Source organism: Neofelis nebulosa, chromosome 5, assembly GCF_028018385.1.
Source record: "Neofelis nebulosa isolate mNeoNeb1 chromosome 5, mNeoNeb1.pri, whole genome shotgun sequence".
Taxonomy (NCBI): domain Eukaryota; kingdom Metazoa; phylum Chordata; class Mammalia; order Carnivora; family Felidae; genus Neofelis; species Neofelis nebulosa.
In genome coordinates, this window is record NC_080786.1 from 49,554,791 (window position 1) to 49,686,870 (window position 132,080).

The following is a 132,080-nucleotide window of genomic DNA, read 5'->3' on the forward strand; positions in this document are numbered from 1 at the left end:
TTGGGTCTTAAAATTCTGGAAATTTTTGTTAAATTTCTTCATTAATGACTTATTCTCCTCTTTGTTTATCTGTTCTCTTACTCTGGAGCTCATATTTTTCAGATATTGGATCTTTTCTCCTAGTTTTCTACCATTCTTTACTTTTTCTCCCAGTTTTCCATTTCTAATCCTTTTTGGTCTATGTTATATGCTGGATCGTGTTTCCCAAACATTAAAATGTTGAAGTTCTATCTGCCAGTACCTCAGAATGTGACTGTATTTAGATACAGAGTCTTTAAAGAGATAATTAAGTTAAAATGAGGTCATTAGAGTGGGCTTTAATCCAATGTGACTGGTACTTTTAAGAAAAGGAAATTTGGATACAGGCACACCCAGGGAGAGAATGCCATGTGAACATGAAAATGGTTATCTACAAGGAGAAGAAGGAAGCCTCAGAAGAAACCAATCCTAGTGACATCTTGATCTTCAACCTCCAGACTCCAGAAGTGTAAGAAAATAAATTTCCTTTGTTTAAGCCACCCAGACTCTGATATTTTGTTATAGCAGCCCTAGGAAATGAATACAGTCTGCTTTATAGGATCTTTTCTCTACTTTATAACATTACTCTTATTTTTTTTCTTATGTCTGGCTATAGTATTTTGTGATTTCTAAGAGTTGGGTTTTTTAATTATAATAGCATCTTGCTCATGGTTCAGAGATGCAATATCTTTTCTTACCTCTCTAAGGAGAGTAATGGTAATTCTCCTTTCGATGTTCTCATGTTTATGCATAGTTTTGGGTTTACTCAAATTGTCCATTTTGTGTGTGTTTTTTAGCCTTTGTCTTTTATGCTAAGTTTTCTCAGGTACCTGATTATCTGTTCACCTTTTAAGAAAAAGACAATAAAAAAGCTGAGTTGAAGCTCTGAGTGGTGGATGGGGTTTGTTGACTGTGAGCCCTTTGATCTTTTAACCCAAAGGTTGAAAACTAGCAATCCACAGACTGAATCTGAAATAAATGTGTCTGTTTTCTGTTTTGTCTTTCAATTAGATCTGCACCCTTTAACTGAAGATGCAACCTTTAACTACCTGCAAATCCCACTCCTCCTTGTTGATTGAAGCTACTTTTAAGCTTGAAATTGCTGCCTCCTACTTGTCTCTAGTCAAAATCTTGCTTATCCTTTCACACAAACTCAAATGACTCTTCCTCTGCGACATCTTCTCTAATATCCTCAGGTCAACCTGCCTACTCTGGGTTCTACCAAGTGTCATTTCCCCAATGGAGCTTTTGCCACAGTCCTCTTTCATATGATAGATACTTGATGTGTATGTGGGATACTCCATGCGACTGTGTGTCTGTGGAGGAAGGAACTCCATTTCAGGCATGTATGTATCTCATATAGTAGCTTTGGTAAAGGTTCAAGGATCTTCTTCCTGAAAGATCAAATTTGGTACTCACCTTGGAGTATTTGATTAGTAAGACCATGAACTACACTTCCCTCCCATACCCCAAAGGAAGTAACATGCCATGCAAAGCCACAATGTGGCTTTAATATTCTTTCAGATGATTTCACAGAGCATAATCTGTTTCACATGACAGAACATTTCTCAAGCTGCAACAACAAAGAGAAGAAAAAACAAAACTCCAACCTATCTAAATGAAAGAAGGAACCTTTCTGCATTTGATGAGGTGATTTATCCTCATCCATGATCATGTACCCTCTCAGAATTCAAATCAGATAAAGTATAAATCCTGGCACATCTGCAAAGGTGCCCATGTACAATATACCTTAATCTGTGGTAGATATTTTGAAAACAGTTTTCAGATACCTGAGCCTTTAGCTTCTCTGCTGCTTTTATTTCACCATGGCCTCAGTTGTAAAGTATCCTTTGCAACTTTTACAATCCTTTGATGTTCCTAGATGGCATGGATTTTTGCCATGCAACCCATCCATTTCCGCTTAAAGCTTCAAGAATACAACTACATTCTCATCCATGTAGCATCCCATCCATAATTGAACCAGTCTTTCTCTTTTTTATTCAGCCTCTCATGCTTGCCCAATTAAACAGCATCAGCTAACTCTTTGTTCCTATTAATCTCTTCCTCCCAGAACAGTTTGAACATTGTGGTTTTTAAATTATTGAGAGCGCCCTGGGAGTTACCAAATATAGACTCATTCATGTAAACAGTAAACAAAGCATGTTTGGATTCATACAAATTTATGACTCTGTAAAGATCTTGAAGAACCAGATGGGTTTTAAGAACTGTATCTCCAAGTACTCTTAGACTGGACATGTGGTTCAGGGACAGAACGAAGCGCACACAGCCTGAGTTCCCATCAAACCACTGCTTTGTATAAACTAGGTGGCCTCGGGAACTGTTTAGCCTCTCTATAAACCCCAGTCCCCATCTGTGAAATGGGCAAAATAATCACATCTACTTTAGAAGATGTTTGTGAACATCACATGAAATAATGTTCTTGGCACACACTCTGTAAATATTAGTTGCTGTATTTCTTATTAAAGAGAACACCAAGGCTGAAACATGGTGTCATACAAAGAAACAGTTCGTCCATAGTTTTAAAAACTGGTTAGACCTCTATACCTGCCAAGTTCAAAGCTGGAATAAACTGGTTAAATAAAGCCAGGACCATTTAGAAGTTAATGTTTGAACGGATAATTTTTACACTGCATTTGGAACAAGAATTATAAAGGAATTGAAAGCATATGGCTTCCATTTTGTTTAGTTATTATAAAGAAAACGTTAGGAAGAAAGCAATAAATTGGCAGCTCAAACTAGTTTTGTTGTTTGTTTTTAAAGAATCTTTTGCTTTAATTAGAAACCTAAATTTAATGGGACCCTAAATTGAAATCCTCCCTTCTTCCCAACATTGTACATATCATGCCCCCTATGCAGAAACCAGCTCTGTCCAGTAAGGAGAGCCTAGCTGGTAATGACAAAGGCTACTGGTACCCAAATTGAACAAAAAAATAAATCTTTGCCTTTGTCTAAGAGAGAATTAACTGCTTTTATTTGAATTTCTGGGTCAAAACACACACACACACACACACACACACATTTTTAAAGGCAGGAGAATTTAATAAAGTGTACTTTGATTTCCATGTGTTTATTTTTGTTTTCAGGGTTTTTTTGGTTTTTTTTGGAGGGGGGTTGGTGTAAGTTTGTAGTAAGTTGATGTATATGATATGTAATAGTGTTTTTCCTAAGTATTTGGAAAATTGGTTGATTTAAATTAATATATTTTTTTAACGTTTATTTATTTTTGAGAGAGAGAGAGAGGGCACAAGTCGGGGGTGGGTAGAGAGAGGAGACACAGAATCTGAAGCAGGCTCCAGGCTCTGAGCTGTCAGCACAGAACCTGATACTAGGCTCGAACTCACGAACCACGAGATCATGACCTTGGGCTGAAGTTGGACGCTTAACCGACTGAGCCACCCAGGCACCCCTAAAATTAATCCAAATTAGCATTTCCCTAACCATCATCCACAGAGCATTGTTCCTAGGATGTTGACGAACATGCTAGAAGAAAAGTGTCCTAATACAAATAAGTATGAGATAGAGGCATTCATTATATGTATTTATCATCATGTCAAGTGCTAATTAGCATATTAAAAACTCTAAGATGTCCTGTGATGGAGAAATCCATTTCTTCTTTAATGCACATTTTTCCAAAATTATTTGATCCTGGATCCATTTTTCCCAGCTTTTCTTTTAGATTCTAAAGAACACAGTTTGCAGAATTCCTGCTTGGGGATACATTGATTACATTTTGGCAAGGCTTATCTTGTGATTCATTTAAAAGGCTATCACACTGAAAATTATTGGTGATTATAATAGATGCCACTTATTGAGAACTTACTAATTCTTAGGGAAATTGCTTCTTCCCTATTCCTTTCCTTTTTTTCCTTGAGGAGGATTTCCCCTCAATATCCCAGGCTTCTTGTTTTACCCTTGACTCTTCTTGGAGGGGAGCATTTACCATTAGTTGACAGCCATTGGTTACTGTTTCTCAGTTAGAGCTAATACCAAAAGTGGGAGTGAACAAAGACACCAAGCCTCTTTTTCCTTTGCATCTGGACCAAGGGCAGTTAGTACTCTGGGTTAAGTGTCTGTTCCTCTGAAAACAAAATTTCTCTCAGATAGATTGTTTCAAGGCCAGGAATGGGACATAGATAGTTAGCAAGCCCATTTTGTTAGTCCAATTAATGTGACTTGCAACCTAGCCTTTACCATTGATAGTGATGATATTTAGTTCTCCATGGAATAGCTTTATTATATTTCAACTGGTTTAAATCTCAGAGAGTGAAGAGGGGTGCTGTTTTAGATCCCGCTCATAACCTCATATGTCATTAATTCATCAAGTTATTTTATAAGCATTATCTCATTTAGTCCTCACAATTTTTTTGAGGTAAATACTAATGTATCCCTATTTTACAAATGAGGAAATTGAAATAGAGGTTAAGTCACTTACCAAAGGTGATATAGTGAGGGACTGAACTCATCATTAACGAATGTAATATCATGCACATTATTTAATGTTAATATTATTATAACTAGTGCATCTTATATTGTGGTGTTTGCATTTGAATCTCCATATTATTTATCGCTCAACTCGACTTCTGTTGCAATCTCAGTTATATGGAATGAATATAAAAAGACAATCGGGGCGCCTGGGTGGCGCAGTCAGTTAAGCGTCCGACTTCAGCCAGGTCACGATCTCGCAGTCCGTGAGTTCGAGCCCCGCGTCAGGCTCTGGGCTGATGGCTCGGAGCCTGGAGCCTGTTTCCGATTCTGTGTCTCCCTCTTTCTCTGCCCCTCCCCCGTTCATGCTCTGTCTCTCTCTGTCCCAAAAATAAATAAAAAACGTTGAAAAAAAAATTAAAAAAAAAAAATAAAAAGACAATAACCCCAGTCAATGAAGAAGATACTCAGGTAAGGCCTAAAATCAGAGTTGTAAATCAGAAATTTCAAACTGACAGCCAGCCCACAAACATGTTTTGTTTGGTTCCAAAAGTGTTAAAGATTTGAATTAGTTAATATCATAAAAAATATACATTTCTAGCTTCTCTTTTTTTGCATAAACTCAGTGATTTATTTATTTTATTTTATTTTATTTTTTAAAATTTACATTGAAATTAGTTAGCACATAGTGCAACAATGATTTCAGGAGTAGATTCCTTAATGCCCCTTACCCATTTAGCCCATCCCCCCTCCCACAACCCCTCCAGCAACCCTCAGTTTCTTCTCCATATTTATGAGTCTCTTCTGTTTTGTCCCCCTCCCTGTTTTTATATTATTTTTGTTTCCCTTCCCTTACATTCATCTGTTTTGTCTCTTACAGTTCTCATATGAATGAAGTCATATGATTTTTGTCTTTCTCTGACTAACTTCACTTAGCATAATACCCTCCAGTTCCATCCACGTAGTTGCAAATGGCAAGATATCATTCTTTTTGCTTACTGAGTAATACTCTCTCTCTCTCTCTCTCTCTCTCTATATATATATATATATATACACCACATCTTCTTTATCCATTCATCCATCGATGGACATTTGGGCTCTTTCCATACTTTGGTTATTGTTGATAGTGCTGCTATAAACATGGGGGGTGCATGTGTCCCTTCAAAACAGCACACCTGTATCCCTTAAATAAATACCTAGTAGTGCCATTGTTTGGTCATAGGGTAGTTCTATTTTTAGTTTTTTGAGGAACCTCCTTACTGTTTTCCAGAGTGGCTGCACCAGCTTGCATTGCCACCAACAATGGAAAAGAGATCCTCTTTCTCTGCATCCTTGCCAACATCTGTTATTGCCTGAGTTGTTAATGTTAGCCATTCTGACTGGTGTGAGGTGGTATCTCATTGTGGTTTTGATTTGTATTTCCCTGATGATGAGTGATGTTGAGCATTTTTTCATGTGTTGATTGGCCATCTGATTGTCTTCTTTGGAGAAGTATCTATTCATGTCTTTTGCTCATTTCTTCACTGGATTACTTGTTTTTTGGGTGTTGAGTTTGATAAGCTCTTTAAAGATTTTGGATACTAACACTTTATCTGATATGTCGTTTGCAAATATATTCTCCCATTCTGCCAGTTGCCTTTTGGTTTTGCTGATTGTTTCCTTCACTGTGCAGAAGCTTTTTATTTTGATGAGGTCCCAGTAGTTCCTTTTTTTTTTTTTTTTTTTTTGTTTCCCTTGCCTCTGGAGACGTGTTGAGTAAGAAGTTGCTGTGGGCAAGATCAAAGAGGTTTTTGCCTGCTTTCTCCTCGAGGATTTTGATGGCTTCCTGTCTTACATTGAGGTCTTTCCATCCATTTTGAGTTTATTTTTGTGTATGGTGTAAGAAGGTGGTCCAGGTTCATTCTTCTGCATGTCACTGTCCAGTTTTCCCAGCAGAAGAGACTGTCTTTATTCCACTGGATATTCTTTCCTGCTTTGTCAAAGGTTAGCTGCCCATACGTTTGTGGGTCCATTTCTGGGTTCTTTATTCTGTTCCATTGATCTGAGTGTCTGTTCTTGTGCCAGTACCATACTGTCTTAACGATTACAGCTTTGTAGTATAGCTTGAAGTCTGGGATTGTGATGCCTCCTGCTTTGGTTTTCTTTTTCAAGATTGCTTTGGCTATTCGGGGTCTTTTCTGGTTCCATACAAATTTTAGCATTATTTGTTCTAGCTCTGTGAAGAATGCTGGTGTTATTTTGATAGGGACTGCATTGAATATGTAAATTGCTTTGGGTAGAATAGACATTTTAACAATATTTGTTCTGCCTATCCAGGAGCATGGAATCTTTTTCCATTTTTTTGTGTCTTCTTCAGTTTCTTTCATAAGCTTTCTATAGTCTTCAGCATACAGATTTTTTCACCTCTTTGCTAAGATTTATTCCTAGGTATTTTATGGTTTTTTGTGCAGCTGTAAATGGGATTGATTCCTTGATTTCTCTTTCTGTTGCTTCATTGTTGGTGTATAAGAACGCAACCGATTTCTGTACATTGATTTTATATCCTGTAATTTGCTGATTCATGAATCAATTCTAGCAGTTTTTTGGTGGAATCTTTTGGGTTTTCCATATACAGTATCATGTCATCTGCGAAGAGTGAAAGCTTGACCTCCTCCTGGCCAATCTGGATGGCTTTTATTTCTTTGTGTTGTCTGATTGCAGAGGCTAAGACTTCCAGTCCTATGTTTAATAACAGTGGCAAGAGTAGACATCCCTGTCTTGTTCCTGACCTTAGGGGGAAAGCTCTCAGTTTTTCCCCACTGGGGATATTAGCATTGGGTCTTTCATATATGGCTTTTATGATCTCAAGGTATGCTCCTTCTAGCCCTACTTCCTTGAGGGTTTTTATCAAGAAAGGATGCTGTATTTTGTCAAATGCTTTCTCTGCATCTATTGAGAGGATCGTATGGTTCTTGTCCTTTCTTTCATTGATGTGATGAATCACATTAATTGTTTTGCAGATATTGAACCAGCCCTGCATCCCAGGTATAAATCCAACTCGGTCGTGGTGAATAATTTTTTTAATGTATTGTTGGATCCAGTTGGCTAATATCTTGTTGAGGATTTTGGCATCCATGTTCATCAGGGAAATTGGTCTATAGTTCTCCTTTTTAGTGGGGTCTCTGGTTTTGGGATCAAGGTAATGCTGGCTTCATAGAAAGAGTTTGGAAGTTTTCCTTCTGTTTCTATGTTTTGGAACAGTTTCAAGAGAATAGGTGTTAACTCTTCCTTAAATGTTGAGTAGAATTCGCCTGGAAAGCCATATGGCCTCGGGCTCTTGTTTTTTGGCATATTTTTGATTACTAATTCGATTTCCTCACTGGTGATGCGTGTGATCAAATATTCTATTTCTTCCTGTTTCAGTTTTGGTAGTGTATATATTTCTAGGAATTTGTCCATTTCTTCTAGATTGCCCATTTTATTGGCATATAATTGTCTATAATATTCTCTTATTATTGTTTTTATTTCTGCTGTGTTGGTTGTGATCTCCCCTCTTTCATTCTTGATTTTATTTATTTGGGTCCTTTCCTTTTTCTTTTTGATCAGACTGGCTAGTGGTTTATCAATTTTGTTCATTCTTTTAATGAATCAGCTTCTGGTTTCACTGATCTGTTCTACTGGTTTTTTTGGTTTCGATAGCATTAATTTCTGCTCTAATCTTTATTATTTCCTGTCTTCTGCTGTTTTTGGGTTTTATTTGCTGTTCTTTTTCCAGCTCCTTAAGGCATAAGGTTAGGTTGTGTATCTGAGATAGTTCTTCCTTCTTTAGGAAGGCCTGGATTGCTATATACTCTCCTCTTATGACCGACTTTGCTGCCTCCCAGAGGTTTTGGGTTGTGGTGTTATCATTTTCATTGGCTTCCATACACTTTTTAATTTCCTCTTTAACTTCTTGGTTATCCCATTCATTCTTTAATAGGATGTTCTTCGGTCTCCAAGTATTTGTTACCTTTCCAAATTTTTTCTTAAAGTTGATTTCAAGTTTCATAGTGCTGTGGTCTGAAAATATGCACGGTATGATCTAGATCTTTTTGTACTTATTTGGGGCTGATTTGTGTCCCAGTATATGGTCTATTCTGGAGAACGTTCCATGTGTACAGGAGAAGAACGTATATTCTGCTGCTTTTGGATGAAATGTTCTGAATATATCTGTTAAGACCATCTGGTCTAGTGTGACATTCAAAGCCATTGTTTCCTTGTTGATTTTTTGATTAGATGATCTGTCCATTGCTGTGAGTGGGGTGTTGAAGTCTCCTACTATTATGGTATTACTATCTATGAGTTTCTTTATGTTTGTGATTAATTGATTTATATATTTGGGTGCTTCCACATTTGGCACATCAGTGTTTACAATTGTTAGGTCTTCTTGGTGGATAGACCTCTTGAATATGATATAATGCCCTTCTGCATCTCTTGATACAGTCTTTATTTTCAAGTCTAGATTGTCTGATATAAGTATGGCTACTCTGGCTTTCTTTTGTTGACCATTAGCATGAGAGATGGTTCTCCATCCCCTTGTTTTCAATTTGTAGGTGTCTTTAGGTCTAAAGTGGGTCTCTTGTAAACAGCATATAGATGGATCTTGTTTCCTTATCCATTCTTTTACCCTATGTCTTTTGATTGGAGCATTGAGTCCATTGACGTTTAGAGTGAGTACTGAAAGATATGAATTTATTGCCATTATGATGCTTGTAGTGTTGGAGTTTCTGGTGGTGTTCTCTGTTCCTTTCTCATCTTTGTTGCTTTTGGTATATATATTATATATGATTTCTCTAATTCTTAAATCGTGCTCTTTTGCCTTAATCCCCTCTTTTTTTTCTGTTTCACTATTCTCCATAAATTTGTCCTCTATATTACTGATTCTCTCTTCTGCCTCATCCATCCTTGCTGCTGCATCCATCCCTGATTGCAGCTCAGTTATAGCATTTTTAATTTCATTCTGGCTATTTTTTACTTCCTTTATCTCTGCAGAAACGGGTTCTAATCTATTTTCTACTCCAGCTAGTATTCTTATTATCGTGATTCTAAAGTCTGGTTTAGACATCTAGCTTGTATCTGTGTTGGTTAAATCCCTGGCTGTTGTTTCTTCATGCTCTTTCTTTTGGGGTGAATTCCTTTGTTTTGGGATTTTTAAGGGAGAAAAGGAATTAATGAGGTAGAAAAATTAAAATTAAAAAATATTAAAATTAAAAAAATATTAAAATTAAAAAATATTATAATTAAAAACTTAAACACACACACACACAAAATTGAATAAATGATGCTATATCCTAGGTGTGTTTGGATCTGGGTGTTGAAAGTGGTTTGACAGATTAGAGAAAAACAAGGGGGGTGGGAGGAAATCGTTTGAGAATTTGAAAAAATGAATACACTGAAGTAGACTAAAATGAGATGATGGGGGTGAAATAGAATTTGAAAAAATATACACAAAATAAATAATATACTAGAAAAAAATTAAAGAAAAATATTGTTAATAAAAATTAAAAATAAATATGAATTTTTTCTTTTTCTATATTTAAGAAAAAAGAAAAGAGAAAAAAAGAAATCGTTTGAAAATTTGAAAAAGTGAATACACTGTAGTAGACTAAAATAAAATGATGGAAGTAAAATAGAATTTGAAAAAATGTACACAAAAGTAAAAATATAGTAATAAAAAATAAAGAAAAAATTTTAATAAAAATTGAAAATAAAAATGAATTTTTTCTCTTTCTGTATTCAAGAAAAAGAAGTGTAAAAGAGAAAAAAAAAGGAAAAGAAAGAAAATTGAATTGCACTTTATAGTCCATAAACTAAGCCAGCAGTGAGACTTGTGTTCTTGAAGAGCGAGGTTGGCCCAGTTGGGCGGGGCTCAGTGTAACGGCTCCGCTTTCCACTAGATGGCGCTGCTATCCTACTGAGGTGGATTGTTGCGGGGCTCGTAGGTGCGTTTGCGCATGCGCGGGAGCTGTAAAAATGGCGATACTCAGTTACCCAGTCTGTTTTCCGGGATCAGCAATCGCGCACCCATCCTCTGTGTTCAGCTCTCGGCTACTCCCCGCTTTTTCCCTCTCCGTGATGAGGCCCCAGGCAGTACCTCTCTCCCGAATTTTGTCTCAGATGTGGCTGCCTTCCCCGGCCCCTTACTTCTGAAGGACTGCGGCTTTGAACCGTTCTGCCCCTCTGCAGGAGGGTCTCACCAAGCAGTGGCAGAATGAGCAATGGCCAAATGTCAGCTGCACCCAGGAACACTTGCTGGACCCTGCTGCTGCCGGTGCCCCGAGACTTTGGCCAGGTGCCAGCCCGTCCCAGAAAAAGTTCACGAGACAGTGTAGCAGCAGCGTTTCAGGATTAAGGAAAATCACAACACCTGGCACCAGGCTTCACCCTTAACGACCTTGCCCCAACACCAGCAAATGTGGCTGCCTTCCGGGGTCAACTGGTACCAGATGGCTTCAACAGTCTCTACCAAATGTCCTTCCAGCAGTGGAACCACTTTTCCCCATGTGGCTTGAGAACCTCTCGGACTGCACTCTGTTCCTGGGGATTCGCCCTTTCCACCAGAGCACCACCAGGTATCGGGCTGTGGAGTTGTAGACTCTGCACTCCCCTTGTTTATAGTCTTACTGGAATTTAAACCCTCTCCTTTCTTCTTTCTCCCTTTTTAGTTTAGTCCCTGCAGCGGTTTCCAATTTTCCACTTTTTCTCCAGCTGCTTTGGGGGAGGGGTGCTTTTCCCATATTCTCCCCTGAGTCTCCGTCCTCTCTCCTCTCACAAAAGCACCTCCCTTCCTGCGCCTTCTCCCCCCAAGTTTACTTATCTGTGCCGCGTACCTACTGAATTCTGTGGTTCAGGTTGTGCATATTGCTGTGTTAATCCTCCAGTCAGTTTTTTAGGTGTGTAGGATGGTTTAGTGTTGGTCTGGCTGTATTTCATGGACGCGAGACACCCAAAACACTTCCATGCTGTTGAGCCATCTTGGCTCCTCCCCCTGGCTTCTGTTTTTTTAATGTATGTTTGTTTATTTATTTATTTAGAGAGCATGAGTGGGGGAGGGGCAGAGAGAGAAAGAGGGAGAGAGAGAATCCCAAGCAGGATCCATGCTGTCAGGTCAGAGCCTGACTTAGGGGCTTGATCTTATGACCATGAGATCATGACCTGAGCTGAAATCAAGAGTTGGACGCTGAACCAACTGAGCTACCCAGGCGCCCTGGATTTCTGGCTTTTCTTGAAAAATGAGAACATCTGGGCAGAAGGGAACCGGAGTTGAAGAGCTATCTCCTTTCGATGGAGCATGTGCAGCACAGTTCCCCTCTTCCCCACTGTGTCAGTTCATATAAGTACCTTGCTGGCATATGCTCTTGTAAACATTTCAATTTGCGACCCTGGTGCCAGACAGGAGGTCTCTCACCTCTGCCCCATTCACCTCTCTGGGACATCACGATTATTGCAAAAATCCTGGAGGTTGGATGTCAACAACCTTGACCAGGCCACTAAGTGAATGTAAGGGGTCTTGATGTCAAACAGCTGAGCTATATGAGTGGCAGCTCTTCAGAAGGGATGCCATTCAGTGAGGGGGCTCATTTCATCCCTTCGGCAAAAATGTTCACGCTGCAACCTGGAGAGACTTCAGAGGGAGAGGAGAGCAGCTGGGCTGCTGGGTGTGAGGCTACCTCACACACTCAGTTCCATCTGTATCTGCTTCAGGTTTGAGACATCTTTGTAAATGTTATTAAATTATGGATTTCTCTGGCTCTAAAAACATTGTAAAACATTGCCTCTCGGCCCTCCATATTCTCATCCCCAATATGAGGAGAATAGATACGAAAAGAAGGTTCTTTTTGTATCAGTGTCTTTTATAAAGCAGTTGCTCAATAAACATTTGCCAGATGAGTAATTGAATAGACAGACTTTGTGAATTCTAGGATGGATGATTGTCCTTCCCATAAAAAAATGCATATTTGAGTGAGTGAAGAATATCCACCTCCAGCAAGACTACTTTCCATCTTTCTGTTAATCTCTTTTACTAATCTAATTTCTACTCCAACACCAGGAGGAGCAAGACTGTTATTTCCCATCAATATTAGGTATTACCCCCTCCATGGCAATCTACATTCAAAGGATTCCCTATTGATGACTTAAAAAAAACATCTGTCTCCTCTTGAGGGGATATTGAGAATTAGGTGGAATAAATATTTTGGGTGGGCCACTTTCTCACCCTAAGATCAAACTTACATACCTGGATTTGAGATCAAAAGAAATAGCAAATTCAGACTTTCAGTCAACTGTGGCTTAGTTTTTTAAATATGAATGCCTGTGAGGCGCCTGGTTGGCTTCCTCAGTGGAGTCTGGGACTCTTGATCTCAGGGTTGTGAGTGCAAGCCCCACACTGATTGTAGAGATTACTTAAAAATAAAATCTTTAAAAAAATTGAAATTAAATAAATAAGTAAGATCACCCATGGAATCACAGGACATTTGATGGAGCTAGAAGGAACTTTAGCAAGGAATAGCCAAACATGACAATCCACAGCAATTAGTGACATTGAAATGCCACCTGCACCAAATTATTATAAATACCAATTTGCTGAATGGCTTTGCAATGTTAAGTACAATGTATTTCTTGAAAAAGGTAATCATCTAAAAATTATCAACATTGGGTTTTAATGAGAGAATTATCTAAATTGTTCTTTAGCACAGTATAAACCTGTTGGAGAGAAGGCATGCTTTGGGGTAATGGCAGGCAAACACCTTATTAAAACTGTATTTCCTGGTTAAGAGTATTTGCTTTCATTTTACAAGACTTGGCTTACACTCATTATTTGATTGGGCAGAAAGGTCATACACAAATCTTTAATATTCAAGGGATGAGGAATGCCTTCCAAGCTCCCAAAGGTACTGAAATAATCAAAGTAACTCAAGCCAGACGGACTTACCATCAGGCAATTTCTTAAAGAAAGTGTCACTCTGACTGTTAGAATATCCAGTGAACAGATTTTCTCAAAGGTTATTGAAGTGCTCGCTAATAGCCATTTTTAAAGTTAAACATATAATATAATAATATAATAGGGGTAGGATAGTGTTATATTTTTTAAGTTTTATTTTATTTTTGAGAGACAGAGAGAGAGACAGACAGACAGACAGAGAGTGAGCAGGGAAGGGTCAGAGAGAGAGGGAGACACAGAATCTGAAGCAGGCTCCAGGCTCCAGGCTCCAAGCTGTCAGCACAGAGCCCAACGCAGTCCAAACCCACCAGCCATGAGATCATGACCTGAGCTGAAGTCGGTCACTTAACCGACTGAGACACCCAGGCGCCCTGAATAGTGTTGTATTAAAGGGCACTACACTTTTACAGCTGCAGAAAACAGGTGGGCAGTTCCTAAAGGGTAGAGGCCCAGGAAATTTAAAGAAATCTCTTGTTGCGTCCTCCTTTAACGGGAGAAATCAGCCTCAAATAAGCCTCCAGCTGGGGATCTAATAACTGCCCCCCCACAGACTATATGCAGCAGAGGCACTTGAAGATGTGCCCATCACCAATCACAGTACGGCATACATTGTGTGCTGAATTCCCAACACTTTCCACTTCCTGTTCCTGCCACAGAAACTGGCAAAACTACATTCTCATTCTCCCAGCCCTGCCCCTTGCATTTAGGAATGGCCATGTGACACAGTTGGGCCAATGAGAGGTGGGAGAAAAGTATGCTAGGGAGTTTAGGCAAAGTTACTGTTTATTCTTTTTTTTTTTTTTCCTTATAAAAGCAGTTCCTCCTTTTCATCCTCCTTGAACATGCATGCTTATGTCTGGGGCTTTAGAAGCAATTTTGTGACTTTATTAAGTCTCTGAACCCACACGAGAGGCCCGCTTCCTTCTGATTATGGCACTAGGAAAAGGTTCTTTTGTTACTTGCAGCCAAAATACACAGTTGAGGACTAATAACACCTTTTCTTCATGGTTTTTAGTGTATTTAAAATAACATTTCACTAGATGGATTTCTCACTTTCATGGAAAAAAAAAATCTTTAAACACACATGGTTCATGGCTAGTCCACTCTCATTCTGGAAAAATGATCTGGAGGCCCCTGCAATCTGTTTTTTACACCACCTTCTAAGAGAGTTTTCCTCTTGTGTTTGGCGTGGGATGGTCTATAATTTCCTTCACATTCCTCTGGTCAAAATATTATTTTTATTTAAAACACTAATTATCCACATGGGATCTGCTCATTCTTGGTTTTCCACAGAGGCCTTTAAATTTTACATCTTAGGTGATACAGTCTTCTGGTGTGTAAAACAAAACTGTAGGAAAAGGAATACGGTCTCCTGCTTCACTGGTAAAACCTATGTTAAAAACTATCGTCAGGGGTGCCTGGCTGGCTCAGTTGGTGGAGCCTGCGACTCTATACCCACATTGGGTATAGAGATCACTAAAAGAAAAACAAACTTAAAAAAAAAAACAACTATTATCAGATATTTTCTTTCAGATAAAGTTATTAACCACATGGTGATGGCAAAACAAAAAAGTGTCCACTCGTCCTTGAATCCAACCTGCTTCCCTCCTCTTCAACTATCTTATTAATTTGCTTACAACAAAGATTTTTGACTCAAATAAAAATTAATATGGGTATGCACTCTCCTCCTGCCCTTGCTACACAGAAGTTAGCCTAACAGGTTGCCCTAGGCCTTTCTTCCTCTGTGAAACCACGTATCTTGGAGGCGTTCCATATCTGTGAATGGCATCCACATGTTTACAGTGGTAAAGTATTCCATTGTTTGAATGTACATGAAATATTTAGCTAATCCTCCTTTGTTGGACATTTGGACCATTTCAACAGACAAAGCTGAAATAAAAAATCCTCAAACACACATCATCATGCACAAAGGAAGAGATACTGTAGGAGAAATACCCAGAAGTGGACTTGCCCAGTCAAAGGGTAGATGCAGTTGTAACTTTGATTGTTAGTGTCAAATTGCTCTCCACGGGAGTTATACCGATTTACATTCCCACTAGCAACAGATGAATGTGCCTGAAGGCAAAGTTAGATTCTACCAATCCACTAGGTGAGAAATGGTATCTTAATATAGTGTTAACTTTTTTATCATGAGGAATTTTGAACATCATAAGTTTTAGAGACCATTTACATTTATTTTTCTGTATCCTTTCTGTATCTGCCGATTTTTAAAAAGTATACATACCTTTTCATTTAAAGGAACTCTGTATATTAAGGATATTAATTTTCATTTGTAATATGATCTGGAGATCTTTTTCCCAGTTTATTGCTTGTTTTTTAACATATTTCTGGTGGCACTTTTATTGCCATGCAAAATTTTGGGCTTTTACCTAATCTTTTATGACATCTGAAATTTGAGCCCTGGAAAGACCTTCCTTACTCAGATCAGATAAAGAAATCTATCCATGTATTCTTTTTTTTTTTTTTAATGGAATGGCATTTTTTTTTTTTATTATGCAATTTATTGCCAAATTGGCTTCCATACAATACCCAGTGCTCATCCCAACAGGTGCCCTCCTCAATACCCATCACCCACCCACACCTCCCTCCCACCTCCCATAAACCTTCAGTTTGTTCTCAGTTTTTAGGAGTCTCTTATGTTTTTGCTCCCTCCCTCTCTAACCATTTTTTTTCTTCCCCTGCCCCATGGTCTTCTGTTAAGTTTCTCAGGATCCACATAGGAGTGAAAACATATGGAATCTGTTCTTCTCTGTATGACTTATTTCACTTATCATAACACTCTCCAGTTCCATCCATGTTGCTACAAAGGGCCATATTTCATTCTTTCTCATTGCCACATAGTATTCCATTGTGTATATAAACCACAATTTCTTTATCCATTCATCAGTTGATGGACATTTAGCCTCTTTCCATAATTTAGCTATTGTTGAAAGTGCTTCTATAAACATTGGGGTACAAGTGCCCCTATGCATCAGTACTCCTGTATCCCTTGGGTAAATTCCTGGCAGTGCTACTGCTGGGTCATAGGGTAGGTCTATTTTTAATTTTTTGAGGAACCTCCACACTGTTTTCCAGAGTGGCTGCACCAATTTGCATTCCCACCAACAGTGCAAGAGGGTTCCCGTTTCTCCACATCCTCTCCAGCATCTATAGTCTCCTGTTTTGTTCATTTTAGCCACTCTGACTGGCATGAGGTGATATCTCAGTGTGGTTTTGATTTGTATTTCCCTGATGAGGAGTGACGTTGAGCATCTTTTCATGTGCCTGTTGGCTATCTGGATGTCTTCTTTAGAGAAGTGTCTATTCATGTTTTCTGCCCATTTCTTCACTGGATTATTTGTTTTTCGGGTGTGGAGTTTGGTCAGTTCTTTATAGATTTTGGATACTAGCCCTTTGTCGGATATGTCATTTGCAAACATCTTTTCCCATTCCATTGGTTGCCTTTTAGTTTTGTTGGTTGTTTGCTTTGCTGTGCAGAAGCTTTTTATCTTCATGAGGTCCTGATACTTCATTTTTGCTTTTAATTCCCTTGCCTTTGGGGATGTGTCAAGTAAGAAATTGCTGCGGCTGAGGTCAGAGAGGTTTTTTCCTGCTTTCTCCTCTAGGGTTTTGATGGTTTCCTGTATCAAATTCAGGTCCTTTATCCATTTTGAGTTTGTTTTTGTGAATGGTGTAAGAAAGTGGTCTAGTTTCATCCTTCTGCATGTTGCTGTCCAGTTCTCCCAGCACCATTTGTTAAAGAGACTGTCTTTTTTCCATTGGATATTCTTTCCTGCTTTGTCAAAGATGAGTTGGCCATACGTTTGTGGGTCTAGTTCTGGGGTTTCTGTTCTATTCCATTGGTCTATGCGTCTGTTTTTGTGCCAATACCATGCTGTCTTGATGATGACAGCTTTGTAGTAGAGGCTAAAGTCTGGGATTGTGATGCCTCCTGCTTTGGTCTTCTTCAAAATTACTTTGGCTATTTGGGGCCTTTTGTGGTTCCATACAAATTTTAGGATTGCTTGTTCTAGCTTCGAGAAGAATGCTGGTGCACTTTTGATTGGGATTGCATTGAATGTGTAGGTAGCTTTGGGTAGTATTGACATTTTAACAATATTTATTCTTCCAATCCATGAGCATGGAATGTTTTTCCATTTCTTTATATCTTGTTCAATTTCCTTCATAAGCTTTCTATAGTTTTCAGCATACAGATCTTTTACATCTTTGGTCAGGTTTATTCCTAGGTATTTTATGATTCTTGGTGCAATTGTGAATGGGATCAGTTTTTTTATTTGTCTTTCTGTTGCTTCATTGTTAGTGTATAAGAATGCAACTGATTTCTGTACATTGATTTTGTATCCTGCGACTTTGCTGAATTCACGTATCAGTTCTAGCAGACTTTCGGTGGAGTCTGTCGGGTTTTCCATGTATAATATCATGTCATCTGCAAAAAGCGAAAGCTTGACTTCATCTTTGCCAATTTTGATGCCTTTGATTTCCTTTTGTTGTCTGATTGCTGATGCTAGCACTTCCAACACTATATTAAACAACAGCGGTGAGAGTGGACATCCCTGTCATGTTCCTGATCTCAGGGAAAAAGCTCTCAGTTTTTCCCCATTGAGGATGATATTAGCTGTGGGCTTTTCATAAATGGCTTTTATGATGTTTAAGTATGTTCCTTCTATCCCGACTTTCTCGAGGGTTTTTATTAAGAAAGGATGCTGAATTTTGTCAAAGGCCTTTTCTGCATCGATTGACAGGGTCATATGGTTCTTATCTTTTCTTTTATTAATGTGATGTATCACATTGATTGATTTGCGACTGTTGAACCAGCCCTGCAGCCCAGGAATGAATCCCACTTGATCATGGTGAATAATTCTTTTTATATGCCGTTGAATTCGATTTGCTAGTATCTTATTGAGAATTTTTGCATCCGTATTCATCAGGGATATTGGCCTGTAGTTCTCTTTTTTTACTGGGTCTCTGTCTGGTTTAGGAATCAAAGTAATACTGGCTTCATAGAATGAGTCTGGAAGTTTTCCTTCCCTTTCTATTTCTTGGAATAGCTTGAGAAGGATAGGTATTATCTCTGCTTTAAACGTCTGGTAGAACTACCCCGGGAAGCCATCTGGTCCTGGACTCTTATTTGTTGGGAGATTTTTGATAACCAATTCAATTTCTTCGCTGGTTATGGGTCTGTTCAAGCTTTCTATTTCCTCCTCTTTGAGTTTTGGAAGTGTGTGGGTGTTTAGGAATTTGTCCATTTCTTTCAGGTTGTCCAGTTTGTTGGCATATAATTTTTCATAGTACTCCCTGATAATTGCTTGTATTTCTGAGGGATTGGTTGTAATAATTCCATTTTCATTCATGATTTTATCTATTTGGGTCATCTCCCTTTTCTTTTTGAGAAGCCTGGCTAGAGGTTTGTCAATTTTGTTTATTTTTTCAAAAAACCAACTCTTGGTTTCGTTGATCTGCTCTACAGTTTTTTTTAGATTCTATATTGTTTATTTCTGCTCTGATCTTTATTATTTCTCTTCTTCTGCTGGGTTTAGGCTGCCTTTGCTGTTCTGCTTCTATTTCCTTTAGGTGTGCTGTTAGATTTTGTATTTGGGATTTTTCTTGTTTCTTGAGATAGGCCTGGATTGCAATGTATTTTCCTCTCAGGACTGCCTTTGCTGCATCCCAAAGCGTTTGGATAGTTGTATTTTCATTTTCATTTGCTTCCATATATTTTTAAATTTCTTCTCTAATTGCCTGCTTGACCCATTCATTCTTTAGTAGGGTGTTCTTTAACCTCCATGCTTTTAGAGGTTTTCCAGGCTTTCTTGTGGTTGATTTCAAGCTTCATCACATTGTGGTCTGAAAGTGTGCATGGTATGATCTCAATTCTTGTATACTTATGAAGGGCTGTTTTGTGACCCAGTATGTGATCTATCTTGGAGAAGGTTCCATGTGCACTCGAGAAGAAAGTATATTCTGTTGCTTTGGGATACAGAGTTCTAAATATATCTATCAAGTCCATCTGATCCAGTGTATCATTCAGGGCCCTTGTTTCTTTATTGATCCTGTGTCTAGATGATCTATCCATTGTTGTAAGTGGAGTATTAAAGTCCCCTGCAATTGCCACATTATTATCAATAAGGTTGCTTAGGTTTGTGATTAATTGTTTTATATATTTGGGGGCTCCTGTATTTGGCGCATAGACATTTAAAATTGTTAGCTCTTCCTGATGGATAGACCCTGTAATTATTATATAATGCCCTTCTACATCTCTTGTTACAGGCTTTAATTTAAAGTCTAGTTTGTCTGATATAAGTATGGCTACTCCAGCTTTCTTTTGACTTGCAGAAGCATGATAGGTAGTTCTCCAACCCCTCACTTTCAATCTGAAGGTGTCCTTAGGTCTAAAATGAGTCTCTAAAAAAGAAGAGTTTTTGTCAAGGCATTCAGATTGTGGGGGGGAGGGAGGAGAAGGAAAATTTTCTCTATTCATAGATGACATGGTCTTGTATATAGTAAATCCTAACATAACTCAAAATAAATAAATAAATAAATAAATAAATAAATAAATAAATAAATAAAATGAGTCTCTTGTAGACAGCAAATAGATGGGTCTTGGTTTTTTATCCATTTTGATACCCTATGTCTTGGTTGGAGCATTTAGTCCATTTACATTGTGTTATTATTGAAAGATATGGGTTTAGAGTCATTGTGATGTCTGTAGGTTTCATGCTTGCATTGATGTCTCTGGTATTTTGTTTCACAGGATCCCCCTTAGGATCTCTTGTAGTGCTGGTTTAGTGGTGATGAATTCCTTCAGTTTTTGTTTGGGAAGACCTTTATCTCTCCTTGTATTCTAAATGACAGACTTGCTGGATAAAGGATTCTCAACTGCATATTTTTTCTCTTCATCACATTGAAGATTTCCTGCCATTCCTTTCTGGCCTGCCAAGTTTCAGTAGACAGGTCCATCACAAGTCTTATTGGTCTCCCTTTATATGTTAGAGCATGTTTATCCCTAGCTGCTTTCAGAATTCTCTCTTTATCCTTGTATTTTGCCAGTTTCACTATGATATGTCATGCAGAAGATCGATTCAAGTTACATCTGAAGGGAGTTCTCTGTCCCTCTTGGATTTCAATGCTTTTTTCCTTCCCCAGATCAGGGAAGTTCTCAGCTATGATTTCTTCCAATACACCTTCAGCACCTTTCCCTCTCTCTTCCTCCTCTGGAATCCCAATTATGTGTACATTATTTCGTTTAATTATGTCACTTAGTTCTCTAAGTCTCCCCTCATACTCCTGGATTTTTTTATCTCTCTTTTTCTCAGCTTCTTCTTTTTCCATAATTTTATCTTCTAATTCACCTATTCTCTCCTCTGCCTCTTCAATCTGAGCTGTGGTCGCCTCCATTTTATTTTGCAGCTCATTTATAGCATTTTTATCTCCTCCTGACTGTTTCTTAGTCCCTTGATCTCTGTAGTAATAGATTTCCTGCTGTCCTCTATACTTTTTTCAAGCCCAGCGATTAATTTTATGACTATTATTTTAAATTCATTTTCTGCTACATTGCTTAAATCGTTTTTGATCAGTTCGTTAGCTGTCGCTACTTCCTGGAGTTTCTTTTGAGGAGAATTCTTCTGTTTCATCATTTTGGATAGTCCCTGGAGTGGCAGGGAACTGCAGAGCACTTCCTCTGTTCTGTCTGGAGTAACTTGCGTTGGTGGGCAGGGCCACAGTCAGACCTAATGTCTGCCCCCAGCCCACCGCTGGGGCCACAGTCAGACTGGTGTGTACCTTATCTTCCCCTCTCCGGGGCAGAACTCACTGTGAAGTGGTGTGGCCTCTCTCTGGGCTACTTGCACACTGCCAGTCTTGTGGTACTGCTTTGATGGGATCTGGCGTATTAGCCGGGGTGGATCCGGAAGGTGCACAGGGGCGGGAGGGGCAGGCTCAGCTGGCTTTGTCTTCAGTGGTCCACTTTGGGAGGGGCCCTGCAGCACCAGGAGGGAGGCAGACCCGTCAGAGGGATGGATCCACAGAAGCACAGTGTTGGGTGTTTGCATGGTGCAAGCAAGTTACGTGAGGGGAACTGGCTCCCTTTGGGATTTTGGCTGGGGGATGGGTGAGGGAGACAGTGCTTTCCATGCCTTTGTTCCCGCCAAGCTGAGCTCTGTCCTCCGAGGCTCAACAACTCTCCCTCCTGCTCTCCAAGCAGAGCTGTTGACTTATAACATTCCAGATGTTAAGTCCCACTGGCTGTCAGAACACACTCCATGCGGCCCCTCCGCTTTCATGGCCAGACTCAGGGGCTCTGCCTTGCTGGGTGGGCTGGCTGCCCCTCTGCTGCCCCGGGTCCCTCCCGCCAGTCCCTGTAGTGCACACCGCCTCTCCGCCCTTCCTACCCTCTTCCGTGGGCCTCTCATCTACGTTTGGCTCCAGTGAGTCCGTTCTGCTAGTCTTCTGGTGGTTATCAGGGTAAATTAGGCAGATGTGGGTGGAATCTAAGCAATCAGCAGGACGTGGTGAGCCCAGCGTCCTCCTACGCCGCCATCTTCTCCTACCTTCCCATGTATTCTTTTAGTAATTGTATGGTTTTATTTTCTTACATTTAAATAGTTGATCCATTTGGAATTTGCACCACTATACATTGTGAGATAGAGATCTAATTTTTTTTTCAGTTATTTACCAAGTTGTACCAATAGCAGTTACTGGTAAGTTTGTTTTTTTTAGAATCTTTAAATATGAATTTTAGGGGCACCTGGGTGGTTTAGTTGATTAAGTGTTGGACTCTTGATTTCAGCTCGGGTCATGATCTTACAGTTTGTGAGATCGAGTCCCACGTCAGTCTCGATAGTGTGGAACCTACTTGGGATTCTCTCTCTTCCTCTGCTTCCCTGCTCTCTCTCTCTCACTCATGCTGTCTCTCTCTTTCTCAAGTAAATGAACTTAAAATAAATAAATAAATAAATAAATAAATAAATAAATAAATAAATAAATAAGAATTTTAGATATCTAGCTAAATGTAATGGTTTCGTTATTTTCTAAGCTAAAATTTATAAAAGAAAGGGGTTAGGAAAGTACCCCCTGGTTTGTGCACAATCCACTTGAAGATGGAAGTGCAAATTTAAATTTGTTGTTGAGATTCTTTGATTCACTAGTAACTAGATTGAAATGGATATAGAAAGTTATGTAAGGAAAATGTTAGGTCATGTTAGGGAAATGATGCTATAGATTTTTATTTTCCTTTTACAAATTAAGGGCAAATGATAAGCAAAATTACACATGAGACTCAAAGGAGAAGAGCCATTTTTATTATAAGTAAATGAACAACCTAAAATGGAATTTGATACAATTCTGTCTCAGTATCAACTATCACTCAGTATCACTCAGTCCCCACTCCTGAATGGCCGAATCAAAATGTCTAGAGCTGGGGGGAAGAATCTTGAGCTGGGACCAAGGGATCTATATTTATAACAAGTTCTCAGATGATTGTAATGTAGGCGCTCCCGCACAAGTTAGTGAACTCACATCTAGGAAACTTTGACTTCTAGCCTGAAAAAGAAAGGACAGAAGCCAAGTTCAGAACCACAGAACTAGAAAAAAATGCGAAGGAATGACTGGACCCAACCCATTGTCTTCATTCTTATTAAAGGACACACATGTGCTTCCTCTGCCCAAATATCTCAGTAACCCACAAACACCATCAGAAGCTCAATTTCAAAGTCATTACCCCAACAATCAAGAATTCTTGTCTTTCCACAAATGATGTCTTGCTTTAGTTTGGATCACTTTCTTTTTGTTAAATCCTACTCCAAGAAAAGAGAAAGGAATGAATATTCCTTGAGCTTTGAAAGTGTGCCAGACATTTCATAAACCTTAATGTTTTCACTTGGTTTCCCACAAACGTTGTGAAGTGGATATTATGGCTTTAATGTTTACAGTTAAGAAAACTGAGGCTTGGAGAGATTGTATAACTGGTTTAAGGATACTGAGTAAGTATATTTAGGAGCTGTTTTGTGAAATCTTTCTATAAAGAAGAAAATGATTGATCAGCATCTCTTTCTATGACCCTCAGACAAAACCCATGATGGTTTGAAGATACAATAACCAAGCAAATTTTAATCTTTACATATTTAATTTACATTCTTTAGGTACAATTTTGCACCTCAGAAACCTATTTTAAAAATCATCTCTCCTACAATTATCCCTCTCTCTCTTCACTTGCTTGGTCTTTCATCAACGTATCCCTCAGTACCTGACAGTATGTGCTTTAATTTACATATGTGTTGCCTGTCCTGTACCACTGTAATGAAAGCTCCCAAGCACAGGAGCTTGGTCTGTCTTGTTCTCCACTATATCCTCAACACTTGGAACACTGGAAGTCATCAATATTTGCTGAAGAAATAACTGAAAGTGAATTCTTCCTTCATACTGGCTTCTTTTCTTTACAACTGCCCAGATTTGAGGTTTTGTTCTGTTTTCAAATTCTGAGCATAGAGCTGGGTGTTTGGGTTAATAGCTGGTTTAATAACCTGCTAACTATAGTATCTCCCTGCTATAGATAATATCTCTGCTCCTTGGGAAAATGAAGGTCTGCAGAAAACAGAGCTTTGAAAATCATTATCATCACATCTGAGCCTTCTTTCCTCTGTGCCATCTACTGTCTCTCTACTTTTACTTTTTTCTTTTCTCTATAATTTCCCTTTTTCTCTACTAGGCACAATCTGTAACATTGTCATTTATTGAGGACTCCCTATGTGTCAAGGAGTGTAAGTTGTATTTCTTGAGGTACTTCATTATATCATCCCAGACACTCAGGTGTCTTACCTCCATTTTTCACATAAGGAATATGAAGTTCCGGGAAAGTAACTCACCTGCCTGAGGAGAAAGAGCTAGGACTCACACCCAAGTTTACATCCACTTAAATCTCAAGCTTTTTTCACAATGTCTTCAGTCTATGAGGGAAACCTGGTTGGCTATAATGTCTCCATGGGCTCTGATGCTACTATTTTCTAAAGACCTGTTACTAAAAGATCTGCTTTGTGAAGCAAAGGTAGGGGAAACATTATATTTCTTTACTTTTATAAATCATGTTAGATATGGTTCATTTCATAATTTACTAAGGTCTGGGGGAAACATAACTTTAGTCATTTTGTGTAGTTTATCAGTGAGAAAATGCCTTCAGTCAATGTAAACGAGACCTAATGGGGCTTAAGGAAATAACGGTTATTCCATCAAGTGAAAGAAATCTGGAAATCAGGACTCCAGGTACAGCAGCTCCACAAAGTCATCTAATTCTTAGGATCCTTCCAACATTCTGTTCTGCCATTTTTACTGCATAATTTTCATGTGCAAAATTGTCTCATGGCTTATGACGACTGCTAAAGCTCTTCTCATGACATCTTCCAGACAGCCAGGAAGGAGGAAAGGTGAAGAAACACGTTCTGTTAAAAAACTTTGCCAAAGGCCCAACCTGTCCCAATCCTCCGCCTTCTGTGCCAAATGTGGCCATGGAAGCCTTCTCCATGGCTCCTGCTGGCTGGCACTTGATGCTCACTTTCCTAATAACCACGCAGCATTCTCCACTTACAGGATGCACTGAAGAAAAGTGTATCGTGCAAGTCTCAGCCACCATGGTACCCACTGCCAATCCCTTATTTCCAATCTTAGGCAGCCGTACCTGTTTCAGTGATCTTTTGCAGCATAACAAATAACCCCAAGAGCTTAAATTAAGAGCTTAAAATACAGGGGCGCCTGGGTGGCGCAGTCGGTTAAGCGTCCGACTTCAGCCAGGTCACGATCTCGCGGTCCGTGAGTTCGAGCCCCGCGTCAGGCTCCGGGCTGATGGCTCGGAGCCTGGAGCCTGTTTCCGATTCTGTGTCTCCCTCTCTCTCTGCCTCTCCCCCGTTCATGCTCTGTCTCTCTCTGTCCCAAAAATAAATAAAAAATGTTGAAAAAAAAAAAAAAAAAAAAAAAAGAGCTTAAAATACAACCCAATATCTCCCGTGGTTCTTCAATTTGGGCGCACCTCAATGGGGAAAGTCTCATCTTTGTTGCAATAATATTTGCAACTGAAAGCCATTCGTGCAACTGCTTTCATCTGTCTGTACCACTGGAGCTAGCAAGTCCCAATGTCTCTTCCTCCACAGTCTCTCTGTGTGGCCTCTTATCACTTAGTGATCTAGTCAATGCTTATTCCATGGTATCTGGATCCTAAGAGGCAGTGGCTCAAGGAAAAGTAAGAGAAGCTGTCCTCTAAGGAGCTGGAGGTGACACTAGCAAGGCATCACTTCCTCCATATTCTGCTTGTCAGAAAAAGCCATAAGGCCAACCCAGACTCAAGGGGAAGAAAAGAACCTTCACCTCCTGAAAGAATGTGGCCACTGTAATCCACCATTCTATACCCTCCCTTTGAGTTGGACCACTCATTCTTTAACTACATCTTTAACTATTTCTGTAACTACATCCTCTCAGGACAAGCCAATGATAATCTCTTAATGGATCTAACCTTACTGAACAAACATTTTCAGGCCTGAATGACAAAAAGTTACTAACACAATGCACCTGCCTTTCTCTAGACAAGGGAGCCTATAAGAATTGGTTTCCCATAAAAGAGAAATGTTCTTTTGTTTTCCTTTTGGAAATGAGAAAACAGTGGCAAAAAGTCAAGGAATGTATTATTTCAGTAACATTCCAGTTACAGTCACATTCATATTTTTTAATATAGTTAGCTTCTAATTCCCTGTTGTAGTTTGGTAGAGCATAGACATAAGAAAACAAAACTTAATCATGTTTATAAAGACTTGTTTTGACAGCTTCAACTTCATTTATATTCAAACAGTTATCATATCCCTGAAAAAGAACAGACAAATAATTGAGTTGGCTCCCACCTCCCTTTCCTTCTCATTGTTTAAGAAAAATATGGAGTCATTAGTATATAAATTCAGCTCAAAGCAAAAAGAGATCTTATTGGTTTGTAAGCCTGGGAAACCACAAGAAGGTCTGGTTTCAAGTGTAGCTGGATACAGGTGCTCAAATATTATCACCACTGCCTTTTGCTTCCATGTTCTTGGCTACAGCTCTCAATCATTTGGCTTTATTCCCTCCTGCTACCGATGAGCTTTGCCCAGTAACTGGAAACAGAGTTGCCAGCAGCACCACCATAATTTTCTTCAAGATTAGCCACTCCTAGGAAAAATAACTTCTCCTCCCATCCTAATAATAATTGCAGGGAAAGATTTAATTTTCCTGTTTAGGTCACATGTCCACCTTTGGATGAACTACTTTCCCAGGAGAATGGTATACAAAAAATGCCCCCCCACACACACAAAGATGTTCACATTCTAATCTCTGTAGCCTGTGAATATGTTACTTTATGAGGCAAAAGGGACATTGCAAATGTGATTAAATTAATAAACCTTGCAATGGGGGGATTATCCTGAATTATCCAGGTGAGCCCAATACTATCACAAGGATCTTCAGAAGAAAGGGGCAGAAAGAATCAGAGTCTGAGAGAAGGAACTGAGAACTGTGATTATGGAAGCAGAGATTGGATTGCTGTGCTGTGAAGATGGAAGGAGCCACGAGACAAGGAATACAGGTTTAGAAGGTGGAAAAGGCAAGAAGCAGATTCTCTCTTAGCACCTCCAGATGGAACCAGCTGTGCCAATACCAGTTTTGGACTCTGGCCTCTAGAACTGTGAAAGAATAAAGTTTTGTTGTTTTAAGCCACTAGGTTTGTGCTAATTTGTTACAGTAGTGAAAGAAATTAACATATGTGGTTTCCTGATTTGGCTCTGTTTAGTTTACATTTTTTGATCTGTGGTCAAGGAAGGGGATGGGAGTTGATAGGGAGAGGGGCAGAGTGGGGGCATGTGCTTGATGGTACATCCAAGAGCACATAAAATCAGGCAGAACCCCCCCCCCCAAAAGGAAAATTCCTTTGCTGTATGAGGAAGTAGATAGAAAAGAAGGCATGATAAATATAGCCAACAAGCAAACAACACCATCAACAGTAGATACCACAGTCTAGTACTACCATCTTGTACTAACCATAAGTAAAAATGCTGAGTCCAGCACAGGAAGGAATTAACAGAGGCCAGGATGTGTAGCACCTACCATTGGGCCTGGATAATCACGACTCCACAGCAGCAACAGCTAAGGTTTTCCTGCTCCAATGTCCTGAAAGACACAGAATTTTGAAGAATAAAGCACCTCTTAGAATCAGTAAGACCTAAGCTCAAATCGTCCACTAAGAACAAACACTCTCATCTTGATTTTCAACGGTAACACGGGAGAGCTAGTGATGCCTCAACTCTTCCGGAAAGAATGCCAAATGTTGTAGAAGAGGAAACTGAACGTGCACACTGAGAATTTCACAAGGGTCCCCACACAAGTGCACCTTTCCCTGAGTATTGGTTTTATTATTTAAAATTCAGGTTATTGACTTTAATATAAAACTGATATCTTAAAAGTCCTGTGAATTAATTTATTTTTTCTTCTCAAGTGTTTGAGTTAATTGATGCCCCAGGAAGTTTTGCCATTTTTATTCTGGCTTCAAATAGTCTACAGTGTCAATGATTTACATAACACATGTTACCCACTTGTGGGATTAGGTAGGCCCAGGACTCTTCCAGACCTCCAGCTTCTAAGACAATCACCCATAGACTCTGCTGTCCTCAGAGCCTCTGCTGTGAATCAGTTTGGTTTTTCATGGCGCCCCTTAATCTTAGCATGTGGGAAAGGACTTCCCATAGAACTGCACCAATATGTTTGTTTGGGGAAGACAGTCAGAAGGCCAGGAGAAATGAAAAGTCCTTTAGAAGGAGTCATTACAGAGAGGAAAAAACAGAGAGAGAAAGGGAGAACTCTAGATGCACTCATTGTCTGGTTGCAACAGGGGAGAGATCTTAAGCAACTCTGTCCAGTCAGCTCACAAAACCAAGAGAGGTAATGATAACAAGTTAGGGTTTATTGTTTTACACTGCTAAGTTTATGTACCAATAGATAATCAAAACAAGGGTATTGTCTGGAGGAATCTTTGGAAAGGGAAAAAGATAAAATATGTAACTCAGAGGCATAAGCTTCATATGTCTAGGACCCCAGATTCTACCCCTGCACCTCTGATTCACTTTCCATGTTGGATTATAAGGTGTCTCTTTACTTTTTTCATCTCCCCGACTGGAAGACAGTAGGTGCTTCATAAATGTATGGGGAGGGGTGACTGTGCGGTTCAGTAGGTTAAGTGTCCAACTTTGGCTCAGGTCATGATCTGGTGGCTCTTGAGTTCAAGCCCTGCATCAGGCTCTGTGCTGACAGCTCAGAGCCTGGAGCCTGCTTTGGATTCTGTGTTTCCCTCTCTCCCTGCCTCTCCCCCTCTCATGCTCTGAATCTCTCTCTCTCTCTCTTAAAAATAAATAAACATTAAAAAAATTTAAATAATTATATGGGGAAACTGGAGTAAGGAGACAGGGAGGCTGGGAACTGAGCCCAAGTGATGGGAGCTACAACCAGACTCCTACTGGAATCTTTTGTGAGTTGAATTTGGTGGATAGCTCCAAGTAGTACAGTGTAGCCTAAAGATGCTGTGCCACCAACTCCATTACCTACCAACTGAATAACCATGTTACTCCATATCCTAGGACACATTTCTCACACTGGAATGCAGGAAACAGAACCAACAGGCAGTATCTACAAGAAGTACCAATTGTGTTCTAATCATTCGTTTTACAAATATTTATTCAAGATCTGTTATGTTCTAGGCAGAAAGGTAAGCAATTAAAAACAAAATTTTATATTAAAGTAAGTGCAGTTTTAGAAAATTCCATGTAAGTGATTATCAATCAAAATTTTGATATTGTAATGTCTTCCTGTACAAAAAATGGGTCAAAAAATGGGTGGCTCAGTCATTTAAGTGTCCAACTCTTGATTTTCACTCAGGTCGTGATCTTGCAGTTTGTGGGATCAAACCTTGTATCAGGTCTTTGCTGACAGCCTTGGAGCCTGCTTGGGATTCTCTCTCCTCTCTCTCTGCCCCTCCCCCCGCTCATGCTTGCTCTCTCTCAAAATAAATAAATAAACTTAAAAATATTTGGTAACTCATAGCTTATCTGCACTGGTCTTATTTGAACCACAAAGCAATTTGATTTTTTTTTTGTCTTTTTTACAACTTGAATTAGTGCCCAATATTTAAACCTCAGGGGTGTCATTTACTACATTGGATCTCTGGCTTCTCCTGAAAGAAACCAGACGAGCTGGCACCCATAAGCTCATCTCTTCACGTGGCAACAGTCAGCTAGTGCTGATCTTCAAATTCCCCCTTTTCTTTAGACAAGACCTGGTCCCAGTAGCTTGCCACAGTCCTTGCCACTTCCTACCCACCCAACCAGCCAGGCTGTGTGTGGCCTGCTTCTCTTGCCTGTGGTAACTGCCTGGGCCTGGGAAGTTCACGCTGATGTGGAATCGTTTGTGTCATTTTCCACCATTTGTCACTGACTTCCAAATTTTTAAAATTTTCAGGATACTAGTCTTAGATCCAGAAGTTAGGTCTTTATTTGCCCAAGTCCCAAATCAGAGAATCATAGAGTTGCAATGGACCCACTTTTCTGATGATGGCCATAGCATCCTGAAGACTGCCACCCGACCACAGGGATCACAAAGACCCCCAAGATTGCCTGACTTACTCTAAAGGAAAGACTCAGACTCAAAACTTGTATCTTCCCCAAACATAGAGTCACAGGAGAACTCGGCAAAGAGGAACTAAAAGGAAGTTAAACAGTCCTTTTTTCCTTTAAGTTTATTTATTTATTTTGAGAGAGACTGAGACAGCATAAGTAGGGGAGGGGCAGAGAGAGAGGGAGACAGAGAATTCCAAGCAGGCTCCATGCTGTCAGCGCAGAGTCCAAGGCAGGGCTCAAACTCCCAACAGTGAGATCACGACCTGAGCTGAAATCAAGAGTCAGATGCTTAATCTTAATCAACTGAGCCACCCATTCGCCACAAACAGATCCTTTTAGAGCCTGAACTTTCCTTTGGAAACACACACTCCTTTTCACAGTGTTTGGAAGTAGGGAGCGGTTCCACAAAGGTCTTTGGGTTCTGTCAGGAACGGGTGAGGGTGGCGTCCTTACAAAGACATGGACAGTCAGGTAACAGAGTCCAAGTTCCTGCAGCACTCTGTGTGTGTGTGTGTGAGTGTGTGACTGTATCCACCTCAGGGGCCATGAATGTTCACTATGAGTCATGGTTTTGTTTTCTGGGCTCAGTAGCCCGTGGTCTGGCAGGAATCAAGGTCTGAGATTTTGCAACAGCTGTTCATGTCATGTCACCTGGGGTGGCAACTAAGCACGCACTGGGACCATTTTTATCAGCTCATGAGCACTGGCTTTGCCTGCCAAAAGGCCATGTTTCTCAACTAGAAAAATAATATTCCTATCTGGAATGAGTGTGGAGTCTTAAATTCTAGGGTCTAAATTCTTATCTTATGCTACATAGTCTTAAATTGTTCACATAGTCTCTACTTTTAATTTAAGGTGACTAACTCCTAAAGAGAACAGTTATAACATCTATCCAGACGGTACCGTAACTCACAGAGGGTCATCAGCAAATAGCCTGGAGATGGAGGCTAAGTCTGTCTCTAACCTGTCTTAAAGTGACTCTTATGTTTTCAAGGCACAGCTGCCCTGTTCTCCACTCAGGAATTTCATACACAAACATCTCACCACCAGGCAACTGTTACAGGCTCCTTCCTATCACCTGGTAGCCCTGGTCTTTCTAGACCTCATTTTTAGCCCACCTTCTAAGGAAATCTCCCTAATCCCAGATCTTGAATTTGCCTGTTCCTGGACCCTTTCCAGCCTCTCCCCGGAGAAAGGCACCGTGTCCTTTGGATCGTGGCCATGGGAGAAACACTGATCATAGGAGGAACATAGGCACCACCTGTTCTCTGCAAACAGCACACAGCAATGACAGAGGGATGCCACAGAGGGCTGCTTCCCCATGTTGTTGTGGGAACCTGAATTAACATATTTGGATAACGAAACAGCCAGTTTGGTCAGATGTAACATAAAATCTTACCAAACATACTTAATCAGCAAGGTAAAGATCAAAGCCATAAGTCAGTCTTGGAAGACAGTTAAGGGTGTGAATAGTCATAATGGTTTATCACTAATTGGGAACTCTTCAAAACACTCATCTTAATACCCTTAAAATAAGATGCTTCTTTTGAAGGCAGTGTGATATTACCAAAGGGAGTTTTCAAGTTAAAAAGTATTTGCATATATGTAATATTGGAGAACAGGAAAATGGAAATTTTTATTTAGGTGGAAAGTGGAAATTTTATTTTACCTAATAAAATTATCTACCTGCTATTTCCAGATCAGAAAGCAGTATTGACAGTATTAACAGAAAGCAGTATTCTAGATAAAATTTATTGCAGCAAATTCAGGTGATTGTTTCTTCAATATGTGAGGATTTATTTTTTTAATGTTTGTTTACTTATTTTAAGAGAAAGAGAGCGTGTGCGCAGCTCATGGGAGTATGAGCAGGGGAAGGGGAGAGAGAGAATTCCAAGCAGGCTCCATGCTCAGGATCCCGACGTGGACTCAATCCCAAGAGTCGAACACTTAATGGACTGAGCCACCCAGGCACCCTAGCAATGATTTACTTTTAATAGTGATCCATTGTGTCATCAAATCTGGGTCTCTTATCACAAATACTGATACCAACACTAGTAATTTTATTATACCCCTTTTTACCTACTTCTGCAGAGTTCTTAAAGGCTTTGATTTTAAGTTCTGTAGAAGATGCAAATAATAGAGCATACCTTTCATTGCTATCAGTGGATGTTACAGAGAAAAACCTAAAACCTTAAGAAGGATTGATTGTCCATAGAGGATAAAAAGAGGACTCAGGAGAGGTCATGGAGCAGCAAAAAGAGAGAGCAAGGATTGGAGTGTGTGTGTGAATGTGCATGCGCACGTGTGTGTGTGTGTGTATGTGTTTGTGTGTGTGTGTGTGTGTGTGTGTGTGTCTTAAAATTTGGAGGAAGTGGCAGGAGGAAATGCTAGAAAGGAATTTCAAAATCCCTCCTCTCCCCCTTCTTCCTCCTTTCAACTACTGAACAGTTTTACCACAAATGGGCTCTGCCTCCAGGCTCTCTTGCAGCTTATTCCCATTCCTACCTTAGTCCTTTCTATTCAATTACTCCTTCCTATTCGATTTATAAGCTAAGAAGAAGGCCCAAGCTAGCTGTTTCATATACAAATCAAGAGAGATATATTGAGAAGAGTAAACAACTGCAAATGGCTGAACATTACAAAGGGACAAAGAATAATGGATTGGTTCCAAGAAGCCATGCCACTCAGATCAGAAAACTTTTGGGGGTCCCGTACTCCCAGGAAGGGAATCATTGTATTCAATCCTATGAGAATCCAAGCATGCCTTGCTGATGAAACAACAAGCCCACATGCCAGCAGATTAGGGTATTGTTCTGGGACAAAGGGGAACATACGTAAGCTATTCTGAGAAGTTAGAAAGTCATGATTACCCCACAAATTGGCCCAGACAATTTAATCAGTGTGTGGGCAATGCAGGAAGAAAGCATTTTATTAATATAATTTTCCTTTTTTAAAATACAACTGGCAATTCTCTTCTAATTATCATGAGTTGACCCAACAAAGAACAGAAGAAGAAATATTTCCTTTTGATTATATGTACTGTTGTTTCCTTAGGGGATGGGTGGGAGTGAATATTTAAAAAAAAAAAAGAAGGAACCAGAAGTTATAAACTAGACCATATTCTTGGCTCCCGTTTAGAAAGAGGCAGAATGTTTGGATCAATATCACAGTCATCTGCTAAACATCCATGCTCCTTGGTCTACCACAAACTGGTACTCTTCAAATCATAAATATATACATGTTTTTCCAAAAGAGGTGAATCAATACCATTGTTTTATTCATACCATTTTTCTTACAAATGTTATGTTTCATCAGACATACAGTATTATGGAGAATCATTTTCAACTCTTGCCTATTCTTTAAAAAGTTGAGGTTTTTGTTATGAGATTCTTCTGAGCTTTATTTTTGAGGCAATTTCTGTAAGTAATCTAAAACATTATGTTTTATGGATAATTTTCCTCTCAACTAAAACAGCCCATCCATCCATTTTGGTTGATATTGGCAAGAAAATACCCATTTGTTTCATCTAGATTAGTTATTTCCATAAACTACGAAGACTGAAGAGTGCCTCAAAAATAACTTCTGTCCTAGGAAATGGTTAAGCAAAAGGGGAAAATATACAAAAAGAATGCCATCTTGTGGCTGCACCAGTAGAATAACAATAAAACATTTATCACCCCAAAAGGTAATGTTATGGTGTCCAAACAGGGATCTTTACATTATAATATGAGCCACTGAGGTAGTGGTCCACACTGCCCAAGCCTAGATAAATCCAGATGCCATCCTATCCTCAGACCCCAAAGGGAATGATACTGTTTGGTCTGTGCCCTAGAACCAGATATTCCTAGGAAGGCAAATTATTTGGAGAGACCTACCAAGGGTATCAATCCACTTAGGAAAATGCCTCTGGGTATGATAGTGAATGGTCTAGGGGTCCAAAGAGAACTGATTTCAAGATGACTAAGGGTAGGTCCCCGGGACCTCAGGTGTTTGAATTTAGAAGACAGCTGCTTTGTGGTGGCAGCCGAAAACAAAATGGACTTCTTGACACAGGCTTACCCCAAACACTGGAAATAAGAACTAAGAAACACCAGTTAATGTATACCAGTTGTTTGGAGCCAAGTAATAGAAGTAAGCTCAGTAAGCATTTGTTCTTGTAAACTGCTGATTCACAGCTAAAAGAAGGGTTTAGATAAATACATGTTTTATAGATTCATGATGTATCATCAAGAAAAGCTGATGATATTTAGTACACATTTTGTGGTTGCTGTCTACAAGGTTAATGATACCTTTCCATAAAATGGAGACTTAGTTCTTAGAACTTCAAAAGACCTGAAAGGTCATTTAGTTCACTCCCTTAATTTAGCAGAGAAAGGAAACAAGGTCCAGAGAGGCTAAGTGAGTCAAATAAAATCACACAGCCAGCTAATGCTTCAACTAGGTGCCAGATGTGGGGTACACAACTTTCTTCAGGTGCTAGTCATTATAAAAAGTGTATGTATTTGTATTGTGTTGTATATATTTGTATGTATATATATTTATCCATATAAAATGTATATTTGAAAAAACATATACACACATATCTGTATCTGTTATCTATGTATGTAAAGATATGTATACATATATATCCCTTTCTTAGAGATTCAAAATGTACATTATCATATAAAAAATTCTGAGCAGTCTTTCAGTAAAGAAATCTGTTCAGCTTTATTAAGCTCAGCTTTTCCAAAACTTATTTGGCCATGAAGCCCTTTTTGCCATTCAACAATTGCTAACATCCATGAAACTAAATCATGGAAATTCTGCATAAGAACTTCCCTTGGTTCTATAATTATTCTATTTTGTCCACTCGTTCATTTTTTTCATTCTAGTTAATTCAAGCTAGAATCATAAATAAATAAAAATAGGTGCTTGAATAAAACCCCACAGAGTTTCACTCACTCACCCAGCTCATTCAAGTAATAGTGAAATCCCAAGGTTACCTCTATGCAGATCTACCACATGGCACAGAACCACCCGGGGCCTCTGTATTTTCATACATTCGCAAACTAATACAGCATTTGCCTACTTTTCTCAAAGGTGGATAGCTATCACATTGCACAGATACCGACTTATTTGAAGAGAATTGTTTTCAGCATTTACTTATAGACATTTTTTTGGTGTAAAACAAAAAGTGAGAATCCCACACAACAAAGCACTGTCTGTAGGCCTTTAATGTTTCATAGTTTGGGCCATGAATCTTTATCTTTAAATTAAACAAAAGGAAATACAGCTTAATACCTGATAGAGACCTGTAAAAAGCTTCATTCTGTTTTAAAACCTACTTTTCTGTCCTATGGCATTGTCATCTCACTGCTGTGAACTGGAAGTATTAGGCTGTCAGATGGTATGAAAATTCTTATATTCTTAAGTGTTTGTACAATCTTCTGGCTTAAGAAAAAACAAACAAACAAAAAAACCTGGAGTGGCAGAGGCAGCATTCACTTTTGCCAAATGTGGCAGCTCTGTTAGGTGCACTGACCCTACTCATTTCATCCCCCATGACAGAATAATTCTAGTAGAATCATGCATTCACCAGCCAATATTAAGGAATCATCTGAGTTCCCTTAGAATGAGCATATTTCACACACACACACACACACACACACACACACACACACACCAAACTCACCAGTGTCTGGAAGGCATGTGACATTGCTTTGGGCTTAAAATATACCCGGCAACCAGTATCTGAATGAGTAATTTTAGGAACCCTAAATGCCAGTCAAGGCAAGATTCTGCCCAGGCTTCATCTGTTAGCAATCTGTATTCATGTTGATTCCTCATAGTCCACGCCTCTTGAGATAGCTGCTAAATTAAATAGAAAAGTACCTAGATAAACTCATGCAATCGTCATAATCTAATACTGCTAAATTGCAACCCATGGGTAATTTAAGAGGAAATTACATTTACATCTCCAATCAATGGACCGATGTTATGACTCATTTTGTAATCAGCAATTCTTTTGACTTTGCTGATCTCCGCCCTGGAATGGATATTTTTGGACTGAAGTGGAAAGGATTATTCATTGTAATCTTGCCCTTAATACTGTTTTGTGTATGTTTCCACACACATAATTGGCGCTATGAGAATTGGAGGATAATAAGATTGTTAATGAGGACTAATATCTCTATATTTCCCTAGAAAATGTGTTGAGTTTCAAAGAATTTTTAGAACTTGAAGCAATTGTCTTTGAAGAGTGCTTTCTCCCTAACTATCTGCCTCATACAATAGCCGAAATCAACTTTCGTTGCTTCATAGATCTAGTAAATTGAGGAACTGGCTGCTTTGTATTTTAGTTCTTCTAAGACTGCTTGCAACCCAGAAAGTCGAACAAAACAGCAAGACGGTATGTGATACTACAACCAGGCCAAAATCCAGTACTTCTGCAAGAATCCATGCTTTTGGTGCTAATGGGTTATAATAAATCTCAGTAGAACCAGGAGTCTGGCTATTTGGATAAATAATGAATACAAGGTTGGGGATATTTTCCCTCAATTTTCTTCTATAAGAGGCAAGTATAGAAATACTGGTTTCTATTGAGATTGAGAAAAATATTTTATTTCATGTAATAATTTTAAGATGATATCCTTATATTTTTTAATACCAAGTATTCTTCCTACTGGTATTCAGTATCCATTTTAAAATTGCATATCCATCATAAAACAATCTTTCCAAGTCAGAGCTGTTCTGGTTTATCCTATTACCAAGGTAGCTAAAATCCACCCGTTTAAATTTACCCTCTCCTTCATTTTATTCTTCTTTACAATCTCTTAATCCTGGAAGATGGCAGGGCTCAGTCCTTGGATCTTTTCTCTATCTACACTCACTTCCTTGAAGATATCATCCATGCATGAAATGCAATCTATATGCCAATAGCTCTAAAATTTGTATATCTAGCTCACACTTTCCTCCAAAATTCTAAACTCTTATACCCAAACTTCTAGCCAACAACTCCACTTGCATTTTAAATAAAATCTATAACTCACCATTCCCAAAACTAAACTCTTGATCTTTCCTGCAAAAGCTGCTCTGCCCATAGCCTTGCTTTTCTCTGTTGATAGCAACTTTGTTCTCCCCACTGCTCTGGTCAAAAGCTTAAGTCATCCTGGACTCCTCTATTCCTTTCATACCTCACATGCAATCTAAATATAAATCGAATTGGTTCTATTATCAAAATAGATCCAGAGATCAGTATGAACCCATGTTTATTTTAATATATGTAAAGACAGGTAGATACATACATAAATTTAGTACCTATTCGTATGCAAAGTGGTAGGTAGCAGAATGACCCCTTTGTAAAGATGTCCACATCCTAATCCTTAGAACCTGTGAACATGTTACCTTCCATGGCAAAAGGGACTTTGCAGATGTGATCACATTTAGAACCCTGAGATGAGGGAATTCACTTGGATTAGCTGGGTGGGTCCAATGTAATCACAACCATCCTTAAAAAGAGTCAGAGGAGGAGATGAGACAACAAAAGCAGAGTATCACAGTGATGCAATATGGATCTGAAATGCTATGATGCCAAGTTTGAAGATGGAAGAAAAGGCCATGAGCCAAGGAATGCAGGAAGCCTGTAGGAGACAGAAAAGGTGAGGGAACAAAATCTCTCCTATAGCCTCCAGAAGTAACACTAACCTGCCAACATCTTGATTTTAGCCTACTGAAATCTATTTTAGACTTTTGACCTCCAGAAGTGTAAGATGAATTGGTGTTGTTCAAGTCACTAAGTCCTCAGTAATTTGTTACAGCAGCATAGGAAACTTAGGTTAGTGATACACACTTGGGTTAGTGATATACATCTGTTTCCTGGCTCTGTCTGCAAGGAGGGTCAAGAAGCAGTGGCATCCCAGCAATAATGGTGTATCGTGCCCAGATCCTGGCATCTAAATATCATTCTCCAATATGAGGTACCAGGGCTCCTTGGAGAAATGGCTGATTCTAGGGCTGGGGATGAGAAAATGCAAGAAAAGTTTGGAGCCTTTTATAGCACCAGAAAGTAAGGAAGCACTGTAAAAAATGAGGACACTTCAAAAAGGCACAGGAACAAGACCGAAAGACTTTCCAATGGCCACAGTTGGAGCAATCTGAGTAACAAAATAATCGTAGTATTGGACTATTATTCAAGGAGGAAAAATCCATGAATCCATAGTAATATAAATTAAAAATTAAATATATAAATACATTGGTGAGAAGAGACAAGTCCTCCTCACAAAAAATTCCAATTAATAAATGTGGAAGAAATGAGGGAAACAGAATATCACCGTTAGAACTCCACAGCAATAATTTCTGAAGCAAGATCCACTGATTAACACAAAACTTTAAAAAGAAACAGAATATTTGCATAGCCTCAAAGTACCTCCCCTCAAATATTTATCAATTACTATAGTGGTTTTACCATGTGTCCACAAATTGTTTGATAATCCTCCCTCTAGGAGGGGAAGCTTAATTCCCAACTCTTGAGTGTAGGCTGGACCTAGTGACTCACTTCTGAGGAATAGAAGAAACCTGGAAAATACTCCCCTCAACCAAGTGATCACAGCTGAATCACTGGTGATAAGTCATGTTGAGACCCCTGGTAGGATGCCAAGAGAAAGCCCCATCATCTCTGTGGTGGTCATCTCCCAAATCTAAAATCTTAGCCCAATTACAGGAACACAGACAAACTCAATTTTAAATTGAGACAGAGCCTAAAAAATACCTGACCACTCTTCCACAAAAGTGACAAGGTCCTGAAAGATATGGCAAAACTGTCACAGATTGGAGAAGACTAAGGAGATATGACAGCTGATTTCAACGTGGTATCCTGGATTGGATGCTAGAGCAGAAAAAAGATACTAGTAGAAAAATTCTTAAAATCCCTATTTCTCTGTTTCTCCCTATCACAATGTAAGTTGCCTTCCATGACAGTAGGAACCTTAAAATAAAAGAAGACATTTTATCTGTTGATATAACCCTGTTGATATATATCTGTTGATATATCTGTTGATGCACCTAGAACAGTATCTGGCACATAGTGCATGCACAATAAAGTGTTGTTAAGTTGAATTTAACCTGACACATTCAGATCCCTAGAGTATGGATCAGTCTTCAAAGGATATCAGAATCCCTAGAAGCTTTCATATAAATTCTTTCTGTTCAAGTCAATGTATATATATTAAATAAAACTTTATTATTTAGACTTAATAATTATTTTCAAAATTCATGATATGTTACCATATTAAATTGCCATTTTTATAGATCAAAATAGGTGAAAATTCCAACTTCATGTAATTCAAGTTAATAATTCTATGATTTTTATCAGTTCCTTGCTACTAATAACTATAACTCAGTTCCAATGATTTTTTAAACCACTTTATTGAGGTATGGTTGACATACAAAAAGCTGTATATGTTTAAATACACAATTTGTTGAGTTTAGTGATAAGTATACACTCAAAAAACCTTTACCACAATCTATGCCATAAAGATATTCATCACTTATCTTTCCTTCTTTATTTATTATTATTATTATTTAATGTGTGATAAAAACATTTAACATAAGATCTACCTCCTTAACAAACTTTTAAGTATACAATACAGTTTCGTTAACTACAGGACCTACGTGGTACAATATATCTCTAGGACTTCCTCATCTTGCATAACTGAAACTTTGTACCCTTTCACTAATTAATACCTCCCTGTTTCCCCCTTCCCTGGCAACCACCATCCTACTCTCTGCTTCTATGACTTTATTATTTTAGATTCCTCATCTAAGTGTTAGGTAGTGTTTGTCCTGTGTCTGACTTATTTCTCTCAGCATAATGTCCTTCAGTTCATCCATGCTGTCATGAGTGGCAGGATTTCCTTCTTTTAAAGACTGGATAATATGACATTGTATGTGTATACCACATTTTCTTTATCCATTCATTTGTCCTTGGATACGTAGATTGTTTCTATGTCTCAGCTATTGTGATGATAGCCTTGAGAGTGAAAATACCTCTTGGAGGTAATGATGTCATTTTCTTTGGATATATACCCTGAAGTGGGATTGCTGGATATGATAGTTCTATTTCTAATTTTTTGAGGGAGCACCGTACTCTTTACTATAGTGAATTGCCAGTTTGTATTTCCATTAATAGCATAAAAGTGTTCCAACTTCTCCACATCCTTGCCAACACTTTTTTTTCCTTTTTTTTTTTTAAGACATCCTAACAGATGTAAGGTGATATCTTTTTTTTTTTTTAATTTTTTTTTTTAACGTTTATTTATTTTTGAGACAGAGAGACAGAGCATGAACGGGGGAGGGTCAGAGAGAGGGAGACACAGAATCTGAAACAGGCTCCAGGCTCTGAGCTGTCAGCACAGAGCCCGACGCGGGGCTCGAACTCACGGACCGCGAGATCATGACCTGAGCCGAAGTCCGCCGCTCAACCGACTGAGCCACCCAGGCGCCCCTGTAAGGTGATATCTTATTGTAGTTTTGATTTGCATGTCCCTGATGATTATTGATGCTGGGTAACTTTTCACATTCCCTTGGACATTTGCATATCTTCTTTGGAGAAATGTCTATTCAGTTCCTTTGCCCATTTTTTAATTGGGCTATTTGGGTTTTTTTTGCTAGTTATGGGAGTTCCCCATATATTCTGAATATTAACACTTTATCAGATATACAGTTTGCCAGTTTTCTCCCATTCCATAGATATCCAAACTGGGATAGTTGGTCACCTTGACCAATGCCTATATGAAAGTGTACTGAAGATTTCAAGGTGTAAGGGTTCAGGCTCTGCCAGGGCTACCACACCAGCCAGGTCTTCTGTGCAAGAGCCATCTTCCAGTAGGCATCTACTCAGGTAACCCCAGGAAAAAAAAGATGTCTCAGGGAACCCTGTGTTATGGACCAGAAAGACCCCATCCTGCACCCATCATCCCTGTAGCCACCAGAAAAAGGGGTGATTAAGGGCTTGCTCTGAGGACACAACCATAGAGCACTGTGCTGATCCAAATACTAAAAATTTTTTTAATTAAAAAATAGACAGCATTTTATTTTTGTATTATTTAAAAAAATTTTTTTTAACGTTTATGTATTTTTGAGAAGAAAGAGACAGAGCATGAGTTGGGGGGAGGAGAGAGAAAGAGGGAGACACAGAATCTCAAACAGGATCCAGGCTCTGAGCTGTCAGCACAGATCCTGACACGGGGCTCAAACTCATGAACCATGAGATCATGACCTGAGTCGAAGTGGGACGCTCAACCAACTGAGCCACCTAGGCGTCCCTCTTAGGTAAACTTTTAAAACTTATCTACTTCATGTTTGAAATACAACGATTTAAAGAATTTTACTATCATTAGAACCTAACAATGAGTTTTAAAACACGGACATGATCTTGTTTAGAGAAAGACAATAAAAGAGAGCCTATATCTAAATTTTATTTCCTCTTATAGTTTCCAGAAGCCCAACAAAGCAAATATGTTCATTAAGCTAAAAGGAAATAAATATCTTTTTCAAGGTTTGAGGTGAAGCATATGCAAACTAGAAAGATAATGTCTTCTCTTGGAAGGGGGGAAAATGTCATTTCCTTTTCTAAACCTTCATTAGATGAAGGGAAATCAGTAACACTTGCTTTACTTACATGAACTTTTTATCCAAAAGCCCGAGAGTCCTGTACAGCAGTGATCTTAAGTCAAAAAAGTGTATTTTATGTTAGTTTCTCTGCCTCCCCATGCTTTGATTTCTTTTCAAGAGGCAGATGTCTCGAATTTGCTTAACCTAATGCTAAGTGAAATCAGACAAGGAAAATCAAGTCATTGTAAAAAGATCTCAAATCCTGCACAAGTCTTTAAACCTAGCTGTAGACCTGGCTTTGGTTTCCTAAAGTCTAACACAAAGCAAAGAATCTTACTGTACTATACATTTTTATTTTATTTCCTCTGGGGTTCATATATATTTAAATAAATGTAATTTCAACAGCAACTGGAATTAAAGGCACTTTTTATAAATCTTTTCTTGACAATATATTTAAAATAGATTTTTAAGTCTCATTGATTACAATGTTGTCTGTTTTATCAGATAATATTCTTTTAAATATGAATTTCAATGGATGCAAGCAGGAAGGAGTGAACTCTCCATTTATTCACATAGTTTTCACTGTTCTCTACTTTTGGTTTTGTGTCTCTCACCTCCACTACCTTGCTGTCCCCCAAGCATGTGAATTTGTGACCTCTGAATTATCAAGAATGGACTAACGTTCATCAAAAGTAAATTAGAGCCAGATTCAGAAAGAGAGCAAAAACTGTACTTTAAAAGATATTCATCATGGGCACCTGGGTGACAGTCGGTTAAGCGTCCAACTTTGGCTCAGGTCATGATCTCACAGTTCGTGAGTACCAGCCCCGCGTTGGGCTCTCTGCTGACAGCTCAGGGCCTGGAGCCTGCTTCAGATTCTGTGTCTCCCTCTCTCTCCGTCCGTTCCCTGCTGTCACTCTGTCTCTCTCTCTCTCTCTCAAAAATAAATAACCATTTAAAAAATTTTTTAAAGAAACTCATGGATTTCAAGAAAAAGACTGTGTCAGGTTGTTACCGATACATGCCCAAGCTGAGATGATATTTTAGAAGTTAGACAGTTTGGAGACAGAGCTTCCCATCATGAACACGTGTGCATCACAATCACTTAAAAAGACTTGTTAAAAGACCATGGCTGGGCCCCACCCCCAAAGTTTCTGATTGAAAAGCCCTGGAGTCCCAGTATGTGCATCTCTAACAGGTTTCCAGATGATGCTGATGCTACTTGTCCAGGGACCAAATACTGAGAACTATTGGAATAAGAAATACCCAGAGACTTGAAATAGTTTTAAGAGGAAGGAAACTTTTTTATCAAATTTATTTTTCATGTTACACACACACACACACACACACACACACACACATACCCACATGGACTTTATTTTCTTTACTACCTGGTTAAAATTCCTTCAGATAAAACTTAGTGGGATATAGTAGTGAATTATTGGAAAGGAATAAATAAGATTTGGAAGGATGTAGGAAGACGTGTTGGAAAACTAAGGGGGGTGGGCTTTAAAAATACAGAGTACATTGACTTGAGAGAAACCAGTCTCTACCTCTATGACAACGAAGGACAATGTGGTTCTGGACACTTATGTGCACAGATGATTCATACCACACAGGTCTTTGTTCTGGTTGTTTAAAAAAAACTTTATCAATTTACTAGAAAATTAACCAGATCTCTATTACAATCTTTTATCAAACAATGGATGGGCCAGACATGGGAAAAAAAAAAAAAAAACCACAACACATCAAGTACTTTTGCTGGAAATCAGTCTAATTTACTGCAACATGATTGATGATTACTGAGCCTTTAAATTTTCACTGTTCTTCAAGTCCTTCTGTAAATAGTCACCAACTCATAAGCCACCTTTCTCAAGGGAAGTGGGATTCCAACCATTTTTCCAAGGCTGAGTATTGAGTTGGACTTTCTCTTTACCATTTTTTTAGACTGAGATGATTAATCAGAAGGGCACATCCTTTCACTACCTGGAATACGGCCTTCTCCTAAATTCCAGTTGATAACTGTTAGGCAAAATTACTTCAGACAATGAATTTCAAATGCTTCTCAGTAGCTAAATTTCTTAATGTGATATCAAAGAAAAGTCAAATATAGTTTGAAAATATAACACTGAGTTCTGCCCCACACTTGACCCTGGCCTGCTTTCCTCGAGATAATGGGTCACAACACCCTGCTTTCTATTTGGACTCTATTGTGCTTCTATTACCTGATGTATTCATACACCACGCCACTTTTCTTCTCAACAGGTTTCCTTGTCATTATCTGTAGATACGCTACTAAGAGTAATGAGCTGTTGCTGCTGCTGTTGCTGTTTTTAAACCTCTTTGGATTCCTGGATGGGAGTCATCACTAAAATGCCACTGATTTATTTTTTCTCTTTTCTCTAAATTGAATTTATGTAGACATGGATTTTTTAAAAAGTCTTCCAAAGAATTACTTTTTAAAAAGTGTTTTATTTTAATTCCAGTATAGTTAACATTCAGTGTTATATTAGTTTCAGGTGTATAATAAAGTGATTCAACAGTTCCATACATCACCCAGTGCTCATCACAAGTACACTTCTTAATCCCTATCAGTTTGTTCTCTATAGTTAAGAGTCTGTTTCTTGGTTTGTCTTTCTCTCTTTTTTTCCTTTGCTTATTTGTTTTGTTTCTTAAATTTGCCCGTATGAGTGAAATCATACGGTATTTGTCTTTCTCTGACGTATTTTGCTTAGCATTATACCATCTAGCTCTATCCATGTTGTTACAAGTGGCAAGATTTCATTCTTTCTTGTTTTTTTTTTTTTTTAATGTTTATTTTTGAGAAGAGAGAGGCAGAGAATGAACAGGGGAGGGGCAGAGAGAGAGGGAGACACAGAGTCCAAAGCAGGCTCTAGGCTCCGAGCTGTCAGCACATAGCCCGACGCGGGGCTCAAACTCACAGACTCACAGACCGTGAGATCATGACCTGAGGTGAAGTTGGATGCTTAACAGACTGAGCCACCCAGGCGCCCCCATTCTTTCTCATGGCTGAAAAACATTTCATTTTATGTATATACTACCTCTTCTTCATCCCTTCCTCTATCAATGAACACTTGGACTGTTTCCATATCTTGGTTATGGTTAATGCTGCGATAACCATTCTTTCTTCAATGTCTTAGAGTTTTCAGAGCACAGTTTTTCACTCCTTTGTTAAATTTATTGCTAGGTAATTTTATTATTTTTTTGGTGCATAAAGGATTACTTTTCTGGGTATTCTGTATCATAGCTAAGTCCCAGGACTATGAAGCGATGTCTCTTAACTTGAAAACTTTTACTTTTTTTAAGTATTTTTAAAATTTATTTATTTATTTTGAGAGGAGGTGAGGAGCAGAAAGACAGGAAGAGAGAGAGAATCCCAAGAAGGCTCTGCACTGTCACCACAGAGCCTGACAACAGGGCTTGGACTCCTAAACCTCCAGATCATGACTTGAGCTGATATTGAGTCAGACGCTTAACCAACTGAGTCACCCAGGTGCCCCGTCTAAACTGGAAAAATTTTAACTCATCACATTGTAGAGACATGCACCAGGTAACCAGACAGTTGGACTTTCAGAGATCCCATATCAACTTCACTGTATACCTCTATCAAGATTGGTAGAAAAATGAATACATCAGCCTCGGGCTTAGCGAAGAAGAAGGGGGTAAGGGAGGTACTTTTGAGCATCTCAGAGCAAGTGCAGCCGTTCAGTGCTTTAACTACATGAAGATATAGGCTAATGGAATATAAAAATGTAAGCAATATAGATACATGCCACACCATAAATAAGACTAAGTCATTTACTGTACAAGTTCAATGCTGTCTCCATTTGCATCAATCTTAAATACACACGCTGCAAGTTGGCATCTGTTATAGCAGAAAGACTATATACAACAGCCCTGGGTTAAGTTCTGCTGAGCTGGTGACCAGCTGTGGGACTTTGCCCAAATAAAGACTTCCTAAGTCTTATTTCACACATCTGGATACACCTACCTTTCATGAGAATCGAGTGAGATAATGAATAAGAAAGCACTTTTACAACCATTATCATGTAAACTATCTTGTAAACACATTGCAATGATTTTGGATGGATACCCACTTAATTGCTAATAGCAGTTACTTCTGAGGAAGTGAGCAGCACTGAAGATAGATGAAGCAAATCTGAACTTTTTACTACTGAATAGTTTGAGGTTGTCAGGAGAAGAGGGCCTTTATTACAGATGTCTCTTTTAATGATAGTCTTCATATGTCTTTGTTATTAGAACTATGCAAGGATCTAAAAACCCTTACTATCTAGGGATTACATGTTTACTTGCAAGCACTTGTGTGAATATCGCTACAGCACTTACAACATGAAAACGCTCAACTCACTCTATCTGTAGATACAGAGAAAGCTTTAAAGTTCCATGCCCCTTTGCCTCTTGGAGGAGGCTCACATTTGAGCCAAAATTTAAAGTCTAGAAGGAGGCAGTTATATAAATTTAGGTGTTTGGAAAAGGGGTGGAATATGCTAGGGCCAAGAGTAGTTATTTTCCAGAACAGAACATGCAAAGTTGGCTTAGAGCTAGAAATGAAAGTAGGCAGCCCAGATATACCTGGTTAAGAGCCTTAAGTTCTATGGTACAAAGATCCTTTAATGTCAAAGGACTGACAACAGAAACCTAAGAACTTGACAATATTACATAGAAAGGGACTGAATGGAAAACCAAAAGGAGGTTAGAGAAAGAATGGAGGTTGTGCCAAGGGACGCAAATGTGGAGACCAAGAAGCATGAAAATAAAATGTCACCTAGAACAAATGTAGTTGCTAATTCTTTAAATATAGGGTAGAGATTTCCTCCTCTGAAATTTGGTGCATCTTCTAGTATAGTTCAAAAAGAATCTTAGGGGCACCTGGGTGGCTTAGTTGGCTGAGCGTCTGACTCTTGATTTCAGTTCAGGTCATGACTCCCAGGGCTGTGGGATTGAGCCCTGCGTCGGGCTCCTGGCGGAGCATGGAACCTTCTTGAGATTCTCCCTCTCTCTACCTCTGCTCCTCTATCCCACTTGCACTCTCTCTCTCTCAGAAAAAAAAGAGCCTTATAATTTGATCATACAGTATAGTAGAAAACAATTTGTAATTTGAAATCAGAAGACATGGGGTCAAGTATTGTTTGTACCAATCACTAACTATATAATCATGAACAAGTCTCAACATTTCTGTACTCCAGCTTGCTAATTTTCAGCATGGAGTTAATGATAATTTCTACTTCACAGAGTTGTTCACTGGAATAAATAAGAATGTATATAAGATGTAATAAGGAAAATTGTGATATTAATAATGATTAAAATAATCTTACATTAGTTGGGCACATAGTAAGTGTTAGACACTGTGCTAAGAGCTTCACGCTCTTAATATATCTCATGAGGCTGTTTGGTTAAAGGTAATGTTCAGGCATTCATTCACTTATTCACTTGATATATATCCATGAGACATCTTCCTGTCATGTCTAGTGAATCCTACATTGTCACACATCCTACATTGAAAGAGTTTATTACGCTCATCATGGTGAACATTTTGTAATCAATATAAATGTTGAATCACTGTGTTGTATACCTGAACCTAATATTATATGTCAACTATACATCAGTTTGAAAAAGAGGATCTGCCATTTATTTAGTGGGGAATGTGTGTGCGTGTGTGTGTGTGCGTGCGTGCGTGTGTGTTTGGAGGTAAGGGTGCTCAGATAAACTCTTACCAAAATGATAATGTCTAATAACACTGAATTCTAAAATAATGTTCTTCCAATGGTTAATCAGTCGACTCGTTTTTAAATCTGTTTGGTGGGGGGTGCCTGGGTGGCTCAGTCACTTGAGCAAATGACTTCAGCTCAGGTCATGGTCTTGCAGTTTGTCGGGCTCTGTGCTGACAGCTCAGAGCCTGGAGCCTGCTTCAGATTCTGCATCTCCCTCTCTGACTCTCTGTCCCTCTCTCCCTGTCAAAAATAAATAAACATTAAAAGACATTTTAAATCTGTTTGGCAGGTTGAGACCAGTATTTTGTCTTAAATTATCACCGACCCTACTTATTTGTATCACAAGACTCTGAGAATCCAGATGCATTACTCGAGTGGCAGTGAGATCCCAACAGCTCTCAGCATGTCTGGTATCTTGATATGGCAAATAAACTAAAGCCTGCTTGCGTAACTTTGAGGAGACTCCTGGGTGAACTCCTTGAAGAAGCCAGGCTTGAGGAACTTGACCCAGTGATAGTGAATTCAGTGTGGCAGGTGCCACTTGAGTCTGTCTGGCTCTGCCCTGGATGTATGTCCTAGGGAGCCAGAGGGGAGGCTGAAAATGAAAACTAAAAGAACTATTTAATTAAGCCCTGAGGAACATGTAACATTAGGCAGCACTGCTTTAGAACTCCACAAACAACTACTTGCTCACAGACCAACATATAGGCCCAGTGAGGGCTGCCATGGGAGAGATGGGGGAAATGGGAAACCACCCACAGTGTCTCTGAGACACGGCTGGGTCCTGGAGAGGAGAAGTGGTGACTAGAGCAGGGGACATATTCATAAGCCCATGTGAGTCACATGAGACCCTCCTGGCTTCCTCAGCAGGAGGGTGCAAGAGCCAAGGAAGTTAGAATTACTGATATTAAGGTGATTTCATTACTCCCCATGGGCTACTGAGACCAGAAAAGAAGTGTCAATTCCATACAACAGGGAAATAGGAGGAGAGTGAGAGAGAATATTAAATAAAGATAAGAGCAGAAAATGAAGGGAAAAACAAAATTGGACAGATCTGGCTATATGCTTGAAGAGGTCCAAAGCAATCTCTCCATCTAATGTCAATGGGCTCCAGAGCAAGTTTCTACCTTTAGCGAGATAAATGAGGAATATGCCCAATGTCTATAACATCCTGATGAGATCACTGTGTCGATTAAACTAGGGGATTGCATTTTCTAAATGCAAATACATCCTATCCTGAGTATATCTTCACATGGTAGAGATGAGAGAAAACAAATAGGATGCCAGGTTAGAGGCTTTAAGCACATCAGTATGCAAACCACTTTTTAAGCCTGTTTCCATTTACTCTCCACTTCTGGACCAATTTTACAGAGCAGGTAACCTGTAACTCAAAACAATCTCTCCATGACCCTATTTCATTCAGCATCAAGATTCTAATCAATATCCTATTTCCTTTAATAGTCATAGGCATAAGCTCTAAAAATAACTTCATCAGCTCTATATTTGTGTCATTTGGAGTTTTGAATTTATAAGGGCGTGTATGCCCAGCCCAGGGAAATTACTGAAAATGGTCTTAAATCTCCGATAATGGCCTAAATTTGAAGCCCTGGGATATTTCTGTCCTTCCAAAAAAAAAAAAAAAAAACCCACTTTGTGCCCACTCAGGATTCGTTCAGATGATTTATAAGAAATTGCATACCCATCTCACTTTGCAAAACAGGAAATCACTTTCAAAGGAGAGAAGAATAAAACACCTTATCCATCTCATTCTCAGGGAAATTACCAACTCAAAATATTCTTCTGCTTTTGATGTTCTTCTTTCTTTCCTCTAAAGGAATCTCAGGCTAATGTATATTTATGTTTTAAGTGGAACTACTGTGCTTGTCTAAGAAAGAAGAGGAGAAAGGGGATGTCTGAGAAACTGCAATAAGCAAAAATAAAGGACAGTAAGTAAAACAAATAATAAATAAAACTAGGAAATTTCCTCAGAAAAATAGAGAAATTCAGGTTTATTTTATTATAAGATCGATAGATGCATATTACTTGAAAACCTTATATCTGTTTGTGCACAGGGATCTCTCCTCCAGGACTTATCCTTGGGAATTTTCTCAGCTCTATTGAGCTTGGTAGATCATGAGGAGTTTCCTTAAACATTTCAAGACTCCGTGGAATTTGTCACTTTTCCCAGACACAGAGAGTGATAAACAGCTTTCTTTAAACTTTTTTATATTTTATGTCCTAATAGGTATTAGAAAAGTAGTATTTCTCAGCTCTAATATCAATACAGGTCTTGGGGTAGGGGAGAGGCATAGGGTGGGTATTATGATGATGTAAGGCTAGACATTAATTCAGTCAAAAGTGTCAAGAAACAGTTAACCCATCATACTCTTCTCAAATAGGTATAACTGCACTTTGACAGAACGTACACTGAAGATTTTGGAAATTTAAAAACATATGAGCTTCTATGCCTTATAAGATCTGTATGCAATCATCTACTCAGATGTATTATTCACAGATCACTAGTCACTTCTTTGAGAATTCCAATCCAGCTTAAATTGCTTCAACATCTTTTAAGTTCAAACTTAGAACATCAACATTGTGTATTCAAGGATATTGTAGGGGGAAAATAATTAACCTTTTGGTGCATATTTAGTAGTTGTCTAATTTGAATTATAGTCTATACATTGAAAAGGTAAGAAATGGATTCACCAATAAAGGGCTTAAATTTAATAAAGAAAATAAAATTCACATATGTGAAAATATTAGTGGACAAATAGTACTATGTCTCATTATACTTAATGTAATTATAATATAATATATAATATAATATATAATAATATAGTGCAATTTTTTTTGCTGCAGCAAAAACGTGGCTGGGACTTACCAATGTAAGCTGTCGTGGATCAATGTCTATATGTATCTGGAGGAATGCCTACATATACACATACACTGTAAGTGTGTTTTCCAAACTTCTATGATAATAAAAATCACCTGGAGAATTGATTTTTTTAATAGGCTTTCTCCAGACCTACCAAAATAAACTCTTAGAGAAGGAGCTCAAGAATCTGTATTTTTAACGAATGACTCAGTCAATTCAGATCAGGCAGGTTTAGAAAACATTGTGGTCCTCAAAACAATCCCATGAGAATATTATTATCCTTCTTTTATAGTTAAGAAAACTGAGGTTAGAGAGATTAATTAACTATTCAAAGGACTCCCAAGTTAGGATAAAGCAATCTGACTTCCAAAATTTTTGTTCTTTTTTACTGTGCTAGGCTTTCTTTGTTCTCTGAGAAAATGATCAGGTTGGATGTGGAAACATAGAAAAATAGAAAAATTCATTTCTATTCCTCCTTTAAAATGTTACCTTCTGTTTTAAAGTGCTGGAGAAAAGAATACTGAGCCCTTGAATAAGAATGTGCATATTGATACAGCCCCCTACATTTTATAGAAAGGTAGAATACATAATTCTGTACCTGGCTTTTTTCACTCAACACTTTGACCTGGGGATGACATCACATCAGTATATAGAGACTCCCTTCATTCGTTTTCACAGACGTCCAAGTTAACACATTATGTAGCTAGAACTCAGTTTATTTAGTCAGCCCCCTGTTAATGGACCCTTGGCTTGTTTCCAGGTTTTTGCTATAACAAATTATGCCTTAATGAGTAGGCCTGTGCAGATGCCATTTTGCAGTTTTACCAGTGTGCATCTGTGGGAAATGCAATATTCTCAGAAAAGGGATGGCTGAGTCAGAAGTTAAATACATATTTAATTCTGATAGATATTGACTGTCAAACACCTCTAAAAATCCTGTACCATTTTTAATTTCTAAAGGCAGTATATGAGCGTGTTTTATTCCCCACATATATAAAGTCAAACATCTTTGTTTTGTCCCAGCTACGAGGTGAGCGATGGTTCTCCAGTGCGGTTTTAATTACACTTCTTTTATCATGAGCAAGAGGGGAAGGGGAAGTTTATATTTACAGCTTATTTTCTGTGAACAACGATCTCTATTCATCTCTAGCTCATTTTTTCTATAGGGTTTTTTTTCAGTGGGCACCCCCCCAAAATTTTTAATGTAATTTATCAAACTTTTCCCTATTGGTTATGCATTTTTAGTCAAAGTTTGGAACGTTTTTCCTATTCCCAGGTTATAGAGAAATTCATCCATAATTTCTTACAGTTCTTATTTGTAGTTGGAATTTTTAAAAGTTCCTGAAAAGATTCATATGTACACCAAAGTAACAGTTTACAAATCCAAGGTTAGAAAGTGATGTCAAACATTGCAGTTATTTACATGAGAAATGTTTAATAATCTGTCATGTTCATGTTTTTCTTAATTCTTCTAAATGAAGTCAATCTGAAGTCTTCTTGCCTGTATGATAAAATGTTCCATTAGTAAAACAGAAAAGATCATTCCTGGAGTAACGTATGGTCTTTATGAATAAACATATTCAATTATTGAAAACTTTACCTTTCTAAGAGAAGACAACATAAACCATTATGATGCAGCCCACAATCCAGCCAATCAAGAGAAGAATAGGGACCAGAAGGTGTGATAGTGTAGATTCTGCTTAAAAATAAAGAAAAGAAAACAGAGTAGGTAGGTCATTTTGGCATATCTTCTGAAGATAGAGAATTTATTTGAGAGAATAAATGGAATCTGATAATACCAAGAGGAAAAAAAAAATACACTCTTCAGTCACTCTCAGACATGATTATTATCTTCTGTTCTACAAAGGGTACATGAGACTCAGCTGGGTATTTAAAAGGAAAGACCTGTGTTCAAATGATAGGCTTTCCTTATAGAGTTACGCGACCTTGGGCAACTCTGAGCTTGAACTTCCCTATTTGTAGAGAAAATGAAACTTGTGATATCTACCTCCCTGAGTTGTTGAGAGGATCAAATGATACTGTGCATGTGCAAGAGCTTTGCAAACTCTAACCTTCCTGTGTGTGTGCCTAGGGTACACAGAACATATCCCTGCATTTGTTCAAGAACACAGAGAACAGCTGTTTACATAGAAACAATCGAAAATGACTTTTGAGGCAATTCCTCCTAAACTAAATAATCATAATATAGGGAAAGTTATTGAAAATTGTTGTTAGCCTTCATAGCTGACTTTAATCCTAAGTATCATAGGAAAAGAAAAGCATTATACCTTATATGATCATTCTCAACTAGAGAAAAGAGATTCTATTTGGTTAACATATTCAATAGAGCAACCAACACTGATCCAACACACATAAAAGACATTTAGAACAATGATTACTCCTGTGTCTATTTTGAACTCTAATCTGAAGAAAGCAATTTATAAAATTATCATTTTTAAATATTCATTGTACATGCACACCACACAAAAAGATTCAAAAAGAGCACAAAAAGACATCATATAGAATTAATGTCCACACATTAAGGACTCAGATATATTCTTAACTGAAAAGCACAATTAGGTTTTGTACCACCAGCTAACAAAGAGAACGCATATTCTCAGCAATTGTGTGTCTGTTACCATTTCTATCATTTTAAAATGTGAAGTTTTTTTTTAAGTACTATTAAAATCATCAGGAAAAGAAACACTTCTAAAATTAGGAGCTCCTCTAATAAAAGCAAACTTTGTGCAGTTAAAGTGAATTTTAATAGTTTAAATCTATCTTTCCAGGAATGTTGGCATGTCTTTTAACTCTCACAAATTCAACGGGTTTTCCTTGCTTCTCCATCTCGCTTTGACCTTGAACAAAGCATTAACCACTCATGGAAAAACCTTTCTCTTTACCTGCCTGTGGTATTGCTTTAAGTATAAAGCGAACATTGTGATATGCCCTTTACTCTCATTTGGATGAAAGCCTTTTTATGAATTAAGGTGCCATTACAGTGGGAGTACATAGCAGTGATTTTTTTGAACTGTTCATATATGCGATTTCACTTTTTTCCCAGTTTCAAAGAACTTAAAAATTAATACGAATATTCTAATTGAGCATTTATATCTTATACAAGCATATTTTTGTACGATTCTAAAATTTACATACAATAAAGCCCTAAAAGTATATATCTCATTATTTACTACTCATTGTAAAACAGTACAGTTGACTGCATTTCAACACTCAGAGTATGCCTGCATTTGTGTTCTTTTAACATGAATATTTTAAGTTTTACCATGATCTGTAGCATTGTTTTGAAATAGGAATATATAGGAGCACAATATACTTTGCATAGGTCACTTATATTATGGCACAAACAAGCACAAAACTTCTTTTTAAATATGAAGAGTGATTTCACAATGCTTCTCTCTGTCCAATTCTGAGCATGCCCAAGAGGTTATACCTGGAAGTATCCTTAAGGGCACTGTGCTCTGAAACAAGACTGTTTGCATTCAGAATCTGCTGCCACCACTTTCTATGATCACAGGCAAGTGACTATACTCGGCTATGCCTCAGTTTCCTTATCTGTAAAATGGAAATGGAAGACAATACTGCCTATATCATGAGATCATTGTCCAGATTAAGAGCAAACAGTGTAGTGTAAAAAAGCATTTCTTGGATACAATATATATTGAGCCCCTTCTGTCATAGTAGACTCAATCATTCTTCTTAAATATAACACACATTTTAAAACCAGAAAATAAGAAATTCAGATCTGAAGCATATCAGAAATGACTAAGTCCATTTTATTTATTTTCACGTTAGAGGCAGAAAACAGGCCCAGAGAGGTAGCAGAGCTTCCCCAAACTCACATGGCTGATCTGTGGACAGCCACGAATTGAGGACAGAATCAAATGTCCTCAATTCTGGTCCAGCACACCACAATACCTCGAATCTTGTATAACACTCGAGAATAACTGACTCCCACCTCTTTCAAAACAAGCATGAACAAATTAAGCTCTTTTGTTTGTTTGATCCTTTGAAACTACATGTAACGTAGAGACATAATCCATAAATTGTACATTGAATGGCTTTTTTCGTAGCCATGCTAACATATATGATTAATGCCCATTTAGCAGAGATACCACATTCTTAAGAATAACTGAGAAATACTAAATACTGGGGAACATAAAATAAACCAGGGAGCTTGGGCCTGTCTTACCAAGAGGGTCTGATGCCTTAAATCTTACCTTTTTCAGCCATTCTTCCTGTTGCTGGGTGGGTTGGTCAGGGCCACGCTCACCTCTTCGTTGTTGTCACGCACCGTCTCTTTGAACTTTAAATAGAGAGATATCTGAAGAGTGTGGCAGCTGCCTCTCTCCTGACTGCCAATTGTCTGCAGAGTGATGTAAGGTGTTGGAGAACAGATCTCCCCTGGCTCTTCTTTATCCTGTTATCATGGAGGAAGCAACGGGCTACATAAGCTAAACAATTAAAGAAGTTGAGTTATCCTAACCCAGAGATGGGCAGATTTTTAATTCACCCAATGCCTTCAGGCAACATGGAGAAAATGTTTAGGAAAGGGGGTGTACAGAGGAAAAATGGCATTGCAATTAGACAAGTTCTATCAAGGAGAGAGGGTAATCTACTGGGGGAAAAAACACTTTGGAGTCGGAAAGACCTGGCTTCAAATTCCAACTCTGCTAGTTCTGTAATGAAGGCCAAGTTGCTTAACTGAGTATCAGCCTCTTGAATTTTAAAATGAGAATAGTGATACCTTTCCACAGTGGAGGGGTCATAAAGAGGAGATGAAAAAGCTATGTGGAAATACAGACATTTATTACATTACAGGATGCAAAAGATAAAGTAAATTATGTGGTGCCCCTCACTGTGAACCATTCTAAAAACAGAACATTTTAATATAAATGTACTAGAAACTAAAACAACGAAAGGCTGGGGTATTGCCTAGAATTTTCAGAGAGCAGTCATAAGCTTGTTTTTATTAGCAATGTATAAAAATAGGACATCCCATTTTTCAAAGTCCAACCTGGTTTATGTAATATGACCTAGACTGTGCTCTAGATTCTCACTGGAATAACTTTAATTTTCAGGTCTGGATGGAAAAGTTTTGCAAAATGACCCTGTGACCAACTTCTCAAAAAGTCCACCACGAGATTAAGGGTGTCCTTCTTGAAAAGACAAGAGTTGCCTGACCAAGTCTACCTCCACAGAGCTCCGAGAGGGAGGTGTCCCTTCAAATGACCACATCTCATCACTCACCAGAATCCACCCATGGTTCTCCATCTCCCAGAAAATAAAAATCTGAACTCCTCATTGAGTACCTGAAAAGCCTCATTTTCCTACTTTCCCACTTGCAGTGACGCCTCAGCCACAGTGAATCCTTTGTGATATATGAATTCAGGATGAATTGATTTTTTACCTCAAGTCATATGCCTATAATTAGACTGTGCAGCCAACAATCTGGTAAGTTTATTACATGATTATGCAATATGTTTATGTTATATCATTCAAGCACAGTTGTCATCTCTCTCTTTCTCTATATACACTTTAAATGTATTTTTAAAAATGCCTGGGTATACCAGGCAGAAGAGAGACTTGTAATATCTATGTAACAAAATCCCTGGTAAAGTCCATTTTGTTTAATACTAAATAATTATATATTGATAAAAGGTTAATTGAGGCAAGATAAACAGAGATAGAATGAAAAAGTGATTAATCTCACTTAAATACTGATTTTTTAAACTAAATAGATTCAAATGAATACCCTATCTTAAGACCAAAAAAAAAGATACTAAAAAGAAACAGTGACATACCGTCCAAAAAACAAATATACATATATACTAGTATAAAACAATTTGCCTAAAGTGGTTAAAAACAGAATGTATGAAAACATTTCTACATTAAAATTACCTTAAGCTTTCTTTTTTGATATAAAATTGACTATCATTAACATTGCTACCAATTTGAACTTTGAGGAAGAATTACTTTATAACTCATCATTTATTTTTGTTTTCTACAGAAAATGAGGGGGGGGCGGGGAACTAATTCAATGAACATGAATTGCCCAGAGCTCAGAAAAGAGTTCAGTCTAGAATCTCATTTCTTTGGTATCCCATCAGTAACTTTTAAAAAATAATTATAATGTTTATTCAGGAAAAATGTTTTATTCACTAATAGACTGAATTCACTTTGAACTCACAAATGCAAGGGCCTCTTTTGACAATTTTCTAATCTTCCTCTTAGGGCATACCATTTAGGAATGTTTTACATTTCTACTTTGCATAAAAATTTCTTCAAGAGTTCTCAAATCCCTTATTATCAAAGTGACATTAGATTCTTCCAGGGCACTTAAGGTAAAAAAGTCAAATATTTGGCTCTTTATTCAAGATAAATCGTAATTCTTCATTTTTCTAATTTTTTCTAACCATTAGTGTCTGAAATTATAGTAGACAAGTCTTCACATGATAGATTAAATGGACAAATTCCTCTTAAGACCTTAGCTTACCCAAACTGATTCAAAAAGAAAGAAAATTTGAATAGACTTATAACAAGTAAAGCAATTGAAGTTATAATAAAAAAAAATGTTTTGCAAAGAAAAGCCCTGAGAGGCACCACGGTGGCTCAGTCGGTTAAGCATGGTTAAGCATCAGACTTCAGCTCAGGTCAGGATCTCGCAACTTGTGAGTTCCAGCCCTAAGTCAGGCTCTGTGTTGACAGCTCACAGCCTGGAACCTGCTTCAGATTTTGTCTCCCTGTCTCTCTGCCCCTCCTCCACTCACACTCTGTCTCTCTCTCTCTCCCTCTCAAAAATAAACATTTAAAAAATAATTAAAAAAAAAAAAAAAAAAGCCCTGGAACAGATATCTTCGCTGGTGAATTCTACCAAACATTTAGAGTTAACACCAATACCTCAAAAACTATAGAAGAGGAGGGAAGACTTCCCAACTCATTCCCAACTCATTCTATAAGGCCAGTATTACTCCAATACCCAAACCAAAGATATTATAAGAAAAAAACTACAGGCCAATCTCTCTAATGAATACAGGTAAAAAATTCTCAACAATAAACTGACAAACTAAATCCAGCAACATACAACATCCTGAATTACATCCCAGGACCAAGTGGGATTTAACCCAGGAATGCAAAGTCAGGACAACATTCAAATACCAATTCATGTAATAATACACCATATTAATAAAATTTTTTTAAAAGCCCAAAAAACAAAACAAAAACACATGATCATCTCACTAAATGCAGAAAAGCATTTGACAGACTCCAACCAACCAATTGGTAATAAAAGCGAACTTCCCCAACCTCATAAAGGGAATCTACAAAAACTCACAGCTAGCATCATATTTAATGGCAAAAGACTGGATGCCCCCCCCCAACCAATCTCATGAATAAAACAAGAACAAGTATGCTTATACTTTGATTCAATACTGTACTGGAGGTTGTAGCCAGGAGAATTAGGCAAGAAGATGAGATAAAAAGTCATCCAAATTAGAAAAGAAGAATTAAGCTATCTCCATTTGCATATAACATGATCTCATATACCAAGAAATCCTTAAGAGCCCCTTCTGCACACAAAAAAACTCTCTTATTTTTTTAAATTTTTAGTATTTATTTATTTTTGAGAGAGAGAGAGAGAGCATGAGAAGGGGAGGGGCAGAGAGAGACACACACACACAGAACCAGAAGCAGGCTCCAGACTCTGAGCTGTCAGCACAGAGCCCTATGTGGGGCTTGAAGTTGTGAACCGTGAGATCACGACCTGAGCTGAAGTCAGATGCTTAACCAACTGAGCCACCCCAGCTCAAAAAACCCACCCCCCAAAAAAACTCTTTTAGAAGTAATAATCAAATTCAGCAAGATTGTAAAATATAAGATCAACATGCAAAAGTCAATTGTATTTCTACACAATAGCAATGAACAGTTTGAAAATTAAATTAAAAAATAACATTACAATAGCATCAAAAAGAATAAAATACTTAAGAATAAAGAATAAATTTAATCAAAGACGTATAAGCCTTGTAACTAAAGACTAACAAACCCTTGCTGAAGGAAATTAAAGAAAATCTAAATAAATAGAAAGGCATTCTGTGTTCACGAATTGAAACAATATTGTTAAAGATGGCAGTACCACTCAAAACAATCTACAGGGTGACTGTATTCCTATCAAAATACCAATGGTCTTTTTTACAGAAATGGAAAATCTAATCTTAGAATTCATATGGAATTGCAAAGGACCCTGAATAATTAAAACAATCTTAAAGAGGAAATACAAGGGACTCACACTTACTGATTTGAAAATGTACTATAAAGCTACAGTAATCAATAATGTGTGGTACAGGCATAAGGAGAGACATACAGGTGAATAGAATAGAATTGAACATCCAGAAATAAATCCATTCACTAGTGGTTAATTGATTTTCAACTGAGGTGCCAAGACAGTATATTAGGGAAAGAATAGTCTTTTCAACAAATGGTGCTGGGACAACTAGTCTTCTACATACAAAAGAATGAAAGTGAACTCCTACCTCATACCATATACAAAAATTAAGCCAAAATGAACCAAAGACCTAAATGTAAGAGCTAAAACTGTAAAATCAGAAGAAATCATAGGGGTAAACAGGCAACAGTTTCTTAGATAAAGAAACATACATAAAGTACACATAAAGTACAAGCAATCAAAAAAAAAAAGATAAATTGGCCTCATCAAAATTTAAAACTTTTGTATATCAAAGAATACCACTGAGAAGAAAAAAGATAATCTATGGAATGGGAAAAAATATTTGCATATCATATATCTGACAATGGTTTAATATCCAGAATATATTAAAAAAAAAAAAAGTCTTACAACTCAACAAGAAAGAGACAACCCAGTTTAAAAAGGGAAAAGCATTCAAATAGATTTTTATCCAAAGGAAATGTATAAGTAGTCAATAAGCATATGAAAATACACTCAAATCATTAGTCATTAGAGAAATGCAAATCAAAACCACAATAAGATACCACTTCACCCCCACCAAAATGGCTAAAATAAAAAGTTCCACAATAACAAGGGTTGACAAAGATGTAGAGAAATTAGACCCCTCATACAATGCTGGTAGGAATGTAAAATGGTTCAGCCACTCTAAAAAACAGTTTTTTAATTCCTCAAAATGTTAGATATAGAACTACCTTATGACCTAGCAATTCCATTCTTAGGTGTATACCCAAAAGAATTGAAAACAAGTATACAAAAACTATATACAGAAGTTCAGGGAAGCATTATTCATAAGGCTCAAAAAGGCTCACAAACCAAATATCTATCAACTGATGAATAGATAAGCTAAATGTGCACAGGGTAATAGTCAACCATTAAAACATGTTTTGGTACATCCTACAGCATGGTTGAACATTGAAAATATCATGGTATGTAAAAATGTCATATTGTATTGCATGATTCTGTCTATATGAAATGTCCACAATAGGAGAAACCATAGAGACAGGAAGTAGATTGATGGTTGCTCTGGACTGGGGGAGATGGGAATGGGGAGTGATGGCTAAAGGCTATTGAGTTTTCTTGGGGAGTGATGAAAATGTTCTGGAATCAGATAACAGTACTGGTTGCACAACTTTGTGATATACTCAAACCACTGAATTGTACACTTTATTTTTCTTAGTGTTCATTTTTGTGAGAGAGACAGAGCACAAGCGTGGGAGGGGCAGAGAAAGAGGGAGACACAGAATCCAAAGCAGGCTCCAGGCTCTGAACTGTCAGCACAGAGCTTGATGCAGGGCTCAAACCCATGGACTGCAAGATCATGACCTGAGCCAAAGTTGGGAGCCACACAGGTGCCCTTGAATTGTATACTTTAAAAGAGTGAATTTTATGGTATGTGAATTATACCTCAATTTTTTAACAAGTTCAAATTAGTTCTTGAAACAAAAAAGTTTTAGAAAAGAACCCCAGACCTCGAAGGCAAAAAATCAGGGAGAGGTGAAACAGCATTGGGAGAAAGGACAACAAGGAGTTAGTGTGACTCCAGCAGGGTGAGCAAGGGGGATGGCAGTAAGGGAAGAGTCCAGGTAGTAAGGAGGCTTTATCAGCTATTGTTAGAATTTTGTTTTTTCCCTCTGAGTGAAACAGGGAGCCAACAGAAAGTTTTGAAGAGAGAGATTACATGATCAGACCTATAGTTCTGAAGTCTCATTTGTGGCTGTTTGATTGAGACCAAAGGTAGAAGCAGACTTGTTAGCGACTATTGTAATGATACAGATAAGAAATGGTGGAGACTTGGACCAGGGTGTTGGTCAATTCTCATCAAGAAAGGTGACTATTAATGAGGACAGAAAGTAGTGTGGCACATTTACAAAGGTGTGACTAATACGGTTTTGATAGGTTGGGTGGGACTTTCCCATATTATGAATTTTTGTTGACCAAGTTGCTGTGTCAAGAAATTTGTATGTTCAAAGTCCAAGCAAAAGGTTCAGCAAATTGCAGTAGAATGTATTGAACAATATTTATCCAATCTGAGGTGTCCAAAATATGAAATGTATTGAGATTAATGAGTAAGAGGCAACAAAGGATTACAAACTACCTGATCCTCTTCCCGGGGACTCCTTACATGTCATAGAAAAGAAAGAGTGGCTCAAAGCAGCAGGGACTATGATAGTGAAGGAGGAGGGACTCAGGATCAAGTTTGAACACCATCTCTGGCAATCGTTGTGTGAACTTAAACAAGTCATGTGTACTCTGAGTCTATTTCTTTATTTGGAAAATGAGAGAGATAGCATACAAGGTTGTTGCAGAATTAGAGATAAATGGGTATTATGTGCTCAGCGCTAGCCTAACACGTAGTAGATTCCCAATACATGATATTTATCATAATTAAATTATCATAAGCAGAGATAAAGGTGAATGAGAAGCAACATGTACAAAGAACTAGATGTTCCCTGATACATGTAGCCACAGTCATTCCTGAGGGTTGTCTTGGATTATCTTTTCATCCTCAGGCCGCATAAGGCGGGTTGTAGGAGTCCATTTTTCAACTCCCACTCACTTCCCAATGCACTTCTGATTTAGCTTCTGCCTGCATTTTGCTATTAAAACAGCTTGTTCCTAAGATCATGAAGATCTATTATCACGTAAATTCCATGTGGCCAAAGTCCATGGAAATTTTTCAGTCCTGATCTTACTTACTGATGACCTCTTGGTGTCACTTGGTTACTTTATTCTTCTTGAAATTCTTTCTTGGCTTCTGTGGCATCAGATTCTTCTGACTTTTACCATTTTTAACTGTTCATTTTTAGTCTTGTATGTTTATCACCATCTACCCAAACATTAAAGATTTGTTCCTTGGTAAATATATCAGAACAGAGGTTTCGGGATACAAGAAGATGATTTGGAGACAGCCAGTAACTGAAATCACAAAGTCATGTGCATTTACAAGGCCCTGAGAGTTCCTTTCAGGGCCAGCTTCTTGGTATGCAACCTGTACTGTCATTTAGGACTCTGTGCTAAAAAGGCCCCCATGCTTGGATTAATGCTCTGATGTCAGTGTCTTGAAATTCTTAATAATTTATCTTTGCTCTTGGGTTTCATCAGAGTTGATGGAGAAATGGAGCATGTGCACAAGCAGAAGGATATTCAGGAGACTGTGTATGCGTGATGTATCGATCTAGCCACAGCTCGAGTATGCGCGGGCCCAGGCTCTAAGTCCTGTAACAGCATCCACATGGCAGTGGACACTGCGGGCAGGAGTTGTGGGGCCAGGCTGGGACCTGGGCAGAATGGAGCCCATGACAGCAGCAGGCATGCATGGAAAAGTGAAGTGACTTTTCCAATTTCACAGTCAGCCTCCTTACTTCCAACCTCTCACCTTCCTGCTGCTTTCCTGGTATCCATGACCTCTTTGGTGACATGACATGTTCAGTGATTTTACATGATTCATGACATGATGTGTTCAGTGATTATATATGAGAATCCTTTATTAGCCTACTGTAAAGTATAAAGGAATTTAAGGAAGAAGGCTGATAGATACCCAAAGGTGAGCATCTATGTATCCATTTCTTATTCTAAGACATTTTTCCCTAAACTTCAAGCCGTTGCCACCAGTACCCCCACCTTGCAAAACAGTATATGAAATATGATTTCAGTCTGAATCTATTTCTTGAATGTTTTCATATAGATAAAGACAGAGGTAAATATAAAGTGTTTTTTTCAGTGTCATTCTTAATATAGTACTCCTGTTCTTGGAGTCCATAGCCTGAGCAACCTCTACTAACACAGACACAAAAGGTGCTATTACTTCAGATTGATGTTTATTGGCTGGGTTGGATGGTTTCATCACCCAGAGAATCTTTGTGTTTCAAAGATGCATTGGCTATCAGAGGGAATTATCTGCACAGATCTGATAGATTCCAATATTCTTTAAAAAAAAAAAAAAACTCATTACTGAGTCATGACAACAGGTTGAATACATGGACGGTAGAGTCACAGTGTCAGGAGGTTGAATCTCTGCTCTACTACTATGCTATTTGTGAGACCTGGAACAGGTTACTGCCAGAAAAATTCTTCATACTTGGAAATAAGGCAGACAGATGGAGGCAGATTCTTTCAGTATCACATAGGGACAAAGGTCATTCAAGGATTGTCAAGACCCGTACTGTGTTCACCTCATTTTTACTATTGATTAAAGTTCCCATACTTAGGGAATTTACTTGATAACTTGTACATTTCTGTCCAGTAGAGATTCAAGTAATTTATGCCCAATGGAGCAGATAACCCCAAATCTCAATGGCCTGCTGGACATTAACCAGTTCTATATCTAGTTCATCAATCTCATCCTAGCATTTCTTTGTTATGTTGATGGTAAATACACTCTTAATGCTCTTTGAACTGATCATAACATCTTTTTCCCTCCTTAATTATGAATTCAATAAAATATTTGATACAGGTCCTTTTTATATGTGTCTGAGAGTTCTGATTTTATCTTTTTGAAAATTATGCTTTAACCTGACTTTACTCTCTTGGCCTCAGTTTTCTTGATCTGTAAAACAGAGATAAGACCAATTTATAGGATTATCATGAAAGTTAAGTGGCAAAGGTATATAAGGCACTTTGCACAGTCTGGAGCTTTGAAGGTGAGTTTGTGAAGAGAGTACAAAGCAGCTGGAATTGGGGATGTGGTCCAGTTCATCACTGAACACTTTAACACCCACATTTTACATTCTTGCCTGAAATGATTTTCTGCTTCTATAATCACATTCTTAAAAACCTTATTTGCTGACCCTTTGCTAATTATACACTTTATACCTCATGGAAACAATGTCCAGTGGGAACTATGTGTGGGAGCTGGGTGACCTTCATCACTGAAAGCTTTCCAGTGCTTGTTTCCAATAGTGCTCAGGCAGGTGTAGGGTTTTAAAGGCCCACGATATTGTCAATCAAATAAATTTAAACCAAAAGACAAGTTTTTTCTCAGAGACCATGCATTAGCATTTCCGTATTTTCAAGTGGTAATTTTTCAGAACAAAAAAGGGGACATGAAAGCTGATATTTTCAATGAAGGATATGCTGAGGAAACCTATTCAGTTGTAAACATATTCTATAAACTGTTTAACACTTTCCCCTCCCTAAGAACTCTCCCTAAGAACTCTCAAAACTATGGAATCAAGTTTCTGATGTTTCCCATTTATTTTTATTAAAAAAATTTTTTTAACATTTATTCATTTTCACGAGAGAGAGAGACAGAGTGTGAGTGATGGAGGGGCAGAAAGAGGGTGACACAGAATCCAAAGCAGGCTCCAGGCTGCCAGCACAGAACCCGATGTAGGGCTCGAACCCATGGACCCTGAGATCATGACCTGAGCCAAAGTCAGATGTTCAACCGACTGAGCCACCCAGGTGCCCCCTGATATTTCCCTTTTACTACCCAAAGGTATACACCTATCCCACCCCCAGACCCTAAACAAAAGGAACCCCAAATTTACCCATCAGAGCCAAAGGGCATTTTTACGGTTGAAGAAGTATAGCTAGTTCTCTCTGCATGGTGGCAAAATTACTCCTGCTGGGGGCTGGGCTGTGTACAAAACAACAGAAAAATGCTCCTCTCCCAACACCCATTCCACACAATCTTTGAGAACTATAAATATAGGGTTGAGCAGCACAAAACCACAGAAGACAAATAGTTAAATAACTGTACTTTATGAACTACTCCTGGACAAACTGTTCTCAATCCTAAGGCTTTAAGCTATAAGAGAGCAGCTTAACACAAAACTCAAAGGAGTGAATAATCACCATGCTTGAAGGACAGAGCCATCCTTGGCCTGCACATTTGCTCTGGTCCAGTGACTACATTTTTCTCCCGGCTCTTTGAACATGTGCTGTCCCAGAGGACCTGTGCTCCCCTTGCTGGCCAACATGCCTCCCAATGGGAAAGCCCTCATGGAGGCTTCACACAGCCTCACAAGTCAGAACCCCCGGGAACACTACAGAATCTATGAGAGCCACCCCAGTAGTAATTCTGTTCCCTAGACCTAGCCCTTCCCACCAGCATTCTGGTTCCTAAAACTATTATAATAGGAGACAAAATCTTTCATTCTATAAAGTTATAACCACTTTCATCTTTACTGTATTCTAAATCTCTATACATTTAAACCTATTTTCCAACACTTTATCGTGACATTTTCAAGCACATGGCAATGTTGAGATAGTTTTACATAATTACAAAATTTCCCATCTATGTGTACAAAATTTCATCAATCCATCTGATTTTTTGATTTTCTGATTTTTTTCAAAATAAACTACAGATAGCAGCACTCTTCCCTTTGAATAGTTTAGTATGCATGTCATTGGACAAGAGTCCAATACATTTTAATATTTTTTTCAAAATAAACTATATACAGTGAAATGTATAAATCTTAACTGTACATTAACTGAATTTGACAAATGCATGTACCTCTGTAACCTAAACTCTTTTTTTTCTCATTTAAATCCAAATTAGTTTACATATAGTATAATAATGATTTCAGGAATAGAATTTAGTGATTCGTCACTTACCTATAACTCCCTTGCCCTCCCTAATGCCCATCACCCTTTTAGCCCATCCCCCTTACCAAACACCCCACCAGCAACCATCAGTTTGTTCTCTGTATTTAAGAGTCTTTTATTGTAATCTAAACTCTTATTAGGATAGAGACCTGAATCTATTTCTTGACCTACTAGCTTTTATTAGTGACCTGTGTATTCACATACAAGTAACAATCTGTTTTAAATATCTTAGCTTTAAAATATATTTTAAAATCTGCATGTCTCATCCCCCTTTGTTGCTCTTATTTTCAGAACTATTTTTGCTATTCTGACAGATTTTTCTCTTGAATTTTCAAACCACTTAGTTCCCACAAAAAAAGAAAAAAAATAAAAATTAAAAACTCCTTATCTTTAATGAACTTGCATTAAGTTTAGGATTAACTTGGGGATGTGTGAAACTTCATAATATTCCATGTACCCTTCCAAGAACACGAAATTCTTTTCTATTTAGTGAAGACTTCTTTTATGTGTTAGAATTATTTTCATAAAATTCTTGCACATTTCTTCTTGAGTTTATTTATGGGTTGTTTTTCTAAATGTGTTTTTTCCATTTTTTCCTTTTTTATATGAATTTTGTATACAAACAACTTTCCAAATTTGCTTATGATCGACAGTAATTTTCAGTTGATTTTCTTAGGTTTTGATATATAAATCATTATCTAGAAACAATAATTTACCTTCTCTTTTCCAATTTCTATATCTCTTTCCCCCCCTCTGCCCCCCCACATTTATAGTTGCATCAGTTAGAGCCAAGCTGTCATTAGACAGGCATTAGTGTTTTGAACAACTTTTATGTATCTCTTTCACAGTAAATGGCCTCTGAATATGGAAAATGGCCTTCCTCTTTAGGGGGAGGGGATAGTTTTAGCAATTTACCTTTCCCTAAAAACTATTCCACTTCACCCCAATATTGAGTTGATCAAGAGTCAATTACTTCCATTTCCTCAGTATCCATGGTCATTTCCCCATCTCCTTTATTATTTTGTATAATTATGCTTTTCTCTTTTTCACTAGTTTTTCATAGAGTCAACTCTTGAATTTATTTTTCAGGCTTATCATTTTCCTGTTTTATATTCATTAATTTTTGCTTTTAAATTTCTGAGTTACTTCCTTCAACTTTTCTTGGGTTTATCTCCTTGTCTTTTATCTAATTTTTAAAATGTGATGCTTACTTCATTAATTTTTGTTCATCTATAAAAACATTTAAGGTTGTGTATTTTTCCTCTGAGCACAGTTTTAGCTGTATCATGGGTTCTGATATGTCATGTTTTAATTAATAATGTTTTCTAGATATTCTGACATATTACTTTTGATTTTCTCTTTGACAAAGGAATTGTTTGAGAGAATTTTTAAATTTCTAAGTGGTATTTTGCTTTTAAAATGAATCATGGAGGGGCCCCTGGGTGGCTCAGTTGGTTGAACGTCCAGACTCTTGATTTTGGCTCAGGTCATGATTCCAGAGTCATGGGATCCAGCCCTGCCTTGGGCTCTACGCTGAGCATGGAGCCTGCTTAAGATTCTCTCCCTCTCTCTTTGTCTCTGTCCCCTCCCCTACGTGCTCACTCTCTCTCTGTTTCTGTCTAAAGTAAAAAAATAAATAGGGATGCCTGGGTGGCTCAGTCGGTTGAACATCCAACTTCAGCTCAGGTCATGATCTCACGGACTGCGTCCCACGTCTAGCTCTGTGCTGACAGCTCAGAGCCTGGAGTCTGCTTCAGATTCTGTGTCTCCCTCTCTCTGTCCTTCCCCCACTCCTACTCTGTCTTTCTCGATCTCTCAAAAATGAATAAACATTTAAAAAATGTTTTTAAATAAAAAATAAATGAATCATAGAATAACACTTTTTATAGGACAAAAATTTTAATATACGATACTAAATATTTATGCATCTGTTCAGGGAGTGTTGTTTCCTATAAGTGCTAGCTTTGTATTTGTGACCCAAATACACTGACGTATTTATTCCTTAATTATCCTCTTTTATTATAGGAAATCAAGTCTCAGAGAGATTAAGCAATTTGTCAAACACCACATAGATCTCGGAATCAAAATAATAGAGCAGGATGCCTGCCACGGCCAACACAATCCTACCTCCCCAGACTGCATCACTAGAACCATATGAGGAAACAAAACACAAATTACTTACCATCTAGAGGAAATACATGCCCAACACACCACCATAAACATGCAGTCACTGAGGATGTCATGGATGCCCATTGAGAAATGCAGATAAGTAATTGCACATTTCCTACAAGTACAAGGCTTTTAGAGATTTCACATGTTGGGAGTGCTCCAGGACAGTGATTCTGCTTTTGGAGTTCTTTCCGATTTTAAGGTATTCCTCGAAGAGGTTCATTTCCTTGTTTCACTCTCACCATCAGGAATCCTTTTTCATACCCAACCTAATTACTGCATGCTGAGGGTTAGCTCTCTCTTCGGGATTCTTCAGAGATGGAGAACAGCTGGTCCCTATTCTCTGCATAATAACTCCTTGTAAACTTGAGGGAGGCCTTCCATAGCCATTGTCTCCGGGATAAATAATCCTAATCTCTAAATCCTACATTTTTGCAAAAATATTTTCTAAAAATGTGGTTATTTTCATGCCAGGTAAGGACAGTGTTTATGCAGCCCACATAAGGTCATTGTGTTGACCATTCATGAGCTACTGCATGGTGAGGTGGTGAAGGTCATTGCAACACGGCTGTTTTCTGGTGTCTCCAAGTCTGTTCAGGCCTCCTGTGGCCTTTTAACCTAGGTCATAAGCTTCAAAGCATTTGGCATCCATCTCCCACACTTAAGGTGCTGAGGAAAATCAAGGCCGTCTGGGTGGCTCAGTCGGTTGAGCATCTGCCATTGGCTCAGGTCAGGATCTCACAGTCTGTGAGTTCCATCCCCATGTCGGGCTCTGTGCTGACAGCTCAGAGCCTGCAGCCTGCTTCAGATTCTGTATCTTTCTCTCTCTCTTTGCCCCTCCCCTGTTTGTGTGCTCACTCGCTCTGTCTCTCAAAATAAATAAACATTTTTGGGGCGCCTGGGTGGCGCAGTCGGTTAAGCGTCCGACTTCAGCCAGGTCACGATCTCGCGGTCTGTGAGTTCGAGCCCCGCGTCAGGCTCTGGGCTGATGGCTCGGAGCCTGGAGCCTGTTTCCGATTCTGTGTCTCCCTCTCTCTCTGCCCCTCTCCCGTTCATGCTCTGTCTCTCTCTGTCCCAAAAATAAATAAAATAAATAAATAAATAAATAAATAAATAAATAAACATTTTTAAAAATTAAAAGTGCTGAGGAAAATCAAAGTTGCACATGATGATGAAAGAAGATATGAGAAAAGCATGTAGACAGCAGAAAAATATGAGAGGTTTGTGGTGATTTGTGTGAAGTGCATTTATTCTTAGTTTTAAAAAGCAGGAAAACTTATCTGATAGCATAGAAAGGAAATAAAATGAACACCCAGGATCTGTGATAACAGAGTAAATTTTTTTTAAGGCAAGAAAAGAAAGATAATCCATCCAAGTCTCTTCCCATACAGAACGCTAGAATGATTTCAGGCATCTCTAGAAATCATATGATAATGACAGAAATCTAGCTGCATGTTAATTATAGAACAAAAAGTGGAGGGAATTGGGTTACTGTATGGAAGAAAGTATCATAATTACAGAAGTGATTTTTGTATATAAAATCAATGCCTACGGTATATTGAAAAAATAATTTCTATAAGGTTTCACCAATAAGTATTAGTAAAAATAATTATCAAGAGCTTCATTCATCCAGTGGCCCCACTAACACCTAGAACTTCAAAATCTTTCACTAGATCTTTATGGGAAGCAAAGAAATTAAAGCCTTTACATAAATGCATGGGAGATCTTCTGGTTTCTCCCTAAAGTTGTGTATCAATCTATCCACATTCCACCAGACAGAATTCAGTCACAAGTCTAATGCGAAGGAAGGTTAGTAAATATCATCTGTGTGTCCAAGTACCTACCTAGTCTCTGCTACCATATTTATCTTTATGACTAAAAAAATGCTTTGTGCATGGGTGCTTAATAATAACAAATTAATATTAATTAACACAATGAAATTTGTATTAATACAAAGCCATATTTCTTTTGAAAAGTAAAATCTACTGCAAATGACATATCCAATAAAGGGTTAGTATCCAAAATATATAAGGAATTTATAAAACCCAACACCCTAAAAACAAATAATCCAATTAAAATATGGGCAGAAGACATGAATAGACCTTTCTCCAAAGAAGACATACAGATGGTCAACAGATACATGAAAAGATACTCAACATCACTGATCATTAGGGAAATGCAAATCAAAACCACAATGAGATATCACTTCACACCTGTCAGAATGGCTAAAATCAAAAACACAAGAAACAACAGGTGTTGGCAAGGATGTGGAGAAAAAGGAACACTCCTGCACTGTTGGTGAGAATGCAAACTGATGCAGCCACTCTGGAAAACGGTATGGTGGTTCCTCAAATAGTTAAAAATAGAACTACCCTATGATCCAGCAATCACACTACTGGGTATTTACCCAAAGAACACAAAAGCACTAATTCAAAAGGATATAGGCACCCCTGTGTTTATAGCAGCACTATTTACAATAGCCAAATTATGGAAGCAGACCAAGTGTCCATCAGCTGATGAATGGATAAAGAGGGAATGGTATATATATGCAATGAAATACTATTCAGCCATAAAAAAGAATGGAATCTTGCCATTTGTAATGGCATGGATGGAGCTAGAATATTATGCTGAGCAAAATAAGTCAGAGAAAGACAAATATATGATTTCACTCAGATGTGGAATTTAAGAAGCAAAACAAGCAAGCAAAGGAAAAAAAATAATAAGAGAGAGACAAATCAAGAAACAGACTTTTCATTATGCAGAACAAACTGATGGTTACCAGAGGGGAGGTAGGTATAGGGATGAGTTAAATAGGTGATAGGGATTAAGGAGTGCACATGTGATGAGCACTGGTGATGGACTGAAGTGTTGAATTGCTATATTGTATACCTGAAACTAATACAACACTGTATGTTAACTAATTGGAATTGAAATAAAAATGTAAAATAAAAAATAAAAATAAAGGGACACCTGGGTGGCTCAGTCAGTTAAGCATCAGGCTCAATTTTGGCTCAGTTCATGATCTCACAGTTTGTGAGTATGAGCCCAGCATCGGGCTCTGTGCTGACAGTGTGGAGCACTTGAAATTCTCTCTCTCCCTCTCTCTCTCTGCTCCTACCCTGCTTGCTCTCTCTCTCTCTCTCTCTCTCTCTTTCTCTCTCTCAAAGTAAAATAAACTAAAAAAAGTATTTTTAATTAAAAATTAAAAAATAAAAACTAGAATAATCTAGAACTAGCATTTCATATAAGGTCATCTATAAATTTCAGTTTAAACAATGTATGTCTCATATCTTATGAATGTATAATGAAATTTGAGAGTTGGCTAACCAAATTTTTAACCAGGGTTTCTAAAAGAAAATAATTTAAAATAACAAAAGTATATATGTTACTTGATGTTTTTTCATACTTAGACTTTATTATTATCTATATTAGCTAATATAATATAGATTCCTTTTCTAGTTCATTTTTTAAGTTTTCTTCTTTGTGAACTTTTGAGTTGCTTGAATTTTAAAATAAAAATCATGCAACACTTACATAAATAATAAAATCATTATTCTTAAAAAATTAATGTAAAATCACATATTGGCTTTCTCTATATAGCATTCTAACAAGGAAGAAAGACAAAACAGCAATGCTGATCAACGGCAAAATGCTTTAATGTTTAATTTGACCTCTGACAGCTTTAAAGAGATGCTTTTAAAGCAGTTATTATCACATGCTTCTTTCTTAGGAAAAAAAGGGGGAAAACAAAGCTAACCTGTCTGTGATGAGTCTTACATCATGTCTCAAATGCTGGCCATTTGGAATTTACCAAGATCAACTGAATGTTTCTTTCTATAAGAAAGAAAAATAAATGGTTAATACCTTCAGCAGATCAATTAAATTACCAGGCAGCTATCTTCCCAACTGCCTATGCTGACATTGTTCTGAAATTAACTATTAGACTTAGTTTAGCTATTGATAGTATATTGCTCAAAAATAACTAGTTTCAACAACTTCTATGTTTTTCCCCTTCATTCCTTTCTGAATGCCAAAGTTCCTTTCACTAATGGATTGCTTATCATATGCTAAGGAGTCCATCACCAGAATAAAGGTAGAGATGGAATGTGGTCATGATGAAATTGCTATATTCCATTGCAGAGGTGATAAAAATGCAAGGTGCCTCATAAATATTTCTGACCCATTTGCTTACAGGGATGGGGGTATTGATGGTTTGGAAATCTCTGGCTGTAAAAAAAGCATTTCAGTTTATTCTATGCCATCAAGTAGCCTTTTGTTGAAGTAGAGTTTCATGGGTGAGTTATTACTGGGAAATCTGCCTTTAGAACATTAGTAACGCAATAAATTCCATCCAGCCCATCTAGGTTATTTTGAGCAGAACTATGTCTAAATGAGCCAACTGCATTTCACCAAAGATATTATATTCTATTCAGAGGCTCATATGTGATCTTCTTGGTCCTTGTCTTTTTGAGATTCAGAATGGCAGAAATAGTCATGATGGGAGCTTCTTTTTAGGGAATTTCAATCAAAAGATGACATAAAAAATTCACTGAACAAAAATTTGTAGTTAAACCAAGTAACTGAACTGATCATTATAAGCTATTGAATCACATTGCAGCTCACGAAACTTGCATATGAGATCCATGAAGATATTTTTGTCTTGAATATGAAGGTTATAGCATGTTCTTTCAGATTTGTATGGACACTATGGAATCATAGTTCTATAGCTGTACTATGTATATCTGTTTTGTTTTCAAATCAGACTCAAAACGCATTGATATAAGGGATGGCATATAAGAGGCATTTCAACTTTGGAGTCCGATGTCTTGTGTTTCAGTAATGGCTCTGCCACTCAGCTGTGTGGCCTTGGACAAATTACATAGCAATCCTGTGCCTCACTGTTCTCCTCTGTAAGAGGAAGACAATAAAAGTATCTATTTTTTTGAGAATTAAATGTTTGCTCCTACTATTATTATTCTCCTTCTGTTATGTTCTGACACACAGCATCCTGCAGAATAATGGGACCACAGGAGGCACTCAGTATATATTCATTGAATAAATTGTCCCAGGTAGATTTCTTATGGCTATAGAGACATGTAGTAGTAGCCTAGTGTGGGGTAAGGGTAGGCAGGGATCGCAAGTTAGGGAGAACTGAAAACTCAGTTTATCTGAAATATAAACTTTACTAAGCAATTGTTTTAGTTTTCTCATTAGTAAAATGGTGCCAAGAATATGATCTTAAAAGATCATTGGAATTAGAAACAATATATGGTGAGCGCTGGCAAAATATCGGCCACTCAATAGATGATAGCTATCACTAGCTAACACTATGATCTATTTCTATTCCCAGAACACCTTTGACACTAAATGTCAAGGGTGGTGGTTGGTTTCCCATATCAACAACAAATTCTCCAACGCTTACAATTGAATTGTAATTCAGTTCTGACACTACCTGGAATTAGCACACACCCACAAGAGTTTAGTCCCACAAGACTGCCACCACTTCACACACCAGTTTCAAAGTCCAGGCTTCCTGTACTTCTGACCTACCAGCTGTAAATGGAGGGTTCCCATGACCCTCTCCTCAGGTTTGATAATTTTCTAGGATGGCTCACAGAATTCAGGAAAATAGTTTACCTACTATGACTGGTTTAGTCTAAAGCATATAATTCTGGAACAGCCAAATGTAAGAACTATGCAGGGTAGGGTAAGGGGGGCAGCACAGAGCTTCTACGCCTCTCTGGGTGCACCATTCTCTCAGCATATCGATGAATTCTCCAACCCGGAAGCTCTCTGAACTCCACTGTTTAGAATTTTTATGTTTTAGAATTTTTTAGGCTTTATTATTCCATTATGCAGGAATGATTGATTAAAGCATTGGTTGGGGCGCCTGGGTGGCTCAGTCGGTTAAGCGTCCGACTTCGGCTCAGGTCATGATCTCACGGTCCGTGAGTTCGAGCCCCGCGTCGGGCTCTGTGCTGACAGCTCAGAGCCTGGAGCCTGTTTCAGATTCTGTGTCTCCCTCTCTCTGACCCTCCCCCGTTCATGCTCTGTCTCTCTCTGTCTCAAAAATAAATAAACGTTAAAAAAAAAAAAATTTAAAAAGCATTGGTCATTGGTGATTAACTCAATTTTCAGCCCCTCTCCCCTCCCTGAGATCAGAGGGTGGGGCTGAAAGTTACAAACCTCTAATCACAGGGTTGGTTCCTCTGGCAACCAGTTCCCTACCTCTAAGGGTCACCTCTTTAGCATGACTCTGGTATAGTTGAAAGAGGCTTGTTATGAATTACAAAAGATGTTCCCCCATCCCTTTCATTCAGGAAATTCCAAGGATTTTAGGAGCTCTGCCAGGAACCAGAGAAGACCAAATATACATTTCTCATTATATTACAGTATTACATGAACATGTGCAGAATGATGCTATGAAGAATGACAACCCTGACCTGCAGACATGATCTCACCACATTTTCTAAGTGTCTACCTTGTGCACAACACTGTGCTGGTGATATGGGCTTGAGAGAGATGGAAAACACATGACTTCTGTTGCTCATCGTCTGTTGAGAAGTAGGATTTTTTTTTTTTTTTGGGGGGGGGGGACAGAGAGAGACAAAGCATGAACGGGGGAGGGGCAGAGAGAGAGGGAGACACAGAATCGGAAACAGGCTCCAGGCTCCGAGCCATCAGCCCAGAGCCCGACGCGGGGCTCGAACTCACGGACCGCGAGATCGTGACCTGGCTGAAGTCGGACGCCCAACCGACTGCGCCACCCAGGCGCCCCCTGAGAAGTAGGATTTTAAAAAGATGGTAAAATACATAATTTTTGCAAAGGCAAAGTCAAATGACAAAACTAAAGTTAGTAACAAGTTTATTGTCCTTTGTTGAAGGCAAAACAATCCATGGATTGAGGGAGTTCAATGTCTCACAAGCAGTGGAACACTCTTCCTGAGGGATTTGGATCAAGAGCAAACTTTATAGAGCATTAGAAGTAGTAACAGGTTGGGGAGCCCGGGGGGCTCGGTTGGTTGAGCATCCCACTTCGGCTTAGGTCATGATCTCATGGTTCGTGAGTTCGAGCCCTGTGTCGGGCTCTGTGCTGACAGCTCAGAGCCTGGAGCCTGCTTCAGATTCTGTGTCTCCCCCTCTCTTTGCCCCATCTCCACTCATGCTCTCTGTCTTAAAAATAAATTTAAAAACATTAAAAAAAAAAAAAAAAGAAGTAGGAACAGGGAGGGGTGTCTGGATGGTTCAGTGGTTAAACATCTGGCTCTTGGTTTCGGCTCAGGTCATGATCTCGTGGCTGGTGAGTTTGAGCCCCGGTTGGGCTCTGTGCTGTCAGTGCAGAGCCTGCTTGGATTCTCTCTGCCCCTTCCCCACTCACTCTCAAAATAAAAACATAAACATTTTTTTTAATTTTTTTTTTAACGTTTATTTATTTTTGAGACAGAGAGAGACAGAGCATGAACAGGGGAGGGTCAGAGAGAGGGAGACATTCAATCTGAAACAGGCTCCAGGCTCTGAGCTGTCAGCACAGAGCCCGATGCAGGGCTCGAACTCATGGACTGCGAGATCATGACCCGAGCCGAAGTCGGCCGCCCAACCGACTGAGTCACCCAGGCGCAGATGTTTTAAAAAATAAACATTTTTAAAAAAGAAGTGGCAACAGAAAATGGGGCATGATTGGCTGGTGCTGTATATCTGACCTCATTTAGAGAAATCAAGGAATAAGGAAATCAGTATTTGGATATTGGGTGACTGGATATATGTGTTTCTGGTCAAGGGGGACGTTATAGAAACACAAAAATTGGTTTGCTAACATAGCACCTTGGTCAGGAGTGGCTTCATCTTGGACCTAAAATTTATTTCCACTGTGTGAATTTCCAAAACTTACTCAAGAGCAAGTAGAAAAACATAAATATAGATCAATAACCATATTGTAGTAAAACATGACCAGGCCTGTTTTGTTAACACCTTGAGTAGATACAATAGCACAGCAAAAAATTAAAAACTAGGTTATATATAAGATGCTTTGTAAATATCAGGTACCTCAGTGGTGCAAAGTGGTACTCAAAAAAAATCTTAATCTGGAAACTGAGTAACATGGTTTAAGTGAAATAGAAATGTGTTTTTTCAGTACAGGTCCCTGAGATTTGATATACACCCACCTATACCCTGCCCCCCCACCACTCCTACCCCCTGTAAGAGATGATATCAGGCAGTCAGCTGCCAGGCATGGATTCTCCAACCTCATAGACCCTTGTCTTCATGTGGACTGCTAAAGTCACTAAAGTTCAGCATTCCTTTATGAAAAGCAAGGGTGGTTCCAGAAAGTCCAATTTATTCACATCATCGTTAATCTTTGATCTCCTTGCATCCCTTGAATTGCCTATTTGCTGGTTAGGAAGTCCAACATAGAAAAAGTTATGTTGCATAAGAAAGTTGTATTTATTTTTTTAATGTTTATTTATATTTGATTTTGAGAGACACAGACAGAGACAGAGAGAGGGAGAAAATTCCAAGCAGGCTCCATGCTGACAGCACAGGGTTCCATCTCATGAATCATTAGATCAGGACCTGAGCTGAAATCAAGAGTCAATTGCTTAACCGACTTGAACCACCCAGGGGTCCTAAGAAAGTTGTGTTTAAAAAACAAAAAAGGTGGGGTTCCTGGGTGGCTCCTTCATTTGAGCATCTGACTTGTGGGATCAATCCCCCTATAGGGCTCTGTGCTGACAGCACTGAGCCTGCTTGGAATTCTCTCTCTTTCTGCCCCTTCCCCCATCCTCAAAATAAATAAATAAACTTCTAAAGAAAAAGGATAAAAATAAAATTTTATTGCTCAAAAAATAATTCTCATGGAACCTCAAACATGGGATGACTTTTGTCATCTGGCCCATCTTACACAAGAAGAATTAAGAGTTACAAATCCTTGCAATTTTTTGTAGTGACTTTCAAAGCATGGGCGGGGGGGAGAAATTCTAAAACTTCCAATTCATTTTACAAAGCTAGAAAAACTATCTAAAATATTATAATCAAAAACAGAACTAAGGTCAACATTTCCAAAACTGATCCAGAAATCCCTCTTTCAAATGCACACTAATGAATCATGCACACACAAAAACAATTTTGTGATCAAATTATCTAGATAAGTGACACTCACTATGATATCCCTTTCTTGAAGACTCATAATACAGGATCTGAGAAGTTCTACAGTGAAGAAATCAATTTAACCAAAAATTTCCCCAATTGATTTGGCTGTAAGCAATCACTACCTTTTTGTGGCCCAAAACCTTTCCCAAAGCAAAGAAGGTACCAGATGCCAAAACAACGATGATCAACACCATTTGGAAAGATATCAGATTTCATCAGGACAGAAAACATAAGGTGATATCCCTTGCCCCAGCTATTAATAATGAATTTGTTATACCTCATAAGTTTGACAAATAGTTACATGATTCTCCATTTATACACTTATATGTTTAATTCCTATTGAGATCTTTCAAAGGGCATTGTATTCCCTTAAATATCAGCATCTGTGCACTTTTTTTTTTTTATTTTTTTCCCCCATCAGCTTTGAGAGACACAAGTGAAATTTGGAAGACCCCAAATTTGGAAATTTGGAAATAGCCCCAGAGAGAAAGGTTGAACAACCCAGTTAGAAAGAGTAAGAAACAGAACTTATTTTCTGAAACTTCTAACCAGAGGTCTCTTTAACTTTGACACCCAAGTAGAGACATGGATGGAATAGGACAGGCTTCCAAGACAGGTTATGGAAAGCCAGTGTAATTCGTTTACCAGATTACTCTCTCAACTCTATAAATAGCATATGTGTCTCAGATGCCATTTGAACATTAGGCTTTGCTTCACCCTGCCCATAGCCATGTCGTCTCTCTGCCAACTCCAAGATGGCAGCATCAGGCTTTTACTGGAAATGTTTTCTATAGCCTGCATAGTGGATGCTAATGATACAGTTCCCTGCCCCTGCCTGAACAACCCCATGATTTTCATAATATCAATCCATACAGACAGTGGTCATTTGATAAGGAAAAGCATCCATTCTGTAAACTGTATTGAGCTATGAACACCTTGAGCTTGAAAAAAAAACAAACTGAAAAATGTCAAATATTGCATCCCATGCACGAAAAATTGGGGAGCTTCAGCCTAAAATAAATTTTTAAATACACCTTGATTTTATTACTGAAGAGACAGATTTTGTTTCATAAAACATATTACAAAGTTTCAAATTCCTCTATTTCCTAGAGAAATAGAATTTATGTCATTTATATATTTGATACATCTATCAATTGAAATTTTTAGGTGCCATTTTGATATAAAATCTATTTTGTTTCATTTGTTAATTTCTAAATCTGGCAAGAGATCATCATGATAAAAGCACAATACTTTCTTTAAGAGGCATATGTCAACAATCTCAGTTGAATATCTCTTGTGGCTTAGTTAAAAGGTGGACAAAAGTTACTAAGTTCAATTATGACTCCCCCCAAAAAATCCTAAAAATGGATTTATAAAAATGGATTTTTCATGCAAGGTACAGGGCATGTGCATATAAACTGGTACAAAGTAGTACCAGTTTAGGCTATTTCTTTGAAATTTTCATTGTTATTTATGTGCGTGGTTTGAGTCACAACAGTGAAGAAATAAATCATAAGGAAAAAAAATCCAGTTCTGTGTGTTTGGCTGCACTAATTATTTCTTATGAACAATATCAAGCATTTTAATTTTTCATTCTAATGAAGATGAAAAGAGCTAGTGGATAAATCATATAAAGACACTATTAAAAGAGGCCATGATTACCATACTGAACAATATTTTGTAATTTTTTAAAGACCATTCCAATATATCCAAAGAAGGAATGAGGTTTTAGGAATGTTTGCAATAAGTAAAAGAGTCATTTATTTTTTTATTTTAGAATTTTCTACTAGACACTAAAGTGAAAAATACAAATACTAAATTTTTTGTGTTAATATTCCAGACAGTCAATATTAACTTTTCCAGAAGAGTTTATCTTACTAGGATTGAGCATGGACACTGAGGAAGCTCACACCATTAAATGGGAAAACAGTTCCCATTCAGTCTGTTTGCAGGGAAACAGACTGGAGTCCGAGGTTAGCACCCAGGAGGCTTCCCTGGGGGCTCTGAGGAATGACATGGTGAGGTAAAAAAGAGATGTGGAACTGGGCAGAAGGCGAGGTTAAACTGTGATGCAGCTGTGATCAGGATCTCAGTCAGCCTCAGTGAATCCCATAGGAGGCCATGGAGCTGGGATGGCCCTCAGGGCCATGCAAGCTTGAGACAAGGAGGCCAGGCCTTTGTACCTCCACATCGACCGGATTTTGGACGTAGGCCACCCTAGGAAGGAGATGGAAACTGGGGCAAGGTCACCCCCTAAGGCTAAGAGCAATGCCTGGGGAAGGACTCAGCTGTGAACTGGCGGGCCGTGATCCTTGGGGCAGCTGGTGGACTGAAGGAGTCCTGGGCATTGCGTAAAGCCACTACCTGTCCCTGGTGTGGTGGACCGTTACCAATCAGCGATATTGAGCTGCAAGAATTCCTGACATTAGTAAAATGCAAAGAGAACTTCATTTCCTGCTTGTCTACTCAGGTAAAATCCAAAGAGGAAAAATCACCAGGACAAAAAAAAAAAAAAAAAAAAAAAAAGCTGGAGTATAAGTTTGGTAAGAGCAGAAATAGATGTAATGCCATTCTGAGATCACTGACCTCTGCTGAAGTCTGATACTTATGTATTTAGAGTCTATCCCCCACCACATGCACATACCATACACAGCATGATCCTTGAGTCAAGAAAATTTCATCTAGCAATAGCTCCTGGCCAGACAAGTGTGACATCACCCTGATGAGCAGACGTCAAGTGAAGAACTCTGCATGCCATTAGATGCTCAGGCCCAAATTCAAAACATGTGCTCATAGGTAGGTAATATGAATGCACAGGGACATTGACTTAGCCAGGAACATTTTATTTCCCTCATTACAGTGTTTCGGCTGCCAAGGAAGTTCTGTTTCCAAACACCTAATCCCAATAAAATGTAAAATGTAAACTATTTCTTCTTCCTCAGTCTTCACTGCTTCTCAAAACTAGAATGGCTCGCACCAGCCACCCCACCAAATTCCCTGAAATTTTTTTGCCAATTAACAATATAATACAAACAAGTACATGTTGCCGTCAGTTACATTCACTAAAACCAACCTGAAAAGCAGAAAATCATTAATTATTTTTAGGTCAAATGTACAGAATATTAGAAATTGCATTGATTTTTTTAGTGGCACAGTTTGGGGTATAATACGTGAAATCTGTCATGCATTTTTCCTCAACCAGAAGCCTACCTTTTTTTTCAAGGTTAACACACACAAAATAGTTTCAGAGTCATTTCTACACCTAAGATATATTGACTAAGCTATTATCTGTGAAGCATACAGTGGCAGAGCAAGAAAGGGTCTTAGGTTGCCTAGTTTGACCTGTTTTACAGATAGGAAAGTGAGACCAGAAATGGGAAGACACTAACCAAAGGACATACAGCTAATTAGTAGCCACTGACACAAGGAAACCCAAATCCCAGAGCGGGGTTCCTTCTGCAATAATAGCTTCATTAAGAAGCTATTCATTAATAGCATTCAGAAGTTTCAATGCATTCTTGTTTTCTACCATCACTGCAACCAGTTCACACTGAATCTAGTAGGGGATTGTAGTTCCTAAAGTGGTAGGCAACACTAATGTTTGAATGTTTAAGCTACTTCAGTGTTTTGTGTGCAATCCAGGAAACTGTAGCCAGATTTTGTATCTCGGGCAAACCTGTTTATGTCTTTTGCCTGGCCCTCAAAGCTGGGAAATGTGGTCACTGAGTCACAAAATTCAAATGCATCTAATATAAGTTCTTTACCTCGGCCCTAGGCCCATGCAGGATAGCTAAGCCCACGAGTGTCCTGCGTTGACAGAGCTGGCGTCTCTAATAGCTTCCAGCAATGTTCTGCCTGGCAAGAGGTTTCCAACTTGAGAGGACGCATGGCCTACAGCCAGCACCGATCATATAGCATGAAAAAATTAAAACCAGAATATAGTTTCAAAATCTGTAAGGCATTTTGAATGCCTGGCTTAACCGTGCACTGCAATTTTCATTCTAGCCTTCATACTTTATTCAGAACAGGATTTTGTGTGAGAATGTTTCAAGAGACTACAGAGGGAAAAAAACTCCATCATCACACATCTTCCCATACCTTTAAGCTTCTCTTAGCCATTTTTTCCCTTTTATTCCAGGTCTTTCAAGACAACAGAGAAAAAGAAAAAAAACAATATACTTCTGCTGAGCATATTTTGTATATCACCGGTGGCGGATTAGCTCATTCCGTGCTCGTGAAGCTAAGGTTAAAAGTTCACCTGCAATAAGAGCTAATGACCTGCACTCTGACTTATGGCCCTAGACAGTGTTCCAGAACCTCATTACTTCTCTAATAAAAGATAGTAGGAAAACCTGATACATGAGTGAATGGCCTCCTCACAGGACTGGAAAATATCTTCAATGACACATCCTCCCCTGGAGGGCAGTATCACCATTCTTACATAAAAAGAGCAGAGGTGCTGACGTTTTTAAGAAACGAATTGCCTTCCAGGCCTCACCCTGAACGCTGGGGATGCAGTAATGAAGAAGTTAGGCACAGTCCCTGCCTTCTCAAAACTGTATTCTGAATTCTGCTTCCGGGAGGCCTGTTGGAAAAGTTCACCTAACTCTGATTCCTTCTCGGAGCTTCTTCAGCAGGCAGGGTCTACAACTCAATGTTACAGGAATATTGGACTGGCACTGGCATTCTGCTTACTTCACTATCATTCATTCCTGCAAAGCTATTAGTGTCATTTCCCTGGCTAGATTACACAATCTTTGATATCAAAAACCATTGCTTTTTATTCTCTATCTTGCTTGATACAAGCAAGATACAATTGATACAACTGATATTAATTAGCTGTCGCCTTTTTTTGTCTCTGTTAAGCAGCTGAAAAAAATTACAGTTACGGAAAACTGAGTGATTTCAGACAAAGTTTGGACTGATAATTCATTTCCTTGAAAATTACCTTTCAAAAATTAGAGAATAATCTAATATTGATCCACATAATATGCAAAGCCTAGACATAAACTTATAAGTAATATATTCATACATGAACGTTAATACATAGTCTCTGTATAATATCAAGTAAAAAATATATTATTAACACTTTATAAGCATAGGAAAGAAAATAAAGATAGACACCAAAATACTAAGTGAAACCATATGAAATCGTGGCTTGTGTTGCTTAAGAATGTTCAGCTTCTAGCAAGTCTGTGGTTAAACCTGTTATTAATCATGTTTGGTTCTCAATGTGGACTTTATAAGTGAATTGAAATGCTCTTCATATGTTAGGGTATCTCTATTACTTTTCTGTTTTCCTCCAGTGAACATTTACAGTAAAATTAGAAAAACAATTTAAAAATTATTCTGATTTATTGACCATACTAGTAAAGGATCCTTTTTTAAAAATCTATGAAAAGACGGCCCTGTCCCAGGAAGTCTGGCATCTGTTTTCCTGAGTCTTGGTCAATCCAGCTCAGCGCTCCTTGAGAAGGCAGCTCTTTAGTGTCTAACACCCTCTAGTGAGCAGATCGCAAACCCTCGGTTTATTCTTGTAATTACGCTTGAGAACGGAGGGTCCCTATCCAGCATGGTTACTAACAGTTTTTAATTGCAGAGAATTGCAAGCATGCCTTACTAAATGAGCTCAGTTTTTGTTTTTTCAGACCATGTGAGTTCAATATTTCTACTCTTAATGGGTCCAGCTCTTATTTGACTTTCAGACTCAGAGCACAGTACCACAACATTTAGGACATCAGGGTGAGCTACATAATCCATGACATTTCTAACTTCAGTGCAACCTATCTCTATTACCTACTGCACTTGCTGCAGGGATAATGCCCACAGGACTGACAGGAAGAACCACATTTGTAACCAATACAGGAGGGCTGGTGGGGATTATTAAATGCCACATGATGGAGCTGTGCTCCTGAGTCAAACATGGCTTTGCATAGTTGGTTTTTATTCAGAAACTGGATAAATGTCATCTATACACTTTCAATTTGCCTTCTGTTGCACTCATACTGTGGGTTTACGTTAATTGTGAAAACTTTCATTCTATGCATCAAATAAATGAACATCTAAATATATGTACTCATTTATAATTTGTGCTTCACTCACTTCCTAAATTTATTAACCATTGCATTCTGAGGTTGAATTTCTTCTTGAAAAAAAAAAAACTTAACTTTATTTGAGAGACAGAGAGAGAGAGAGAGAGAGAGGCAGAGAGAGAGAGAGAGAGAGAGGCAGAGAGAGAGGGAGAGAGAGAATCCCAAAGGCTCCGTGCTGTCAGCGAAAGGCCCGACGCGGGGCTGGAACGTGTGAACTGTGAGATCATGACCTAAGCTGAAACCAAGAGTCCCACGCTTAACCAACTGAGCCACCCAGGCACCACAATGAGGTTGAATTACTTCTGATGGGAGACTTTTTGGCACATCTACAGGATAACTTCTTTCTTCCCCAGGAATGTCCCAACCAGTGAGTCGACACACTCTCACTTCACTTCACTTCACTGGGAGGTTTTGTTCTTTGTGAGCTACAAGCCTCAGGCTGAAACCCAGCTCCCATCTCCTGCTTTCATTGGTTCAACAAGTATTTAATATTAAAAGTAAGTCACATGGTGTTTTTTGCGATGTGCATGATAGAAAGATGATTTTTTTTGTTTTGAAAGTTGAAAATTGCCCCAGAACAGATCATAAGCCAGAGGAGTTTTATCTGTATGTAGCACCTCTAAGTAAGGCAGAATGTGACAAGTGGCCCCCGTGAAAGATACAGATAATGGTGGGTCATGAGGGGGGAGTAGAGTCATCATCACAGATAGCTTCAGGGAGGACGTGGCCCTAGCGCTGAAATGATAACCCAACTCAAACTCTTTCTGGGGCCCGCTCCCGCCCCACCCTCCTCTGCCCCAGTCTCTCCTCTTCCAAGTGTTGGCTACTTTTCTTGCCTGTCACCTGTTAGAACTAAGTCATGGCTGAGGATTGGTCAGATGCCAAGGGGAAGGTGGGCCTGGGAAAAGGGAAAAAGAACAAAAAAGTCAGGACCCAGGAGAAGAGAAAGGCAGAATGTGTCCCGCAGAGACCGGTAAAGGTCTCACGCTTCAGGACTCAGGACAACAAAAACCTACTACACGTCCCCTATGTAACATGCAGCTTGATGCAGGCCCAGGGGCAAGGGCATCGTGTAAGTAAAGCACACCTATGCCAGCACACGTAAGTGCTTAGAGCTCCGGGTAAGTACGTCCCCTCCATCTGCCCAGCCACAGCCATAGCACGGGAAGGAAGAGTTTCTTCCACTCCTGTGATAGCCAAGGGCCATCCAGCCCAGAGACAACACTGTCCTCGAGTTATCCCAGCAAATTTGAGGCTTTGAGTTCAGGTTCGCTTGGTTTGGGTCATCCTGTTTCATATATGTTGAAAAAGCAAGAAAAGACCCATCCTTCTTATAATACGGAATAGGATGCACTTTTTCTTCAATGTCCTTAATAATCTCCTGCTATAAGTAATGGACAGGATGGAATAGACCCGGGGAAGGGTCCTTCAGGGACACAGACCCACCTTACATCCTCACAGAAGGATGAGAAAGGATGAATAAAGTTAGTGATTTACACTGTGTTAAGGATAAGTAAACAGATGCTTCCAGACAGTTTGTCCTAACAGTAGGAGGCATGTGTTAGTCTGTGAGTAGCTCGGGTCTCCACCTCACAGAGGACACCACAGGCTCACGTGTGCCCAGCGCACACACAGCTTCAGTCCCAGGACGCTGAGCCTGCTTCCCTTTCAGCTTCGCTCTCCCACCAAACAACTGGGAAAGGAGCGTTCTCTCTGAGCTCAAGGATCAGAACCATTCACTATAGAAGCTTCCACTTTGCCCCCAGAAGTGAAGCAGCTGAGCATGAATACGTGTCTGGAGAGACGAAATTTGGAGATACCCGGCTGGAATCCACGCCTCCTCATTCCCACAACTCTGCATCCACATGTCTCCGGGTGGCACCTGGCTTTTAGCCTGGGGCCTGGGGGGGATAGGAGTTCCAGCATTATTAGCCATATAAACTGTTTTACGGGGGAAGCTTTGGTATACTACAGCAGTTTGGATTTAGTGCAGCACTGACTCCAGCAGATGGCAATGAAGAACTTCAAATTCCTCCATATGGGTAAGGAATCCACTTCATGCTTTTAAATAATTACAACAGTTTTTGTTCTGATACAGCCAATGTTTAGGTACAAAAAGAAAATAAGAATGACATTTATTTTTTCCCTTTTTGTCTGAAAGAGAGTCTAAAATCTAAGTTTATTAATTCATCTGACTCAAACTATGTTATGTTGTGGCTCTGAACAAGGCACAGCAGAGGCTCTGTGGGAGGATATTGAGATGAACAGGACATGATGCCCCATCAGATAAAAACCCGATGGCTCTGGTCTGTCCATGCAAGGACATTCACAAATAGTTCAACAACCAGATGTTGGAGATAAGTTTAACAAGACCTACTTACTTCTGACTCTAAATATGAAGACTTACTGAAATCATGAAGGCAGCTGGACCAGATCAGCAATCCCCAGATCTGGCTGATGTTTTTCAAGTTCTTCTTCCAGGTATTCTGATTTACTGGGCCTGCATAAGGACAGTGATGGATGTATTTTTAAGCTCCCCAGGAGAATCTGATAAATTCGATGTCAGATGTGGGATCTTCTTGCCACTAGATGACCTTTGATGTCCCTTCCAAATACAAAAGGCCCTCATTACTGTGAAAGACAGTCAAGGCAAAGGAACTGGCTCCTGCTGGGCCACTTGCCTGCTCAGCTGAGCCAGAGCTGAGAGTTCTGAGAGTTTTAATAGCAATCCATTTGGAAAGAGAGATGGGCCTTTTATTCTGCATATGGATCTCACAATGTGTATTGTAACCAAACGTGGTTATCAATATGCCATTAATGCCATTTCCAAAAAAAGAGCCACTATTTCAGTCTTTCAGAAAGCAGCAGATGTAGTGAATACATTTTTGAAGAAACATGTCAACATTTGTGATTACTGAGCAGAAACCGACATGATGCATGATATTGCTAATCTGCTTTACTTGAAAGCAACTGGAGCATGAGCGTTAGCATATATTCCTTTTTCAGGGAGCCAATTTAACTAAAAGCCAAACAGACAGTACAAAGCTTTGTAACTTAGACAGAAATAGTAATTAAAACTGTCAAGGGCTACACACTTAAGGATGAAAGTAAACTGCAGCTGACGTGTTCTTGTTACTTGCTCATATCCATATTTCCCTTAGATCCATGCCTGTCAATTCAAAATTAGTAAGCTCCAATGAGTAATTTATTTTATTTTGATGGAAGTGTCTGAGATTCTTTGGGGAGGGGGTGGAGATAACTATTTCTAAAATAAAAATAATGCACCCCTGCTGATTATTAGCTGATATACATATACATTTAAATTTACATTACATAAATTTCATCTTACATATAAATCTCCCAAGCATCCACTCCAGGAATATGCTATATTTATAAGGATCTTAGAATAAGGGTCTTCAGCTCCAATGTTTTTCTTCCAGTTCCTGTAACCATCACCATCAGTGCCATTCTTTTGATATTTACCATCTATTCCCGATTTGTGACAATCCATCATTCTGGTCTTCCTCTTTGCAGGAGGGGGTTATGATGTGATAGGTGGAGTCCACTGGGTCTGTGGGCCCACCAAATAAGATTTACCTTGTTCCTGAATTCATAATTGGGACTGGCATGCTTAATCAATGCTTTTGTCAGTAGCTATAACACAAGTTGGGGCCTCAACTTGTGAGATAAGGGGTATCATGGTGGGGAAAGTCAAACTGAAGCCACTGAAAATGCCCACCACCAACTTTTAAAAAATACCAGGTCCAAGGGGTGGGGAGATGGCAGGAATCAATGCTACCCTTAAGGACCTAAAGGATGAAGGATGGTCGTTAAAATTTTTTTTTTTTTTTTTAAAAGGGGATGCCTGGGTGGCTTCGTTGGTTAAGTGTCCGACTTCGGTTCAGGTCATGATCTCACAGTTTGTGAGTTTGAGCCCCACATTAGGCTCTGTGCTGACAGCTCGGAGCCTGGAGCCTGCTTCAGATTCTGTGTCTCCCTGTCTCTCTCTACCCCTACCCTGCTTCTGTTCTCTCTCTGTGTGCGTGTGTGTGTGTGTGTGTCTCAAAAATAAATAAATGTTAATTTTTTTTTTTTTTTTTTTTAAGGGATGCAGGATGGTGGTACCCATCAGATCTTCATTTCATTCTCCTGTCTGGCCCATGGAGAAACAAACAGACTCTAGAGTGGAATATTGAAAACTCAACTAAAGAATAGCCCAATTGCAGCCACTATGCCAGATGTGGTATTTTTCTGGCCATTGATTTGACATATCTTCTTTTCTAATCAGAGAAGTTCAGGGGCACCTTGGTGGCTCAGTCAGTTGAGTGTCTGGCTCAGGTAATGATCTCATAATTCATGAATTGAAGCCTCTTGTCAGGCTTGTTGCTGTGGGTGCAGAACCAGCTTGGGATTCTCTGTCCCCCTCTCCCTCCTCCCCCTCCCCAACTCATGCTTTCTCTCAAAATTGAATAAACGTTTGTTAAAGAAAAGGAGATCAGAAACAGTTTCCATTCACATGGAATAGGAAGGACTGTACAAACCCCGAGCCATGTCAACTCTCCTTCCACTGGTAACAATATACTCCAAAGATGTGTGGACTATGTGGATATCCCACAAAGAATCACACTGATGCATTACGTATATAACATTATGCTTATTGGCCAGGATGAGTTGAGAAGTCTAGCGTGCCGGAGGCTTTGGAAAGACTCATGTGCTCCAGAAGGTAAAAGATAAGCCTTACAAAGATTCAAGGGACTTCACCAATAAAAATCCTGGAGTCGAGTGGCAAGAGGCATGCCAGTAAATCCTCTCCAAAGGAAAAGACAAATTATTATATCTTACACCTTCAACCTTGAAAACGTTAGCTCAGCGCATTGAGGTTCTACAGGCGGCATGTGCCACACCTGGGAATATGCTTCAGTCTCCATAGTGGGTGACACAAAGTCCACCAGCCTTAAGTGGGACCCAGAGAAGAGAAGAGCTCTACAGCAGGTCTCGGCTCTGGTGCACAAGGAGTCCTGTCACCTGGGCCTGTGAACCGGCAGACCCTATAGCGTGAGAGATAGTAGCTGTGGGAAGAGACGCCGTGTGGAGTGTGTAGTAAACCCCAGTGGAGGATGACCACACAGGCCCTGGGCGTCTTGCACACGGCCATGTCCCATGCAGGAAAGAATTCAAGGCCTCTTGAAAAACACCTTCTCGGGGCTCCTGGGTGGCTCAGTCGGTTAAGCGTCTGACTTCGGCACAGGTCGTGATCTCACAGTTCATGGGTTCGAGCCCTGCGTCTGGGCAGCTCAGAGCCTGGCGCCTGCTTTGGATTCTGTGTTTCCCTCTCTCTCTGCCCCTCCCCCATTCATGCTCTGTCTCTCAAAAATAAATAAAAGTTAAAAAAAAATTAAAGAAAAACACCTTCTCATTTGCTCCTGGGCTATGTGTGAGGTCGAGTGGTTGGCCATGGGACACCACCAGAGCAATCATGCATCCAGAACTGCTCAGCATGAGCGTGGGCCTATTATCAGACCCACCAAGTCATAGTGTCTGGTGAGCCCAGCAGCAATTCATCACAAGATGGAAATAGTATGTCTGGGATCCCAAATGAGCAAGATCAAAGGGCACAAGCAAGTTGTGTGAGCCGGTAGCTCAGACCCCCTTGTCAACCACGTTGTCGTTTTCTCAATGCAAAGCCACAGCCATATGGGGGATCCCTTACGAGCAGCTGACCATGGTTTGGGGATGGGTTGGCTCAGTAGGTGGTACAAGCTGAAAATGGATGGCGGCTGTTTTAGCCTCACTCATATGTGGCCAAAAAAGAATGGTTTCAAGTCCTCTGAATGCTTATATCAGGACCAGAAAATGATCTGGCCAGTGGAAATTAAAGACCAACAACATCTGACCCACCCTGAAAGGATTTATCTTCCAAATGATTGATACCCAGGATACTATTACTGTCATAGGTATTCAATATCCAGCAGATACTTTTTCATGGTAACTGACAACCTGAAAGCCAGCCAGCTGAGCTACCTACCCTCAAACTAATTGCAAATGATGCTTTTCAGAGTCCCAGATCCCTTCAGTGTCCAATATCATCATCTTCACCTGCTGAGGGTATAAGGCTTTGATATCGGGTCACCTTATATCAGAATACAAAACAGGTTTTGCCAGAAGCCCACGGGCAGGATGCAGACATGTCCCTGGGGATTTCACAGGAACAAATTCAAAGCTTTTTCCATACTAATTATATTAAGACCAAGGAGACCTAGCTGCCACGTACAATAGACCTAAAATAAAAAGTCCAGTTCTTTAAAAAGTGGCAAACTGGGATGCCTGGGTGGCTCAGTCGGTTGAGCATCCGACTTCAGCTCGGGTCATGATCTGGCGGTCTGTGAGTTCGAGCCCTGTTTCGGGCTCTGTGCTGACAGCTCAGAGCCTGGAGCCTGCTTCGGTTTCTGTGTGTGTGTCTCTCTCTGCCCCTCCCCCGCTCATGTTCTGTCTGTCTCTCTCTCTCTCTCTCTGTCAAAAATAAACATTAAAAAAAATTTTTTTTAAGTGGCAAGCAATTAGACTTTATTCCTTCTTGTAAAACTTATTGAGAAAAGGCAGTACATTTTATATATGGGAAAACATGCATAGTCATTTTAATTATACCATATTCAGGAATCCCACCTGGTGCCTCCTTTTGCACCATCCCGGGAACCTAATTAGCTTTCTGGTTATGACTTCATCTTGCTGCCACACTTGGAATGACCACCATTCAAACACAATCATACTGACATGCAACATGCTGCACTGTGACATGGTCAGTGCCATGTGGCAGCGCTTTCTGCCAAGTCTGACATGTGCTGCCTCCTCTGGCTGACTGGTATCTGAACCTGACAGAGGCTGTACAAAACCGTTCTGCTACCTGTTCAGGAGGCAGTGCATGCCAGGAGGCCAAATCATTCTGCTTTCTTAATCCTGTATTCCCTTAGCATATGGAAAGAAACAGGAGAGTCTTCCCGACCTGGACCTGGGCAAAACTGTCAACCATTCAAGAGAAACTTACAGCCAAAAAGAAGCATGGCATGGGATTCCTCTGGACTAACCTTCACATTTTGCAAACTGAAGACCCATGCTGTAAGTAGTGGATGAGGCTTTGACAAGTCCATTCAGCTAGAGAGCAGGAAACGCTGGTGGGGGCGCCATTATGACAGCACACTCTGCCAAAGCTGCATCATCAACCAACTGGGTGGGTTGCCCTAGAAATCCTCCCTCTAGTTCCTGCCCCCCGCACAGCTCCAGCTCGTTCTCTGGTTATTGCCCCTCTGCTCCATCTCTGGCATCTCTCTGGTCTGGTCGGTGCCAACTGTTTCTCTTGGTATATGCTATCAGCTGGAATCTGGTCAAGAGAATAGTTATGCTAGGTATTTAAAACAGAGGGGATTTAACTCAGGACTTGGTTGTATGGTTGTTGGAGCACTGAAAGAGCAAAAATTCGCAGGCTAAAATAATCTGGATATTACTAACTGCAGGAAGCAGCTACCACCACCACAGGTGGGGGATCAACAGGAAAGAAGTGGCATCACCAGAGGCCAGGCATTCACAGGGGGGCTCCCCAGGGTGCAGGTGCCCCAATGGCCAGGGCTATAGCCCCCAGCTGGTGCCTTGAGGCTGGTGCCTGGCTCTATAAAGAAATTGTCATATGGTTGTTGCTGGTCAAATCATTCCAATAGGAGTTATACTATCGCTAAAGAAAACAAACCGCTTATGTAAAGAAACTGTTTTATAGCAACTGAAAGCCTGGTATGCTAATGAAAGATCATTTTATGTAATCATTAAAGCCCAGTCCCTTAAGGATATATACTAGGCAAAACTTTGCTGCCTGGCTCAAATTACTGTATATAGTTGACAATAATCAAAAACCATTTCTTCAAATTCTATAATTAAGACTGCTCACTCAAATTTGACTTTCGCCTTATCCCAGCTTGTCTGAATTGGTACAGTTCTTACCAAAAGCAATAAATCAAAACCATCATAGTTAAACTATTGTGGTCAGCCTCATCCATCATAGGTCTATCATAATTGGACCTATAATTGCTTTTGTCATTGCCTCAGCTTTTATTAACAAAAATACTTGCTAGTCTTTAATAAGAGTCAGCTATATACCAGGTAATTTATAAAACTTTCACTTGATCATCACAACTTATCTGTGAGGTTTAAGTATTATTATTTCCATTTAAAAGTAAGGAAGGAACTATGAAAATTTCCATGACTCGCATTCGCAAAGTTTTTTAAGGGGTTACTTATGACTTATAATATTAATCTCTGTCTTCTATGCTATTACAGAGATTAGATGAAATTATATAAAAAATAACTCAAAAGAACACGTAATAAAAAAAAACTATCCAAAATGGAGCATATGGAGAATTTTTGTAATTTTTTTTCATGTTTGTTTATTTTTGAGAGAGAGAGAAATAGAGTGTAAGCAGGGAAGGGTTAGAGAGAGAGGGAGATACAGAATCTGAAGCAGACTCCAGGCTTTGAGCTGTCAGCCCAGAGCCCCACACAGCGCACGAACGTGCAAACCTTGAGATCATGACGTGAGCCAAAGTCAGACGCTTAACCGACTGAGCCACCCACACACCCTGCATATGGAGAATTTTTATCATAGTTGTTGCAACATCTATGTCAACTAATTCTCTTGTGAGAGAATCCATTTCTGTTATCCTAAGCCACCCAGTTTGTGTGCCTTTGCTATGACAGCTCCAAGAAACTAATATACCTGGTCATTTGGATTGGATGCTGGCTGGATATTGTAAATTTTACATTTTGCAGGGTACTGGATTTTGTTGTAGCACTTTAAGGAGTATTGGACTCTATTTTAGCATGCAGTTACTTAGGCCCAAGTTACTTAGGAACAGTTTCATCCTTTTGAAACTTGCTTTAAAGTTCACCAGGATGGGTCAGGAGAAACTGGCAGTCTCGTGCTAACCCCCTTCTTCTCATCCTACTCAATGTCCACATCTTACAAGGCCTCCCCACTCTAGCTTGTGGGGATATGATATACTCCCAACCCAGTGTGAACTCTGGGACATGTTTGATCTAGTGCCGGCTGAGTGTCTTCTCACACACGAGCAGATCAGAGCTCGGCCAAAGACCAGAGAGGACACATCTGGGTGTCTCAGAAACTCTCTGTAGCTCTCTTCCCTGATATTCTGTCCCACAAACTCCAGGCATCTAGCCCCCAGAATTCCAATTTCAAGCTCTTCAACTCAGCCAGACTTCCAGACTCTGCAGCCTAGAAACTGCCTTTGGGCAACAGTTTGGGTCAGTTCCAGAGCTCATCTTATTGATTTGGTTGTCCTTTCCTCAAAGATCACAGTCCTGCATTGCTTCATAGCCAATGTGTGGAAACCTTTGTTTCCTACATTTTGTCTGGTTTTCCTTTTTTATGTTAGAGATTGAATCCAGTCTCTGTTACGTGTTACCATGGCTAGAAAGTATGTTAGTTATTTGTTAAGTAAACAAGAATATGGTGTTTTGAATGTTTCATTTTTTTTCCTCCTTCTTAGGATCTGGATGGCACATCTCACCTCACTACTCCACACTAATGCTTAACATATCATGTATATTTTTGGCACCATGAGGTTTTTCTGTGAAGTCTCCAAGAAAGAGAAATCTAAAAGTTGAACCAGATCCTAACAGGCCAGACCCTAGGAACCCCAAATTCAATAAACATCTCACATTACTAATGACTGTTGGAGGCAAACTGGTGACAGAATCTATGTTCTGCTCTTTAAGTGATTTCATAAGCTAAGCAGATGGCAAACTTCCTCACTAGCTAACAAGTGCAAATGGTCTGATTCCCGCCAATTCCCACCAATAATCTTTACCTCAGCACTGTGCTGGACTGGAGGCAGGGCAGGAGGTTGTGAGGGAGACAAGAAGCAATCAGAGCAAATGAAAGCAGATTTCTTGTGCGGGGTGTGATGCGATCATCAGAAACCAGGAAATTTACATAAGAGTAAGTTAGGCAAAAAGCAACAGTTTACTAAAATATGCTAGATTACATAGACTTTATAAACATGCCAAATTCTACAGGCTGACATTTAAAGCAGTTATGGATTACAAGATATCCCCATATTTATTTATTTTCTTCAACCCTACTTCATCCCAGGCTTCAATTTTTCAGCTAATGGAAATTCCATTTTCCAGATGCTGAGGCCAAATGGGGGTCATTTTTGGCTCTTCCTGCTCATATATCTTCGATGAAATCCATCAGCAAATCTAGTAAGCTCTAACTATAAAACAGATCTAGCTGCAACCACTCCTGGATACCCTTGATGCCTGAGAGACTGTCATCTCTCTCCTGGATTCCCAAAAAAGCATCCTCACTGGTGAACCTGCTTCTAGCCCAGCTCTCCAAGACTATTCTCAATCCAACTATCAGAATGATCCTAAATCAGATTATGTCAGTCCTCTGCTCAAAACCCTGCAATGTCCCCCTATTTGTCTCAGAGAAAAAGGCAAAGTACTTAAAATAGCTAAGACCCCAGAGGACCCAACTACTCTGCCCCCACAACTGCTTCTTCTTACCTTGCTCTATTTTTCTTTTTTTTAAATAAGACTTTCATCATCTAGCATGCTATGTAATTCAGTTATGCCAAAGGGCAATACAGTCTAGCCAATTATCAATGTTGATTGATAAGATGTTGACATGTATTCCCTCAACTAAGGCATTTTACAAAGGCAAGTTTATATACTGTTACTAACTAACCTCAGCTAGCAGAAGCTGACCTTAGCAGGAGCCTATAGAACAGTTTGATGTAGATAAGGGTGAGCTGTGGCCCCACTCTTGCTATTCAGGCTATAACAAAAGCAAAGGTAACATGTATACAGGTACGTGTTGACCACACACTCATTAGCAAGCAGCACAAAACTCCACGTAAGCTAACAGAAGTCCCATCTTCCTGGATCCCTTTTAGGTTTCCTGATAAGTTCACTTGAGGCAGATACAACAGCACATAGAGGCAACATTCTGTTAGACTTTTAGGCATCAGCAAGCAATCATCTTACACCAATGGGACACGGGACCATTAGGGACTGAGCGTGCGGTATCTTCCCTAAGGATGTAGACTGTAGGCCTCCTCCAGTTTTTACATCTTATTCATGCAAGAGGAACAGCCAATCCTTATATGTTGACTATCTCACATTGCTTACAAAGGAGAGCCTATTTCTAACATGCATTATGTATGCAACAGATTCCGCGTTTTGACAATAACAGCTCTGACATCTAACTCTAATTGAATGTCTAATTATCATAGCCTTGATTTGATCAAGATACAAATAACAAAGCTTATGGTAGCCATGTTGTGTATGAGGCTTCTCTTTTCTAGTAGCCTGGGTGGCTCAGTCAGTTCAGCGTCTGACTCTTGATTTCAGCTCAGGTCATGATCTCCCGGTCGTGGCATTGAGCCCCGCATCAGGCTCTGTACTGAGCATGGAGCCTGCTCAAGATTCTCTCTCTCTGTCCCTCTGCCCCTCTCCTGCACTCTTGCTTTCAATCTCTCTATATATGTATATTAAAAAGTAATAAAAATAAAGAGAGAAAGATTTTGTAGCACATGGCAATTTAACAGGCACCTCTAGTGACAAATAGTTCAGTGCCTACTACTTTCACTATAACAAGCACCAACACAGAGTGTTCATTATATTTTATTACGTTTTATGTATTACATATTTATTTATTTAACAAGTAAATATATTATGTATTTATTATAGTTATTGTTTCCTTTTTTTTTTTTTTTCCTTTTCGCAGCCACAACTAATGATTAATTCCTGGCATCATGTAACAAGCTGTGAAAGAAACTGAAAATCCAGTCATAAAAAAAGGACTCCAAAGGGCAGGAATGTTACATCAAAATTTCCTAAGCATAAGTAACTGCCCTCTCCCCAACCAAAAACTTCTTAGGTCTGTGGGAAGAAGAGATGAAAGAAAGATGGCCTTTTTACAAGATCAGAAAATTCCCAGGCTAGAACATACAGTGTCAGGGCAATCAGAGTCTGAAGTGTCAATCATTTTTATTTTTTTAAGCACTTTCTTGGATGTTTTATGATTTGAATGATTCTGTTGTGAGTGTAAAATAATTGGCTTTTCCATTTAAAAAAGCAATAATGTGTTCTAGTAAAAATGCTAGATTAAAAATACTCTCTTGTTATATGCCAATATTTTTTTCATTTTTATGTTTGCTAATGTCTCGAGGCAGATAGAAACATCAGATAAGCTAGAAGTGAATTTCAATATAAAAATTATTCGTTGTACGTGAGTCAACAATATTCCCCACAGAAAGCTCTGCCGAGTGCTATCAATCTAAAAAATATTGCTCTATCAAGCCATGCATCATCCAGAGAGAGTTATAAAATAAAATTTTTCTTGGTTTCTTTATTGGGTTTTGCCAAGCAGTATTTCCACTGTTTACATCTTTCAGATTACAAGGCATCTAAAATGAACGATTTAAAAAGAGATCTTGAAGTGTTCCATGGAAAGCCACCCGGTCTTTCCAAATTTTCAGTTATGGATGAAGAAAAACAGAACACATGTTGATGCTGGCAGGACCAAAGTGGGGTTAAAAAATGTTCCTGCCTTTGCAGAAGGCATGATTTGGTGTGGGCCTTAGAGAATTGTTGGAACTTGGCTGATGGAGACAAATAGCACCATTTCAGGTGAGAGCCGAGCACAAGTCTGTCATGGAGACCAGAACGAACATTAGTCAGCATGAGAGGGAGGGCTGAGGAAGGAGAGCAATGAGGGAGACAGGTTATAAATGAGGTACTGAAGCAAATCAGTTTGACAACTAAGGTGCGTGATCTAAGAAGCAAATTGAGTACTTGTTGAGGGCATGAACAAGCAGAGGTCCCTGAAAAGGAGAAATATTAAACTTGGCCAAGTTTATCAAGAATTTTGCAAACCAAAATTCTAAGAAGGGGCTATTTACCTTCCAAAGTAGATGTAACCTGTGTCTTTTATGGGTCAGGGGATGCTTTACTTTGAATCATGTAAGATAAATGTTGAGGGGTGGTGACACCATCATTCCTTAGTCCGGGGCCCTAGAGCAGGAAGCTTGGAAAGGTAAGAGAAAAAAATCCACTGACTTAGCAGGGGAAGAAAGTAGAGCCTTGCAAGGATTAACTGAGCAGTGCTCTACAAGGTGGAGGAGAGCACAGTGAGAATTCCTCCATTCCAGGTGTGAGATGATCGGGGCACTGCCAGGAGGACTAACCCATGGGTAATTTTGAAAACAACGTCATTCACCATTACAAAAAGGCAGTGGGGTTGAAAGTAGCATAATCCATTTTCATTCTCTTTTTGTATGACAGAATTACCCTATGTATGTAGGTTAAATGCAGCTAAATCTGTTAATGCTGTTTGTATAATAATCTCCCAATAATAACATCAAATCTTATAATATATGCATATATGGAGATAGGTAGGTAGATCTGTAGATGCAGAGATAAAGTTGGTTAAGTTACTAAAGTTACTTTAATTCACAATAAAACTAAAAGATATTCCCACAAGGTTCATGTATTTTTAACACAAATTTCCTCATATATGCTGAATTGTAAAAATAATGCCAAAAAAAAAACAATTTTGCTGTAAGTCCGACTTAAAATTAATGTCTTAATTTTACCTCTTTTAAAACCTAGATAGAATTTTAGAAAATCATCTGAATTATCTTGTGTCACTCAGACAGATATTTAGGAAAGATTCTACTGCAGGATTTTCTTTCTGGTATTCTTCAGGGAGCAAGCAAATGAGACTACTCAAATCATAGCCATTTCTAAAAATAACAAGCATTTCTCACTTCATGCCACTAGATGGCACACCTATACATAAATAAACCAGGAAATTTTGTATAAAGGAGGAAATGAATCTAGGTTAAGATAAGCCTTGTCAAATCAACACTGGAAGAAGATGGAAAGTACCTGGAAAATGATTATCATTTTGACTATTCAGAAATGATTTGAAAAATTAATTCAGCCACAGTCCAGTGTGTCAGTTTCCTGGGGTATTGTAACAACTGAGTGACTTAAAACAACAAAAATTTATCAGTGCACAGTTGTGGAGGCTAGATGTCTAAAACCAACATGCCAGCAGGGTTGGTTCCTTCTTGAGGCTCTGAGGGGGAATCTGTCCCAAGATCCTTTTCTGGCATGGGTGGTCACCAGCAATCCGTGGTGCTCTTGGCTTGAGGACCCATCCCTCCAATCTGCATCTTCACCTGGCTTTCTCACCCCTATGTCTCTGTGTCTTCACGTGACCTTCCCATAAGGACACCAGTCACTGGATTTAGGGCCCACCCTAATCCAGCACTGACCTCATCTTAACTAATCATATCCGCAAAGAGCTATTTCCAAATAAGGTCACATTCTGAGGCTCCAAGTGGACTTGAATTTGGGGGAGACACTATTAGGCCCAGTATACACACAGCGACATGCGTCCTGGGTAGGTAGGTTTGAGCCCAGTCTCACCACTGCCATGCTGTGGGACCCGTGGACAAGTGACATAACCTGTTTAAGCTCCATGTCTTTTTCTTGTAAAAAAAAAAAATAAAAGAAAAGAATAATAACAGTATATAACAGTAAGTATAGCCTTGCTATGAGGATAATACATGCAATATACTCAGTGCCTGGCACATTGTAATCAGTCAATAAACATTAGTTATTACTACTGTTGTGATTTTTATTATTATAATTCAGAAACAGGGCTTCTATCTTGTGTTTTCACCAGAACCTGAAATAAGAGGTTCTCTGACCTGAGTTTGAGAAAATGAGGAAGGGGATGAAATGCATTTCCTTAAAGACCGGGCCTTGTTTCTGTACTGTCTCCCCTCCAGGAAAGGGCCCTGGACCTCCTATGTTTTGATTTTTTTTCATCATGCATTTATTTATATTACTGGGTCTACTTTCCAAAAAGGCTCTGTGATAGCAATGTCCTAATGTTGTCTCTCTGTTTCCTTAAGTCCTAAGTGTACCCAGGAACGGTCTGTACCTAGAAGAGCTTAGGACTCTACAGTGTTTTAGTAAAGGGGCAATTAGGGAGACACAAGATGCAGCTGGCTATCCAACCCGGAAGCACAAACAGCTGGGGACAGGCAAGCCAAGTCCTGCCTGAGCACATGGAAAGGGGTGGGGGGAGGGGGGTTCAGGCTGCGTACAGTCAGGACAGCAGTTGTGACAAAATAATCACGCTTAGGGGCTAAAGTCAGCCATGGACCTGGTGGATAAAGTGGTACTCCTGGGGAGGATCCCTCCAAGGAACTCCGGGAAAGGAGTTTGAAGATGGCCTGAGAATGAGCCAGGCAGAAGGAGAAAGGCTTTCAGACAGAAGAGGGTACCAAAGAAGGAGAGAGTGAGAAGAAAAGGTCTCTTTCCAGAGCACCCAGGCTCAAGGGAAACACAGACTCTCAGAATCCCCCCCTGGCATCTGCCACTTCCATGCTCCCCAAGCAAAACCATCACCCCTGCCAGAAGCCTGCTCTGACTTCTGTATTCCCTTTCTAGAAGACAGCCCCCCAGGCTCACCAGCCAGAAGCCAGGGGTTATTATGGAGTGAGCCCTTGCCCTCATGGTCCATATCCTGTGGGTTCCACAACTTCAGAGTCACATGAATCTATTCCCTGTGCCTCTACCTTTCCTATTACCTGAAGAACAAAGTCTTCAGCTAGGAACACAAGGCCTTCATAATCTGAATCCTGTCTAACTTTTCGGTCTCACCTACTCTGGCCTCTGCTGGCAACTTACACTCCCTCTATAATGAACACGTGTGATTGCTGGATGAATAAATGCATCGCCACAAACAGGAGCAGGTTTATGGTTTTCAGAGGGGTGATATATGTTTGCAAATACTTTGCTGTCAAAGTCTATCTTTTAATAAATCACTCAAGGGTTTTCTTGTTAAATTGACAGTTCATCATGGATTGAAAGGGATCCCATCCACTGTGAGAATAGAGACTACATCTTCCTCAGTCCTAGCAGAGCACCTCACACAGTAATATCTACTGAATGGCAAGAGCTAATTTCCAGGCCCTGGGGACTTCAATATGGAGTTTTCTCCCAACATGAATCTTTGACATAGATCCTGATAATCTGTCTTGTACATGGTAGAAGCAAAAATGACATGGATTAATGCACCCTCTTCTGCAGCAAGATGCCCATGGCAGGTGACTCTGACACAGGAGCAGGAAGAAGGAAGGGGGAGCTGAAGCAATGTGTGTAGGATGGAGACAAGTAAGGGGCAAAAGTTCATTTGTGGATAGAGACTATTGGAAAAGTCCAGGAGGTGAATCCCAGAATGGATTAAGTCAGGTGACATGTGAAGACATCAGTGCTGGAGCCCATAAGGGCCAGACATCAGTTCATACAGGTGTGCCACATGGGTCTTCTTATGGACTGAAGTGTGTATCCCTAAAATCCATATAGTGAAGTCCTAACCCCTGGTGTGAGCGTATGTGGAGATAGGACTTTTAGGGAGGTAATTAAGGTTAAATGGGGCCATCAGGTTGGAGCCCTGATCCAATAAAACTAATGTCCTTATAGAAAGAGGAGACACCAGAGCTAATTTTGTGCTCTCTGTCCTCTCTCTCTGTCATTGATTGTATGCACGGAAGATGGGCCATGTGAGTAGCACAGAGAAAGAAGGCATCTATCTGCAAACCAGAAAGAGAGCTCTCACCTGGAACCAAATTTGCTGGCACCTTGATCTTGAACTTTAGTCAGTTTGGTATATTACAACAAACTACCATGGGCTGGGTGGCTTTTAAACAACAGAAATGTATCTCTGGAAGCTGTAAGTCTGAGATGAGGGTACCAACAAGGCCAGGTGAGGGCCCTCCTCTGGGTTGGTTGCAGACTGCTGATTTCTCATTATATCCTCATCTGGTGGAGAGAGAGCTAGCTAGCTCTCTGGTGTCTTCTTATATGGGCACAAATCCTATACCTGAGAGCTCCACCCTAATGACCTAATTACCTCCAAAGGCCTCACATCAAATACCATTACACTGAGATTAGGCTTTCAACATATGAATTGGGGGGGGAGGCACAAACATTCAGTCTGGAGCAGACTTCTAACCTCCAGAACTGTGAGAAAATAAATGTCTGTTGTTTAAGCCACCCAGCCCGTGGTATTTTGTTATGGCAGCTGAGAAGACTAATACAGGTCCCCTGAAGGACCAGGTCCTGCCCTGTGTAAGTAACACTGTGCCACTTCCCATAGAAGACACCCAATGTGGTGGCTGCAGAAGACAGCCCCGACAAACACACATATACTAGGTAAAAGAATGAATCTGTGACTATGCTTTTATCAACCAAGCAAAGCAAAAGAAGATATCCTGAAAGCAAGCCTACACAGTTCACCCATAAGGCCAGATCTCTCTCTGAGGAAGAACTATTTAGGGACCTCACAAAGCAGGGCATTAAAGCACGGATTCAAGCAGTTTTGCAACTCAGAAATACCAAGATGGTCAGTCATGCTGTCCCTAAATGATCGGCTTCAAAGTGTCTGTCTGGCTTCTTTCTTGTTCTTCACCCATTTGCTGGCTGACCTGGCTGGTCTGCTCCTATTTCAAAGTCAACTGTCTTACCCCCAGGACTGTGAGGCTCCCTGGTTCCATGTATGTTTCACTTGGCATATTTGGGAAATTCTAGCCACTGTGAAAGAGACATCTCTGGATCTCTGGCAGGTCTGATAAATGCATAAACTCCTTCCAGCTTTTTCTTTTTGCGGAAAAAAGTTCTTTAATAAAATTGTTGTTTCTACTCCATTATGATGCAGTTAGGAAAATTGTTTCTCCAATCAATCTTTTTGACTATTTTCCCCCTGTAACCCAAAAAGAATTTATTTATATGTCTGCTAAAAGACAATAAAGCCAGTTATTAAAACATCTTTAAAAACTGGCCATCAAATATGCATGCTGGTGTTTGCACCAATAAGTTCCCCAACAATAGACACATATAAATTGATGCTGCAGTTAAACCCCCTGTGTGTAGGGAAATGCTCTCCTCGGCGTCTATGAGTAGGGATAGTGCTTCACTTTTTAACCATACTAAAAGCAAGTATATTTTCTATTGAAACCCATTGGATACTTCATTTCTGTATTCACTGCAAAAGAAATATTTTGCATCATTGCAGAAGGAATATTTTGACACCTGGTTTAGGTGGCCCAGATAGTCGCTGCACTGAAATAATTAAACTACTATTACATAAACTTTAAAAAATTCCACCTCGTGACTTACACTTACATGGAGGTCTGTTACTCTCAAACACAGTGTGAGGTACAGTTATCATGCAGTTAAACCATCAAATTAGGTGTTGGGGGTCAAGATGATTTCTGGAAGATTTAGGGTGTATAATAGAGAACCCGTGAGCCCCATTATGGTGGAAAGTGTCAGGAACCTTAGTATCTGGCCCTCCCTGGCCACTGACTAATCCCACTGGATGACATTGGGCAGGTCTGTTTCTCTGCTACAGAGTTTTTTAATAATTAATTAAAATAACCAAACAAATGTTGAGTTATCAGTTTACTATGTACAACTATTTACAAACTAGTTAAACTTATGTGAAAATCTCATTTTCTGGAAATTTCTCTTCAGGATTAAAAATACAAAAGCAATGTATTAAAGAAAAATTTAGCTCTTTATATATTAGTCAAGAGTTTAGAGAAAATTGGACATATTTGCCCATTAAAACTGAAATGTATACCTCTGAACTATGTGCTAGCAATCAGTGGGATTCCGGATTGCACATCTTGCCTTGAAACACCAGGGGTTTGATTTGAGCTCTTTGACAGAGAACAGAGTATGTTGGCTGTGATACAGAATGTCAAGAGGGATTTTTCCTGGTGTCTCGGAATTGTGGCAAAGGTCCAAGGCCAAGAACAAAGGCACTAAAAGCCCTTTCCTAGTTCAGAGAGCTGACATCTGCCTGCAGCTAGAATGGGTAGTAGGGGCCTGCAGGCTCACTGAGAATCTTTGGGACCAACCAGCCCTCCAAGAACATCCCACGCCCGACTCAGATTAAACCCAAAGAAGGAGGAGACTGTCATCTAGGGGAGTGCAGTGATGGAGAGAAGCTAGGCCTTCCTTGTGGAGAGACAGGGAGTGCTTACTCTCTCCAAAGTCAAGAGTGGAGCACCCCAAGAGAACCTCTCATTAAGTTGGGGTGTCAGGAAGAAAGAGAGGAGGGCAGTTCTTTCCCTGACCCATGTCTGCTTAGTCTCTGACTTGCCCATCTGCTCCCAGCAGAGGACAAGAGGAGTGAGATCAAGGATGGGGAGCGGACAGCAGAGCAGTAGCCCACACTCCTGGAATGGCCATGGCAAGGATGTCAGGTGTCCCCACAGGTGGGGTGGCCATCTCAGACAGAGCTGAACTCATACTTGCCAATTCCTCACCCTAGTGTCCTCCAGCTGGGGTTGGGAACCCAGCAAATGGGACTGTGGGACAGACAGTCTTTGGAGGGCTTAACAGGTGTGGTGGAGGAGGTCCAGCAGAGCTGGCTCTCCCAGGCCAGGGCAGGGAGCTCCAGCAGGAGGAAACCTGCCACAGCGGTGCCTCCTGGAGAGGCACACTGGACCTGGGCCACTGCAGGGGGAGCATGATGCCAGGCAGCCTGTATGAGCCAGAGAAACAACAATGAAGAAACTATAGCCTGCTCAGTGGGAAAGTGACATCTTTGCCCTGCGCCTCTCCTCTGTATCCCAAAGCACCAGAAGGGCTTGGCTTAGAAATAGGGACAGACCTAAATAGGCCAATAAAGAAATTAATTAATTAATAACAGACCACACCCCTGCCCCTCAACACACACACACACACACACACACACACACACACACACACGCGCGCGCGCTGGGAAAACATAGACAGGTGTGGCCTCCAGGGGGAGGAAAAGAGCTTTAAAAGTTTGAAATTGAAATTTAAAAATGAATGAAACTAAGTCAAATACTAAAATAAGATTGTGATAAGCTAATGTAAATATAAATTTACTGGTTACCATAGTGTTTGAATACACTTCTAGTATTTTAGAAGAGTGTCTGCTCCCTTTCCCCTGACCTGGGATTACAGTGAACCAGATCAACCAGCACAGTTGGATCAACAGAACATAGGCATTCATGCACACGCACAAACACGTGCATGGACCCACACACAAGCACACACACACACACACACACACACACGCACAAGCATATGCACAGAGAGATCAATAGTTCATGGAACTAGTACAACAAACCTTCAGTATTATAAGAAAACTCATAATCCTTTGTGATAACAAGATTTCGATATAAAGTCAACTTTATATGTAAAAGATCCACCCTAATATAAGCCTTATAGACAGTCAAAGGCATGTGGAGAAAGGTAAAGAGGGTGCTGATTCTCATGGGGGTAGGTCACATGGGATGTATCATTACCAGCCCTCTTCCTAACCTACAAAATGTGGATTTTGGATTTAGGTGGTCCAAGGTCCCTTACCACTCTCTGATTTATAATCTGACATCTATAGCTTCAGCAAGGCACGTCCTCTATTCCTTATGTCCTTTTTAAACCATTTAAACTGCACTACACTGAAATTTTCAGCTCCCGAAGAAAGGCAAAGCAGACTTCTATATGGGGAAACTGCCAGTGTCCTCCTGCTCTAGGTAGGTGGGTGCCCCCTGCCTCCACCTCCAACCTACCAAAAGCCCAATCTCCTGAGGCTGTTTGCCAGTGAGCTGCATGGAACATGGAGCCCAGAATAGTGCAGTAACTTCCCAGCATCACATGGGTAGTTAATGAACTTGGACAACAGACCAGTTCTCCTAAGTACTTTCCCAGACCCGAAACTAGTCATATTCACTTGCATAATAACAGAGTAGTGAGGACATTGCTTCCAGAAAAGGTCTCTTTGCCATAATCTCATCCAGGGCACTAGGAGATCAGGCCATTTCCACAACAACCACCCCGCCTGGACCTTCTCTTTAGATACGTTTGTTTCCACTTGGGTCCTGGTCTCCCTCTGCCTCCTCTCCCTTCCAACTCACCTCACCTACTCCCAAACTTAACCATAATATCCTCTGTGGCACTTCACAGTGGACAAATGCTTTTTCCTGAGAGCACACTATCTAAATGCCATCATAGGTCTATCTTGTATTAGGGACTAACCCCATTTTACAAACAAGGGTACTTAGAGGGAAAAAAAGGAGACACTCCCAAGGTGGCAATGCTGGTTAAAAATAAGAAAACAGGCCCAAAATTGAGCCACTTATGCTAAGCCCCACATCACCAAACCAAGGCTTAGTTACAATTTTGGCTTTCCTAGAAATGGAAGCTTCAACCAGTCTCTCAGAAATCTCCTGATCAGTACTAGTTAGGTGATATGCCTGATAGACCCCTGCCATCCCCCAAAGGAACATAACCTTGCAATGATCAATTCCCTCTTGCCTACTATCACATTCCTGTCCCTGCTCCCTTCTGCCTATAAAAGTCTTTTATTTTGTACAGCTCCTCAGAGCTCTTTTCTGTTAGATTGGATACTGCCTCACTTAAATTGATTTTGCTCACATAAACTCAAAATTTTTAATATGTGGGGTGGCTGGGTGGCTCAGTCAGTTAAACAACCAACTCCTGATCCTGGCTCAGGTCATGCTCTCACGATTTGTGAGACCAAGCCCCACATTGGGCTCTGCACTGACAGCATGGAGACTGCTTGGGATTCTCTCTCTCCTCTCTCTCTGCCCCTCCTGCACTCACACACACACACACACACTCTCAAAATAAATAAATAAACTTAAAAAAATTTAAATATGCCTAGATTTCTTTTAACACTAGTAAATGGTAGTTGTGAGGATGTAGTCTCAGCCTCTGCGTCTATGAGTAGGGATAGTGCTTCACTTTTTAACCATAATAAAACCAAGTGTATTTTCTATTGAAACCCAATGAATGCCTCATTTCTTGAAGATTGTGATTTTTTTTTCTTTTTTTCTTTTTTCTTTTTAAATTTACATTCAAGTTAGTTAACATACAGTGTAGTCTTGGCTTCAGGAGTAGAACCCAGTGATTCATCACTTACATATAACACCCGGTGCTCATCCCAATAAGTGCCTCCTTAATGCCCCTCACCCATTTAACCCACCCTCTCATCCACGACCCCTCCAGCAACCCTCAGTTTGCTCTCTGTATTTAAGAATCGACTGTGATTTTTTTTCTAAATAAGAAACTATGCTTTGAGAAAACAGTGTTTGTGCACTTAAAATGCAAATCATCTTCAACAGGTGTTTGATCTTACTGTCCACCTGCTGATAATTTGCCCTCTGAATACAACCTCGCTGCTCTAATCTAATTCATTTACATCCACTGGAAAAGTAGGTGTTTTTGTCTTTTTTGTTGTTGTTGTTCTCTTTCCACTGACTCGAACAGTGCCTAATGCTTAGAAGAGGGTCAAGAAATTAATTGAATGAGTGAATAAGCCAACCAGTATAAAAAGCCAGTCTAGACTCTTTTAGAGTTAGAAACATAGCCAAAGGCACTCCTCCTTGTGAAAAGTTATTTTTTAACTAAAATAGAATAATTCTAAAAGAGTGACTATAAACCTGATGAGAATTGTCATCTTTCTTAGGAGGGCGTTCTTTTTTCCTTTTCCTTCCTTCCCCAAGCCATTGGCCTCATTACACAAAAGGATGCTCTCCCAGTACTCATTTGGAGGTAAAATGAGAGTGTAGGAATTTGTGAATGCTTGAGTGTGTGTGAGCACAAGTTATAAAGGGGAGGCAGAAGAGTAGGTGAGGAGAAAGAATGGGGAGGGAAAACCCTAGGAACCAGCCTCCCACCTCTATGCCACTTAAAGAAGTTGACATTAAAGCAAATGCGTGTGGGAGAACTCCGCCCCCACCAGCAGCAGGACAAATTCCAAGATGACAAGGAAGAGCCTGTGAAGGTAGCACTAGCAGCCATTGGTCAGCCGGCTGGATTCTTGCATTTTACAAAGAGCCCTCATCTGGAACCACCGCCTCAAGTGTCTTTCTCTGCATATCACACAAGCAATTATTCTAACATTGTCACATAAATTGATTTGGAGGGCAAAACTTCTCAGAGCTTTGCACTGCTAATTCTTCGTGAAGCCTAAACAAAAGCCTCTTGGCCTAAGAGATGTTTACAAAAATCATTTCCATAGTATGGGGTTCACTGAACTGAAAATGAATGAATCAGACTGAATTTTAAAATCATTTGATAAAAATACATGGATGTGAACACAACCATGGCGTTACACCCATTTCATTCATTTCTTCAGTAAGAGTCTGTTTGGTACTGGTCATTGACTTCCCATCCTTCTCCCTGACCCATCCTACCTTTTGAGTCAAAGGATAGTGATATGCAAGTGAATAGAATAGATTTTGATTCAGTATATTTTTAACTCCTGCCACCCAATGATGAAGGGTATGCTGGTCCTGTCACTTGGAGCACAGTGGACAACTGCTCTAGGAATTAAATGTCACCACCTAATACCTATAGAGTCTGTCTTCCAGCAAAGTCCACCTGGTAGAAATGCTGAGCTTCAGGACAATAGGATCAGATCGCCATATTTCATTTTATTCATTTATTTATTTTTTGAGAGAGAGCTCAGGGGAGGGGCAGAGAGAGAGAAGAGGGAGAGGGAGAGAGAGAACCTTCAGCAGGCTCCATGCCGAGCGTGGAGTCCAACATGGGGCTTGATCTCATGACGGTGACATCATGATCTGAGTTAAAATCAAGAGTCAGATGCTTAACTGACTGAGCCACCCAGGTGCCCCAGATTGACATATTTTTTAAATGTTTCATTTATTTTTGAGAGAAAGAGAGCATGAGCAAGGGAGATGCAGAAAGAGAAGGGGAAGGAGGATCTGAAGCAGGCTTTGTGCTGACAGCTGAGAGCCCAGTATGGGGCTTGAACTCAAGAACCATGAGATCATGACCTGAGCCGAAGGTGGATGCTTAGCCGACTGAGCCACCCAGTCGCCCCGGACATATTTTAGATTACTGAAATACACAGTTATCACTTTAGAGCATTGTTTAGAAAATGTTGAACAGCATTCATCATTCCCATCATCATAACGGTTAATATTTATATAGCACTTTCTCAGAGGTGGTAAACTGTTGTTCTAAATACCACATTTGGCCAGGTGTTAGTTAGGCTTTTGTTGAGCCCAGTATGTTTTTTGATTTAGTTGCCATTATTTAAAATTTGGGGGACTTTACATTTAAAAAAAAAAAGTATTTCCAACTCCTCTTAAGAAATAATAGGATCTAAGGTCACCTGGGTGGCTCATTCAGGTAAGCATCCAACTCTTGATTTTGCCTCAGATGAGGAGCTCCTAGTTGTGGGACCGAGCCTCACATTAGGCTCTGCATTAACAGCGCAGAGTCTGTTTGGGATTCTCTCTCTCCCTCTCTCTCTGCTTCTCTCTCTCTCTCTCTCTTTCTCTCTCTCTCTCTCTCAAAAAAAATAAACTGTTTTAAAAAAGACACAATAGGACCTAGTTTTAAGGCCATGTTTCTTCATGAAACAAAATCTCTGGAACTGAGTTTCAGCTGACCTTTTTAAACAGCTCTGTGGTGTAGTTTACCACAATCCCCACTACTCTCTATTGTCTTATGCACAACCCATTACACCTCATTCATATTATCTGCCAGAACCATTCTGTTTTTCTCTCAACAAAAGTACTTCTGAAAGTGTTCTTTTTATTGCTAATTAGAAATACATGTGTACTTGCCATTCTTTTATGAAACACTGTGCACCTATAATTTGTCAGTTAAAAGTATTTTCACAATTAGTGTCTTTAATGTGGACCTTTAGTCTTGAGACCTATAATAGGACATTGGATGGCATTTTTGTTCTTATCACAAAACTGTTTATTTAAGTCCCAATGCTGAGGGCAATTAGTAATAATGTCCTCAAATCTTAAAGAAGAGCTTCTGGACATGTTCTGTGAGAATTACTGAAAGATACACAAGTCATCCCCCAGGACTTCACTTATCTCTGTGTCCTATGTAAGGAAAATAGTAGAAATCCAGAAGGAAGTCCTCAAGGCAAAGAGGTCTGGAGAGGGCACTTTCGTCCCCCTGTTTTGAATACTGTGGAACAAAAGGAGGAGGTCAAAAACATCTCTTGGAGCACCTAGAAGTGCCTAGAGGGAGGGGGATCCCCCTCTAGGGGGGGACTGACTCTAGGCATCAGTCTCCTTTTCCAGGAGTGGCAGAATCTCACAGGCTCACCCCCTCTAAGGAGGAGCAGAGGGAGGGAGCACATAGGAGAAACTGCTGTACATTTCCTTGAGTGGGGGCATGCATGAACAGAGACTGTGGCCCACTTCACACCTGGAGACACCTTCGGGCAGGAGGCAATGGAGGCTGGTGGAGAGTGCAGTGGTGGGGTCACCGGCACTCTCCCCAAGAATGCTCAGGTCTCACGGTGAGCCCTCAAGCAGGTGAGCTTCAGGACTATTGTAATAGAGTCACTACGGGCTCACATTCTTTCTCTTTACTTCACTTTCTAAAGGATCACAGCTTCCCCAGGCTGGCTCCCGTCCCGATTTCAAGATGCCAACATTTCCTAGGGTTGGGTCTGCCTCAGCTTATCCTGAAAGAGGCTGTGTCTCCGTCCCAGCATTTCAAGAAAAGATCCTGAGATGCACCCTGGCCTCCCAGCTGAGCGCACACTCCAGCCTTGAGCAGGTGACTGTGGGCAGGAAAGCTGCTGAGAAGGTGAAGTCGTTGAGGCTTCAGCCAGCCAGCATCCACCTCTAGTGCTATGGCGTTGGAGCTCTGAGGTCAGGGATGTCCAACTAAATGACACCCACTGGAAGCAGGGAGTGAATTGGGTAGGCAACCAATATTTGTTGTTTTCTACAGAAATAATTAAAGGAATTCAGGTAGAGAGTAACAAATTTAATCATGAATTTGAAATCATTTTGGCTGCAGTATGAAATTTGAAATGGAGGAAGGCAAGACTAGAACACATATCTTTCCTATAAATAAAGCCTTTGCTATATCTGAAAGTAAAATCTTGGCCTTTAATACGTGCCTTGGCACTTACATCAAAACTTGGAGCAGTTAAGAAATGAAGGCAAATATTTTCCTGACATTGTCAAACATCTCTAAATACCGCTGATGTGCCTTCAACCAATTAAAACCACTACTCTGAAAACTGTGCTGTCAACATGAATACAATTTCCCATCTTAAGAGTGCTGCGAACAGGTGTATGTCATAACCGGAGCTGCAGAAGTTGGACTGGTTATCAAAAGAAATTAGTGTCTCAACTCCTATTTTTACCAAAGTGCATACACATGCACAACACTCTGACACAGGCACACCCACATTCTTGTGCTTACATGTGCTTACATGTGCTTACATGTCCTCACACACTCATAATCACATGCACACCCACACAGGCACACTTTCATGCACACACACTCACACACTTACACACAGATGCTCACACACACTCGCTCCTATACACACATACACTTTAATGTTTTAAATTTGTTTCATGTTTATTTGTGAGAGAGAGAGGGAAAAAGAGTGTGAGTCAGGGGTGGGGGAGGGGCAGAGAGGAGGGAGGCACAGAATCTGAAGCAGGCTCCAGGCTCTGAGCTGTCAATACAGAGCCCAATGCGGGGCTCAAACCCACAAACCGTGAGATCATGACCTGAGCCGAAGTCGGATGCTCAACTAACTGAGCCACCCAGGCCCCCCGCACACGTACACTTTAAAAACCAAGAGCCAGTGCAAAGAGCACCACCTGTTATATTCTGTAGGATCCAGAATGGAAGAAGGAAAATGATGAATATTTATTTGGGTTCAATTTTTTACATCTTGCTAGTTTACTTATATATTTCAAGGACAGAGGGGAGATCTGTCCAGGTTTAGGGATTCAGATCTTGGAAATTTCCATCTGCATTATGTATTCTAACTGTCTGAGGAAAGGCTCTTCTCACATTTCCACTTTGGCCTGCTCAGTCAGGTTGCAACAGCTCGACTGTAAAACAAAGGGCACCACCAGCTTTCCTCGAATCAAAACTGAGAAAAAATTTCAAGCCTATGTGTGTACCATTGTGTTAAAAGAAGAAAAGGTGAGGATAATCTCATGTTGCCAATGGAAATCATGGAACGAACAACAGTGAAATGAGATGTGCTGACTTCTCGAGTACAGTCTGGGGGCTTGGGGAGCTGAGCTCTTAGCCCCAGCTTGCTCACTGACTAGCTAAGACTCTTTTGTTAAGTCCCGGGAACTTTTTGAGCCAGGTTTTTTTTCATTCACTGATAATACTTCTTTTCAGATTCAACTTTCACAAATTTAGTTGGGTCATAGTGATGTGGGTAATTTGTCTTTGCAAGAGCCTGGCCTTAACCAGCTCCCGGCCGTTGTATGCTCTGGGTAGCTACATACTAGTTCTAGAGAAATTCATTTCTTGAGCCCCTGACATGCTCCATCAACCATCGGCACAAATTCAGACCTCTCTCTCTGTTCTGCCATGAGACTGTTCTCTCAGGGAAGCTTGCACCCACACGCTGAGGACAAAGGGCAGGAGTGAGGAGATGTGGTCGGTGTCTCTACAGCTGCTTCTTTCCAAGGTGCGGTAGCAGTCTCCATCCTTTGAGACTGACTGTGTCAAGCCTGGCCTCAGGTAACAAAGGCCTTGTGTAAACAAAGAAGGTGCACTCTTATTTATCTATGTCAGAATTTGTCATTCTAGATGGCTGGCTGGCTAGATAGATTTTTTTTTTTTTTTTTTTTTTTTTGCACTGGCTTGAATAAAATCTCACAAGTTAGACATATTGATGTCAAATAACAATATGGCCTTGCTGCAATTTTCATTCCAACCCTAGAAAAACCTGAGAAGTAAGTAAATATGAGCTTAAGGTTCCCCTACCTTTACTCCTTGGACTTCCAACCCTAACACTGAAGGTTTCCCCACCGACCCCCAGATTCCCAGGGTGTTCCACGAAAACACTCCATGATGGCAAAAAACATCTTAAGCCTTTGCCCTTCTGTCCCCTTCCAAACCTGGAAGTCCTATGTCCCTATTCCTGAGGACACAGCTCTGCCAGAAAAGCCAGTACAGCATGGGTGTATGCGTATTTAACTTGTGCAAATTTAATTATACACAGGTAGAAAATCACAATGGAAAAATATATTTATGTAAATGCAAGCCAAGTAGCTCTCCAAGTGTTCAATAGTAGTAGCAGTAATCTATTCCAGCTGTAGAGGGAAAAACTGCTGTATAGGGCTTATCAAGAGGCAACAGAATGCATAGAAAATTGGGTCCACAGTATTTGTGGACCCAGCAGCATGACCACCACAGTAACTCAAGGCAAAAATTTACAAGTGATGGAAGCTCAGTGTTCTGCCCCTCATGACTCATTTTTCTGTTTTAACAGGGCTTCAGTGTTCAGTACAAACTGGAGTTCCATAATTCCCTATCAGCTCCAGGATAAGTAAGTGACCGCAGCAGGGTGGCCTGCCTGCCTCATCTCCCTCCCCCAGGCCTCAGCTCCAGCTACTCTAGTCTTTACTCTGCAACCTGACATACACTCTTTTTAATTTTCTGACTCTTGTTTTTCTATTAAAACAATATAAACTCATGAAAGCTGAATTCAAATACTGCAAACTAGCAAAAAGCAATGATATGTACATTTTTCTTCCAGACTTTTATGTCCATAAAAGATGAGCTTATTCCATATAGACCATTATATTCGCTTATTCTTTTTCTTAATATTACAGCATAAGCACTTCCCCACATTAAAACGTCTTTGTAAACATCATTTAAAAAGGTTACATAATAGTCCATTGTATGAATATTTAGCAATGTACTTATGCATTCCCCTGTGGTGTCGAGCATTTAAATTGCTTCCATTTTGCACTATGACAACGTGTACCAATCATATGCACTTTATCCTCTCTGCTGTCATTATGTTGTCACCAGCCTGTCGCATCTTTCCATCTGTTCTCTACCTGGTAAACTCTCACTTACACTTCAAGTCCCTAGCCTCAAGCTTCACCTGTTCTGCAGAGTAACCTATTCTGTAACCAACTCCTCACAGTCAGTTACTTTCTAGTCAGAGTTTCTACATCACTTTGTGTGTATTTCTAGTACAGTGCTGTTGGTTAACATTGTATGATATTAAGAGGTTTGAGCATCTCTTCCACCAAAATGTGAGCTTCCTGAGTGTAGAATCATGCATTTTTCATCTTTCTAACTGTATCACCAAGGACAATGCCTAGCACATAGCAGGTGCTCAACAGACATTTGCCCAGCAGTGTTTTTTTCCAGAATTCTTCAACTGTAGCATTCAGAAATTTTGTCCTTTCATCTTTTCTCCTACCTGTGCTAGAGGCCTGCTTGGTACGAATACTGTGATAGATATTGGAGAGGAAAATTATTGTATTTCAGGGAATGTAATCTACTTTGTGACAAAAGTACCAAACAAGTGACTAAAATTAATACTGATAACTGCTTCTTGGGTAGAGGCAAATCAGGTTTGGTCAGCAAAACTTGAAGATCTGCAAAACTTTTCTTAGATCTTGGAAGCTACTAGAAAACAGAAACGGCATTTTAATATCAGTCCAAGAAGAGTCTGCTTACACCTTAACCCCCATTATCTGCTGCCCTCTTGCTCACTGAAAGCTCTGGATTATGTTCCTGTTCATATTTTGCACTCTGTCATCCAAAGCCTAGTGCAATTTTATAGCCAATATTAGTAGCCAACATTCAGAAAATAATTATTTCTGACTTAAACTTGAATGTTCTAACTGATTCCTAAATTTACTCGTTAGGCATTCAGTCTGAGTGTTCTCACACAAGGAAAAATAACTACTTTTACTTAAGGCAGACACACTACTTCTCTCCAAAAGGATTAGGTATGCAGATAATTTTCACTTCCACCAAGATAGATATATATATCTATATAGATATAGATATAGATATAGATATAGATATAGATATTTTAAGATTTTACTAAATAATTTCTACACCCAATGTAGGGCCCAAACCTACAACTTTGAGATCAAGAGTCACACACCCCACTGACTGAGCCAGCCAGGCACCCTGAGATTAATGTATATAATCCTAGGTATAAGAGCTTTTGCTAGTGAGTACTGTGCTATTTTTTATAGAAAGAAAAAGAAATAAGGACAATATAACTAACAAGAGGACGGGGAGGAAAGGAACGACACCCAAACTTTCCTCCTACTCTAGTAGAGGAACAGGAACCACCAGATCCTAGACTTTTTGTGCGAATTAAGCCATCAAAAGATGAAGTACACATGTGTGGAACTGGTAGAGCTTGAGAAAAAAGGCAATGAGGGATAGACAGCATATTATCTGTGTTCTTTTTTTTTTTTTAAGTTTATTTATTTTGAGAGAGAATGCATGCATGGGAGGGGCAGAGAGAGAGAGAGAGAGACAGACAGACAGAGAGAGATTGAATTCCAAGCAGTCTCCACCCTGTCAGCGCAGAGCCCAACGCGCGCGCGGGGCTCCATATCCCAAAGCGTGTGAGATCATGACCTGAGCCAAAATCAAGAGTAGGACACTTAATGGGCGGAGCTACCCAGGCACCATCGCCTCCCCCCGCCCCCCACTGTGTTCTTGCTAAAAATCTACCTCTTCCAAAAATCCCACCTTGAAAATTCCAGCTCCCATGACTCTCTTCTTTTACAGTTAATATTCATTTTAGCAGACTGTTATAAACTATCCTTTTAACTTTCCCATTTTTAAAGTTATTTCTGTCTTCACACTCATTTCAATCTTACTTTGAAAAGGACTCCAATTCCTTCCCTCGAGGCTCACATTGGACCTTGTGGAGTTTTGGGCACATATTTGGTAGGAACTTAAAATGTTTTAAATATAATTTTTAATCACAGAAAATCTGCACAGTTTTAGAATGTACTCCAAAACTCTCATGAAGAAAGTGTGCTAAAGTGTCCCCACAAAATCCATGCTAATCCCAGCACCTCAGAATGTAACTATATCTGGGGATAGGGTCTTTAAAGAGGCAGTTAAGGTTAAATAAGGTCATTAAGGCAAGCTCTAATCCAACTCAACTGGGGTCCTTATAAGAAGAGGTTAGGACCCAGACAGACAGAGACACACAGACACACAGACACACACACACACACACACAGGAAACACCACGTGAAGACACAGGGAGAAAACAGCCATCTACAAGCCAAGGAGAGAGGCCTCAAAAGAAACCAACCCCAATGACAGCTTGATCTTTAATTTCTGGTCTCCAGAACTGCGAGAAAATACATTTCTGTTATGTAAGCTGCCCAGTGTCTGGGACTTGGTTTTGGCAGCCCTCACAAACTAATACAGGAGGGTTTCTCTCTCATTAATTTGATAGAAAAATAGTGAAAGATGTTGCAATTTGTGATTAACAAGATAAACTAACAAAGTAGGAAGTCTCATTTGTTTACTTTTTTTTCCACTGTGTAAAGAAAATTCTTTACCCCTGAACCTTGCACATTTGCCTATAATGTTTATTTGAATATAAAAATACAATATTTTAACTAGATCTACCATGGTTTTAGCTTTTGGGTTTTTATTTGTTTTAATGTTTAGTTATTTTTGAGTTATTTTGAGAGCACGAGTGGGGAGGGGCCAAGGAGGGTGGGGGCAGAAGATCCAAAGCAGGCTCCACTCTGAAAGCAACAAGCCCCATGTGGGGCTCGAACTCACAAACTGTGAGATCATGACCTCAGCCGAAGTTGGATGTTCAACCGAATGAGCCATCCAAGCGCCCCATAGCTTTCATTCTTATTTCTAAAAGTCAGGGGATTAAGGAAGTGGGGGGAAAGAGGCAGAAGGTAAATCCTTAGCCAATAGAGTGCCTCCAGAATGACGCTGCCTTTTGCTCAGGGCTTCCTGCTGACCAGCTTCTCTCCAAGTAAAACACAAGTCTATTCAACTTTGTGGCAATTTTGTCACTGCAGATGTGACTCTATTCCAGAGGTGTCTAGTTTCCTGGGCAATGACTTTGCAGCTTTGCCAACACTTCTCCTTCTCTTGGGTTTTCCTGGAGGCCTAGACTCTACACCGCTGTTGTCGACAAAGGAGCCCCTCCTGCTGGTGCTGTGACCTTCCACAGCCCCACAGGACCCACTTGGCACCACTTGAGGTGAGCTCACACTGACCCTCAGGAAATCAACAAGAAGATTTCTCTACCTAGGCTATGTGCAGTTAATTTGACATTACATTCAAGCAAATTATTTCACTCAGTACTATATCTGGAGAGAAATTTCTTTAAAAAAATAGCAGGAAAGTAGATCAGGCAATCCATTGAGACTATAATAAATATTACAAATAAAGACTCAAATGTGCTAAAATAAATCACAGGGTTTAGCATTTTTTAAGTCATACAGTTTTCTCCATGCTCAGCTCTGTTTTCACAGAACTTCATTGAAAAGGCCCACAAAGCAGGCCCACGTCAAGGGTCATCACCTCTTTGTCCTACTACATACCCATGAACATGGGAAATAGCATTACCTACCTGACAAAATAGAAATATTTCAAGAGATCTACCTTGATGGTTTGTCCCAGTCCAGTAAGCTATGGACATGTCCAAGTAACCATAATATCTTTGTAAAAGCCAATATAACTTAAATTCTTGATTCATGATCCCTTCATGGGAGTTAACCTTAAAAATTAAGGTTGATTCACTAAGAAAAATCATCCCAAAGAAAGGATGGTAGGCTCAGTTGGTTAAGTGTCTGACTCTTGATTTTGGCTCAGGTCATGATGTCATGGTTCATAAGGCCAAGACCCACGATGGGCTCTGTGCCGACAGTGCAGAGCCTGCTTGAGATTCTCTCTCTCCAGCTCCCTCTCTCTCTCTCTGCACACTCTTTCTCTCTCTCTCTCAAAACAAATAAACTTTTTTTGTTTTTTTAAAGAAAGGAGCTAGATCACAAATGTTTATCTCAGCATTATTTGGCATGGTGATACAATTATCAAAAAATAGGAAAATGACAAAAGCAAGGTATTTGCACTTTAGGATGTTATAGACTGACTTCTGGAACCATACAGATCAAATATAATAGATATTGCATGAAATAAATCAAAGTCTAGGAAGAACTGATAGACTTTCCTATGCACATGCTGTGGAGAAGGAGCTACTACACTCTACCCCACAGTTAGCCAGACAACTCACTAACTTTTGTATGTGAATGAACTGCTTTGTCAGATAAAAGCAGGACCCAGAAACGACTGGACATGGGAGGCTGCCAGGATCCCATAAAATAAGGGAAGTGGGTACCATATGGCAGCCACAAACATTCTGGCCTCTGGGAAGAACACTGGGAATGAAAGGCATTCTAATAAACAGTGAAGGAAGGCATGCGGTGACAGTTGCAGTGCCAGCTGGGCCACATATGACCCAAATGACCATTTGGACCAATCGGGAGCTGTCTCTGGACACGTGTATAAGGAAAAGAGCTGGGAAAGAACACAGTAAATAAAAACACTCAGTTTGTTAGCGTAATTCAACAGACTTTAAAGAGTGGCACACATTGGTTGACGGAAACACCATGCATCATATTAATGGTATGGATCAGAAAGGGACTTCCAGAAGCAGCAATGGACCAAATGTTAAGTGGCCAGGAAAGAGTCCTGTTTTCATTTATTCATAGTTTTAATATCTCCTGCCTCCTTCCCTTTCTAAGGCACTGCTAGGGAAGATAATTCTCCCACAGACGTCTCATCCTCTTCCATCACTACCTTATGTCTCCTTGCCATTCACCCTGCCACATTCATCTCGGATCTTAATGTGGCCTGTGGTGAAATCCAAACAGCTGCTCCCACTCCAGTATTTAGGCCAAAGTGTGTGGTGGCAAGTTCCCTCTGTATAGTCGCTGTAGGGACATTCCTTTGGTGAAGTCCAAGGCATACCTAATGGTAATAAGGGTCACCTTACTAACTTGAACCTTCTCCCCTCCTTTAAAAGCATCTTGACAGGGGTGCCTGGGTGGCTCAGTCAGTCAAGCATCCAACTTCATCTCAGGTCATGATCTCACAGTTGGTGGGTTTGAGCCCCACATCAAGCTCTGTGCTGACAGCTCGGAGCCTGGAGCTTGCTTTGGATTCTGTGTCTCCCTCTCTCTCTGCCCCTCCCCCACTTGTGCGCTCACTCTCGCTCTCGCTCTCTCTGTCTCAAAAATAAATAAAAATTTAAAAAAATTAAAAATAAATAAATAAAAGCATCTTGACACAGAAATGAGGAAGAATAATTCAATTAAGTTCGTCCTGGGCTTTATGCTAGTAGTCCGAACTCTGGGAGAGTGGTCTTAGTGCCAGTGGTCTTAATGCTCACTGTCTTAGAGCATTTGTTAATATTAATATGATATAATAAAATACAAGCATATTATTCATTCAGTTAATACTCATTGAGCCTGCCATGAATCCTGAGTAGAAACAAGCTGAGATTGAAAATTCTGGTGCTCTTGCTCAACACATCCCGTCCTCACCCCAAGGTGAGGACTCTGGGGAAGGCATTCTTCCAAGAACAGAACAGCAACATCTGCACCCTTACATGTAAACTTAGAGTCAATGTAGGTGCACAAAATTCCCTGTTTTCTCCAAAAAAGCAGCCTCCCAACCCTCCCTGGGTCTGTACTTCCCACAACCATCACCTGGAAACACCCTCCATATATGCACCTAGATTTCTATTTGCTTTTAGCTACAACTATAAAGCTCTCCTTTTGAGGAAATGCTTTCAGCAATTGTGTTACCTACTTTGAACTTGTTTCTCCTAAGTCATCGGCATTTCTCTCCCCCACTGTGAAATTGACTAAAAACAGCATGAAGCTGACAGGTTTCTGTATAGAGACCAGACATAGCATTAAAAAATGTCTGCAGTTTTTTTCCCTCGTTTAACAAAAGGCATCTTCCAGTACATCTTTTATTATTATTATTATTATTATTATTATTATCATTATCATTATTCACCCCAAGTTTTTGTTATCCAAAAAGACAATTCAGAACTAGAGACTTCATTCCACTGATTGTTCTCAAGTGGAGCTCTCCTGGGGAATGACTTATACACTAAATACAACATTAAACTGCTTTGTTGGAGAACAGAGTAAGCAAAGATGGATTCTTCTGGTTTTCTTTGTTCATTTGAGTTTATTCAATGCATAGCACATTTTTTGGTAAGAAGTGGCAGCATATTTACCCTGTTTCACTCAGAAAGAAAGAAAAATAAAGGAGGGGGACATAAAGCTTTACAAATAACATCAATGGCAGAAGTAGACACACACCTAGAGAGCTGCGTTCATTCGACCTCATATCCGCCAAGCCACGCACAGTCCCTGGCACACAGCAGATGCTCAGTACTTGTCTGTCAAATAAAGGACTGAGCAGATACTGTGCCCCAACCAGCTCCCTGTTGGAGAATGATTGGGTAGAGGGGCTCGGTGGAGGGCCTTACCACGTTCGTGGCCCTGGCTGGCTGAACACAAAGAGGGTGTCCTATTTAAAAGGCACTTTACCCTACTAGTCGCACCCACTGCAGAGTCAGCCTCAAGAGGACTCTGTCTGGACATGAGACATCCTCTAAAAGCTACGTCCAAAGAAAGCTCCAGGTCCGCTCTAGAGTTTTAGAGGCCTGGAGTTTCCCAGACTACCTCCAGGGTCTGGGCTGGATCCTGGGCCCACCCTGAAGCTCTCACAGCTACTTGCGGAGGTTGCTACACAGATGCCCAGGCACCTTCCTATCTAACCATATGCTTTGGTTTCCAAAATGATGTCTCCAGTCAGACAGCTTTCTTGGGATTTAAATGCATTTCACATTTTTTCTTGAACATCACCGCAGATCATCTTAGAGAAACCCGAACTCAAGCCAACTTTCCCCTGAAACATGCACTACTTTTTGTTTGCACCAGTACCAGACTCACTGCTTGTGTACCCCAGGGGTACCCCATCCTCCCACAACACTGAACTCCCCATAATTCCTTGAACACTTCCATGCTCTTGTGACTGCCATTTCTGGTGGCTAGAATCTTCTTGCTCCAATATCTTGCTTGGAAAACTGCTCAGCCTTCAAGAACCTGCTCCATGTCACCTCTCTTACCTTTCCCCACTCCTCCAGAATGGAGTGAACTTTCAGAGAACTTTGTTCAGGGGTTCACCTGGCACTTGCAATTGATTTTCTAGCATGTGTCCCACCTTCTGACTGTAACTGCTTACCCCCTAGGTCGTTCTCAAACTCAAGTACACATCAAAATCACCTGGGGAGCTTTGAAAATGAGATTTCCAGGCCTCCTCACACCCAGAGATACAGACTCAATAGGTCTGGGGTGAAACCAGGGATGCTGAGTTTCTCTAAAAGCTCCTAGGGAGTTCTGAGAGCAGCCACATGCGGGAGTCTCATAGTAGATAATAGCTCCCGTGATTTGTTCAGCTTTGTCATCCAGCACACAGCACAGCATCAGCAGAAGACCCATCTTTGTTGGATGGGAGTGTGGGTGAGTGGATGGACAGATGTTCAGTGGACTGAGACATTCTGAACAACTGTAAGACTGAGAGGAGCCTGAAAAAGATTTCAGTTTAGGTCATATCCTCTGGGAATGGGCAGCAGAACCAAGCCCCATCCCCATCTCCAAAGAGCCTTGGCTACTCTGAGGAGCAGACTGTCTGCATTTAATTTCTGGCAGATTCTCTCTTCTCCCTCTGTGCATTTCCTCCCTACCTTCCCCCACAAGCTTTTACAGACCGGGAGCTTCTCCAGTCTTCCCCAGGTGCCAGATCAAGTGTCTCCAAGGCCTGGGGGATGTTACAGGATACAAGTCACAGACCTGAATTACCTGGCTGGACACCAGCAGCCTTGCATGTGGCTCACAAATGAGGTCCAGCTACCCAAAAGGCCTAATGAGTCAACCCTGGGCAAGGAATCCCACTGAACACAAAAACCAATGTAGGAAGGGGAGGAAAACCTTGAACTGGAGATATTTGTGGCTGGTTTCTCACAGTTTACAAGAGAAAGGAGCCTCCTGTGGTCTTATCTCTGTCAGAGGCAGCCGGTGCTGGCTCCCCTGCCTAGCTCCCCTGCCATCTGGCAGCATTCAGAGCCCCTCGGGTGCTCTCTTTAAGAGCCATTTGAATCCATAATTCAAACTCAAGAGCATTTTCAATGTAAAAAATAGTAATGCTTGATTTAATTTTATTGCCTTGGGCTTTACCAGGAAAAGGGAAGTGGGGAGGGGAGGAGAGGCTGCACTTCTTCCCCCCAACCAGTGACATCTGCTGCTGGTGGGGAAACGCCCAGGGCATCGCCTTTCTGTGCAATTACTCCTGGGCATGAAAATAAAAACAACCCACTTTTTCTCCCCAATCTGCCAGCGTCTTTGCATGTCTGGAAATAAGCTCTCTGCTATTGGGCAACTTGCCAGGCTGCCCTGGAACAAACATCAGCTGTCACAGGCATAGTATAAGGAGAAGGGAAGACTCCAGGGCCAAGCAGAAGCCTTCAGGACAGCTCAAATATGGCCACCAAAAGGACCCTGCAGATGAGCCTGAGAGAGCATCAGGGCAGATTAGAGTCCAGCAGATGGCTCTCTGGGGTCTGCCTGTGTTTCTGTCGGCTTTCACAGGCGCTATTTCTATACACGAATATCACTTGCTTGGAAAAACAATGATAAGGTTAGAGCAAAAACACACATATCTAAACTGGTATCACTGAAATCCTTAATAGAGTGGTAGAAATACCAGCACCCTCCAAAGGTTGCTAGCTGGTATATTTCCCATACTCAAGTTGAGCCAAGTGCAGGATACAGGTCTCTTGTACGTGGAGAGCCAGATGGCTTCCCCCTCTCCATTGCCACCTGCACACCCTAGAGTGGTCTGGCCAGGGCCATGTGTCTCACTGGAGCCCTGGTTTGTGAAGACCAGGGTCCCCTAGGACGGTTGGCAACATGAGTTAGTTTGTACTTCGCTGAGGACACCACATTTCAAGGTGAAAGAATTAATCATGGTGTAGAATGTGGCAGTGAGCAAGTCCTCCAGCGGTCTGTATACATATATTTATATACAAATGGCCATGCAATCTGCCTGACAGACTCCTCACCCACTCTAGGATTTCAGCTACACCCACCCAGGGGGCTATTTGGTACCACGTAACCCTGAAATCCTGGTTACAGCTGGTTGTACCAAGAAGGCATGCCTGATTAAAGAGCAGCCTGGCTCACGGATCCTGCCAAACAGGCACAATTGTGACCTAATTGAGCTGATCAGATTTCATTGCTTAGACCGTTTGAGAACCTGGCATAAAAAAAAAAAAAAAAAAAAAAAAAAAAAAAAAGAATTAGCAGTTCGTAAGGGGAAATAAAAACATTCTGATTTCTGAATAGGCAAAGTTCATATCTAATCACCAGAGTGCCGAAGAAAGTATTATGGAAATAATTGATATTTGTTTTATTTTGAAAGCATTAAAATGATAATTACAGGGGAAAAAAATCAGAACTTTTTCTGGACTTATTTATATTTATCATAAAACTTCACATGGCATTTACTTTGAAATTCAGGATAGTTAAGAGTGGGGAGAGAAGCCTACACATTTTCCAGTCTAAATATCTTAATGTGAATCTGAAAAACATACATAGAGAAGGAGCAGGAAGAAGCACAGAAACAATAGAAGCCAGAATAGGAGAAAAGAGAATATGAAACAGCCAGAAGTCAGGAACAACAGGTACAAAGTGGGAGACTGGCTGAGTCCCATGAGTGACCAGGAAGCAGAGAGGGAGACTGGCTGAGTGCCAGGAGTGACCAGACAGCAGAGAGGGAACAAAGGAACCCATTTCTGAGGGGACATCTACTGAAATTCCTGTCATGCCCCAGAGCTATTGCTGTGGCCTCAGTGTGGCCTTAAGTCTCCCTTATTTCCTCATGTGGCTTTGCTGCAAATCTCTGTCTCCTGAACTTATCTTTGCTTCCTGAAACCTACAAGAGCCTCACTTTGGCATCATATTAGCAAATAAAAGAAAAAATATTCAGGGGCGCCTGGATAGCTCAGTCAGTTAAGTGTCCAACTCTTGATTTCCGCTCAGGTCATATCTCACGGTTTGTGAGTTCCAGGCCCTCATCAGGCTCTGTGCTGATAGGGCGGAGCCTGTTTGGGATTCTCTCTCTCTCCTCTCTCACTCTGCCCCTACCCTGCTTGCCCTCTCTCAAAATAAATAAACTTAAAAAAAAAAAAAAAAAAGAAAGAAAGAAAAAATATTCAGATAGTATTACCAAAGCCAAAGGAAGAGAACTTTAAAAGGACTAGACAGGAGGATATCATGATTCATGTATTTCAATTACAAGGTTTAATTCAAGAAGAGCTTCAAGTTGAAAGACAAACTCTGCAGAACATGGAATGCATTCAGATAACAGAGGCCAGGATGAATACATGTGAAACCATGTCGTACATGGTTTAAACAAATCCTTAAGCAATCATGAGGCTGGGGATGTACAACATGGGGACGAGAAAATTCAGGAGGCTTGTGATAGACCGTGTCCTGTGTCAGAAGGACAGTCAGCTGGAGGAAGGACTGGAATTGTTTCATGCACCAAAGGGAACAAATAAGAAAGTGGAGAAGAAAAGGCCTTAGTTCAATATTTAGGAAAAGCTTTTCAAAAATATGAACTTGGTCAGAAGATGGGGTGTTCTACTTTATAAGGCTGTGAGTTGTTTATCACTGAAAGTATTCCAGGAGAAACATGAAGTACTTGGGCAGTGATGTTTTAAGGAAGATATTTAAGAACCATCTCGATTCTGAGAATGTTTGAGAGACAGACCCCTCCCATCCATCACCTTTCCTAGGTGGAGAGCACAGATTCTGGAGCCTGATTACCTGGGTTTATATCCTGGGTGGCCCCTAAGCAAGTTACTTAGCCTTTCTATGCAAATTTCCCACTCTAGAAATTGAGAAAACAGGAGTACCTATAGCCAAAGATGTTGTAAAAATTAAATGAGACCATCCAAATAAAGAATTTAGAACAATGCCTGGCACCTAAGAAGCAGTAGATACATATGTTGGTGGTGGTTGTTAAAAACTTGTTCTCCAGGATTCACTTCCAAGTGATCATGGTCAAACTAATTCTAACAGTGAATGGAATATATGCATATCATTGAAGGAAACCAATATTAGAACTGTTCAGTTTATGTGTCATTAAATTAGTAAACGAATGTGAACAATGGCTCTAGGTTTTGGGACAGTTCTTTCTCCTCCTTTAGAAAGTCATGGATGACTAAAAAGAACAAAGGAAAGCAGCCCAAGATTAATTGTAATTGTATTCCACCATTGGGTCAGTAAATATTTGAGGGGTGCCTACCATGTGCTCAGCACTGTACTAGGCACAACAAACACAACCAAATTAGTAACATGCTCAAGAAGCTTACTTCCATTAAGGAAATTAATAAATAACCAAGATCATAATGGATGGGTGCAGAGAATATGCAGAATAGTGTGATGGACATTAGGGGACAAAGTGAGGGTGGACTGTCTTGGTCTGACCTGAATCCTCAGGAATAGACAGGGACCTTATTCTACTGGGGGAAGATGCAGACAGCTAACGCAAACCCCTGTTACCACAAAAAGGAGAAGTGAAGATAGGCAAGGATCTCTGTTCAATGTCCCAGCTTTTCTGCTAAAAATAAAAACAGACTGGCCACTTTTATAGGCAAGACAAGCCTTCGCAGTGATTTAGTCATATAGCCTCAATTTAATTACCTATTCCATTCCTCTGAAGCCTCCTCAAAAATTAAATTTCTCACTTTTCTGATGGTCGATTTTGCTTCCAAGTAATAAGATCACATTGATAACTAAAACTAATACAGAAGCCAAAAATTTCATTTATTCAAAAATATCCAATTTCTGCAACAATTCTATAGTAGCCAGTGTATCTTCTGATGGACTGGAATAAGAGGAAACCAGATTCGAAAGGAGACTTAAAGAGGTCCAAATCAGGGGCACCTGGGTGGTTCTGTTTGTTAAGCATCTGATTTCAGCTCAGGTCATGACCTTGCGGTTTGTGGGTTCAAGCTCCGTGTCAGGCTCTGTGCTGACAGCTCAGAGCCTGGAGCCTGCTTTGGATTCTCTGTCTCCCTCTCTCTCTGCCCCTCCCCTACATTCATTCTCTCTCTCAAAATAAATAAATAAACTTAAAAAATTCTTTAAGAAAAAAGTGCTGCCTTTTGACACTAAGATAACCTAAGATTGTCTATCTCTCTGTAGAAGTGTTTTTTGTTTTCTTTTTCCTAGGGCTGAGTGAATAGAACTTAAGCATATCAACTCACTACGTAACTGTTTTACTGAAAAGTCTATGTGGAAAAGGTACATCATGACTTTTTTCTAGTCGTGTTACATCTGGTTGTTCTTGGAAAAGCCTTCAGTTCTTAAAGTACAGATAGAAGAATGGCATTCAGGAAATAGAACATAGTAGTAATCCTGATTCAGGAAAGATAGGTGACTGAGAAATATGAAATCATCCTAATAGCACTGGGAGTGGCAACTTTACTGACCCTTTATTCTTTTTTTTTTTAATGTTCATTTATGTATTTTTGAGAGAGAGAAAGAGAGAGAGCATGCACATGTGAGCAGTGGAGGGGCAGAGAGAGATGGAGAGAGAGAGAGAAATAATCCCAAGCATGGTTCTAATCATAAACTGTAAGATCATGACCTGAACTGAAATCAAAAGTTGGATGCTTAACCGACTGAGTCACCCAGGCACACCCCCCCCCCTTTTTTAATGGCAATTACTGACCTCCAGGTTTCTTTTCCACAACTTTATGCCCCAACTACTTCTCCCATCATCTGGAGAACCTGAGTCCAAAAGGGAGACTTACTCACCAGGGAGGGTCCCATCTCCAAGACTTTCTAAACTTCAGTTACATCATTAGGCTCCACCCATTTCAATCACCCAATGTGTGTGGCTTGAATTCTGTGAATATGGAGAATAATTCAATTGCTCAAATTTAAACTCTAAGATCTCAGTCTTCAAGTATGATTTTCTGTTCTTATAGTACACTCATTCCACCACTCCCTATGCCCACATTTTTGTGGCATCTAGTGCCTTAATGCCTGCTTTGGGAAGCTGTCAGCTTCTTGTCTCTATAGATGTTCAGGAAGAAAAAGGATCATCGTTTGTCAGGGATACAAGAAACAGCTACCCTGGCCTTTTGAGAAAGTTATGTTGCCCTAATACTTGGAGGGATATGAGGTTCAAAAACATATTGCTGCTGTTAGTAAATGCTTGATTCTAGCAGTTACAGGGGACTAACCTTCCAATAAGTGTTTTATGTTTAAATGACCAAGGTTCCAATTTAGGCACTAAATAATCACCAAGTAATTAAAATGGTAAATACTGAAAAACCGTGTGTCAATTTAAACTGTGTAATGTTACAGCCAGTGCTTTGCAAATGCAAGACATACGGTGACATATAAGAGATTATAATTAATGTAAAACCCAATTTACAGAAGGAAATGGTGTTGCTCAAAAATCACATACAGTGTTTAAGTTAAGACTTATTAAGGCCATGACATCAGCTTCAAATCTAATATGCTGAGGTAAATTGGCACTTGCCTCAGTTTTCAGACTCCATTTAAATTGGACTCAATTAGAAGAATCCTATTTATTGTAATAAGAATAGAAAACACAAAAAAAAACAATTCTAAAGTTGAAAATTAAGTGAAAGCAACAAGCCAAATATATTGAATAAACGTGAGCAATCTGAAATCTGTAATGGTAATCTTCAGACAGCTGGGATGAAAGTAGTCTTGCATAGAAATTCTGCATTAATTTGACTTGGGAGTTTGTTATCAAGGCAGGCAATCATACCTATCCATCTTTATTTAACTTTAACAGATCAAATAAGGGAATATTTTATGCACCAAAGATTGTCACAGACATTGGTTACCAATTGATACAATCAAGGTGTAGAATGTTAGAAGAGATTCTCAAAAACCTTAGGACAATCTAACATACCTACGTAATTATTTTTCTCTTCCTCAGGGAACAAAGGAGGTTAATAGACTATAACCACTGTTTGTAAGCAAGTTACAGGAAGATCTGTGTGACTGTTCTCCAGAAGATAAATATACTGAGGGAGGAGAAATGTAATATCTGCCAAATACCTTGCTCAGAGCTCTTTGTTGGAAGATTGTGTTGACTTGCTATCTATAATTCTTCTAGAAGAAAGAAAGAATCTCATCTCCCATTGTCCTGAATGAATTAAGACAATTAGTATTGACAGACATAGTGGACCCAAATTTTTCTTCTGAAGAAGGTTTGAAAAGGATCAGACTACCTCTCTTACTACTGTTACTCCTGGAACAACCAATGCATTTCTGCCAAAGACTTGATAATGGAGAGCAAAACCTTTCTGCTATATCCTATCCCCTATCTGCCACCTTGGGTTCCAGAGCTATTTATATCTTTAAATCTCACTTTTGCCAGAAAACTAGAAGCTAGATAGGATAGACAACATTTTTTAGCACTGTATTTGATAGTGGAGAAAGAGATGACAAAATCCTTTGACTTAGAACCCTAAAATATCCACCTCCTTGCAAAGAAACAATATCAATAACTTCTAATCCTGCCTTCAGAGACAACCTCTAATTTTGGAAGTTCTAAGACACTATTCAGTGGTCACCTAGACAAGCAACTGGTAGTTTCCTTGCAACTCTAGAAGATTACACATGTACATGTATTGCTAGCTTTATATCTAGCCACTGAAATAATATTTCATTCAAATTTTCAAAGGACAGGAAGAGAAGTGCAGTGAGAACAGCTTTAGCATTTCCACAAAGGGGAAGTTGATCTTTATCATTTGATGTGCAATCAGACACTGGACTGATTTATTTCACTCGTTAATTTTTCAGCAAGAATTCTAATTTGATATTTAAGGACCACCACTATTAATTGGTTTTTAATCCCCCTTTAAAAATATTTATAAAACTTTTTTAGGTAATCAAATCTGAAAACAATTGGGAAAATATTTCAGCTGTTTGTATATTATGGAATATTAACCTGATATAAAGGTGTTCAAATGGATGAAGTGGGGGGAAATATACTTAACTCACAGCTTTATTCAGCCTACTCCATCGTGACCAAAATTCATCAGGAAAATAATTCAAGGCAAAAAATTAGTTTGAAACTAATGTCACAAAAAAATTAAAAAATTAAAAAAAAAAAAAAGAAGAAACTAATGTCACAGGGAAAAATGGTCCTAAACCCTAAATAAATTGAGTGTTAAAAAGAAAAATAACGAAACCACTAGCTTAAAAGCAAAACAAATTTTAAAAGACAGAAATGCAGTGGAGACTACCCTGCATTTAAAATGACTAAACTTCATTTAATGCAAGCCAAGTATGTTTATGTAAACCATTAGAAGTTGCTAGAATATATGAAATCCTAAGGAATCTAGTAACACATGCTTTGTGATGAATCACATAATACTTTTGAATTAAAAATAGCAAAGAACACAAATTTGAGATTTGAAATTAAAATAAAAATGAGATCTGACATTCTTGACAGAATTGCTTGTATTAATAATGGCACCTTAAAGTCTAATTTTAAAAAAAAAGAATAAGCAAATTCATGTTCTTGTGCAATGCATATAGCCATCTAAGAGAACCTAATAAGCTCACTGCATCAAATGGTACATAAATGGAGTCTGTCCCAGGGCTGGGCTGGGAAGAATCCAATGTTTATGACTTTCTGTCTCCCAGCCACATGGAGTTGCCGTGGTGACTTTCTCTCTCATGTTGGTTTGTTCTCCAAAAGTACAAAAAGCCAGATGCCTGTGGGTTCGGGTGTGCCTAATTGAGCCACACTGAGCACCAAATGACCTGGAAATGTTTAATCCAGCTTTTGTCAGAACAAATTACTGGGATGTTCTCATGCCCCCTTAGGGACTAATTTATGATTGGATACCAAGCCCTGTGCAAAGCTGTGGGCCAAGACTGAAGCCCACTTTACCCCTGCATGCAGAGTCTGGATATGCCACTCTGATGTGAAGAGGAACCACTCTCAAGTGGTGGGATGAATAAGAGGATGGCCAAATAAAATACTACAAGGGTCATAGAGGGAGATGTGCATTTGTTACTTCTCCTCAAAGAGCTCTTTTGTGGAAAGAGAGGCTTAGTGTGCTCCCTGCAAATTGCCTTGCAATACACTGCCAATGAATCCTTATAGCATGTGAATGGACTGAATGCCACTGTCCCCCACCTCCCAAATTGATACATTGAAACCCTACCCCACAATGCGATAGTATTCGTTGGTGGGGCCTTTGGGAGATGATTAGGATTAAATGAGGTCATGAGAGTGGAGCCTCCATGATGGAGAGTAGTGCCCTCATGAGTCAGGAGAGACCTTGCTCCCTCTCTCTATTCTCTGCCATGTGAGGATAGAAAGAGAAGACAGGAGTGTGCAACCAACCCAGAAGAGAGTCTCACCAGGACCTGACCATGCTGGAACCCTAATCTTAGACTTCCAGACTCCAGAACTGTGAGAAATAAATTTCTGTTGTTACAAAGTACCCAGTCTGTGGTACTTTGTTATATAGCACCCCAGCACTCATCTAGCAATTCTAATATTTTTTGTATCAAATTATTCCCATTTCATGAACAATTCACTAGGGTGCCCACGGCTTGCAGGAAGAAACTTGAAAACCAACCTTGAGTTTGGTATATACTGATGTCAGGTGAAACAGGCTCAGCCCTCTGAAATTCTCTCTACATGGCACTTTTACCACACTTGGATTCCTCACTCAGCCCCACAGACTTGTGCTTCACACTCCTTACTTTGTTTTGTTATTGTCCTCCTTTTGGACTTTGGACAGAGAGTGTTGCGTACAATATTCTTCAGTTTCAGGCCATCATCATCAATCCATGCAAAGCTCTTCTCTTGTTTTATTTCTGTGTTTTTCCCCATCATAACCCACCCAATTATTTCCCTTCCCCTTGCCCCATAGGCATTAATTCTAACGTTCTTAACGTGTATCATTGCATCTACAGGTGTCTTGGAAAGATATGTGAACATGATTTCAATACACAAATAGCACTGAATTATTCCATTGCTTTTTTTAAATATGTATAGTATTAACAAAAATAAACTCAAAATGGATGAAAGACCTAAATGTAAGATAGGAAGCCATCAAAATCCTCGAGGAGAAAGCAGGCAAAAACCTCTTTGACCTTGCCCACAGCAACTTCTTACTCAACACGTCTCCAGAGGCAAGAGAAACAAAAGCAAAAATGAACTACGGGGACCTCATCAAAATAAAAAGCTTCTGCACAGCGAAGGAAACAACCAGCAAAACTAAAAGGCAACGGACAGAATGGGAGAAGATATTTGCAAACAACATATCAGATAAAGGGTTAGTATCCAAAATCTATAAAGAGCTTATCAAACTCAATAGCCAAAAAAAAAATAATAATAATAGTAATAATCCAGTTAAGAAATGGGCAAAAGACATGAATAGACACTTCTCCAAAGAAGACATCCAGATGGCCAACACATGAAAAAATGCTCAACTTCACTCATCATCAGGGAAATACAAATCAAAACCACAATGAGATACCACCTCACACTTGTCAGGATGGCTAACTTTAACAACTCAGGCAACAACAGATGTTGGCAAGGATGTGGAGAAAGAGGATCTCTTTTGCATTGTTGGTGGCAGTGCAAGCTGGTGCAGCCACTCTAGAAAACAGTCAGGAGGTTCCTCAAAAAACTAAAAATAGAACTACCCTATGACCCAGCAATTGCACTACTAGGCATTTATCCATGGGATACAGGTGTGCTGTTTCAAAGGGACACATGCATCCCAATGTTTATAGCAGCACTATCAACAAGTATGGAAAGAGCCCAAATGTCCCTCGATGGATGAATGGATAAAGAAGATATGGTATATATATACAATGGAATATTACTTGGCAATCAGAAAGAATGAAATCTTGCCATTTGCAACTACGTGGATGGAACTGGAGGGCATTATGCTAAGTGAAATTAGTCAGAGAAAGACAAAAATCATATGACTTCACTCATATGAGGACTTGAAGAGACAAAACAGATGAACATAAGGGAAGGGAAACAAAAATAATATAAAAACAGGGAGGGGGACAAAACAGAAGAGACTCATAAATATGGAGAAGAAACTGAGGGTTGCTGGAGGGGTTGTGGGAGGGGGGATGGGCTAAATGGGTAAGGGGCATTAAGGAATCTACTCCTGAAATCATTGTTGCACTATATGCTAATTTGGGTATAAATTTTAAAAAATAAACAATAAAATTAAATATATATATATAATATTAATATGTATTAATATTATACAGTGATGACTGCATCTACATCGATATAATATTGTTACCTCTGACTGCTATATAGTATTTCATTATTATGAAGTACTTCAGAAATTGTTCCTTTACATTCCCAGGAGGGATGTGTGAGAATTCCTGTTTGCCCACTTGGGATTTTCCAACATTCTAACATTCGCCAATCTGATGCTTATAAAGGAGATTGCTACTGTTTTCATTTACATTTCTGATTACTACTGAAATTGGACATCTCTTCACATACTTGTTACCCATATAGATTTCTCCTTTTATGGATTGCTTATTTATTTCTTTTGAGCATTTTCTTTTCTTTACTGATTTGTTCATTGCATATCTTAGATATTAATCACTTGTTAGTATACAGTATATATCTTCTCCAAGCTCATCCTCATTCTGTTAAATTTACCTATAGTCTTCTTTAATAGAAATCCTTAATTGTATATAACTAAGTCTACTATTTTTACCTTATTTTTGCAATTTTACTATCATGTTTAAGAGAATATCCTCCACTCTGACACCACAAGAACTTTTTATTAGAATTGTGTTAAATTGGTGGATTAACATGAGGACAATTTAGATCTTTACAACATTGTCATTCTGTCATTAACATGCTATAGCTTTCTAATCATTCAGGCCTTATTTTATTTCTCTTATAGTTTAAAATTTTTTTATAATAATTTTTTGCATTCTTTGTAATTGATTCCTAACTATGTAATATGTAATTTTATACGTAATTTTGTTGTTATTGTGCCTGTTTTTCTATAGCATTTTCAATTATTGCTATGGTGGAGTTTCCTAAGTTTACCTTTAACTAGCAAGCTTCTGAACTCTCATTATACTAAGAGTTTGTCTGCTTACTGTGCTGTGTTTTTTATGCAGATGATTATGTTGTATACAAATAACAAGTTTGCTCTTCCTTCCAAACTCTTTTCCCTCTCATTTCTATTTCTTGTCTTTCTGCATTAGCCAGGACCTTTAATTATTTGTGGGTCAGTAAGCATTGCTTACATGCCATGTTCTTCTGTTGTTCCAGATCTAAAAGGGAGTGAATTTAAAGTTGCTCCATTAAATAAATAAATAAATAAATAAATAAATAAATAAATAAATAGTTTATCCACTAAATATTTTCTGTAGTGTTTTTGTATGCAATATTTATCAAGTTAATGGAGTTTCCTTCATGTCTTAATTTACTGTGAGGTACTTTTTTTTTCCATCAAGAGATGTTAAAATTTATCAAGTTCTTCTATTAATGTGATTCTTTTAATTTTTTTTTTTTTTTTACATTTATTTGTTTTTGAAAGACAGAGGCAGAGCACAAGTGGAGAGGGGCAGAGAGAGAAGGAGACACAGAATCCGAAGCAGGCTCCAGGCTCTGAGCTGTCACCACAGAATCCGATGCGGGGCTCAGACCCACAAACCATGAGATCATGACCTGAGCCAAAGTCGGACACTTAACCGACTGAGTCACCCAGGAGACCCTAATGTGATTCATTTTAATGATAGATTTTCTGATTTTCAGTTAGTCTTGTATTCCTGGAATAAATTCTACTAGATCATATTACATTTCTATAATATATGATTGGCTTTCACTATCTAAAATTTTACACTGGATTTTTCTGTCATAACTGGACTTACAATTTTCTTTTGTTTTATTGACTGCTTTAAGAATCAAGGTTATGCTATCCTCAAAAATGACTCATTTTGCTTTTAGTCTTTTCAAGTTTCTGGAACAATTTACTTAAATGAGAATTATTTGTTCATTGAAATAATATTAGAACCCATCCATTAAAATAGCTAGGTTGAAGGTAGGATAATTCCCATGTCATTTCCGTTAGTAGCCCTGATCCATTTGGAATTTCTATTACAAATCTGAGAGTGATGGTTGCTTATAACTTTATTATTTAAAAGCCTAACTTTGCTTGTAACTGTTTCCCTTTTTCATTAAATGTT

General features: G+C 39.5%; 1 protein-coding gene and 3 long non-coding RNA genes across 6 annotated transcripts; 2 read left to right on the top strand and 2 right to left on the bottom strand.

Annotated features, from left to right (window-relative positions):
- Nucleotides 1-22,715: 22,715 nt before the first annotated feature.
- Nucleotides 22,716-27,609, bottom strand: LOC131512057 (uncharacterized). Its single transcript, XR_009261899.1, has 2 exons — nt 27,545-27,609; nt 22,716-22,978 (listed from the first exon to the last, which is right to left on the bottom strand). It is a non-coding gene; the product is annotated as an uncharacterized LOC131512057 (long non-coding RNA).
- Nucleotides 27,610-50,306: 22,697 nt separating this feature from the next.
- On the top strand, nt 50,307-82,755 carry LOC131512058 (uncharacterized). 2 transcript variants are annotated; one of them, XR_009261900.1, is made up of 3 exons: nt 50,307-50,395; nt 55,422-55,794; nt 80,823-82,755. It is a non-coding gene; the product is annotated as an uncharacterized LOC131512058 (long non-coding RNA). The 2 variants fall into 2 exon arrangements; XR_009261901.1 differs by lacking the exon at nt 50,307-50,395 and adding an exon at nt 52,020-52,190.
- Nucleotides 51,720-89,850, bottom strand: STRIT1 (small transmembrane regulator of ion transport 1). 2 transcript variants are annotated; one of them, XM_058730285.1, is made up of 5 exons: nt 89,819-89,850; nt 71,295-71,371; nt 54,561-54,760; nt 51,923-52,018; nt 51,720-51,823 (listed from the first exon to the last, which is right to left on the bottom strand). In XM_058730285.1, the coding sequence occupies exons 3-4, from the start codon at nt 54,571-54,573 to the stop codon at nt 51,927-51,929; spliced, it is 105 nt and encodes a 34-aa protein (XP_058586268.1). In that variant the 5' UTR covers nt 54,574-54,760; nt 71,295-71,371; nt 89,819-89,850; the 3' UTR covers nt 51,720-51,823; nt 51,923-51,926. The 2 variants fall into 2 exon arrangements, with proteins under 2 accessions (XP_058586268.1, XP_058586267.1); XM_058730284.1 differs by lacking the exons at nt 71,295-71,371; nt 89,819-89,850 and adding an exon at nt 85,184-85,697.
- A 93-nt stretch (nt 89,851-89,943) lies between these two features.
- LOC131512056 (uncharacterized) lies at nt 89,944-95,197 on the top strand. Its single transcript, XR_009261898.1, has 2 exons — nt 89,944-90,107; nt 94,571-95,197. It is a non-coding gene; the product is annotated as an uncharacterized LOC131512056 (long non-coding RNA).
- Nucleotides 95,198-132,080: the final 36,883 nt, after the last annotated feature.